Source organism: Brachypodium distachyon, chromosome 1 (assembly GCF_000005505.3).
Source record: "Brachypodium distachyon strain Bd21 chromosome 1, Brachypodium_distachyon_v3.0, whole genome shotgun sequence".
NCBI classification, from domain to species: Eukaryota; Viridiplantae; Streptophyta; class Magnoliopsida; order Poales; family Poaceae; genus Brachypodium; species Brachypodium distachyon.
Window position 1 is genome coordinate 22,029,608 of NC_016131.3, and position 115,225 is coordinate 22,144,832.

At 42.9% G+C, this 115,225-nt stretch overlaps 11 protein-coding genes across 18 annotated transcripts; 6 read left to right on the forward strand and 5 right to left on the reverse strand.

Annotated features, from left to right (window-relative positions):
- Window positions 1–5,194: 5,194 nt before the first annotated feature.
- On the forward strand, window positions 5,195–7,167 carry LOC100822177 (myb-related protein Hv33). Its single transcript, XM_003560134.4, has 3 exons — window positions 5,195–5,633; window positions 5,724–5,853; window positions 6,002–7,167. The coding sequence occupies exons 1-3, from the start codon at window positions 5,504–5,506 to the stop codon at window positions 6,942–6,944; spliced, it is 1,203 nt and encodes a 400-aa protein (XP_003560182.1). The 5' UTR covers window positions 5,195–5,503; the 3' UTR covers window positions 6,945–7,167.
- Window positions 7,168–11,053: 3,886 nt separating this feature from the next.
- Window positions 11,054–22,197, reverse strand: LOC100836739 (peptide-N(4)-(N-acetyl-beta-glucosaminyl)asparagine amidase). The gene is made up of 16 exons (XM_003563021.4): window positions 21,941–22,197; window positions 21,701–21,859; window positions 20,030–20,131; window positions 19,859–19,945; window positions 19,359–19,441; window positions 18,464–18,577; window positions 17,773–17,827; window positions 17,598–17,684; window positions 14,541–14,596; window positions 14,399–14,458; window positions 14,197–14,284; window positions 13,343–14,080; window positions 13,201–13,261; window positions 12,446–12,548; window positions 11,403–11,534; window positions 11,054–11,310 (listed from the first exon to the last, which is right to left on the reverse strand). Exons 1-16 carry the CDS (start codon window positions 22,088–22,090, stop codon window positions 11,226–11,228), a joined length of 2,160 nt encoding a protein of 719 aa, XP_003563069.1. The 5' UTR covers window positions 22,091–22,197; the 3' UTR covers window positions 11,054–11,225.
- Window positions 22,198–24,648: 2,451 nt separating this feature from the next.
- Window positions 24,649–39,247, forward strand: LOC100822490 (protein CHROMATIN REMODELING 4). Of its 2 annotated transcripts, none has more exons than XM_010239768.3 (11): window positions 24,649–25,096; window positions 26,315–26,560; window positions 28,054–28,155; window positions 28,251–28,892; window positions 29,797–29,847; window positions 29,982–32,672; window positions 33,042–33,196; window positions 33,732–33,846; window positions 35,811–35,878; window positions 35,977–36,580; window positions 36,889–39,247. In XM_010239768.3, the coding sequence occupies exons 2-11, from the start codon at window positions 26,342–26,344 to the stop codon at window positions 38,983–38,985; spliced, it is 6,744 nt and encodes a 2,247-aa protein (XP_010238070.1). In that variant the 5' UTR covers window positions 24,649–25,096; window positions 26,315–26,341; the 3' UTR covers window positions 38,986–39,247. The 2 variants fall into 2 exon arrangements, with proteins under 2 accessions (XP_010238070.1, XP_014752365.1); XM_014896879.2 differs by having other exon boundaries at window positions 26,318–26,560.
- A 2,536-nt stretch (window positions 39,248–41,783) lies between these two features.
- LOC100837052 (protein EXORDIUM-like 7) lies at window positions 41,784–43,254 on the reverse strand. Its single transcript, XM_003563022.4, has one exon. It carries the CDS (start codon window positions 43,197–43,199, stop codon window positions 42,180–42,182), a length of 1,020 nt encoding a protein of 339 aa, XP_003563070.1. The 5' UTR covers window positions 43,200–43,254; the 3' UTR covers window positions 41,784–42,179.
- Window positions 43,255–49,320: 6,066 nt separating this feature from the next.
- LOC100837658 (protein FAR1-RELATED SEQUENCE 6) lies at window positions 49,321–54,850 on the reverse strand. The gene is made up of 4 exons (XM_003563024.2): window positions 54,665–54,850; window positions 50,185–52,478; window positions 50,028–50,099; window positions 49,321–49,917 (listed from the first exon to the last, which is right to left on the reverse strand). Exons 2-4 carry the CDS (start codon window positions 52,453–52,455, stop codon window positions 49,828–49,830), a joined length of 2,433 nt encoding a protein of 810 aa, XP_003563072.1. The 5' UTR covers window positions 52,456–52,478; window positions 54,665–54,850; the 3' UTR covers window positions 49,321–49,827.
- A 131-nt stretch (window positions 54,851–54,981) lies between these two features.
- LOC100822802 (pentatricopeptide repeat-containing protein At4g17616) lies at window positions 54,982–57,784 on the forward strand. 2 transcript variants are annotated; one of them, XM_010239782.2, is made up of 3 exons: window positions 54,982–55,207; window positions 55,330–55,501; window positions 55,623–57,784. In XM_010239782.2, the coding sequence occupies exons 2-3, from the start codon at window positions 55,445–55,447 to the stop codon at window positions 57,612–57,614; spliced, it is 2,049 nt and encodes a 682-aa protein (XP_010238084.1). In that variant the 5' UTR covers window positions 54,982–55,207; window positions 55,330–55,444; the 3' UTR covers window positions 57,615–57,784. The 2 variants fall into 2 exon arrangements, with proteins under 2 accessions (XP_010238084.1, XP_003560184.1); XM_003560136.4 differs by having other exon boundaries at window positions 54,982–55,501.
- A 2,485-nt stretch (window positions 57,785–60,269) lies between these two features.
- Window positions 60,270–66,136, forward strand: LOC100837966 (protein FAR1-RELATED SEQUENCE 5). Of its 3 annotated transcripts, none has more exons than XM_024461285.1 (3): window positions 60,270–62,994; window positions 64,352–64,712; window positions 65,791–66,136. In XM_024461285.1, exons 1-2 carry the CDS (start codon window positions 60,285–60,287, stop codon window positions 64,387–64,389), a joined length of 2,748 nt encoding a protein of 915 aa, XP_024317053.1. In that variant the 5' UTR covers window positions 60,270–60,284; the 3' UTR covers window positions 64,390–64,712; window positions 65,791–66,136. The 3 variants fall into 3 exon arrangements, with proteins under 3 accessions (XP_024317053.1, XP_003563073.3, XP_014752362.2); XM_003563025.4 differs by having other exon boundaries at window positions 63,949–64,712; window positions 65,791–66,130; XM_014896876.2 differs by lacking the exons at window positions 64,352–64,712; window positions 65,791–66,136 and having other exon boundaries at window positions 60,270–62,339; window positions 62,465–62,625.
- Window positions 64,281–66,521, reverse strand: LOC100838269 (expansin-like B1). Its single transcript, XM_003563026.4, has 5 exons — window positions 65,770–66,521; window positions 65,415–65,521; window positions 65,130–65,311; window positions 64,806–64,938; window positions 64,281–64,692 (listed from the first exon to the last, which is right to left on the reverse strand). The coding sequence occupies exons 1-5, from the start codon at window positions 66,167–66,169 to the stop codon at window positions 64,477–64,479; spliced, it is 1,038 nt and encodes a 345-aa protein (XP_003563074.2). The 5' UTR covers window positions 66,170–66,521; the 3' UTR covers window positions 64,281–64,476.
- A 329-nt stretch (window positions 66,522–66,850) lies between these two features.
- LOC100838567 (NAD-dependent malic enzyme 62 kDa isoform, mitochondrial) lies at window positions 66,851–76,386 on the reverse strand. Of its 4 annotated transcripts, XR_002964935.1 has the most exons (20): window positions 75,996–76,386; window positions 75,801–75,897; window positions 75,067–75,185; window positions 74,697–74,864; window positions 74,356–74,484; window positions 73,795–73,855; window positions 73,324–73,427; window positions 73,147–73,230; window positions 71,417–71,523; window positions 71,113–71,224; window positions 70,676–70,789; window positions 69,763–69,828; window positions 69,027–69,099; window positions 68,869–68,955; window positions 68,576–68,630; window positions 68,310–68,381; window positions 68,163–68,225; window positions 67,948–68,089; window positions 67,134–67,273; window positions 66,851–67,054 (listed from the first exon to the last, which is right to left on the reverse strand). XR_002964935.1 is itself a non-coding variant. In XM_024461287.1 (19 exons), exons 1-19 carry the CDS (start codon window positions 76,155–76,157, stop codon window positions 67,199–67,201), a joined length of 1,890 nt encoding a protein of 629 aa, XP_024317055.1. In that variant the 5' UTR covers window positions 76,158–76,386; the 3' UTR covers window positions 66,851–67,198. The 4 variants fall into 4 exon arrangements, 3 of the variants coding, with proteins under 3 accessions (XP_024317055.1, XP_024317060.1, XP_003563075.1); XM_024461287.1 differs by having other exon boundaries at window positions 66,851–67,273; XM_024461292.1 differs by having other exon boundaries at window positions 66,851–67,280.
- Window positions 76,387–77,206: 820 nt separating this feature from the next.
- LOC100823113 (ras-related protein RABH1b) lies at window positions 77,207–81,076 on the forward strand. Its single transcript, XM_010239811.3, has 6 exons — window positions 77,207–77,570; window positions 78,565–78,635; window positions 78,745–78,833; window positions 79,021–79,132; window positions 80,218–80,308; window positions 80,483–81,076. Exons 1-6 carry the CDS (start codon window positions 77,454–77,456, stop codon window positions 80,627–80,629), a joined length of 627 nt encoding a protein of 208 aa, XP_010238113.1. The 5' UTR covers window positions 77,207–77,453; the 3' UTR covers window positions 80,630–81,076.
- A 17,900-nt stretch (window positions 81,077–98,976) lies between these two features.
- Window positions 98,977–110,091, forward strand: LOC100838876 (regulator of nonsense transcripts 1 homolog). Its single transcript, XM_003563028.4, has 29 exons — window positions 98,977–99,682; window positions 100,911–101,162; window positions 101,258–101,428; window positions 101,564–101,614; window positions 101,719–101,811; window positions 101,976–102,071; window positions 102,165–102,215; window positions 102,300–102,418; window positions 102,943–103,051; window positions 104,238–104,360; window positions 104,446–104,517; window positions 104,862–104,933; window positions 105,017–105,083; window positions 105,196–105,338; window positions 105,432–105,503; window positions 105,574–105,702; window positions 106,002–106,157; window positions 106,239–106,352; window positions 106,454–106,552; window positions 106,632–106,709; window positions 107,340–107,474; window positions 107,678–107,752; window positions 107,828–107,933; window positions 108,021–108,394; window positions 108,471–108,533; window positions 108,608–108,679; window positions 108,831–108,959; window positions 109,066–109,185; window positions 109,270–110,091. Exons 1-29 carry the CDS (start codon window positions 99,101–99,103, stop codon window positions 109,348–109,350), a joined length of 3,804 nt encoding a protein of 1,267 aa, XP_003563076.1. The 5' UTR covers window positions 98,977–99,100; the 3' UTR covers window positions 109,351–110,091.
- The last annotated feature ends 5,134 nt before the right edge of the window (window positions 110,092–115,225 follow it).

Genomic DNA, 115,225 nt, shown 5'->3' on the forward strand with positions numbered 1-115,225 from the left:
TGACGTGCTGTCTCCAGATGAATGTTCCTCATGCACATGTGCCCCCTTGCACCTGAATATCATTCTCCCCCTGTTCAGCTTGCTCCCCTTGCTCCTCATTTACATCTACTTTCCTCCTCCGTGAGTAAAACCGTAATGGCCTCTCACCCTCTTGATCCCTTTGTTGCTCAGCAATCATGCGATGTTCAGGTTCTAAAGCTGGTGGACAAGGAACAAAAATAGGGATGGAACCAATATTAACAAAGGTTGAGCTTGAGCACCTGATTGACTCACCTTCTCCCCCTCTTGAGCATCAGACAAACACAATTGATGATCAAGACCTTCAAATAGCACACTCAAATCTGTTGGTTCCCCGTAAAAAGGGTCAGCTTCATGATAGGTAACATCCATGCTGGCAAAAGTCCTTCTCTCGGTTGGATTCCAACACTTGTACCCTTGCTGCCCAGACGGATAGCCTATAAATATGCACTTTACTGCTCTTGGGTCAAGCTTATTCATTGAAGGGCGGTGATCCCGGACAAAGCAAGTGCAACCAAACACCTTGGGAGCAATAGGAAACTTGTTTTTACCAAACAAGAGCTCACATGGGGATTTCATATTCAGAATCGAGATGGCATGCGATTAATAAGAAAAGTAGTAGTTAGAACAACTTCTCCCCACAATTTTTTTGGAACATTCATCGTATACATGAGAGAGCGAGTTACCTCTAAAATGTGACGATTTTTTCTTTCAGCCACACCATTTTGAGGAGGAGTACTAGGACAGGAGGTCTGATGCATAATTCCCTTTTCTGACAGGAATGTTCCAAACCTCTTGTTCACATATTCAGTCCCATTATTAGTTCTAAGCATCTGTACCTGCACCTTGAATTGAGTACCCACATATGCATAAAAGTTTTGGAAGCACTCAAACACTTCATCCTTGTGACGCAAGAGATATAACCAAGTCATACGAGTATAGCAATCGATGAAAGTCATAAAATACTTCATTCCATTAATGGACAGAACATGACATGTCCAAACATCAGAATGCACCAACATAAAGGGAGTATACTACTGAGTCCTCTGCTCACATAAGAGGTTCTAGTGTGTTTCGCATGCTTGCATGCATCACACTTCAGTTTACTCAAATCTACCTTACTCATTACAACAAGATAAACTCTATTCATTTTATCAAAAGAAACATGTCTCATTCGACAATAGTGAATCATCGCCATTGTCTCCCAATCACCATGTACCGCTGCAAGTATCAATGATGATTTTTGCCCTTCATTTCTCTCGGTCCAGGTACCATATATAGCCCCTACTTCTGATTCCTCCCCCAATCTTCCTGGCAGTTTCCCTCTCCTGAATCAAACATCCTTGCTTGTTAAGAGTAACAGAGCAATCAATCTGATCAATAAGACTGCTTAGGGCTATTAAGTTAACTGGGAAGGTAGGTACATGTAAAACAGTAGCTAGTTGTATGCTTGGAGTACAATTCACAGTTCCAACACCTTTTACTGGTTGAGCAGTTCCATCCGCAGTATATATGCATGGTTTGTTGACAATTAAGAGAATATTGGTTATATGTTTCATGCTTAGAGGCACCTGAATCCAAAACCCACTCAGATTCAAGCTGGTGAACGGTGAGGGAGACATTTTCAGAATTACCCTTCATTCGTTTAGACAAAATGGGCAAACTGACCAAAGGAACTCTCCCCTTGCTTCTCATTTTTCTTTGCTTCGCCTTGAGATGCATTTGATTGTCCTCACTGGTCTTCAACAGTCATGTTTGCTCTATTCCCCCCTTGTGAAGAATTCTGATTCTCGTCATAATTCTGATTGTATCTTCCCCCTATTTGGCCTCTAACACCTCTGTAACCACCTCTACCAGGTCTGCCTCCTCTATAACCTCCCCTGACTTGACGAGGTGGAGCATGACATTGCCAACTAAGATTCCCTTGCATCCCACGATTGTAACAATCTCTGGTTTCAAGTTTCTCAGACACAAAGTATGTGGGTCTAGGGGCAGATTCTCATTTTCCAGTGCTCTTCAACCTTGTTTCCTCTTGAGCAATGGCTGCAATAGCTTCCTCAAGTGATGGTAATTGTGCATGATTCTACATCAAGGATTCTCTTCTATTTTCAAATTCTGAATTTAATCTTTTCAAAAATTTCAGAACTCGCTTGCCTTCAATCCATTTCTTTGCTGCTGCCAAACATTCAGGATGAGCTAATACCAGAGGATTTAAAAAATCAAGATCAGCCCACAGTTGCTTCAACTCTCCCACATAAGTCATCACCATCCTCTCGCCTTGAGTTAGGTCATGAACCTAATCTTCAAGCTGAGAGACAAGCATCACATTTCCCTTGCCTGAGTACATCCGGGACAGAGCATCCCACACCTCACGAGCAGTTGCAAGAGCTTCGGCTAACGTAGCCACATATGGGGTGAAAGAATTCAGGAGCCACGCAAGAATACCTGAATCAGTAGTGCTCCACTTCTTCCATTCACCCCCTTTCTTGTCTTCAGGTTCACTAACCTCGCCCAGAACATATCCCTCCAAGGCCTTTATCTTCAACAGAAGCAATCTCTCCTTGACCAGCTCAGATAGTTGTTTACCCCTTCCAACTTCACTTCATTTGGTGGCAACTCAAGTTTCTGCACCCTTTCTGTCCGTGCAGAGCTAGCTCCCAAAGAAGATGGAGGTGTTCCATCTGCTGTCTTGGCCAGAGCCGCGGTAGTAGCTCCAGCAACAGCAACAGTTTCCGCACTCTTGCTGGTCAGCAGTTCTGCCAGCTTGTCCAGCGCCCTTGCCATGTCTTCCGCCATGCCTCACGCTCACCACAGCTCTCCTCTTGGATTCCTAGAAGCAGGAAGCCCGAATCTGCCACCCCTTGCAGCAGATCTAGTCACTCCATGGCGGTAATATTCACCACCAGCACCTCCACCTCTGTCTCCAACTACTCTGATACCATGAAGGACAAGAGATGTTGGCTAACCTTCTATTCTCACAGTTCTCTAGGGTTCCCTCGGTGGGATAGGCCACATGGGCCAACTACGTACACAACCCACTAACTGTCCAGCAATAACTGTTCAACGAGTTGTGATTATTTTAGGAATGCAATAAGATAAGAATATTAAAATCTCCCAAGTGTTCTTAGTTCTAGATCGCTACACAGAAAACTGGAGTTATGAATGACTAGCTTCACCAAATCCATGGAGTGTACTCTCCAAATCACACGTTAAATTCTTGAAAAATCTCAAAGCTCCATTGGATGAAGTGGCATGCCGGTGAAGTTCAGTCACAACTTGGCGGAAGGAGGGTTGTACCACCTTATTAGGTCGTTTGTGCACTTCCTTAGAGCTATAGAACGAGAGACACAAGCGTGCTCCTTCACTCGATTCGATACGTACACCACACAGTCGTGCACACTTCGAGTGAATCGTGTTCTATTAGGATTTTTTTTGAAAATTACACGGTTTTTTTTTTTTGCAAGTGGGCATAACTGGATTATGTAAAATTAAAAAAGACAGTAACTACGTATATCCACATATGTCGGCAAGTCACAATGAAGAAGGTCGGTAAGTATCTGTCTCCGTAGTTAATCTGGTGACTGGTGCACTTAAGTACTTAACAAATAACAAATGTATGTAGCCATCAACATAGACCAAAGTCAAGGTGATAGAATATTTAAGCCAGGAGCCCAGGAGAGACGTCTACTCTGAACGAGTAAAGCACCTAAGTATCACTGTCTTACAAAATACAGCATTGGAGCGTATGTATGTTTCACAGCCGTGCTGCCATTCTCTCTTGACCATTGACCGAAGGAGTAGTTAACGACGGGCAATTAGTTAATCGTTGTGCATGTCTGGGCTTGATCGGATAAGGGCATTTGGCCCTAAAACCATTCGTGCACACAGAAAATTTGAATTAAATCACTCCAATTCGAAGGGACTGACTCGGATTATGTTTTGACATGTTATTTAGTAACCAAAAACAGTAAAATACGTTTGAATCTAACCTTTTCTACAAGACATAAACATTTGTTGCAACCGTAGACTTCGTGTGTGTTACCTCTCTCGCGGGGATCGCACGGGCCCCACCGTGCGCTTCCTCTTCGGTCTCCATGAAATTTCTCTTCCCATCTCCTCCCTGACCGTTCTTCCTCCCTTCCCCGCCTTTGCGCTACCGCCATCTCTTTTGCAGGATCAAAAACCCGCCTCCCGGCCCCTACCCATGCCTGACCCCAAGGGCTTCCTAAAAAAAATTGCGATTGGCTGCCGTCGCCATTGCCCTTGCCAGTTCTCCGCCCTTTCCGACCGCTTCCGTCGACGCCACCGTTGCCCTCCCTGGCCGCGTGTGCCCCTTCTTGACCATTGTCGTCTTTATCTAAAAGCCCTCAATGTTTAATAATCGAAAAATTGCAACTTTGTCGACTTATGGAATTAGCAATTTCTCGATCACACCTGTAGATGACAATCATGTTAAGTTAAACATTACAAAAAAAATGTTTGATCAAACTTAAAAATTAAATGTTATTATGTAGTATATATCTGCACCGAAAGCGTACCGTTGACATCAATATCATGATTGATCATATAATTTCTTATCAGCTGCTGGAAAAACATATTTTGATGTGCGCTTGACACACATGGGAAAGGCTTTGTCCTGTGTCATCTACGGCAATGGATGCACGACACTATTTCTCGAGAAAGCCTAGTTTTGTTGGGGGCTTTCCCTTGTGACGCCCACGGCTAATGAGGCACGACACACTATGTCACGGTAAAGCCTAATTTTGTTGGGTGGTTTTCTCGGACACATAGCAAAGGGTTTTGCCGCGGCCCAAATGGGCTGCTCTCGGCGAAATAAAATAAAAACTAACGGCCGCAGGGACCAACGGAGACTGCGGGGCCACGTGGCAGACAACTTTGCCGTAGGCCGGGCAGCTTAGGCGCACCGACAGCTGTGTGGGCGTTTCCCTTATCGATCGCTCTCGATCTCTTGTGCTTCAAGACTCCGGCCGTGTACAGCATCCATATCCTCCCTGGCAGCCAGCGCTAGCTTCACAAGTTTTAGCAACGTACAGTTGCGTCCTAGCTCTCCTCAAAAGAAAAAGAAAAAAAGGTTTTAGCAACAGTCGCTGGCTGCCTTGCTTAGTTGGTTGTTGGTACGTACGGGCAAAAACATATATCCCCGGCCAGGTGCTTCGCCCGCCGTTTCAATTCACTGCTGCTACTTGATCACACCCTAGCTGTGCAGTACGTGTGAACTTTCTTCCACTTTAATTCTGAACAGATGAGACAACGGGCAAGCTTTTATTTGGTTTTGTTCCCTTCCTCCACACAGAGGCATAAAGCTCAATTGACCGGCACAAACCCGGGTACCCTTGTGCCGTGGTTTCTGCGTGCGTGCGTGTGCGCGTGAGGGGGATAGAGAGAAGAGAGAGGCGCCGGCCGGGAAGAGGAGAGGAGAGGAGAGGAGAGTTCGGGCGGCGGCTAGCTAGCTAGGTCAGCAGCCATGGGGCACCACTGCTGCAGCAAGCAGAAGGTGAAGCGGGGGCTGTGGTCGCCGGAGGAGGACGAGAAGCTGCTCAGGTACATCACGGCGCACGGCCAGCCCTGCTGGAGCTCCGTCCCCAAGCACGCCGGTACGTACTTCTACTTCTACATCTCCGATCAAATCTTGTTGATCTCCTAGTGTTTGCCTGATTAATCGGTGGGTGGTCGTCTGGTCTCAGGGCTGGAGCGGTGCGGCAAGAGCTGCCGTCTCCGGTGGATCAACTACCTCCGCCCGGACCTGAAGCGCGGCGCCTTCTCGGAGCAGGAGGAGCGCACCATCCTCGACGTCCACCGCATCCTCGGCAACCGGTACATCTCTACTTCTCTGTGCATACGCCGGCGCCCGGCGCCTTGGCCCTTTAATTCGATCCATATATCCTGTGCTGTGCGCTTTAATTACTCAGAGATTAATCCGAGATTAATTGATCCAAACTGTATACCCATGGATTGGCCGCAGGTGGGCGCAGATCGCCAAGCACCTGCCGGGGCGCACGGACAACGAGGTCAAGAACTTCTGGAACTCGTGCATCAAGAAGAAGCTCATCGCCCAGGGCATCGACCCCAAGACCCACAACCTGCTCCCGGCCGCCTCCAAGAACCTCCTCCATGGCGCCGGCGCCAACAACAACAACAACCCTGCATCCGCCGCCGGCCAATTCCAGTCCAGCTCCAACTCCAACGGCAGCACCACGCCGTTCACCATCAGCTCCCCGACCAAGGCGGCCGTGGCCACGGTTGCGCCGCCAGCAGTCTCCATGGCGCCGGCATTGTACGACTACAACAACGTCGTCCCTAACCCGGGCGCCAGCAGCGGCATGCTCATGGGCCACGAGCATGCCGCGGCGGCGATGCAGCTGCAGCAGCAGGGCGTCTACCCGTCCTATGCTGACAACGGCGGAGGCGTGCTCATGAACTTCAGGGACCAGAACAATCACGCGGCGTCCATGTCCATGTCCATGTCCATGGACTTCATGAATGCCTCCTCTAACTCGTCCTCTTCCATGGAGCTCGCGGCCGGCGGCATGACTAACAATCCTGGCATGGAGGGCATGGCAGCGTTCCTAGACGACGAGGCTGCGGCAATGTGGGCAACCACCGTTGAGGAGGGCATGAGTGGTCCTGGGATGCTGCTGCAGCAGCAGCAAGGGTTGGTGCAGGATGAGGTTGTCGTCGGGCCGCCGCTAATTGGGACGTCGAACGGCGGGGGACCGGTTGGCAATGGCAACGGCAACGGCAAGGGCGCAATGGATATGATGGACGTCTCGTCGGCAGTGTACGGAGGCGCTGCCGGTGCAACGACGACGGCGTTCGACCTAGAGCTGATGGAGTCGTGCGGGATGTTCTACGGCGGCAGTGCCGGGACCGGCATGGGCATGGAGCAGCTGCAATGGGATTACTAAATTCATTTGAGCTCATCATCCTCACCCCTCCTAATTAGTTCGGACATTGCATGAATTTTCAATTCGTTGCGTTTCTTAATTTCCTTTTTGATGTGCGTTTCCTGTCCTTCTTCATTCAGAATTTCAGATCGTCGTCATTTTCAGCAAGAAATGCATAGCTGAGTGACAATCGAGTTGAACTAATCGGGATTTCAATAAATTTGGTTATTCTCCTCCCTCCCTAGTAATAACCGATTTTCTTTTGCAAGGGTTACATAGTAATAACCATTATTAATTTGTTGATATATATGTTGTTTATAATTTTTATTTTAAAAAAACTCGAGCTTTAGGGGGAAGAAACCCAAAGGCATTTTTCTTGGTTCGAGGAAAGGCGCCGATAACCGGCTCCATCCACTGGGGCGGCGCAATTGGCGACCTAACATGTGCGATGAACAAACCAGGCGATGGGCCTTTATTTGTGAGAACCAGGATTTGAGCACTGGTTGGCAGCTAGCCCTTGGGTGCGCCGAATGCTGGCTCCACCCACCGCGGCAGCGCAATTGGCAACTTAACAGGCGTGGGGGATAAACTCGGCCATGGGCCTTTTATTTGTGAGAATCAGGATTCAAGCACTAGTTGGCAGCCCCCTAGGCCGCCCCGAACGCTGGCTGCACCCCACCGCGTCTGCAAATTGGCAACTTAATAGTCGCGGGGGGCGAATTCACCGACGGGCCTTTATTTGTGAGAACCGGGACTCGAGCACTGGTTGGCAACCCCAACACAGGAGCGTCTTGCGACCGTGGTGACCACGTTCTCTTGATATGTTGGTTACGATCTACTATTCAATTGTTTCATTTGAAACATACATTGATCGATCAACATGATGATTCACATGCTAAAACAAATGCCACATTTCCTAATTAGCGAAGGTAATTAATTAGATATTTTTGCACCCTTTTTACCATGCAATATGGTCAATCTCATGTGAAGAAACACGTCAGTTGCTATAGGCTGCAGGCATGCAGAAGCCCATACGTTTCACCTTTTCTAGTGCAAGCTAGAGAAGTTGTTCAAACATGCATAAACGTCAATTTATGCATAATTGAAGCATACAACAAGTTTCTCCAACCAATACTGGACCTCTGCATGCCTGCAAGCGCCTTTAATTTTGCCCATCTTGCAAAGGATAACCATGCATTGCACAAGAAATAAAGCTCACAAGAAATCTCCAACATACATTGAGAAAACTTGTTACTTAATTAAGGATGTGCCGATGTGCCATGCACAGTATAAATGAAGCTGAAAAGCTCTCACGTGCGTGTACATGGTCACTCTGAGTCATCTATTATGATATGAGGATTTCCGTTTTCCCAGTTGATGTGTATAAAGTGAAGCGTTCCTGAAACCTCAACTATTAACGGCTTAATTTTGTACACATGTATTTGTTACAAGAAAATATACGTAAAAGACATAAAATAATGTGCATAACCATCTGTATCATATATAGGGTTTGCTGCTAGATATTCCAGTTCAGTTATGTAATTACTATCTTTGGCCATATACGGAAGTCCAACGTGACGTGACTGTACGTAAAAGCTAACTTAATCACTAACTAAACTATATGTGTGAATGTGTGTGTACACATATGCATACCCGGTTACTCGAATTTCTTCTATATATGTAAAGGCATATGCACGTGTATCCTCAACTTATATACTTCTTAATTAGCAGATATATTTGGTAATTCAAGGTATGCTAGTAACTTTCCACGTGCTCGAAACTTAAACAATTTATTTTTTAGGTTTTCTACAAAATTCATGTGAATAATAAAGGAGGTCAGCGCATGCAAGCATGAAACACTAGGTCGTTTGTAACATACTATATGACATGAAAATATATATACACAGAATACTTTTTACAAAGTACTCAATATTTTTCTTGTGGGATCAAAGTATTACTTACTGATATAGGTTCTGTAGCCATTATTTGTCCTACAAAACCTTACTTTGACACCTTGTTCCAACAATCAAATCGCCACCACTTAAAGTATTGTTCTCAAGTTCATTTGATCATTTTTTTCCTTCAATATTTTGTATCATGGATTCGTTTTTTAGCATCTAATTTTGGTTGTGTTAAGCTAATTGTTAAGTTTCTGTACTCACACCAGCCACATTAATTAGTGTGCTAATTTATTTGTAAATCAAAACATAGGTACGCAATGGTCAGAATGTGAAGATTAATTAATAATCTAAATTCTAATTGCAGTACTGGGTAGTTTTAGAGTAACATGCTGAATTGGTTGGTTGTCAAGTTCAGTTTTTACTTTTGGTTTGGGAAACTAGGAATGACGGATGACACTGAGTTATATATAATGGGCTGAAATTTGAAAGGGATGTTGGAGACTCCGAGATTTGTGTGGCTAGGTGGCATTCATGATTTAGAGTTGATTTAGAGGAGGCTTTTACTCAATGGGAAAAGTTAAAAGGAAATAATCAAGTTGTTGTTGCAAGAAAAAGGAAATAGTCAACTGATTGTAAGGACTGGTTACAAAATTAAATTGACCTCTTTAAAAGCAACCCGAGGGTGTCATTTTTATTAAAAAGAAGGTGCAAGAAGCGCAAGCACAAGAGAACAACAAGCAAACAAAAGACCAAAATAAGGGGGACCCCAAAATGAAGAGAAAGAGAAAGCCCGGAGGAAACTATACAAAATTAAATTGAGGTATTAAAAACTTGTAATGCGGAGAAGGTGTAGATCATCTTGTTTCCGCGAGTGCGTTGTGGATTCAAGCGACATTTGACTACAGTTACCGAACACAAAAAGGCATAAGAAATAACATGACATTTTCCATAGTTGATCAAATTCTCCTCCTAGAGCTAGTCTAGAGGCACAAGAAAACAAAAGGAAAACGACTTGAGGAAACTATAGTCAAACATTTACTCCACCCCCACCTTTTGAATCAACCATAGAACAAGCAAGCACAAAGAAAACCATTGGAATCGAAGAGAAGAAACAAACCACAAAAACCAAAGGTTCCAACCATGCATGAATTAAAAGCTGCAAGAAACCTCCTGCAATAGGCACATAGTGGAGGGGGAAAGGTGCGCAACCTAAACCGTACACTTAAATAGCCAGCCAAATTAGGAATCCTTTAATTAATCTCCTCCCTCTAATTAGGTGATCACTTTTGCATAGTCTCGTACTCCCCTCCTCCATAATAAGCAGTATAATAAAGTAGATGAATACTCCCTGAGAAATTAATTGGAAGCCGATCAACATGATTGGAGCTGTTGAGACCGACAATTGATTACTGATTCGGAAGAATATTGTACAACACTGCTCAATATATAGGTAGGTTGGGATATCTCGATCAGAATGTTACTCCCTGAGATTCCAAGCAAGCTAGCTCGAGGTTGCCATCCATGCATGCAAGTGAAGATCTGAATCTTGTTACAAACGTGCATGAGAAACTTGCAGAGCGCAGCCAATTATGACATCCTAACAACCTTGAAGTGAAACATCGCATCGTCGTTAATTACCGGGCGACCTTTTTTTAAGAGTAAAAAGTTAAACTTAGCAGACTCCCCACTAAAATTACCACAATCTAAGCAAGGTTTGATACCTGACAATGTTCTGAAAAACAAATGAATTAACTATGGGCTAAGACAATCCACCGAATTCGTTTCCAGGAGAAAAAAATATCGGTACAGATTGTTGGGTAAACTGCACCGCCGGTAGTACCTACTCCCTCCAATTCTAAATTCTTGTTGAACTAAAATCACAACAAGAATTTAGGATCCGAGGTAATACATGCCAGTACTGTTGTATTTTGCGGAAGCTCCAAATCCTCAACCAAGTGGTCCAAGACAACGCCAGGGCTATGTGTCCACAACAATACAACACATGACAGTTTGCCAATTTGGGAGCAGGTCCCTCTGCCACGAGTCATATAACCAAGGATGGGATTAGGATCGTGAAGGAGATGTTTAAATGGTCACATATTCAATCCCAAGAAGCAGATCTTTTGCAAAGAGGGGGGAAGTGTGAAGTCACCTCGACGAGGCCCCAAACCATTGTGGAACTAGAAGGAGCAAGAGGCCACACGGTAGTGGACCGTTGGCGACAGAAAATAAAGAAATCAAGGGGAAGTTTAAATGCATTGAAATCTCCCAGATACTCCAGTATAAGTACATAATGGCCATGAGGCCCATGAATACCAGCTTGTCTAGTGCATGCTTCGAAAAGGTTTAATGTCACTTGTTGGGCTTTCCACACAAGTTAAAACACACTTCCGTTAAGAGGTCACATGCTTTTCCCGTAGAGGTCGATTGATCCTATTTGAAACCTTGGATTGGCAGTAGATTCCCTGGCACGTAGAAACCGAAACCTGGTAAAGACAGGTGTAAATTTTTTGGTTAGTCGGAAGGAAAATATATATGACACCACATCTATATCTGTTACTAGTAATATAAAGCCTACCGAAATGCATTTGCTTTGCATCTCTTGTCCACAGTAAATGTTTTCCTACAGAAACGGCTGTCAAACAATACAGAACTGCGTTCATCAATAGTATTCCAGGTAGAGCCTCCATCCGTGCTCCCTTCGAGAATCCTGGGATGCAAATTTGTTAGTGACTTAATAGAATATCATCATTTCCAAGAAGATTAACAAGGAAAAGGTAGTAAATATATAATGAAACTTTGATAACAACGTGAAAAAAAGAACTTATAGCAGCAAATAACACATATTGCCTAATAACTGTACTACAGAGTAATATTTACAATCCTGTTTGTAATCCCTTTTGAAGTGTTGGCTGGCTTAGTCCCTAACTAGGGCTTTGTCTAACTTATAATCCCCACAATCTTCAAAACATGACATTTTGGACTTGGTGTTGGTCAAACTTTTAAAACTTTGACCAGCCACTTTTCTAACATATTTTGATTCGAAGTGTGAAACCCATATTTACATATTTGTCTCAAAATATGTTTTCATAATAATAATAATATAATAATTTTATTGTGTTTTATAATTATTTGTATGAAATTAATTGTCGAAGTTACATTTTGGAACTGTTTCAATGTCCAAAATTTAAAGTCTGTGAAGACTAGAGGGGGTAGTAGCTAATGGTATTTAAATGGAATCTAGCCCTCACAAATCTTGAGTAATATCTTTAATTGTGAAGCCATGTCTTGATCTGGTACATCCACAATGACAGGCCCTCGTAAGTTTTTTTTCTCAAACAACAGGCCCTCGTAAGTTATTTTAGGCGCATAACATATAACTAGGGGTGCAACTTGGTGACCCTCAGGGTACCTTTGACCCTCCTTAGTTCAAACAAATGAACTAGTTTTTCAAAAAGTTGTGTCATTTTAAAACTTTAGTTCATTCGATTAAACCAAGGAGGGTCAATGGGTACCCTGAGGGTCACAAACTTGCAGCTCTACATATAACATAAGCTAGATTACCATCAAAGAGAAAAGCAAGTTTTTTATGTGTACGAAACAGATGTTTAGTTATTGTACCAGTCCATTGGATCTCTCTCTGGAACATCATTAGCTGACATCAAATCATAACTTTGCACCTCGTAAGTTTGGTCATCAAACACTTTATAAATAAGCCAACATCCTGCAAACATTTGCAGAAACTTTCTTTAGCACAGCATGAAAATTCTGCAGAATAAAAGCACATCAATTTACCAGAAAATACTGCCAAAAGTTTATCAACAATACCTGATGCAAAAATAGTATATTGGCACTAATATGACAGTGGATATTGGTTACGAGGATATGCTGGGGAGAGTAGAAAGGTTTTACCATCTAGTATCTAAGAACTAGTCCATGGTGATAAAGAAATCTGCAACGACTGAAAGAAAATGAACTGGGTAGATCCATCTAGGAAACAAATGATTTGGAAGTAATAGAAATTATGGTCCAAATGCCAAATGTCTCCACAGTTATGGTTGAAGAAAATGGTTGTATGTAAGAGTACCGAAGCATAGGGCCATAAGCATCGTCATTTTTCATCAGACAAGTTGGGATAATACCAAGTATGAACAAATTATTCAAATCTCAAAATTCACAGATGGTTTGGTTTATCTTCTAACTCTAAAGCCTACGCATATAGATTCCACATACGAAATACATGTTCCATTAAATCAACGATCATGGGAATGGTAGTGCACACGAGCATATTTTTTTAAAAGATATTAGATCTCTTGACTTGGGCATCCATAAGTATACCTACAAAATTAAATTTGCACTCACTGGAACCAGATTACCTGTGGCTCCATCAGGTTCTTCCCATTTCGATGACCGAATGCCGTCAAATGCAGCAGTTGCCTGAAACAATTCAAACGCGCTATTTTAGGGCAAATCCTGGTGAATGGATATAACAAAAAGTGCATAATTTATGACACATACAATTCCGGTTGGGAGCTGCTCGCTACTTGCAAGGATTGAACCTGAACATAGTCTATCGCCTCTTGGGAAATGGTGACCCTTTGCGTAAAAGATATTGTTCTTATAGTTACTCAGTATCTCATCAACTGCATCAAGTGCTACTGGTAATGTTAAGGATGTATGTATTGGATTTCCAACTGTAGCCACAGATCTTTCTCCATTGGTACCCAACTCTGGTTTCAAGGACAGAGCGGAGAGCAACATTTCCATAGATGGGGATATCTCCTCAAAAGTTTGTTGCAATTTTTGGTCTAATATTACTCTCCTGCTTTTAAAGTGGGCATCTTTAAGATTTTGCATTAAACTCTTCATTGTGTTGAAAACTTCAATAATTCTTTCTTTAGGGATCTGTCTATCATTAAAATGGGAAAGAATAGCTGAAAGAGCATCATATATTTTTGAAACATGAGCATCCACACATCTCCGAACAGGGCACGATGAGCAAGTGAGTGTGTCTATTTGGCCCAATTCTGACCTCACTGTTCTCCATTCCACAGAACCACTTTGCCTTCCAGGTAATGATATGGTGGTGTCAACTTCAAGATAGGTAGCTTTACTAAGTTCCTCAGACTCTTTCTTGTCACGAGTTTCTAGGAACGTAAGTGCATCAGCTGACAGTCCACTGCGATACTTGCTCGTTATATTCATCAGAACAGCTGAAACTGTATCTTCTGAGGTAATTGTTCGCCTAGAGAGAACCTTCAAATTTAATGTGAATGCATGACACATGAGATAAAAAATGAAAGCACTTTCTTGTGAAATAACAAAAATAGCCAACCCCCAAAACAGGCCCTAACCAAGCCAAAAATTTCTACCTCGTGCCACTTTCTGGTGTAGCGTTTTGTTACATCACGCATTCCATCTTTTGAAATAGCAATAGCATAATCTAACTTCTTGCTCCACCTAGAAAATCCACATGACACAAAATCAGTAATTGTAGTGAAACTTAGATAAACTTTCAGATGCATTTCATGGGAATGAAATATGCAGAAGCCTGTTCAGTAGGAATATATTTACCCTTTCTCATACAACAGGGGATTATCGTAGACCCCTTCACATGGATCTAGGTGCATCCATCTAAACATTCCAGAACTGTTGGAGTAAGAATAAAGGTAACCGGATACAAAATTAGAAGCACTCGGTATACTAAGTTACTAACCTCCCATACAAGTTTGAAAAACATTCTGTCCATACATGATCAGTGAAATCCAGAATCTGTAAATTAAACGATAAAATGTTCAATTTATTGATTATAGTAGAAATAAACAATTGCGGATTACTGGATTCCTTGTTGCTTCAAAGATAAGTGTAGTGAAACTTTGAAATTTTCTTACAAACAAGCATATTTTATTGAATTAGACTTAAGAGGGCGCCAGTGGTTTTTATTTTTGTTTTTATTTCAAAAAATAAAAACCACATAAAATTTAGGCCAACTAACAAGCATAGAGCACGAGAATTCCAAAAATGGTTTTAGAGGAAACTACGGCATGTTTGATTCTTCTGCCTAGCTTGCTTAGGTAAGCAAAAAAAAATCTAGCCATTTAGCCAACAATGGCAGTATCCTGCTGGAGCAAGGTCTTCTGTCTGGTGGCGAGACTCGTTTAGATAATATCTTGAGGTTTGATCAAAGCTTGCCACCAAAAGAGAGCCAACTCCACTCTCCTGCATTTGCAAGGTTTTTCTCACCCCAACCACTCTCTCACCTAGCAAAGCTAAGTATTTTTGCTACTACAAGACCATATTACCAGGCAAGGCTAGAAATACTCTGGTTTTGTACAAAACACATCCTAAAGCAACCGAATGATGAAACAAAAAACTCACAACTCGCAAGAACCAGAACTTGGAACCATTTCAGGATACATATATCAGTCAATGTACTTTAGTGTCTTACAAATTTGAATATAAACATCAGATCATTTCAATGGTTAAAACAGCTTATGTTCTAAATAAGCCTCGCATCTTAGGATGTTGTGGGTGTTCAGGTGAAGGATGCAAGTTGACCTAGTGTGAGGGAGGTCATCGAAGTTACATCCACACCCTCAATGGTATGGCACATGGGTACTAAGGGCCGACTAACCTACTTGACCAACCCAGTGAGGTCCAAGAATGAAGGGATATAATTACTTAATGAATACGAGCTGCAGCTAATACCCGAGGCATAAAGATGCATTTTCTATGAGATCCCAGAACCACCAGCCACCACAACCTAATTCATGATGAGCACACCAACTTCCTAGAGAGATGCCTACGGTTAAAACCAACTGCATGTGAAGATCCAAATTGGAACTGGTTCCTGGTCCTGGTCAGAGACCACCTCATATATTATGTGGCCGAATTGTTTTCAAAGTTACCAGAATTCAAAAAATCCAGCCTTCTTTGATACTCCCTCCGTCCCATATTAAGTGACTCTAATTTGTCCAAATATGGATGTATCTGTGCCTAAAAAGCGTCTAGATACATGTAATAGAAAGTCACTTAATATGGAACGGAGGGAGTACTAATGAACAATTGATCCTTCAAACATGATCTAGTTGTCACTTGCACCGAACACAGAGTGGTCTGGAAGGCGGAAGCTGACTTCCAGGTTACCACAAAAGTAGTATCAGGGTTGTGGCCACTTCAGAATGCAGCTTTAGTTAAAAATGGAACCCTAAAGAGTAAAGACTACTATGATACAAAACCTCTCTTTGCAAAATTCACATAATCTCTCACTATTGTTTTTCCGGTCTTTACTTATTCATAGTTGTGTTCTACCACTATCTTTGAACTCTTAGACACCGTGCTCATCGACAGGTTGAAAAGAGGACCTTTGACGCTTATGACCCTCATGGGTGGCTATTCTTGAGGGACATGATCAGTCATGTGGGTCTCAACCAGGTTCCATTGGTGAAGGGTTTCCAACGACATGCCCAGCGCTAGCACATCCAAGTCCATCTCTTCGCCCACGAGACGATTGTCAAGCTTCATGCGCTAGCCAATGCAACCAAAGGACCGATCTGATGGAAAGGGCTAGGCAATCCACTTATACACTACAACACCCCCCATCACGTGTGACAGAGAAGACGAGTCAACACGTGTAAACTCAGAGGTATGGCTCAAGAGGCCAATACGTGGACGTAGGGGGCACGAGCAATTTTCAGGATAAATTGCAAAAGTCAGGACTCAAACTCAAGACCTAAAGCTCTGATACCATGTCAAGCTTCATGCGCTAGCCAACGCAACCAAAAGACCGATCTGATGGAAAGGGCTAGGCAATCCACTTATACACTACAACAACGATGATGTCATGGGCATTGACATGTTCATCGCACCTACACCAAGGGATACTTTCTTCAATGCCGCTAAAGATGCTGCTTGGGAAGCAATGCGAAGGCTTAATGCACGACGCTCACTTCGGACTTTCCGAGTCACCAAGTACCACAACTTCCCATTCTGGCATCCCATATCCTTTTTCAGCTGTCGGCGCCCAGCACAGGACAATACGTGAGATGATCAAGTATACCAAGACTATGGATCTCCTGCACCAGCACACCCACGATGAGATAAACTACACACAAGACCTTCTTCGTGCACCAGAAGACCAGATATGAGACCTAGAAATGGCAATTTCCAGAGTCCTTCCACACAAGAATTCAGAGCCATCCCTTGGATACCAGACTGCACTCATGCTTCATCGGATAACACTCTACAGACAACACCAAGGAAGAGTCTAACTGTACCTGATGGATGATCCAGCACCACTCTTAGGCTCTAATAGGCCTTAAAATTCCCGGTCTATCAGTTATGAGACACTCTGCCCTTAAAGTGTTGTCTATTAACGAACCCATAATGCATGATAGCCTACGTTTATTGGTTTTTCTAGGCAAGAGGGAAATGTAACTAAACACTTGACCATAACTCAAGCACACGAAAAAAGCAAATGAAAAACCAAATAACTTCATCGAGTAAAACCGTAAAGGTAATGTAACAACTATACCCAACTGATCAGTATAGTCTGTTACCAACTAAGGCAAGCAAAAAATCCACAATCATTCATTATGGGTTATTAGATAACGCCTTAAGGGGAACTCATAAGTATAGGTGGAAGTGGGAAGACTAAGGTCTAACATCCTAAGGGTACCGAGATAGCTAGTAATGATTGTGTTAGATCTTGCATCAGGTTGCCTCCGTGTTACTGTTGTGGCTAAGATAATTTTATGAGCATTATGAAACTAACCAGACGAGCTTCATATCCAAAAGCTCGACAATAGAATGTGAAGCAATTGGCCCATTCTCCACAGCGTCCTTTCCTAGTTTGAAGAAGCTGGGAAAGCAATAAATACCAGTTGCCAGTTTGCTCCAAAATATATATACCCTACTCAGATAACAAAAAACTGACAGATTGGACCTACCTTAGAAGGATCATTGTACCTTGGGAAACGGGTGATACTAGAACAATGATTGCACCTAAAGATAGCACCTGTCAGTATATGCAAATGAAATTTCAAATCAAGAACAATATGACCGTACAGCATCAGGTGGGAGATAGATTTAAGTCCTAAAGGATGGAAATACATTTTTTTGTCAGGTATTGTAGGACCTTATGATATAGATCATGTATGCCCATTCCCCACCCTAAGTAGGATCTAAATCAGAAACATATAGAAGTGATTTAGTAGAACTCATGGTCCTTATATTCACAATTATGTAGTCCTGTCATGCTCCTAAACCCTAAATCCTGATCCTTTCAACCCCTACATGATTCCTGCCTAGGATCCTGATCCTTGCTTATTTAGACATAGATGACACTTGAAAATGCTTCTAGGATTTGCCTTACGCTGTAGTATGGTTGCAGGTAAAGAACATCGCCCCATGATACTTAACAAAGATTGAACTTGAAGCAGAAGACAGCACACCTTACAACCAACATAGACATGTAGTAGGGTAACAAAATAGTATATGTTAACAGGCTATATGTAGCAATATGGTTTGCTTGGATACAAAATTTGCAAGTTGATGAGGGAGAAATGGCCCTTCTGGATTTAACTTGGAATTAAGATGCAAGATGTAAGACTGGCTGAATAACATTCGACTGACTATTACCTATAGATCTCAACCCGTGATGCACCGAATTCAATTTCTGAGGGAAGCGGGTTGCCCATTCCAACCATGGATGTTTCACGGCCACAGCTGTCGCAAGGTGCTGCATTAACCCATCTGCAAAGACAAACATATGAGCTCCACTAAAGGGCCAAAGGCTATTCTATCACAGTTACAAGCGTAATGTATTGAGTGCCGTGAAAGTATAAAAATTCCAAAGAGTATAAACACCACAAGTAATACCATAATATGAATCAAACTATTATTGGATGCTCGTATCAACACCCATGATCCAAATCAGCAAACTTAATTAAAAATAGCATCAATTTGCTTTGTTCCATAGGCTAAGTGAAGCCATGTATCACCACCACCGGACTTTCTGAACATACTGATCATTCAGCCATACTCTGTTTGCTCGACTCCTTTTGTGCCACTCTTTAAAGTTGCAAATAGCAATATTGAGGAACTAAATTCAGATTCCTCTCTCTGTATATATTCCGAAGTTGATTTTGCAGTTAAAATAAAACATATGTGATGCTTGGTAGATAATATCACAGTTTGACCATTTGTATGCTTCATTGCTGCTGCTCACAACAATCTCCGAACAACTGAACAAAAAAACTCCAAACAAAAATCACGATACACCAAAATGAGACATACTGTTAGGAAAATAGTGTTTACCACGCAAAAAAAGACGAAATAGTGTATTATGTCAATTTAGAGCTATGCATAGAAATATTGGCAGGACAGAAGAGTACTTCAATTAGGACTATGGAATATTAAACAGATTATATAGGAATACTGATGCACAAAAGTATACTAGATGATAGCAGACACACATAATCAATACTGCAGAAAGTAATCACTGAAAAGGAATGTATGAGCGTGTTTCAGTGACCTGAATGATTGCTTAAACCAGAACAGCAATTGCAGCAGAAAGGCATGATCCTCTTCATTTTTCGAAGGACTGAAGTTCTCTTCCTACAAACAAATCTTCTATAAGAATTTCTGGCATCCCATATCTTGAAATTGTACAACTCAACATAGCAAATTTTTCCCATAATCCAAATCATTACAACAATAGAAGGTTCCAGACACAGCCATGGTGGTAAAGTTTGCAAGAGAATAGTAAAATACAACATCTTTCCTTGTAACCAAACTTGTACCAAAAATGTACTCCCTCCGACCCATAATTCTTGTCGAAATATTACATGTATCTAGACGCTTTTTTAGGAATAGACACATCCACTTTTTTGGCAAATTTGAGACAAGAATTATGGGACAGAGGGAGTACCTTTTATTAATAAATCGAAGGATACATAGCCACATTGAAGCATCGACAGCATGAAGTTGGAAAGAGAAGAAGAAACAAGCACTAGTCAAAATATAAATACAAACCTTGGCTAGTGAAACCAGCGCCTTCTCCTCAAGTTCATCTATTGGAACCGTCTTCCGTGCTGCCTCTTGACGTGCTGGATCCTCGTACTACATCAAAAAAAGTGTCAAGAGGCAAGGACCAAAAACAACCGTAATATAAGGGAATGAATGAAACAAATTGCAACAGCATACCATCAGAACTCGATGCATGTACGGCTCTACTTTTTCTCTGAACACCTCTCCTCCATTGATCTGTATGCTGTACTGTTGTAGGAGAAGTGCCTCTTCTTCTGCCTAGGAATGTTTAAAGAATTAAGCGTAGTTCTGGACTTCTGATGGAATCGTGACAAAAGGTTAGTTTAGATTTCTTTCTTTTTCCCCTAAGCGTAAAAGAAAGAATCACTTCATTTCTCTATAATGGTGTGTCACAGTTTCTTAGAACCCTCGACCACTATGATGCTGCCAGGATCAAGACTTCTAAAGTGTTTGTTCTGTCACGGGCAGCCATACCAAAATAATAGGCAGTGTACAATAGCCTCTTAAAGTCTCCTTAGCCTACTCTGAACCCGGCCTGGCTGAAGATCTGCTTGTGTTGATGGCACACTTTTTCTTGGTGGTCTTAATCCCCATGTTGCTCCTACAGCCATTGCCCATGTGAGCTCTCTTGAGCTTTGGTGTGGCTGCAGGTCAGCAATCATGGCATGTCAGACCCAGATCATTTCCATACTTCCCGTGTTGTTCTTGGTCCAGGCTAGCTAGGGCTCCGTCATAGGTCGTCCGGTGAGGGCGGTTGTGTTTTTTCATTCTTGGCCTCGCTGTTGGCGGGTGCGGTGCTCATCTTTGTGCTTTCTTAATGAAAATGAAACGCTTCCAGGCGTGTTTGAGGAAAAAATCAATAGCTTCTTAAAGTCCAATACATATGTAGCCTGCAATTAGTATGTGGATCATATATTGGATTAATCTTCTTGAGTCTTGACTGAACTCATACCATACACACAAGAACGAACTTTTGTTCGGCTCCAATAAATAGCATATTCAAATAGCCTTGTGCAAACCATTGTTTTTTTTTTCTCAAACACGTGTAAAACAACACATTGAAATTGTCTGACTCATGCAGTAATATGACTGGATGGCCAATTCAGTCTAATTTACGTTCTTCCAGTATTGTTACTCCAGCTAACATGGCTATCAAGACGATTGAACAGAATAAAAATGCCGAGGCCTGTGCAAAACATCTACAACAACCTAGAATGTATAAATTGAATTCAGTATGGTATTCTGCACCAACTGAAAAATCTGACGAGAAATTGAGCCGAATGCATATTGCTTCCTGCTACATCAAGTCTTTGTTGCAACTTACCAGATAAACCAAATCAAACCAAAAAACAATTAGGCCACTTGGTCTCCTTGAAATTGTGCGAGTCAAAATCGAACACAATGCGGCTAGGCTCCACCTAAAACGAACATATCGCTGCTACTTTTAAGTGCACAATCAAACAAAACTGATCTCCATTCTAACCAGCGTAAGCAGTATAAAAAAGTTCCTAAACCATCCGAACTGCAATGTAGAAAAATGCAGTGCTCATGTTTCGCCAAATTGCATGCGTGTTGTTGCTACCTCAGTACCTCACTCCCCATTCCCCAATTGAATGACCGCACTTAAGTGTTTAATTTCCACCTAAGAACCTATGTTGACGCAATTTACTCAGCACCTGGATAGAATACAGTTAACTCCCACCTGCTTCAAAGTTCAAACCGTCGCACAAACCAGAGCACCATAAAAAATACACTACCACAGTCCAACTCCAATTCCAAATCGCACAAAACCCATCGTCTCAGGGATGTCAATCAACGAAGCCACACCTGAATCATCCTCGCGAGCTCCTCGTCGGACTTCTCCTGTGCCCTCGTCGCCGCCGCCGCGTCTTCCCCCTCGTCGATAGACACGAGGCGGAGGCCCTCAGCAATGGCCTCCAGGTCGGTGCCGTCGTCCACCACGGACCCATCCGCCTCCACCACGATCTGCACGGGCAGTCATCACTCTGCATCAGCGGCACGCTCGGATGATCGCGGGAAGGAGGAGCGGTCGAGGAGGGAGCGAACCTTCTGGTGGTCGGGCGGGACGGAGGTGAGGGAGAAGATCTGGAAGCGGAGGACGTCGAGGCCGTCCTCCGTATCGTACTCTACCGCGTGCTCCTCGACCTCCCCCTCGCCGGCGGGGGCCTGCCGGACCACGAACCTGCGCGCCACCATCGCGCTGTCTCTCCGTGGACCTACCTACCTACGGTCGCGGCGGAGTCCACTCTCAAAGGGTTTGCGTGACAGGTGGAAGTCACGAAAGACGAGTTGGGGCATCATGTTGCGATCTGTTCTATTGCGATCGGCTTGCTTTTTTTTTAACACTCCGACGTGCCTCCTTGATAGCCACACATGGATACACTTGCTGACAAGTCGCATTGCAATCGATCAGGGTGACCTATCTTCAACACTGCCGGCAAAGGTCGCCGCAATTCTGGATCGAGTGGTTCATCGCCAACGACCAAATTCCCAAATTTTGGAAGGAAAGAGGGAAAAAAAATCAAAAGGGGATGTCTTATTTTTTTAGAGGAAAAAGGGTCTTCATGTTACTCAAATTTGAGAAACTATACACAGCTATTTTGCAATGCACAAGGAAAGATGGAATATTTCTATGCAAAAAGAAGTTATTTTAAAAGCGCCTATGTTCATTCATTTCCAAATTATCACGCCAGCAATCGACGGCTACCTTTAGATCGTCTTTTTAGCATCATCTACGATGGTCTTGAAAAATAAAAAATCCTGTAAAATGGGAGTTAAAAAACAACAACTCGGTATTGCAGGCCAAACTGACGAGGATAGTGATGGCAGCGACTGAATCGTCCAGGACGAAGCAATCGTGAAGGTTGGCGAAATCGAGGGCTTCGTCCAAATAGCAAGACTTGCATGTCGCGTCACTGGACAAACAAGTGATGATCGGTTTCCCGCGCCTCGCACATCTTGGGCAGATGCTATCAGAAAAATAGTCCTCTGAAGACGATTGTTTGCTCCTAATCACTAAGCATACATATTGACAATACCAAAAAAATTGACCAAAAATTTACGGCCGTGAACTTTTTAAAGCAAATTGGGTGAGCAGCAATTTTGTGTGTGTAACAATAAATTGGCAATGAATCAAGCTGACCTCCTTAGACGCAAGCATGTTGCTCACAACTCAAACGAGGAGTTCTTGACACGTAATTAAAGTGCCATCCCTGGAGTAGTTCTTTAGCATTTGCAAACTAAGATAGACAGTAAAAAATTATCCTAATATCACAACTCTCTAACGTTTCACCAGCATATTCATATTAGCAATAAAATGGTCAAATTCTTGCTCCTACAGTTAATGCTTAACAAATTTCACGGAAGCAAAAGATTCCAAAGTGACTAACTACATGTATAATTTCAGTTGCAAGAACTTAACAACCACAAATATCCATGCCACCTCTCTTTTTTTCCCTTGTGGCATGGTTTTTGTTTTTGGCATGTGAGTATTATTGTAGCATGCCTCAGAACTTATCTATATGCTTATCAGTTCCTCTCATTCTAACTACACATTCTTATCATACCTGATGTAACATCTTTTAGTATTGTCGGTGTGTCTAACTCCACTAAACATGCATGATTACGATGATAACATTCTCTATAACTATTGGCCACTTTCTCATGCAACAAGGTGTTCTCGATGGATAATACACTCATATTGTTTTTTTTGTATTCTCAACTGTGCATGTCAGCTCGCTAGCAAAATTGCAAACCACAATTTTGTCTCATATGGAAAAGTTACAATTATATTTTAGAACTCGGCCGAATTGAGGATAGTGGGTTCATATTTCGAAAGCTAGCAATCTATTTTTCCACACTTCATAAATTCTCGTTCCAGTGCAATTTAGTCTGACAAAACATAATTTTATATCAAAAGAAAACGCGAAGGCTCTGGAACCTCATTTGCTTGCACTAAGTACATTAATTGCAATGTGGTTTTACAAAACATTCCTATACGGAGGAAAACAACAATACGGAGCATTACCCTAGTAAACCAACCGTTACCATATAATAAAGCAGAGTTACTGTGTGTATATATCTATCCCTGATAATAAAAGCACGAATGTTTCCTTCGTCGTCGTCCGCCGTGCATGTTCTGATTTTCCGTGTCTTCTTACACTCCATCGAACCTTCCTTTTCCTATTTCCACAGCTCTGCCTTCTCGGGCCGCCGCCGCTGACTCAACTGCCCGCGCAGCACCTCCCTGCGGTGACCGCTCTCGATACGCGTCGGCGCCGGATTAGATTATCGTGCAAAAAACGAGCAAAGGGGTCCAGGACTGATCGGCGCTATCCACCATTCCTCGTGCACTGCACCGCTGCGTGCTCTGATCCCAGCCACGGCCGGCGAGCGGTGTGGACTGGGTGCCATGTCCGTGGCCGCGGCTGCTAGCATCGGCGCCAAGACCATTTTGATTGAATGTTCAGTTATATTGTTATGTTTTGTATAAACATGAATTTTCGTGTGCATATGTTTAAGCGGCCGTGGCAACGCCCGGTCACTGTACTGGACTAAAAGAAGACGACAGCGTAAAGGCTGGAGACCAAAAAGGGCATGACACGGAAGAACAAAAAGGCCCGCGCATCTTCTTCGCCAAAGCTCACACTGTCAACGTATAAAAACCTCAAAAAAACCTTCCCACTCAACCAAACGGCCAACGGATCAAGCTCCAGCGATTTTCCATCCATCAGCGCGCACACCCGCCGCCTCCGCCTGGAGCGGCGGACCGCGGCCACCCACCCCGCCGTCTCACGCCACCGCGGAATCCGGCACTCACCTCGCGCCCGCCCCCACGTGTCCTTCCCCTGCCGCCCGCGGGCCCCGCCTGTCACCCACCTCCCCCCAATGTGGTGGGCAGGCGAAAGCGACGCGTGAAGGGGAGCGCTGCGCACGGCCCCCCTACCACCACCCCCCCGATGGGTTCCCCCTCGATAGCCGCGCCGCTCTCTGCTGACCCTGCGTCCCCGTTCCCCATTTGCTCCCAAGGCTCGTCCCCCATCTGTTCCGCCGCCGCCGCCCCCTAAGCCCGCGCCCCGCTCGGCTCCGGCTCCGGCCCCGCCTCAGCGCTGGTGGTGTGCTCCGTGGGGCGCCACTCCGCGCGATCCGCCGCGGCTCCGTCCGTCCGGCTCGATTTGGGGAGCCCTGCGGCAACCTCCGGAGGTGAAGCCGCTCTCCGCCCTGCGATTCAGCCTGTATTTGTGTGGGTTTACGGGGTTTTTTCGCTTGAATTTTGCTGTGGAGAGGTTTGACTGGCGGATGGGAGTGAGGGAGTTAGGGCGGAGATTTGGATTTGGGTTTGGGTGTCGGCGTGGACGTCTCGGTTGCCAGGTCTGCTAGCTGGTTGCAAGCTTCTGGGGGAAACGATAATACATCTGAGATGCTTGTGTTTCTGTTGCCTGTGCGGGACTTGGTTGATTAGTTTGGTTTCTGTACTACACTGCGGCGGACTGTGGCAGGGATGAAACTTTGGGGAGGTGCATGTCCGCAGTAGGCGCATTGTGCTAGACTATGCTAGTGGAATTATCTTGCTTTGTGTTTGTCGTTTGAGCATTAGCCGTGCCATGTGCTTGCTAGACTATGCTTATTGTAGACTCACCATACAGATTTAAAAGCCCAGAGCATGGGGAATTTGTGGTAGGTTTGGAAGTAACATACCACATAGCTCAGTATGCGACTACCTGTATATTAGTGCCTCGGTTATTAGTAACAAGTCCAGACAACTACTCCCTCCGTCCCATATTAAGTGACTTTCTATTACATGTATCTAGACGCTTTTTAGGCATAGATACATTCATATTTGGACAAATTTGAGTCACTTAATATGAGACAGAGGGAGTATGTCCATTAATGTGCTGTTTATCCTAGTTTTCTCCTGACGACTATGTCCATGATGTTATAGTTATCCTAGTTTTCTGTTATTTAGCTTTCTTACATGGGTTTTCATGGTAAGAAAATGGTTTTTCTTGATCACTGGTTATATGCGATTTATTTTTCCTCGTCGAGTTGTATACATGCATTTGTTGTTCCATGATATATTGGTACGAAGCAAAAAAACACATTGATAGTAAAACTAATAACACAAACAGCGCCATTTATGTTTTGTAGCATGTGGCTGATCCTCGGCTAATGCTTTGTTTTATACGAGATTATCATACAAGTAAATTTTCTGAGGTACTCCATATCCCGCAAGTGCTCTGTTGCCCTAGTATCTTATGTGTGTTCACCACTTGATTCAGCTCTTTTTTATGTCTCTTGAGATTAATATTGTAAAGCATATAATATTAGGTAACCATGCAGGGAGCTTAGTATATTCACTTAGGGGTTGTCTGTTTCTACATTTTTGAGCTATTAACAAAGAAATATATCTTCTGTTGCTAGCAGCATGTGACACCGGTACTCTTCACAATGAAGGAGAGGAGTTCTTTATGTGATAGTGCAGCAGATGGTAATTGGGTTTCCAAATACAAAAGAAAGCGAAGCAAGTTAACAGCTAGCTCATCAAATGAGCATGAGGGTGCATCACCAACATCAGACTCTTTAAGGAACAATGATTCCATAAAAAGGAGGTTCAAGCATGACAATAACATTTCTTCATCAACCAAGAAGATAAGAGGGCATGATGGGGTAAGTTCCTTATCAATATTCTTTCAATAATTTACGTGTTAGTCTATCTTGTGTTGTTTGTGATTTACTCTCCACTCATCTTTACAAGGCGGATTTTAACCGGGCTTGTAGACAACTAAAGCTCTAAATTGACAAAATTACAGAGGTGAATGATTAAAGTGCTCGTTCATATGAAAAATAATCTATGTCGGCTAGTCTTGCATTTTAACTTGTGTGCCTCATAATTTTCAACAATATTTTGAAACAAAAGAAAATGCTACGGAGTAGTGTACTCCTGGGAATATGTACTCCCACTCCTCATATACCACTTATACACATGTGGTATCCTTCGTTGTCATTTTGAATATAACTCCACTACTAATTACTAGCTACTCAAAAGCGACTCACTTGGACATTTCCATTTCAGTGCACATGTTGCATATATACTGCTTTGATGTAAATACTAAGGGTATGTTGCAAAAACCAAGGACGCTGATGTAGTTTATTTCACACAACTTGTGTTGGGTATCTTAGAATAATTTGATGAAGTATACTGAAAAGATAAAGATGTATAGCGAATTAGTTTAACTGGTATACCGGAGATGGGGTTGAGAGTAGATACTCCCAGGATTATATAAAGGAGTACCAGAACAAATATGCATAAAAGGAGTACATTGAAGTAGTAGGAGCTTACAAGTGTTATTAAGATGTGAACTCTCTCCTGCACTAAGGACAGGGTGCAAGCTGCTAGAGCCTCTTTGAATGGTCCCAATTTTATGATGGTCTTTATTTGCGCGGCTTGGCATATTTGAAGCAAAGGAATGATTTGATTTTCGACAGAGCCCCTCCTTCCTTTAATACCTGGATCATTGGTTTCAAGCAGGAGTTTTCTCTTTTGAGTCATAGACTTAAGGAGGGTAAAAGAAAGGTTAGCTCTGCTGGACTGGCTGGCTGCTCTGCTCAGCTAGTCTCAGTTTCTGTTGGCTTTGGGCCTTTGTGTCTGGGAGTTTGTCTCCCTCTTTGTCTTTTCTTGTGTCTTTGTGTCCCGGGGTGTCTTCCACCTCCTTGTATATTTGTGCATATTTCTTTTAATAAATTTACTGTCGGAGCCTCTCCTACAGTTTTCCTCATAAAAAAAACTCGCTCCTGCATGTAACAGTTTGTCAGATCTGTTAATACTTGCCGATGTGATACACAGTGGGTATTGTTTGTATGAACTCTTTTGCTGTGGTTGCGCAGGATGTAAACTATACTGGAATGACAGATCTTATTAGGTCATTATTCATGTGATTGGGGACTGGGGGCATTCTAGTCAACTATAACTTCAAAAAATAAAATCCATGCTAGATTTCAGCTGAGCAATTACATCTTTATCAGATTATTCACCTATCAGTTACGCAATTGTTACGAGTTCAAGGCTTTCTGCACTGTTATATCCTTCCATTACTTTTGTATGTCATCTCTCTAATGGTGTTCAAGTCATCTTATACATGCATTTTGTTTTGTTTTGTTAGTATTTCTATGAGTGTGTAGAATGTGACCTTGGCGGCAATTTGCTGTGTTGCGATAGCTGTCCACGAACGTACCACTTGGAATGTCTTAATCCTCCTCTTAAGGTTTGAACCATTTCCACCTTTTGATTACATATCTCATCATCTTTTGATGTACTGATCTGTTTTTACCTCTTTGCATCATTCCATTTCAAATCTAGCGTGCACCACCTGGGAATTGGCAATGTCCAAGATGTCGTACTAAACAAGTTAGCTTGAAGTTGTTAGGCAATGCGGATGCTGAAACTTCCAAACGTGAAACGAGGAGAATGCGTGCAAGCACCACATCAGAAAGCCCGTCTCTTCATAACAAAGTCTCTCCCAACACCCGGAGCCCAATCCAAGAGAAACGTGAATTGAAGGAGGGTGATCTCACTGTGAAGGATAATGAAGTTCTGAAAAAGAAGCCATTGATAGTACATTTGAAGAAGCGCCCAATCAAGGAATTATCTGCAATTACCAAGCCCTTGAATTCAGGACTCCTTGCTAAGTCCTCAGAAGAGAAACAGGAAAAACATGGAGCTGCTTTGAAGATAAAGAAACATTTGCGCTCCATGGATTTGTCTCCGAAGAAATATAAAAGCAAGAGGCAACATAGTCATAGAGACTCTAAGCGATCTGAAACAAGAAAGCTTAGATATTTGGCAACAGAGGTTGACAGTGATTCATCAATGGAACCATCTACGTCTCCTGACCACAGCGAGTCACCGCCAAAGAGAAAATCATTGGATGGAAGAACCCCTACATCTAGTACCAAGAAAGGCAAAAAGAAAGTGAAATTTGTTGATAAACAGCATGCTGAGGTATTCAAACAATACTCTGTGTTGTTCTAATATTCACCGTACGAATACATTTTTTGTATAGTTTGCCTTCCCAGAAATGCTGCCAGGTCGTTTTATCATTGGCATGCCTAGGTGAACTCATTAGTATGTTGGATGTTCACTTAAGTATCTTTCTTAGTTTATTTTCTAACTCCCCACCAGTATTATATACATTTTGCTACATTTCCATTCTCTGCACTTCTGCAGCTTCCTTTTCTTTTCATTAGAATTTACGCCCATCTTAAAAATCCAAAATTTTCAGTTTGTAAGCTCATTTGCTTTGGGAATAGGCAACATTAATTACATTTACACCAATGTCTGTCTAATTTCGGTTCTCAATGCGGAACGAAGCAATGCATGAAGGAGAGAATTGGCCATGCATGCTGCATTAATACATGGTGTAGCACTTGATTAGGCCCTCCTTGGTTGTTTGATTTTTTATGTGTCTAATAAACTGAAAAAGAGGAAGTAACTTCATAAACATGTCTTTTAGTTTTGATATAACTCTTGCTTTACGAATAAACTGAATAATTCCAGCAAACTTGCCGTGATGTACCTTTATTTATTTATTTATCAATACATCATGCTTTCTATCTCATTTGAGAAGAACATTGTAACCTTAAATTTGATAGAATACAAAAGAAACAACGGTATCTTTTATACTCCCCGACCATTAAACTGGCTTTATATTTTCCCCTTCATCTCTGTGACTATTTTTTGTCCACAGCAGCAATTTCTGATCATTCGTCTTTGGCTGCTACCACGAGCAGCCTTCAGTGCTTTTCTAATGTCTGTCTTGCTTGATGCTCATATTTTTATCTGAGTCCAAATTCTTGAACATAACTATGCTTGTAATGCCGTTCATATATCTGTTGTAATGGTGCAGGTGCTAGGTGTGGCAGAGAACAAAATAATGACTCCTCAACAGGATCGGCAGGTTCGGTCTGGCAATCATCTACATCATTACCTACGTTAACCATATATATTGCATCTTCACCCAGTCATTTCTTTTACCTAAACTCTTTCCAAGTTTCTATTTTCTCTGATTATCACAAACATTGCTTTGCTTAGGTTGACCGCATCCTTGGTTGTCGCCTTCAGACAAGCCAAATCATTTCACAGCCTCATGCTTCATCAGATCAGATTGAATTATCTAATTCCCAGACGGAAGATATTGCTCCTCCTAGTGTTTCCAGTGCACTAATACGGTCTTCAAACAATGATACTGATACCACTCTGGAGGATGTATACGCCGATGAATCTGCAAATCTTGCTGGCGGACATTGTTTGGATGGTGTTGAAGCACAAAAGGAGAGTTGTGGTAAATCCTGTGATAGTAAGGAGTCAGTGAACCGAGCGGAAATCATGAAGACGGTGTCAGAACATTGCATTGATCAAATCATCACAGTAAAGGATTCTGGAGTAGTAGGAAAAGACATGGCTTCAACAAATTGTGAATTTGAGGCAGTATCTGATGGAACATCAGAAGGAAAATCAGAAAAGGGTGACATCGAGCTTTCAGTTTCCAAAGCAGATGTAAGAGTACATACCAAGCAAGAGCATACACCTGAAATTAAAGTACATGGAAACATAAATGCAATTGCTGGAAAGGACCATGATGTTACTGCATTTGAATTTTTGGTCAAATGGGTTGGAAAATCAAACATCCATAACAACTGGATTTCTGAATCTGAACTGAAAACATTAGCGAAACGGAAACTAGAAAATTACAAAGCAAAGTATGGAATGGGCTTGATAAACATTTGCAAGGACCAGTGGTGCCAACCACAACGTGTTATTGCTCTGCGCGCTTCCTTAGATGAAGTAGAAGAGGCTTTAATCAAATGGTGTGGCCTTCCTTATGACGAATGCACTTGGGAAAGGTTAGATGAACCTATCATGCTGAAGTATGTCCATTTGGTTACTCAGTTCAAGAACTTTGAATGCCAGGCTTTGGATAAGGACACGAAAGGTAGCTGTGCAAATGCAAGAAACTGCCAAGAGTTGGTTGAGCAGCCAAAAGAACTTCAGGGAGGCATGCTCTTCCCTCATCAACTGGAAGCATTGAACTGGCTGCGCAAATGTTGGTACAAGTCAAAAAATGTTATCCTTGCTGACGAGATGGGTCTTGGAAAGACAGTGTCAGCTTGTGCTTTTCTATCATCCCTGTGCTGTGAATTTAAGATTAACTTGCCTTGTCTTGTCTTGGTTCCTCTATCTACTATGCCAAATTGGATGGCTGAATTTGCATCTTGGGCACCTCACTTAAATGTTGTGGAGTATCATGGTTCTGCACGGGCGAGATCTATAATTCGTCAATATGAGTGGTATGAGGGTGATGCAAACCAGATAGGGAAAACCAAGAAGTCTCACAAGTTCAATGTCTTGCTCACCACTTATGAAATGGTGCTTGTTGATGCTACATACCTTCGCTCTGTATCATGGGAAGTTCTTATAGTTGATGAGGGGCATCGTCTGAAGAATTCTAGCAGTAAACTCTTCAGTTTGCTCAATACATTTTCATTTCAGCACAGGGTTTTGTTGACTGGAACCCCCTTACAGAACAACATCGGTGAAATGTATAATTTATTGAACTTCCTACAGCCTGCTTCTTTCCCTTCTCTAGCATCATTTGAGGAGAAGTTTAATGACCTTGCGACAGCAGAGAAAGTGGAGGAGCTTAAGAAACTGGTAGCTCCACATATGCTTCGTAGGCTGAAAAAGGATGCAATGAAAAATATCCCCCCGAAGACAGAGCGAATGGTGCCAGTTGAACTGACATCAATCCAGGCAGAATACTACCGTGCTATGCTTACAAAGAACTACCAAGTACTGCGTAACACTGGAAAAGGTGGCGCTCATCAGTCATTGCTCAACATAGTAATGCAGCTTCGGAAAGTCTGCAACCATCCATATCTTATTCCTGGAACTGAGCCAGATTCAGGTTCACCAGAGTTTTTGCACGAAATGAGAATAAAGGCCTCCGCAAAGTTAGCTTTGTTACATTCTATGCTCAAAATTTTGAACAAGGATGGTCATCGTGTTCTCATTTTTTCTCAGATGACAAAACTTCTTGACATCCTTGAAGATTATCTGACTCTGGAATTTGGTCCTAAAACATTTGAAAGAGTAGATGGTTCAGTATCTGTGGCAGAACGCCAGGCAGCGATCACTCGCTTCAATCAGGACAAGACTCGTTTTGTATTTTTGCTATCTACACGGTCATGTGGTCTTGGGATCAATTTGGCAACTGCAGATACAGTTATTATATACGATTCTGATTTCAATCCACATGCTGATATACAGGCAATGAATAGGGCACACAGGATTGGGCAGTCAAACAGACTTTTAGTTTACAGGCTTGTAGTGCGTGCTAGTGTTGAGGAGCGTATTTTGCAACTTGCCAAGAAGAAATTGATGCTTGATCAACTTTTTGTTAACAAATCCGAATCGCAGAAGGAAGTGGAAGATATCATCCGCTGGGGAACTGAGGAGCTCTTCAGAAATAGCGATGCTGTGAATGGTAAAGACAATGATGAAGCTTCTGGTGCTAAACACGATGTATGCGATGTAGAGGTTAAGCACAGGAGGAGAACTGGTGGCCTGGGTGATGTTTATGAGGATAAATGTATTGGTAGTTCTACTAATCTTATTTGGGATGAAAATGCCATCATGAAGCTTCTTGATAGATCTAACCTCCCAACAACAGTAGCTGAAAGCACTGATGGGGACCTGGACAATGATATGCTTGGCACCGTGAAGGTAATTTAATTCTGTGCTTTCTTCTCCAGATAATGAATATGTGATGTTTATGCAATGATTCATTGGTAGGTTATGGAATCGAGAATCTTATCCATGTCTCACCATATTGTAGTTGTCCACTTCGGGAAAGTTTCACTTAGTTTGGAAGTTCCTGACCAGCATCACTTGGCTAGATTATATTGTGTGTATCTTTACATACAAATTAATGTACAAGTTTCAGTCTTGTTCTTGGACTACCTTCTCATATAGTTGTTTCTCTTGGATGGTGCCTACTAATATTACTGCAAAATAGATTTTGCTTCAGGCAATTGATAGCATATGTCTGGAGATCTGAATTAATAGTTTCTTTTACTTCCATCCATTAAGCAGTCAATCGATTGGAACGACGAGGTGAATGATGATCCTGGTGCCACTGAGGACATTCTTAATATTGATAATGGTGGTTGTGAGCAGGCATCCGAAACAAAACAGGATGCTGCTAATCCTGTGGAAGAAAATGAATGGGATAAACTTTTACGTCTCAGGTGCTCTACGATACCATGTACATGTTTTTTTCTTGGCTGTTGATTGCCTTATCATGGTCTCTTTCTTTATATTTTCCTTGTTTACTTTGTAACTTTAACAAATCAGAAACATAAAGGAAACAAAATGGAGGAATAAATACTCCAATTCTAGAATGTATGCAGTTGGAGAAGTTCCGGAGCTGAACGTGACAGCTTATATAATCTTCTGCTCTACATCATCAAAATGGAGTCAAGCTTTGCATTAGCACAAACCCCCAATTGTGACAAGTCCAAAGTGCATGATGCACTGCTTGAATTTTTGCAGTTGTGCAGAATAATAGATACTGATGTACATATGTTCACCAAAACCTCATTTGAATTTGGAAAAATTTCACAAGCAGACCTTTTCTCTACTTAAATATTAGGTCAGGTAGAGATAGGACATGGCTATTGGTGGTTAGCTAATTGCAACAATTGCGCTGTTTGCCTAGCTCTCTCTCTCTCTCTCTCTCTGATGGCATGATTGTTGGTTACTAAATGCAAGCTGGTGTTTCAGATGGGAGCAGTATCAAATCGAGGAGGAAGCGTCTCTTGGTCGAGGCAAGCGTTTAAGGAAAGCTGTTTCTTACAGGGAAACCTTTGCAGCGATTGCTAACGAAGCTTTAAGTGAGGTACTTTTCTGCCATGCTGGTTCATTTGTTGATTTGATAGTAATAGACTAATAGTATGGCTACTATCACCCACGATATCTGTCCTAGTAAGCAGTGAGTATATTTTCATTATTGGCTACCTTGATTATTCATGACATATTAAGGCCGTGATTACACCTGAGCGTTGAGTTTTGCAAAAGCCATCTGTTTGACTGTATGTTTTTGTGAAAGTCAAAACTGCACCACAGGCTCCATAAAATTCAAGTTTACCTATGATTTTCTTGATTTGAACCCACTATTACTTGCAACGTGCTTTCAAAATCTGCTATAGCTCACTTTATATTTTGTTTAAATTGGGCACTTCTGAATGCTTGACAGTTTTCTTTAGTCCTATAAAAAACTCAATTGGTGACAGCGGTCCTTTGCACCTTCGGACTAATCATTGTTGATTTGGCACAAATCATTGAATGAGAACAAATATGAATTATTTTATCCAAGGTGTAGATGATAGTACAACATTCTCTTTAGTTATGTCATGTACATATTCTTTTAATCCGTAGCAATGCACGGGTATTGTGTTAGTAGCCCAAAACATTTCCAACGAAAGCCTAGAAATGTGTTTGCACACAAAGCATTGGTGCAGTACCACTCCACCTCACACCCCAAACTACTGGCTCCAGTCACTGGCCACCGCCTCCACCACAGGCAAGGCCCTACCCTTCTCTCCAGGAATAGTAACTCACATTTTGTGCCTTCCTAGTGATTCTGATCTGTGACTGATTTACTATGTTCCTAGGTTAGATGTAGCTACTATCTACTTTTGCACTTATTCATCGATGCAATCTATTTCCTCATCCTCTAATGCTGTCACGATGTATTCTCTATCAAAGTATGTATATGCTTCTGATATCCCTGTATCATTGTTTTCCGAAAATTCCCTTAACCTGTATCCATATACCGTGCAACATATCGCTCATGCCAGCCTAATGATAATGAAGATTCCCATCCGCCCCATTGATGGAAATCTGAGGCGGCACTTTATGGGGTCCACAATAGACCACTTAGTCACACAGCAATTGGTTAGTTTATCACTAATTTGCTACAACCAAAAATGGTTTCTTTACTCGTGAACTCAGAGTCTCGTACACTACCCAATTCCTCATCTGCGCCATCCCATTCCTTTTTAGCACACAGCTATGTCCCTCTCACAGGTTCTCTCGGCTATACACAAGCAGGTTGTGAGGCAGATCATGGGTGGCGCGAAGGCGCCAGGTGGGATGTGGTGGTCTCGAGGCAGTGAATCTGTGATGCGATACATGTGGCGAGTGGCAACAGTGTTTCACATTCATAGTCACATGATTTGTTGCGAGGCTTTCTGAAGCAAGTTAGTTTACAGTGCATTTGCCTGTGCGTTCTTTTTTGTTCTGTGGTTTACAGGATCTTTTTTTGGCGAGATAGAAAATATTGTGATGTGGGCTCAACATAGCTTATTTTGTTGGTTTCCCTTTTAACAAAAGCAAACCGCACAATCAATTTTAGTTTCATTCTTTCTCTGGCTTGCCTTGCTATCATTGTTTGCTTTCATCCCCTGTTACTTTTTCTGCCTCCTTTGGTGTATAAAAGTGATGCACAATTTAAGAAGCGGTAACTCATTGGAGTTGTCAATTTGAGTGAATGTGCTGTACCTAGATGAGTTTAATTATCTGGTGCAACATTTTTGTAGTTGAATACTACTGTCATGAATGCTCAAATGGCCTAGTTTTCATATCACAGTTCCTTAAAAGTTTAATGTTTAATCTAATCTCTCAAAAGAAAAATGTTTGATCTACCATGTATAATATTGCATGTTTTCCGTGGAACACAATATACTGAGACTTCTAGAGATAGTTGACTGCACCGCCATTTTCCATTTGCTATTTTCGCTGTACTCTTTGATTTGAATACTTTATGCAGCTGCACAGTGATTTACTGATATTGTTATACAGGACTCTGATGATGGGGATGAACCAAGGCGAGAGTACACTGCAGCTGGAGTGGCTTTGAAAGAAAAATAGTATGGCCCCCAACCTCCCTTTCACCGGGGACCCATATACTTGCATTTGCACGCACAATTTTTTTCTTCAGGCATTGATTTAATTCTGATTGTTACAGTGGAAAGCTCCGAGCTAGACAAAAGGAAAGGATTGCTCAGCGGCACACAATCAAGAACTATGCTGATAATAAACTTGAAGATTTCATAAAACTATATGACTCTAGTGTTAATGAATATGGTGCGAACCCTTTGACAATTGTAGAAGATCCTGACGCCGCACAGCCATCTGGGGCAAAACGTTTGAGTGATTCTACTACAGAATTGAGGCATTCCTCAAAGAAAGCAAAGAGATATACTGAAATTTCTCGAGAGCATCATGCCAAGCTTTCCACGAATGCTACTCCGTCGAAGCACCAATCAAAGGGGAGCGATGTCTTAAATCCAGGGACTCCACATAACCTTTTACCTGTTCTTGGCCTTTGTGCTCCAAATGCTGATCAGGTAAATTCGTACAAGAATTCAATTTGTGCGCCAAGCATGAAGGAGCAAAAAAGAGCTAGTGGGGAAGTAGGCAACAAATCACTGTCACCTGCTCCTGACCATTCTAGTGAGCATAAAAATGATGGCCAATCAGCTCCTAGCAAGCCTATGTTTTATGGTTCATCCGAGACTTTGCAAAGGCTGAATAACATCATTCCAGATAGTTACTTCCCCTTCAATCCTGTATGTCCCGTCTCTACTTGTCAATTCTCCTTACATTCTAGGTTGCTGCATAATTTTATTTAGTCGCTGTTATTATCATTATCCATTATTCTTTCCTTCTGCAGTAAAAAATCAGGTGAATTTTTTCTTTATTTATGTTAGGAGGAAATGTTGCAAGCAGCCTGAAAGGTTTTTGTTTTGTTTTTGTACATATATCGTATATCAGTAATAGTTACTCTTGATCAGAGCATGCCATTTTCTTTTAGTCAAGCTAAGACCTTCATTGATCAGCTGGAAACAAAAGAACTAACAATGTTCTTACTGTGCAGATTCCTCCGATGTCTGGGAAGGGGCTTTATGATCCTGTCGAAAATCCGGTATCTTCCATTGCTTCATTTCAAGGGAAGCTGGGTCTCCCAAACTTTAGTCTGGATGACAATATCCCACATAAGAATATGAAGTCGGTACCAGATCTATTTCCCAACTTCTCACTGGGCACTAGCAAGGAGTATGTTCATAATCCTGTCCCCGAATTGCCAAATAGTTCATTTCTACCAAACTTCATGGCTGATATTGCTGGAACTTCAAAGAAGTCTAGGTCAAAATTCATGGCAGATATGTCTGCCTTTCTTCCAGGGTTGGGTATTAGCCCAGTTCAACCGATTCATTCGGCAATGCCTGAAAATCACAAGAAGGTATTGGACAATATAATGATGCGTGCTCAGTATGCCTCAAATAAATTCTTGAAAAAGAAGTCAAAACCAGATTATTGGTCAGAAGATGAACTTGATGCTTTGTGGATTGGAGTTCGTAGGCATGGAAGGGGTAATTGGGATGCCATGCTTAGAGATCCAAAGTTGAAGTTTTTGAACCACCGCACTAATGAAGAACTGGCCTTGAGATGGATTTTGGAGGAGCAGAAAATCATGGAGGAACCAGTGCCTACAGCCACCAGAAGTTCCAACACTATATTTCCTGGAATATCTGATGCAATGATGTCTCGGGCACTAAGTGGAAGTAACTTTTCCAAACTAAGGACGGAGGCACCTAAGTTGCAATCACACCTAACTGATATTCAATTAGGTTGCACTGATATACCTTCCAGATTTCCTCATGTTGAGCCTACGAATTACATGGGTCAAAGTGAGGGTGGTCCATCTCTGACCCCATGGAAGGATTTCAAGCATAAAATGGGTTACGGTAGCGATTTTCCTGGAAGTACATCTGACAAATGGGAGAAAATTGATGGTGGAGTGGTCCCACCGTATGTGCCAAATCCTTTTATGATGGAAAGCATTGGTTCTCTGCCCATAAACGTACGGAACAGTAGTTCCATTCAGCAGAATGAATTTGCATCAAGTTCTCAAGAGAACATTCTTCTTCACGGTGTTTCAGATGGCCAGATCGATCTGTTCCATGAGATGCAACGGCGTGTGAAGTTAGGCAAACAACCCATAGAGATGAATCTGTATCACACAAAGCACTCCAACCCTCTACTTGAAAGGTCTGGTATCTTTGGAAGTTCAAAATCAAACAAACTACCGCATTGGCTTCAGGAGGCTGTGCGTGCCCCTCCATCGAAGCCACCTGCATGTGAGCTACCGGCAACTGTTTCAGCAATTGCTCAGTCTGTGTGCCTACTTCTTGGAGAACAAAAACCTGCAATACCTCCTTTCCCTATCCCAGGACCTCGTCTTTCTCGCCCGAAGGACCCAAGGAATGCTCCAAAGAAGAGGAGAGTCCATAGGGTTCATCAAACTTCCACCCAGATCGAACATTCCAAAATTGGATCTGGGCAAGGTGATGTCTTATGTACTCCAGCATCACAATTAGTGGATGTTCCACGTGCCTCTCCCGCAGTTGATAATAATGGTGCCCCTTCACTCAACTTGAACTCTCCATCATCATCTTCCGCTGGCAGTCAGGGGCAAGATGGGACACCTCCTTCCGCTTTTGAAGAAACACACAAAACAGTGGGTGCTTCAGAAGCTAATATTGCTACTTGCCCGTCAAGGTCAGAGGCTCCTGAAACTGGTTGTCAGATAACTGAGTTTTCTGGGGTAGATGATATTGCTAGTGAGTCTTATAGATCGCCATCGAGGGATATTCCTGCCCCCTGTGCCCCGAGGAACGATTTGTCAGGATCAGATAATTCAGTTTCACCTACAGAACTATCTATGTTGCCAGTAGTTGATGCAACTGGTATAAGCACCACACAAGCTGTAGGGGATCTATCGAGTGATGGTCAGGAGTTGGAACAAGACAACATATTAGAAAGCGATGTAGTCATGAACGATGTGGAGAAGCTGTCAGATAAACCTATGCCTCTTGACGAGAATGTGGATTCAAGTGCGTCACATTCAATTTCAGTTCAGATTGTTGATGAAGATAAAGATGACGTCGTCATCGTCGCAGATGAGCATTAGACTTGAGCAATGAGTTCAGATTTCTTTTTCGTCCATTTAGCTCTGGGATTTTCCCTTCCCCAATGTCCCCCACTGTGGGTGGTTGTGTTGTGTTTGTACCCTTAGTTAAACTCCAGCGACCAGTAGTTTAGCACTAGTCCGGCCGGACCAACTCTCGAAAGCCTCTATATACACGAAATGTATATTTGCTAACCTGGTGTGGACTGTGGACTAGTATATTCATTTATTTATGTGTGCATGGTTAAGAAAGTTGGTCCTTCTACCACCCAAGGTTACAGTTACATGTTTTCATCAGAAAAGGAAAAACTGAATCCCAGTTGGGACCCGGCAGCTCACTGGGTCGAGGGGTTGACCCATAATATTTTTTTCCCTATGTTCTTCATTTCGGCATTTCCCTACACATCCATCCGTATAATGCTTAGCATCAGTATTCTGTCGAGTTTTCTAATGATGGTGACTCCACCTTGAAGAACATCATCTTCTAGGAAGCATATATTTTCTATTTTCTTCACATCGCGAATAATGCTTAGCATCTGCATTCTGTTAAGTTTTGACTTCCTTCCGAGGTTGGTGACTCCACGAGGAGATAGTTTTGCAGGGAGCATAAGATATCAGTAATTCTTCCGTTCCATAATTCTTGTTGAAATATTACATGTATCTAGACATTTTTTAATAATAGATATATTCATTTTTGGGTAAATTTGAGACAAGAATTATGGAACGGAAGAATACATACATTGGTTTAGCCACTTTCTATTTCTTCTACCGGTAACTTGTCCATATTATCCTAGGGCTCACTCGGTTTGAAGGATTTTTAAAGTAGTTTAATCCTTAAGATTTTTTCCTATGTGGAGCATTTGTTCCATATGAATACAGATGCTAAACTTCTAGGATTTTAGTCTAAATTGACATAATTCCTTAGGGGATCTGTAGGGTGCTCAAGGGTCGGACTGTTTTGTCTATTTGTCTTAGAATTTATGACCTGCCTTTTGGCCTAAATAAACTTAATTAAAACAATTTATACCTATGATCCCTCCTAAACTTTATTTCTCTTGTGACCCTTAGTCTTGGCGTCATCACCGTTGTACATTACGCCAGCTGAAATGTAACAACTTAGTGCATGAACTTAATCATTGCATTGACCGAAACAAATATTTACTCCGTCCCATATTAAGTGACTCAAATTTATCCAAATATGAATGTATGTATGCTTAAAAAGCGTCTAGATACATGTAATAGAAAATCAATTAATATGGGACGGAGGGAGTACATTGCTCCCAACAATAATCATAGTAACCTCAATGGCCATTTTTTCTTCTTCTTTTGTTAGTCATTTTTTTGCATATCATTTACCATACTCCTGCTTGTTGATTTTCCCGCGTTCCCTTTTCCTTTTTCCACATATATTTCGCCGTACCACTACAGTTCGTACTTCATTGGTTTTCTAGCCAGCATTGGTCACTTGGCTCCTTCCTACAAATTTGGGAGCGGTAGGATTATAACAAAGACTCTTCAATATGATAAATAGACTTAGCCAATCTGTCAGGCAGTCCATGTTCCTAGAAATGCCAACCAAATGAAGAGCTTCAATCACAAGAGGTACTACTCGTCACAAGTATGCGAGATCGACAAATTACCGGCCAACCTTCACAACTCAAAACATATCCAAGGTTGGTAACACATCCAGATTTACATCGACTCACTCCTGCAGAAGAGTTCAGATATCGGTTAGTAATGTAATGAAATATGCACATATCAGGAGATCAAATGTTATTTTGTCCTTCAGCTTATTTTATCTTTAAAAGATTGTATGTACCACTATTTTGAAACAGAGGAAATGCCTTTTTCCATAATCCTCAGAGAAGATTTTGTAAATAGCAACACCCACAGGTTTATGCAATAACCTACATTAGGGCATCTCTAGCAGAGATATCATATATCGTCCCCATTTTTAAAATAACCACTATTCTACAATTCAACCGAAGAAAACGACCCGAAAAAATCCATCATATTTTCGAAATCCGTAAAAAAATCCAGATCCCGTATAAAACTCTCCCAATGCGCTATATGTCTAGTTTCCTCGCGAGATTTTTAGGTAACCCGCATCTCGGAAAAAAACGGCGGCGCGCTGAAATTTCAGCCCGTGATTCATGTTTCCATCCCCAATGCCTCCTCCTCTAGGGGCCTCTTCGTTTTGTAGGAAAGATGGAGGAAAATGCAGGGATAGGATTTTTTTTTCCTTTGATGGTACTGTTCATGGTTCACAGAAATGAACCATAGGAAAGGTGGAGGGAAAATTCCTTTGTGGCATCTTTCAAGACCAAAACACAAACACAAGAATTTTAACATCCACTCATACCTCATTTTTTAATTCCTCTGTTTTGCAATCCTCTGTATTTGAATCCTATGTTTTTTTGCATATGCTTTCCTATCCTATTCCTATGATTTTTCTTATTCCTATGTTTTGAATTCCTGTGAACCCAATAAGCCCCTAGCCGCCGCCCCCTTGCATGATCTGGCAGGAGATGGGCCAGATGTGAAATGTAGTGTTTACGATACTAGTTTACGGTTACACCCATTCAGAGTTCCGTAGGAGCACAGGAGTGAATCAGTTTCAGGTCATAGTTATGCCACGCCGCTGTGCTTGAAAAGCAGAAATTCTTCAACAAGAAAAAGAAAAAAGACCCCGTCTTCAAGGCTCGCCAAAACCTAGACAAGCAGACCAGAATGCAGAGATTTCGATGACGAAAGCAGAGTCAAAACTCAAAAGCAAGAAACACTTTTGTGAGTCTGTATGATGAATGAAGCATGCAGTATAAGATTGAACACAAAAAGTGTGTCCCCTGCAAATCGATCTTATTTTATGCTGCAATTACTGGATTACATTAGAAACAGACTAAATTTGTTCTCCTCCTGCAGAAAAAATTGCATCGTTTCCTTCCTACAGATCAACAAAAATCCACAGAGGCACAGACCCATCCGAGCCTCCGAACAATAAAGAAACAGATCGAGTCTGAATCATGTTTCAGACATTCGAGTTCTGTATCATGCCATACCCAATTACCCATCCATCCATCCATGGAATCGCCATTGTTGCTGCCGCAATGCCATCGAGCGCAATGGCATAAACTGATCCGTTGCTGCGAGAGAGAACTCCGCGGATGCGAGGGGGGGAAAAACGAGCGGCGGCCGCGTCAGTTGCTGGCATTGGCCCCGTAGCACTTGCCGAGGACGGGGTTCCAGAGCCACTGCACCAGGAACCGCCGGCCGTTGACGCCGTTGACGTTGTAGGCGCTCCCGTCGGCCGCCCGGGACACGTTCCCGACGAACCCGCCGGCGCCGCCCCCGTCGCCGTAGACGCCGAGGCAGAGGTCGGCGATCTCCGTGGGCGCCGTGGGCGTGTCCCCCGCGTACCACGCGTTCACCAGCGGGTTGGTGGCCAGCTCCGCCAGCTCGTGCCCCAGCACGATCACCATCCCGTCCACCCCGGGGTCCCCGTTGGGCGGCCGCAGCACCTGCCCGCCACCGCCGGAGCCGCCGCCGTAGTCAGTCGCGGGGGCGAACGGGTACGCGCACCTCCCGGGGCACTGCGTGCCGCTGTTCCCGACCCAGGCGTAGGGCACCGTGACCCCGACGACGGAGGCGAAGGTGAAGTAGTGGAAGCCGCACATGGCGCGGCAGAACTCCTCCATCTGCACGTCCGGGGAGGAGAGCACCAGGTAGGCGCCGCTGTAGGGGTCGAGCGGGAGCGGGTCCGGGTAGGCCACCACGGCGGCGCGGATGATGGACTGCACGTCGATCCGCCGCAGGGAGGTGCCGTGCGAGTAGCCGGAGTCGGAGTGCTCCCCGGCGACGGCGAAGGCCGCGGTGACGTTGGCGCCCGTCTGGTCCGCGTAGAGGCGCGGCGCGCGGGCCCACCAGTCGGAGACGGAGGGGGAGGGGGCCGCGGGGGACGAGAGGGAGGCCAGGAAGTCGCGGAGCACCGCCTGCGCCGCGGGATCCCACCGCCCGTACCAGATGAGGTACAGGTTCGTGGGGGAACCCGACACCACGGGGCCCATGTGGTACTGCATGTTTACCAGCTGGTTGCCGTCCACCAGGTAGTCCGCCCTGTACACCGGCGCGCTCCGCACGGCGGCCATGGCGGCGGCGAGCAGGAGGACGAGGAGGAGAAGGGGAAGAAGGGTAGGGGGGCATGGGAGCAGCCTCTCCATTTTTGGGGATGTGTGGAGTGAAGTGGCAGAGCTAGAATGAGAAGGGAACACGGGGTTTTGGTGGTTTTCCGGTTTGAAATTAAAGTCGGGAGTGAAAATTTAAGGGAGGTGCCTTTGTGTTCTCCATGGGAAGTTGACATGTGGGCCTAATTGCGTCAGCTCAGATTTTAAGAGGAAAAGGCATTTTGAAAAATTAGTTGTGCCTTCCAAATACCTTTTGAAACAATTCAAAATCCAAACACTTGTCATAGGAGATTACTTGTCCTGATTTTTTCTTCAAAATCCTTTTGTTCCATGGGAATTTTTATGCTCCCTCCGCCCCATCGTGCAAATATGGATGTATCTATACCCAAAAAGCGTCTAGATACATGTAACATTTCGTCACTTAATATGAGACTAAGCGAGTATAGAAAAAATATAACATTCGGCCAATACCATCACTCCCCGCCAATGTTGCCACAGGTTCCCACCTTCTCCTCATGTCGCTTCGGTGAGGTAGGAGGTGGGGTCATCAGATCTTCCTTGCAACATTGTAGCTAGTTCTCTTGGAGTTACGGTTTGTTTCCTCAGCAACGACGCTATCATGGATATGGCAACGTCATCTGGTATAAAAAAAAGTTTCCCCGACTCCGGATGCACCTCAACGGCGACAATTACATCGGTGGCATAGAGTAGGGCAGGGTATCATCTGGTCGTTGCCCTTAGACCAACTCTAGCAGTTACCAAATTTTCTGACCTGAAAAAACGCGTATTCAGTCTGACGATCTCGTGCTTTTCGGTTCAATTTGACACGCGCGGACCAGATCCCGAATTCCTAATCCATAAAAACAAATCTCTACACCTAGCCCATCTCTGGCCCATCTAGCCCAACCCAACCCAGCTCAGGTTCATCTTCCTCCCCTCGAACGACAAGAACATGCAAGAACAGTACGCATGTGCCTGGTTAAATCTCTATCCAATCTCCATATTCCAAACCGTTTTCCCTCAAATTAAAGCCTGAGATTCATTCCTCATCAATCAACGAGACGATTTAGGGAAACAATTTGCTGGATGGAGCTCTGGACGGGCGCGGTCGGGGGTGAGCAGGGGTGAAGTCGGGGGCGGTCAAGGACGAGGTCAGGGGGCGACCAGGAATGAGGGAGCCGCCAGTGGCGAGGTCCAGACTCCAGAGCGGCGGCGGCGACCTCAGCGGCGTCCACCGGAGCTCGGGAAGACGGCTCGCGGGCCCCGATTCCGGTCAGGATTGGGCCGCGGCCTTGGGCCGAGGTCGGGCGCGGGGGGCGGCAGGTGGCCTGGGGAGGTCGCGGTGGCTTGGGTCGGGTGCCGGGGTTGGGCGCGGTGGCTCGCTGGCTGGATCAGGGACACAGAGAGGGAGAAGACGGAGAAAGACGGTCAGTGGTTCGGTTGCCTGTTTCAGTTCGCTTGTGGCACTGGAGATGTAAGGATTTGGGAGGGTGTATTCGGTTGATCCGAAACTTTTTTTGTCGATTCGGTACCATATTCGGTTTCTGTTCTGATCTTTTTTGGCACTCAAAACCAAAAGGTGCGGTTATTTGTTAGTTCAGCACCATATTCGATATCTGTTAGAGTTGCTCTTATGTAGTAGCATATTTTGTTATGCCTTCTTATTTTGCAAATGGGTTCCGAGTCTTGGTACTTCTTCTCCGACCGGCAAAGTTCGGTTGGCTTCAGTTTCGTTGCGGACGTTAGGTCTCCTCAGATCTAACTCGACGGATCTAGGATGGTCATACGAACTCTTCATTGACTTCTTCTAAGATGACCTTATGTTTCTCATATCATTGTTGTTTGCTCTTGTGGCTAAGACTTGCGAGTTTCCTTTTGCTAATTTAATATCGTTTTCTTTGCTTTGATATGGTTTGGAGTTTAAGAGACACTATCGACTTTTGCTTACAATTGGCACCGGTGAATGTAGAGCAAGACGACGTTTTTTTTACTTCGTTTATACTAAATATGTCCGATTTTTAATCATACTCCCTTGGTTACTTAATAAAGCTCATATAAATGTGTGCAATTGATTTAAGACAGATTTCGTTTATAGTGTCTAGCATTCATGTTGATTGGAGAGCAAATTTGTGTGAGCAATTATTGACGGACCGCAGGAGCTAAAAGAAACGTTATTCTCCCTCCGATCCATAATAAGTGTCGCTGGTTTAATAAACTTTGTGCTAACCCATAGTAAGTATTCTTGATTTAATAAACTTTGTACTAATACACTTAGTATGGATCAAGGGAGTATATTGCAAATAGGTAAAACAAAATTATACGAACTCTTTCTACGAAACGGGGGAAGGAAAGTTCCAACCAAGGAAAGAGCGCCTGGAATTCCCGAGGAATACATTCGGAGCAGCTCAATCTACAGAATTACTCGTGTGAATGATTCTAGATAATGAAGTGTATAATCCAAATTCAGACAAGCACGGCCTACTCGATGTCTGGTATGGACCAAACGTCAACGGCTGCACGCGCTTCAAAGCTGCGCGTGTGGAACAGTGAGGAATACATGCACCGAGGGGATGGGGAGTCATCATGGCGGTCACTTGCTTTGGACACAACTAAATGTGGTGCTGTACGTTGGAGTGATAACCACACGCGATTATGCGGTCGCAGTAATAACCAGAGAGGGGGGCAGATCTTGGACTCTAGTACTACTGCATCGTTTTTATGCACCGTCGATCTTAATTCCAATTTGAGTACTTCCTCGTCGTATTAAAATGTGAATTAAATTTGCTATGTATCTGTATTCAAAAAGCGTTTAGACAATGTACTTCTTCCATTTCCATAATACAACGTGTATAGATTTTTCTCATTTTTTTTATACCGCATCCGGTCACTAACTAGTCACATCCATTTATTATTAACCCAATATGAGTGGTCAGCCACTAGAAACGAGAGCTGCCTTGGTCCAAATGCACAAATCTATATGAGGTGTAATTTGGTATGGGGGGAGTAATACTTTGTCACTTAGGGCCCACTTGGTTTGTCGTTTTTGGGTCAAATACAGGTGTAATATACGGAGCCCGAAAAATTTCCGGCGAAGGCCCAGAACAGCGATTGGTTCGTCGTTTTCCGTTTTTCTTTCCACTCGTTTGATGCCATCCACCCGTAAACTGTTACGGAGCTCAGGAGATCCGAAAAGAAAAACGAAGAAGAGCAAAGAACGGGACTACAGGAGAGAGGCGACCGCGCCCACGGAGAACCCTAGAAAGCAGCGGCTGGCCGGAGAGGGATTCGTGGCGCTTTCCGGAGTGGATCTGGCGGCGCGAGGCTTCGGTGACTAGAGCGGAGTCCGGCGAGGTGGCGGCGTGAGGCTTCAGTGAGGCGGCGGCGGCGGCGGACAATGGGAACTCAATCGACAGCAGCGGGCGACGGGAGAATTGGAACCGCGGTGCTTCTTAAAAGCGAGTCCAGATCGCCGGCGAGGAGCACGAATCCATGGGAGGGTGAGCTTCGGGAGAGGAGCCACTTGCAGCTCTTGAGTAGGTCGGCAGTGAGGCGTTAACTCTCCGCAACTTCTCTGGTTGCCTCATCTTCCTCACCGCATTGCGCAACCTCCTTGGCTCCCTCTACCTCGCCGTGAATTGATTTTCTGCGTTCAGCTAAGTATTAGGCACTTTGAGTATTTGATTACAACTGATTAAGTTTTCAGTCCTCCCAAGCGGGCCTTAGTATGGGACGAGAGAGTAGTATTTGTCATGTGTCAACAATTAGCTCCATAGATAGGGAACTTTTTATCCGTTATGGGACATGATGGATTTTGAGTTTTCCACAATTATAAGGCCATTTTGACTCATCTTTGTCAGTTAGACCGTGTCTCGCTTAATTGCAAATTTCTTAGTTTCTGAACTTACATTAAGCTTGAGCAATGCATGTCTACTACTGCAAATCTGTATTAACTGCAAGTGTTTTGGGTTCCTTTTTGTAAACACGTGTTTTTCTTCTCGGTTTTAGAGATTTATACATGTGACTTGCATATATGAAAGGCGGAATTATGGTGCAAAGTTGTCAGATTTTAAAATACGGTCAAAATTATCAACTAAATAGTTGTAAACAGGTGGTCCGAAATTGGAATCAAACCGTTTCGTTTTCTGAATTTTTCTCTTCCAGTTTACAAATGTCTCCGTCACGCGCGGGCGCACGCATAACGCACGCACAGTCCTGATCACTGCATCTGCATCGGGGAGGCACGACGTCTACACAGCACCGCATGCATTGCTCTCTGAAGTGATCAACCGTGAAGCGAATTAGTGATCACTGCTGCTTAACTGTGCAAAGACCATGCATGTGAGGTGACTGCGCTAGCTCCAGTTGATGATGCCTAGATCTCGCGGAGGGAGCAGCATCCACGTCCACACGGCGAAGAAGCACTCCCACTGCAAGCACAGGATTGCAGGATGGGTGCAACCGTGCAAGCAAGGCTGGAGCTAGTTTTAGGGTCAACGGCGGGAGTCGAGCCGGGAGGAGGCAGCGATGCCAGCTGCTCCTCGTAGTATAAACGCCAGTTCCCTAGAGATGCTCTTCTCTGGACCAGGTTTTATGCGCCTGCGGTAGCACCAAGGCTCAGAGATGGTTCCTCGCATCAACTTGCTGCGTACGTGTGGCTAGTAGTACGGAGTAGTACTTAATATTGCAGCTGCTAACTGTAATTACCTGGGCAGACTGTAAAACATGCTGCCTGCTGCTGCTGGTAAGAGCAAGATTAATAGTACAGCTTGCTGCTGGCTATAACCACATGCCATGTCATGTCATCTAAAGGCTTCACAAATAAGTATTCGTACAATAGATTGGCTGTTACACTGGCTATTAGTTAACTCTTAAGTATTTAATGCATTTATGTGGTGGAGGAAGAAGCGCTATAGGAAGAGCCGGCCTAGCGATTGGTGTGCTGCAGCCGGGCGATTGAGGACTCGCCGGCTCCATTCTCTTTCCTTCCTTTTCTCCCCTTCCGATGGTCTTTTGCTGTGAGGTGGAGTGTGTTACCCTGCTGACTAGGCTTATTGCACCTGTTCTAATGCTGACAAATACGGAGTATATGTTTACTCCTCTTTTATCGGCATAGAACGTCGTATGGTTCCCAAAGATTTCATTTTGAGGTGAGCAACCAGTTCAACAATACATGTGTATACAATCGATATTCCCATTTTCTTCTACTTATAGTTGCGATCTTTGTAGCTATGAACATCACGTAAGTGTAACGACCGGATTTAAAAACTGTCCAGTTGGCTCGGTGCATAACAGGAAGCTTAGCACCGTTCAGTTGCTTAAAGGGACCAAAACAGTATTACTCCGTACTTGCCAACAAATCTCCGGCACAGGAGCAAGCCGTCTCAAAATATAATGAAAGATCACCAAGTGTCATGCGCTAGGATCGCTCGTGAGACTGTGAGAGGATAGTTCAACAAGCTGTGTGTGAAATAGAGCAGGAGTATATATATGAGTTCTTTTACGGTATCTCAGAATTAATTTAGGCCGTTCATTTTAAGATCTAAGGGCTCATATATTTTGATACTTCCTACTGCTCCAATTGAGATGTGTGGAGTAATAGAATGGAGCAGCAGAAGCAGGGCAAAAACATAATCTCACAGCGGTAAAAATAAATAAATCCCCTTCTCTCCCCCGTTCGTCGTCCCGTCGATGTGCTCATGAGCTCCCGCCGCCGCCGAGAACAACATAGTACGGCAACGGCAGCGAGGACAGCCGTGCGTGCAGATGAGGGCAGCGGCGGCATGCTCTGAGGATGGCGCTGGCGGGCCGCGAGGAGGGCGGGGCGGCTCACGGAGAGTGTAGCGGCGGCGGACCGCAAGGGCAGCGGGGGCTCAAGGCGAGGGCAGCGGCGGCTCACGGCGGGGTCAGCGAGGAGGCAGCGGCGGCTCGCGGCGAGGGCAGCGGCCTGAATCGCAAAGGATGGCGGCACCCCACGGTTGAGAAATCTATTTATTTTTATTTTTTTTGTAATTGTGAAAAGTCTATAATGCCCTTTCCTAATACTCCCTTTAATTTAAAGGAGTATTAGGTACGGCAGAATCTGCCATATATATTTTTCTCCCTCAAAAAAGAAGAGCAGGAGTATATTCTACCACGATAACAAAAGACAACTGCCTTATTCAACAATTCTAGTATTAGGTAAACGAGCTGTGTAGCACAGCAGTACTGCGACTCCATATGTGAAACTGTAACACACATGAATCTTGTTCCATACATTGCAATTAATCTAGTACAAAAATTTACATTCATGAATGGCACACAGGGTGACATCAGGCCGAATTATTTGAGATGTCAGTGCATCTTCCCTAACATGGTTCAGATAAACCTACTGGGAGCAGCAAATACCTAAGGACAAAACAATACTCGGAACAATAAGCATGCACAGATGGGCCGTTACATGGAGGTAAAAACCAGGGGCAGCCAGGTGTTCACATATCCCTAAAACCAAATTAGATCGAATTGGTTAGAATCAGTACTTCTTACCGGTCTCCGCCAGATTTCGACTTTTTTTTTTCACCTTCGTTCAGGCGTTCACCGTCCTGATCAATCACAGCTAACTGCGCCAATCATGTGATCCTGTTAGAAAATAGGCTACTCGAATGCATGCACAACTTGTTGCCTCCTCTCACTGAAGCTGAGACCTGCTACTGCTTTCAGGCCAATGGAAGCTCGGAGCATTGTTGTATTGCGACAAATCAAATGAAATGTTTTCCACCTAGAATGCAAATGTATTTTTTAAATGAGTATTAGTATAATATCGAAATTCCGCTAAGCCCAGTAAGAACGAAGTGGGGGAAGAATTGGAAAGAGTATATTTGAGCTTACTCCAAAAGGGAAGGTTTCAGGTGCACCAGTAGATGTTAAGGACCATCCCTCATTTACTTGATTCTGCTGCACCTAATGATAAAAACTTTGATGTCAAGGACAGCTATAAGAAAAGAAAATGTCTAGTCAAACATGTGGGTCTAATAACAATACATACATTTGTGTTGTCAGTTACACTGTCAGTTGTGGTGATCGTCGTATTTAGGTTGTTCGCAGTGGCATTCCTCCTCTTGTTATAGGCCCTTTTAGTTTTCTTTTTCAAGGTATCAAGAACAGTTGGGGTCGCCAGTTTCTTCTTGCGAGAACGTTTTGACTGACCTTGCATAAGATCCCAGCTCTTTGTACTAAGAGAAATGGGCAATGCATCATCAGTAAAATCCTCATTCACTGGATTGTATGCAAAATTGGCGGTTGAAACATGACTGTCAACCCTTTGGTCTCTTAGTGACTTCTCATAAGAAATCACTTTATCCCTGACCTCCCTCATGATTGAAAAAGCATATTCTTTTGATTCCAAGTTCACAGAACCCAATTCCACAACTTCTGTGAAGTATTGGTGGCTGGATTTGTAGAGATCATCATAACTTCCCAATTCCTGAGTACTTACTGAGACAGTCTGGGACTTCAAAACACAAGTTTGTTTATAATCCTTGCACCAGCGATGAATGATGTATTTAGGTGGAATCATTAGTACAAGCTCCTGCCTCAGTACAGTGAGAGCATGTCTGCACAATATACCCTTAGACTGAAACAACCGGCAGAGGCACCATATGTCATCTTCGCCATTGTTGTAAGCAACTTTGTAGTCCACCTTTTTTGCTCGATTTACATGCTCTGATACTATGTATGTAACTCCTGAATCAGACCGGTCAAGTATATTATAGTTGCAATGAAATGAATGCCCTATTTCATTCAAGAACATCTGAAATATTTCTATTGTGTACATCTTTGCTGCTTGCTCCTCCACAGGTAATCCAGTCATCATCTGTGGCCTCAACTGAGAGGATTGTAAATCATCATGTGATTCCTTTTCTAACTTACTTCTAACAGTTGACTCATACTGCTCAACAAACATTTTGACAGACGTACCTGACATCAGCCAACCATCAAAATAGTCAGTAGCACTATCACTTCTATCTGTGACAGACAATCCTGCCCAAAAGGAATCTTTCACATAAACAGGAGCCCACTGCATCCTGACCTCATATAAATTGGATAACCATTCGTTTCCTTCCAAGTGAAACTGCTGTGTCATTTCTTGCCACCCTTTATCAAAATCAGGCATAGTAACAGAATCATAGGCCAATGCACTGAAAGTAGAAATCATTTCATCCTTCTTTCCCATTCCGTCCAACTTCTCAGGAAGCTCATTTAAGATGTGCCAAAGGCAAAAGCGGTGCCGTGCATTGCGGAAAACCTTTTTAACAGCTATTGCAACATCATGACAATGGTTGGTAATTACTGAAGACGGTGGTATTCCATTCATACATCTTAACCATGTATCAAAAAGCCACACATAAGCTCCAAGCGATCTACCAGCAAGCAAAGCACACCCTAGTAACACTGGGTTAGCATGATGGTTAGTGCCCACAAATGATACAAACTGTATATCATACTGATCACTGAAGTTTGTGGCATTGATAGCAACCACATCACCAAAGTAATTGTAAGAACTACGTGATTTTGCATCGGCCCAAAACACATTCCTTAGCTGTCCTTGATCATTCATATCTAAACAGTAAAAGAAACATGGGTTCCGGTCTTGCATACCATTGAAAAAACTCAACAAGGCCTCTAAATCTCCTTCAGCAAGCTTTAGTTTCCTATTTCTGTCAACCTTGCTCTTGAATTCAATCTGGGCACATGAAGGTATGCCACCATCTCCATCTCTACTAGAATGCGCGGCACCTGAACTGCTCTGTGGTGTCTCAGACATATGAGGTGGATTTAGAGAGAAAGGAGAGTCCTTCAAATGCTTCTTATACTTAAGCAAGCTAGGATCGAGTGGATGATTATGCTCCAACTCGAGAACAATAACTTCCCAGCGATTCTGAAAATGAGCATCCTTGACAATCATCTTAGCCTTGCAGCCAGTCTTTGTGCCTCGCTTCCTTGCAGGCCTTGTCACGCCAGATCTCAGCCTAGACTGCCCACCTTTAGAGCATATGAATGTAGAGCGATAGCGGAAACCATCAAAGGTGTTATTAGATCTTCTTGTGATACCAAAACCAGAGTGGCAGCCATATGCCACATAGAACTGAAAGGCATCTTCCTCCGAGTCAAATACCATCCCTACTTTGGGCACCAATTCTTGTTCTATATCTACCGGCTTGAACACATCACCCTCGGTAATGCTTATGTCCTTTTCGCCATCTTCTTGCACATCTTCTTCATTAGATGATTCAGTGATATAGTCTTCCTCTTCCATTAGTCCCAAATATTCCACTCAGCCTGAAAAAAGAGCAACACTATCATAAACCTTATATTTTTTATGTGTTTTATATTTTATTATTTTTCAGCTGTTTGTGTGGTGTTAGATATATTTCAAATTGTAGGAAACCTTTGTAGCCAGATTACATTAAATGAACACTTATTTATCATTGTTTTCTTTGTCAGTTAATTTCCTTCATGTGGGGTTTAATTCGGCCGTACATGATTTCACTTTGGTTAAAAATGCATTAAGTGTATTAAGTGTTGGTAAGGACTTCAGTGTGTGACAACGGAAGATCGAAGAAGTTATAGACTTTTGTACTAATCTTCTTTCTTTTACTCTTCTTTGTTTGCGTCAATAAATTTTTGAGAAATTTTCCACCAAGAATTAAATAAGAATATTCATGGCTTGTAATTACCGTTGGTGACTTCCTCAATCACGCTCATCATTGGTGTTGATGTTTTTCTGTGTGCAATGTAATGCATATATTCCTCCGTCCAACAAAGGATGTCTCAACTTTGACTAAATTTGAATGCATCTATATACTAAGTCATGTCTAGATATACCCAAATTTTGACAAATTTGAGACATCTTTTGTTGGACGGAGGGAGTAGATGATTTCATGTATGATTATTTTACTTTAATTTCCTATATAATTTGTTCATCTAAGGCAATGCAACTGTCATGTATATATTTATTCATCAAACATTGCTAAAACATTCTTGCAACACATATCACACTGGATTTGGTTCGCTTACTCATTTTACTTGATGTCATGCATGCCTTGCACCAGGTTCTACTACATGCATATCCTTTGATTCCTCCAGTGGCCATCAGCTTTGTTGGCACCACCAATTCAAACATATATATATATATATATATATATATATGTTTTGTCTTTGTTCTACTCATGTTAACATCTTTTCCAATGCTGGCCGACAAACCCATCTAAGTATTCCTTGCATGTTGATATCTGAGCCATGCTACGTTAACATTGGTGAACTCTCACTATATACTGCATGATATGGAAAGTAAATCAGAGTATCATTACATTTAAATTTTGATTTCAAAGTTTGGCTTTAGTTTAAGTTCTGTATATAAATCAAACTGGTAATTTTTTATTTAAAGAAAGGGTTAAGTATGTGGACTTAATAGAAAACATATGAAAAGTAAGTCCTATTTTTCTATTTCAAAATTTATATTTTAAATAAAGTTGAACTTTACAATCACTCAAAAAAATTGATTGTCTCTAGTCGTGTAGATTCTTTACAATAGGATCCATCAAGTGTTGACCTAATTTGCAATCTAGGCAAAGCAACAAACAAGCGAACTCCAGCCGTAATCAATTTTGGTTATTGACATCAACAATGATCTCATGGCTTGCAAACATGTGAACATAACTCTGTCTCCATGCAAACCGTATTGGATTGCACATGCCTAGATAGTCGGAGTGCGAACTCTGGATTGACAATTACCCTGATTTTCAATCTGAGCGTTCAAATTAGAATTCCTTTTACAATCAATGGGCCAAATTATTAGCCTATGTGGAGACTTTTATCCTCTTGTTTTAATTCTTGCCTAATTATAAAGTTTGGAGTTGGTGGATTTTCCAAAAAAAAGTTTGGAGTTTGTGGTCGTCCGTTCACTCTTTCTCAGTCATTCTCTTCTTACCCTAACAAGGCGGACCTAACAAGTCAGACCGTCCATTCCCACGAATTGGAGCAGCAAGAGATAACCCTCCCTTCTGCCAATCTTTCCTGTTGCCCCTGCTCCAAAATCTCCATGAGCTTGGTTCATAGTTCAAAATTCAAAATGACGTTGGCCCATAATCTAGCTACGGAGTACGGAGTAATACATTGTTGTTATATGTAATTTTTCTTTTCCTTCTCTTTGTGATTTCATAGCCAGGCACGGGCACTATGCTAGTTATATATAATAGATTTGCAGGTGGAAAGGAAAACATATTTTATCTCCTCTCTTGAACATCTGCGCTGCCTAATGTATTTGGAAGTATATTTCGTTGTCACAGGCTCACAGCTATCTAGAGCCAGAGCTGCTATTTAGCACACAGTTGAATCAAAATCCACAACTAACTGGATCACTGAAGTGATCATAAAGAAAGATATATATAGATTTCATTGCTCGCATCGAAGGAGAAACCACAACCTTAGAGAAATCCAAGCAGAACAAGTTAGGGCTTCCATACCGAGAAAAGGGAAATCAGCCTGGAAGGATCTCCTGCCTTCCACACTACTCCACGCTATCCCAGAGGAGGCCACTTAGGAAGGGAGGACCGGGCGCTTCTTCTACAACGCCAGCGAACGGAAGGGTCGGCAGTCGCCGGAGCTGGGAGTCGGAACTGAGGGGATTCTCTGCATTGTCATCTGTGTGGAAGACGAGTACACGACGAGTGACTCACTCGGAGTGAGGCATCAGCTGTGGGCCTGCGGCCTTTGAGTAGTGGGCCGTCGTCTTAGCTAGTAGTACAGTATTCCATGGCCCGTAATAATGGCCCAACTTGTTTCCTGAACCCACCACAACTGCGTCCGTTCCCAGCCCCAAGGCGGCGCCGCGGCGGCCACGCACCCACGACGAGCCGGCGGCCACGCAGGAGCGAGCCGGGCGAGCAGCTAAGCTCTGAGGTCACCTCCTGCTGCGGCTGCGCAGCGCGTCGCATCGAGAGAGAACGGAGAGCGCGCAGACGGCGCTGTCGTGCGGCCTCGGGGCGGCGGATTGTGCTGCCGGCCAGGTTTGCTTGCCCCTCAATCTCATCTCTGAGGGCTGAGGCTTCCAGTGACGTATACTGTTTAATCTTAATTTCGATGTTTTACTCCTACTAGTTAATCTTATTGTATTCCATGTTTTGTGTAGTTGCATCATTTAGAATTGGAAGTTTAAGCATATTTTAGGCCGGGTCTGCACTGCAGTGTCATGATTCTCTCTTGGATTCACCCTTGAAGCGTGATTAGTATGCCGGGTTGATACAATGAGGAGCTTGCGTGGACTCCTGTTGGTTTCTTCTGCTGCCGAAGCTGCCTTGAGTGTAAGAGCCACTACCTGGATAAGCAATTTACGTTATTCATTTAAGTGTCCTTGTGTGGCATGGTTTGTCTTGCTTTAAACTAGGTAGAATTTAAAGCTACGCACTTGTGTACTCGTTTTAGGCCAATTGCTACGGGTCATGGAGGAGGCATTGCATTCTAGCTGCACATTATCTTTCCACGAGCACAAGTACTGGTACTATTCTGCCATGGGAGTCACCCTCTCGTGAAACTCTGTTGAGGACGATAGATGTTGCTCTCAAGGATGGCAATGTCGACCAGGCGCTGCAAGCATTTGGCAATTACAAAAGCCTGCACGGTCTTCCCGAGCCGCGGATATTGAATAGCGTGATTGTGTCACTGTCCTACACATCTAGTCGGAGGTGGCTTCAGAGAGCGTATGACATGGTTCTGTCAGTCTATCAGAGTAATGGCAATCTTCTCAACTGTAGCTCACTGATGAGGCTAGCGTTGGCACTTGCAAGAGATCAGACGCCTGTCCCTGCCTCCGCAGTCCTGAGGATAATGTTGGAGAGTGGCAAGCTTCCTGATGCTGATATGCTGAGTATGGTGTTTTTGCATATGTTGAAGTCACAAGTAGGATCCTATCTTGCTGTTGATGTTCTGGCTGAGACCTGCGAGTGTTTCTTGCATCAAATTTCAGATAGGCGGCAGCTGAAAAAGTTGGACCCAATAAAGAACAATGTCGCCTTGTTCAATATGGTCTTGGAGTCATGTGTGAACTTCAAATGCATGATCAAGGCCCAGAAAATAATGGAGCTGATGTCATTGGTTGGAGTTGTGGCCGATGTGAATACAATGGTGATCGCTAGCCGTGTCTGTGAAATGGTTGGGCAGCGAGATGAGTTGATGAGCATGAAAAGAAGCATTGAGTCGTTCTCCTCTTCGCCTTTCTTTCAGCATTATCTGCAACTGTATGATAGTCTATTGAACCTGCATTTCAAATGCAATGACATGGAAGCTGCTGCAAATTTTGTAACTGCTCTGCATCGAATACAAAAGTCATGTGTTTCCTTCTGTGATGGTTTGCAGAAACAAGGTATGATACAAATTGGCTCCGCTAACCTAAAAACCGGATATAGAATCATGTTTGACCCCACAAAATTGGATAAAGGTTTTAGTTTGGATTCAAAAATCCAATTTGGCCTTCTTGTTTCTATCGATGGGAAGTTTCTTCCTAGTGAAAAGGCTCTTGCTAAACTTATTATAGGCTGTGTGAAAGCGGCGAAACTGAATACATTGTCTATGTTCTGTATTACATTACACAAGGAAGATATAAAGGGAATTTCTGCTTCAGATGTGATTAATGCATGCATTCAGATGGGATGGTTGCAAGCAGCTCATGATATCCTGGATGCTTTAGAGTCAGCTGAGATTCCTGTCGGGATTGGCACTTACATGTCTCTTCTGAGAGCATATGAGAAAGAGCAGAAACCCAATGAATTTGATGGGCTTCTCCAACAGATACAGAAAATGGCATCTTCCATGCCTGAGTTTCATACTAGTCCCTCATTTACTATAAAGGACATTGCCAAAATAGCTAAGGATGAGATGCCCCAAACTAAATCATCTTTGCTTTCCAGTTTGGTTGAAGAAACTGAACACTATAACCCTGGAGACCACTTAACCTTTGAGTTCAATAATTCAGTTCGTTTCTTCTGCATGGCAAAAATGATGGAAGATGCACTGAGCACATATAAGCGCATGAGGGAGCAGAATATTAGACCCAATCTGCATACTTTTTGCCACATACTGTGTGGATATTCGTCCCTAGGCATGCATAGGGAAATTACCATACTGTGGGGAGAAATAAAACGCAGACTTGAACACGGAGAACTATGTGTAGATAGGGACTTGCTTGACTGCTTGGTTTTGGATTTCCTCAAAGGTGGCTATTTTTCAAGAGTGATGGAGGTTATAAATTACATGTCAACCCATAACGTTTACTGTGACAAGTGGAAATACAGGCAAGTTTTTCTGAAGCTACACAAGAATCTCTACAGGAACTTGAATTCGTTGCATGACAAAACAGAAGCTCAGAGCAAAAGGATAGAAGATGTCCAAGCTTTCAGGTCATGGGCAGGCATCAAATAGATAAAACTGGTCACAGCATTGTAATTCTTTTGCTTTTTCAGTAACGATAGTTCTGTTGCATTGCCCAACAATGCAGCGTTTTCTTCTTCTCCTATGTAACATATCACCAAAATATTTGGTATAATGTTGTACTATTCGTCTCTTGCTATATTATTTCCAATTTTGTTGAAGCTGATGTTGTAAATTTGCAGCTCTGGTGTTAATTGTACTCTTGTATCGTTCTGTTCTTCCTAACCATAATATTTCATTTCTTCAACAATTTTGATAATTTTAGGATCAACATAAAACTCATTAGCTTAATCTTTCACATAAACAGGAGGAGCAAAAAAGCTATCATTAGGAGAAAACATCTCCCCAAGAGACTTTTTCTTGAGCGTTACAAAGAAACCTTTGGCATCTTTATCAGTATCAAAGTTCATAAAAGCCCTGCTAACATCATGATCAACATTTGAGGAAGAAGATGCAATTTCCTCGGGGTACCTATCTCCAAGTCTGCAACTTTATCAACCAAAAAATTGATAACGGAGGCATATCATCCGTTAAGGCATGTTCATCAGTTAAAGCATCATCCAAGTAAGCATTAGAAGTACCTTGTGGAAAAGTTTATCTAGAAAGTAGTTCCTACCAGCTCTGGTAGAAGATGGAACCAAAGTAATTTTGTCTTCCTTGCTTTCCCTCATATTGAGTAATAAAATTTAAAAAACATGTGTGGTTTTACCATAAAGCTATGTTCCGCATCAACGGCGCAAGGAAATCGTTTTGATACCCACCCAGGTGTAGGGGATCATGGCAGTCTTCGTCAGAAAGTATTTTAGCTAAATTTCTATTAGACATGATGAGAGACAAAGAATACTAATAATACTTTAGTAGTTGAGGTGTCACTTTGAATCACACATGATGGCTCTAAAGGGTTTGGTGACTTATGCAGTTCAAATAAGGGAAGCAGTTCAACTCAACAAGTAATGTAGCAATTTCCAATCTTGACCGATAAATAACAAGTGGATTGAGTTGGCAGGATTAAAAGTGTAGGCACCAGGCCAAATAATGAGATATTGCATGGATAAAATCTTTCATATAGTGATGATGAAATAAGCACACAGTCTAATAGTCTAGCTCTATTTCCAAAGGTAATGTAGGCATGTGTTTCATAAAATTATCGAGTCATCAAAAGAGAACCCCATAATTGTATTATCCTTTTCAAGACAACGACAACAACACATTACGAACAATGGACACAAAGAGATCCTCAAATCACAACCGTCAACATTGATATCCTGGTCTGTCGCACTATAGTCTTCGGATCAATGCTATGACTAGTAGTACAACAAGCAGGTACAATCCAAACACAAATATAACCAAAATAATAATCACATAAGGTTCAGACATAAAATCATATTACTCGGACTCTAGCAACAAGCATTAACCACATCAAAACTATTTCAACAATGTAATAAGAATTGATTGCGAACTAGAGATCACAAACACAAAACATGATTCATCATAACATGATTGATCCCATCCAATTCAGACCCACTCCGTGTGTCCACAGCAGACAACTCACACATGGAGGAAGGAGATGATGGCATGGTGATGGAGCAAGGCATGTGTCGAAGGGGTGAAAAAATTCCCCACTTTTCGACAAAGAGAAGATCGAACTGCAACCTTGGATAGCGTGGTTGCGGCGGTGTGTACTGAAAAAAATTCCCCTGATATCCCCTAGAGTTTTTCGGGGAGAGGATTATTGGGCCTGAAGGGGCAGAGGCAACGGTGTATGGGTATCACCCTCCCACTTGGGGCATCCTCACTGCTGGCCACATGGGCCCCCTTTTGGGGCCAGGTAGCCCATCTTCTAGTAGTCGATGACATTTTCTGCAAGAAAAATCCCACTTTTATTTTATTCACTTTGCTAAAAAAAACGTTGGTGGCGATAGTTTTATTCAATTTTGCATGATTTCGAAATCAGACTCTAAACAAAGTGATCAGAAAAATAGATAAATTTCGAATGCATCATTTCTTTGTTTGTATGCAGCAAAACAAATATGAGTTTGTAGTGTATCGGAACAACTCTCGTAGCAACGAAGAAAAAAAAAACCCGAATCGGCTAACATTTCACAATCAACATTGGAAGCACACAGACTTCGCCAGTTCGAGCTCACTAGCCACGGTTGGAGTCAAATCAGGCAACCCATACCCATTTCTTTCAACCCACCGTCTGCCCCAAGTTCAGTGGAGAACCTTTTATTGGACCATCCATGGCACAATGTCGAACTTTTGCAGCACGAGAGGCTTGGGGAAGAGATGCGTACATGACTTGTTGCAAACACTGGCGCATGCGAAACAGAAAATCGATATTCATCCATCTCTATCTGAAAGCAGCAACTAGCATAGGGAGAAAAACAACCATAACTTGATGGACGGGCAAATGAACCATGGGAAAATGAGGATGAGGAAACATACGTCACCATTTGCGTGAGGTGAATTTGGTGGGACGCATCATACGCTGCTTGCGGTATGATCCGACACACGATAATGAGAGTCAGATCGAACGGTTCTGCGTGTGCCCGACGTTCCTTTGAATCATTTACTTCTTATTCTGCCATTGCTCCTTTGATATATATGCTTGATCAGCACAATCGACTCCATTTTCTCATTCAGGAATCAGGATTCAGGATGGAGGACATAGTGGACATGCCCCTGATCTGCTCGCCGTACGGTGATCCCTCCACCACACACATCGACCCACACCCGCCGCCTCCACAGCCGATCCCTTCAACCCCTTCTTCCTCCTCCTGCGTCTCTCCTCCTTCATTCCTCCAAACCCTAGCGCAAGCCCTAATGTCCACAGCCGCCCAGCCCCCGATCTCCGTCTCCGGAGACTCCTCGCCGTCCTCACCTACCACCTCCGGCTCATCCTCCCGCTCCTCCTCCGCCGCCGCCGCAGGCTCCGAGGACCCTGCTCTCCTCGGCCAAGCCACCTCGACTTCCGCCGGTGATGACGCCGCCGTCCCCACCTCGCCGCGAATGGGCATGTACTTCGAGACGGAGGAGGACGCGTACGAGTTCTACAAGGCCTACGCCGCCCGCCTTGGCTTCGTCGTCCGCAAGTCCAACAAGTCCAAGAACTCCCGGCACACAGTCACCCGCCGTCTCTTCGTTTGCTCCAAGCAGGGCTTCCGTCAAGAACCCAAGAAGCCCCAAGACGAGACAAACTCCGCCCTCGTCGCTGCGGCTGCCTCGCCACCGCCTCCTAGGTGCCCGGACTCACGCACCGGCTGCATGGCATCCCTCACCATCAAACTCATCCCTTCCGCCAATGCCTTCCGTGTCACCGACTTTGTCATCGAGCACAACCACCCGCTTGCCTCCGCAGCGCCGGCGCTTTCGCTGGCCATGATTCCATCGAGCTCGTCCCACCACACCATAGCTGCCGCCGCAAGCTTGCCGGACCCAAGGGATGGGCCACGAACGGACATGCACTTTGAGACGGAAGACGATGCCTATGTCTTCTACAACCGCTATGCTGAGCACGTTGGCTTCAGCGTCCGCCGCTCATACAAGAAGCGCAAGCGTGGGGTAATCGTGTCTCGGATCTTTGTTTGTTCCCGTGAGGGCGTGAGTGACCGTGCCAAGCACGAGGGTCTAGCCATTGCCAGCACCAATACTGGCACAGGGGCAGCAGGCACACCTAGGCCAGGCCCACCACCAACGCGGACAGGTTGCCAAGCAAGAATGGTGATCAAGATTACCCCATGCCGGACATACCGTGTTGCAAAGTTCTTTGCAGACCATAACCACCCACTCGCTAACTCAGAGACCGTGCACAAGCTGCGGTCACATAAGATGAAGGCTCGAGCGCACGAACTTGGAACAGGGGAACATCACCGAAAGAAGCAGGGGAAGGGTGTGCAGCTTGGGGATGCTGGTGCTGCATTGGAATACTTGGAGAGGTTGCAGGTGGGGAACCCTTCAGTGTATTATGCAGTAGGAATGGGGCCTGATGGGCATTCAGCTACAAATTTCTTCTGGGCTGATGCAAAGTCCATCATCGACTTCAGAAGCTTTGGTGACGTTGTTTGCTTTGATACAACATATGAGCTGAATGTGTATGGGCGTCCATTTGCATTGTTTGTCGGTGTGGACAACCACAAGCAGTTGCTTGTGTTTGGTGCAGCTTTGCTCTATGATGATAGCATTCAGTCACTGAAATGGGTATTTCAGGCATTTGCTGATGCCATGCGTGCTAGACAGCCAAAGACTATTTTGATTGATGAGCGGTCTGCATGTGCCATTGCAGCAGCAGAGGTTTGGCCTGGGAGTAACTATTGCACAAGTGTGTGGCATATTTACCATAATTCAAAGAGGCACCTGAAGCAGGTGTTTGAAAACTCGAAGAGTTTTGGCAATGCTTTGAGCCAGTGTCTCTTTGACTGTGAGGATGAGATGGAGTTCTTGTCAGCATGGGAAAAGCTGGTCGAGAAACATGAAATCAGCGAGGGTGAGTGGCTCAGTAGACTTTTCCTAGAGAAAGAAAAGTGGGCTTTGCCTTATAGGAGAACTATGTTCTCTGCTGATATTATCACTACTCTTAGGAAGGATAATATGATTAATGAGCTGAAACGGGAACTCAGTGAGCAAGAGGATATTCTGCAGTTCTTCAAGCGTTATGAGACCATGCTGGAAGAGCATCGATCAAAGAAATTGCAGGCTGATGTTGATGGAAACCAGGTGACTTTGCCGATCCCATCCTTACGAATGTTAAAACAAGCCTCAAATGCATATACACCTGAAGCTTTCAAGATGTTCCAGGGTGAGTTTGAGGCTTACATGAATTGCATGTCCTTCCCCTGCAGTGGAATTGGTACAATCTCAGAGCACAAAGTAACACTTGATGAGAAGCCATCAGAGGGCATCGTGAAATTTGATGCACTAGATGGCTCGGCCACTTGCAGCTGCAGGAAGTTTGAATCTGTTGGAATCCAGTGTTGTCATGTACTAAAGGTACTTGATCTCAAGAATATCAAGGAGCTCCCAGAACAATACATTTTGAAGAGATGGAGGAAAGATGCGCGTTCTGTTAGAATGGGGGAAGAACCTAACTATGGATCTGTCAGTAGCATGCGTTCATCCTCAGAAGTTCGCTTCGGTAACATGTGCCGGTTCGTTAGCCTAATAGCTTCAAGGGCTGCCAAATCTGAGGAGGCAGTGGCATACATTGGAAGTCAATCTAGTGTTCTTCTGAAGCAGCTAGATGATATTCTTCAAACAGGCTATCCTGAGATTGGAAATCGTGATGTTGCTTCAAGTAGTCAAGCAATTTCTTTTGTAGGAAACCAACATCCTGACCACACAACACAAGCAAGAGCAGTTGCACAAGCAAATGGTATAATGTTTTAACATTCCAAATATCATTGTTTAGCGTTATTTTTAAATGGAATGGGTCAGATTGCAAGTTGTGAAACCCCAACTCCCCAAGTTGGGTGCATGCATCAAAACTATATAGATTTTTCATCTAGTCTCGAGGTTTTGAAATTACCTTACCCTTACTCCTATAAAGATTTCATTTGGTGGTGGCGGTCTGTCTACCTTGTTTTTCCTTTCTTTACATGCAGGTCTTTCTAATTCTTTTTGTGCAAAACATATGTGCTTGTGTGGAGATTCTAATTGATGTTCTCCTCGTCCCGACTCCAATTCAAAATAAAATCTACCCAAATTGTTGCTCTTCACAAACAACTCTTAATTTTGCATGAGATGAAGATCAGCTGGGAGTTGAGATAAGACCAATGGCATGGTATGGAACTCACAGCAGTAGTTTGGCGTGTTAGGGTAATATAATTTTTTTTATTTGAAGCATCGTGCTGGTATTTAGCTAGTTTTCTAAAGAAATGTGTCAGCTGAGGACTTCCCTGCCAGTACGGCAGCACCAACATGTGACCAAGGTCACCACAGCCGGTGCACAGGCCAGGGCCAGTGCAGGCTACATGCAAGTGTCTTGGCTATGCCTCGAAGTTAAGAGATTGTGTTAGTTTCAAGAAGTTTGGATTTTTGTGTCTAGATTAATCTGTTAAAAACCCTTCTGAATCAGGGGATGCTTTTATCAATGAAGGATGGGCGATGGATATTTCCAACCTCATCTCTTAGTCACTTGCCCCTTTACTTTCAATTATAACTGTTTTGAACTTAATTTAATTTTTTCTTTTTTGTGAACTTTTAACTTGATATTGTTCCTTCTAAGTAATTGTGTTTAATTTGTACCTTCATGTTGAGTTCATTATTATGATTAGCAATTCTTTTAGTGGTTGTTGATAATTGGTTTGTTTCTTTGATGAAACATCAGGACTGACATCCTTGTTGGGAATTTCTGCTTGTCCTGAACCCAATGGTCAATTGAATGGATCAGTCGGTTCTTTGTAAATTATATTCAAATATAGGTTGACGTATGATTATGTACAGCACTTATACCAGTTGAATAGTTGATGCAAGTGGACCTTGAAGGCCTTGCCGTTTCCAACTTTCGCAAGAGTGGTGCTAAATATAATCAATTATCACGAGCCTTGTCTGAATTGATTGCATTATTCCATTTGTTGTGGTGATTGCTCAATTACTCAATAGTCTGTTTCGAGCAAATAAGCAGTTGAGCACCGGTGTCAGGCAGTGGGAGAAGAGCTATTAAATTGCTCATGCAAACTTATTTATTATTCCATGCAAAGAGTTTATTGATAGATAGATATCCTATGCAGGCAGGCACAACCATGACAAATTACAAAAACTACTTTGAAGAACTGCAGGAGTATATACATAAACAGAGAACATGGGAAAATTAAATATGACCTCTATATTTCTGGTGTATCTATGTTCTTTATAGCTAGTGCAGCTGCATTTGGACCCCAGAATCATATATGGCCCCTGCCGTCCAGTTCTGTGGTATTGTGTTTGTCGGAGCTAGCCATTTCTGGTCACCAACACGGGGAGCTCCACTGCTAAACAGCATCCGTATGTACAGAGGGCCAGTTGGTGGGGAGACCGTAGCCCATACTGCACCATGAGTTCGGCTCAGAAGCTGGCATTTCAGGGTCACAGTCTGCATCCAGCCATTAACAGGTATTTAGTTCTATAAGTACATGCACAGAAAGCTTTCTTTATAATTGAGTAACTCCTTCCATACATAATTTACACCGTGTAGTTAGTGTTTACCTCACAAAGCTGGACTGCGATGATGTCCTGGCTACCTTGCTGGTACCAGATCTCAAATTCTATGTAGTAGGGAAAATGGCTGCTCTCAGTAATCTTGAAGACAATGTTCTTATTTGGATAGCTACAAGAAACCCTGTAGCAGAGATGTCAAGTAAATTGCAACATGTCAATTTAGTCGTTAACTCATTATGCAAGATCATTTCTACTGTAGTAGGGACTAGGGAAAGCCACTGAAAGTTTTTCATCTTTTTATGCCATCTGACAAAAACAACTAGGTGCGTGATCCAAACTGTAGTTTTAGATAGGTCTATTGTATTCACACACCTCCTGTACTCAATTCCAACATAGCCAAGGGTGAGCAGCGCTGCACCAGCATCTGCACTCTGTCCCATGCCTGTGAAGGCGTGCTGGCTGAGGATGAAATCAGTGCCGTCGCTCGATCCCGAGTCAGTGATCACGATTGTCACACCCTCTGGAGAGCAGTAGTAAGGATCTGTGCACCTCACCTATTGGCAACTGGCATTCTTACTGGGAACAAAAATGAATCGATGTTTCTTGATTTACAAGATGTTCGTACTGGGCACTGGCACAGTCGCGGATGAATTTTACCTGATAACATGCACCACAGCCAACCCCGTTCCTGTAGAGGCTTGCCGATGCAGAAACATCACCATTGTTGAGTGTTGCTCCAAATGTGCCATACTCACATGCTCCATCTGAAAGTCTTCGTCAGAAACAATAAATTCTCTTTCACAGTATCTAGTTTACTTGGAGATCTACATTTTATACAGTAGCCTAATAACTCAATGACCTTCAGTAGCTAGCACATTTTTTTATGTGTTGACCTCCACAACTTGAGTAATGTATCTAATATAAAGTACTCCCTCGGATCCTTTTTAAGAATAGATACATTCATATTTGGGCAAATTTGAGACAAGAATTTAGGATCGGAGGGAGTACTTACTTTCAGTCCCTTTTGTATCAGAATTGGGGTAATATGATGCTTTGGACAAGGTGAACTCTGCATCTGCCATAACCCCAGAGACAAAAACTAAGAGAGAAAACAAGGCCGGGAGATGATAATGAAGCGGAAAAGCCATTTGTGGTAGTGGTATGAAGATGTAGCAAGAAGCTTTAGGAATGCTCCATGTAACAGGAGAAGATGGGATCGTGTATTTATAGTGTTGAGAAGGTTGGTGATGAGTTAAGAGCTGGAAACCTTTGGTTTTGGATGGATATGGCAATCGCAATGCCGTAGTTGACATTTCCTCTCTGGTGTATGTGTACCTACAAGTTACTGTTCGTTCAATAGTATTTTGACCTTTCGTCTCTCTTTTCTGCAACTCATTATGTCGTCTAGGCATACACTTGCCCCTATCTGTTTGATAAAGACATTGTTTTTGGAATTGGCATCTTGCTGCTACCAAAAGTTTTGACCACTTTGTGTCCCATTTTCCAATTTACACCTCCAAGTTGTAGATTTTTTGCCGAAACTAACAGATGGGCCCTGCTCATTAGGATAAGCTAGCCATTATAGCAATGCCACGTCGGTTATGTACCAAGCACGAGGCATTATCAATGTTGGAGTAGTAAGTTTTTGCGGTTTGAATAGGCCCAGACAGTGGCGACCGAACCATCATGTTACCATGTTCACTGTCTAGAGGGCAACCTAGATTGGGTGGATGGTGGTAACCACCTAACATAGATTGGAATGGGTGTTGGTAACCTAGGTGACACTAGCGAAGAAAGCATGAAGCATAGGCGAGAAGGCGGATATCCTTGAGGAATGGAGCGTACCGCTTACGCGACTGGATATGTGCAACTATTCTGCCATGGTTAGAGCATGTACGTTTTCCATTGGGAGTCTGATAACCGGCCAGCTCAGCCACGAGTGAGCCTCATCTATTAGATTTAGCATATCTTGACAAAATGGGTACAAAGTGAGAAAATGCACTAAATGGGGTACAAAGTGGGGGAAGGGGGTACAAAGTGCACAAAAATAATAATTAAATTGGGTACTTTGCGTCCATTTTGAACACTTACGGTTACAAAGTGAAATTTACTCTCTTCAAGCTGCACAAGTATGGCCATGACATAATGTGCACTAATCCATACAAAGCACATAATGGCTTCCAAAGTTCAAAACTATTCTGTGGCAGTGATGAATTGAGCTTTTACATCGAACTCGTTTAGAGGCAGTGGGTAAAGGTCCTACGAAACTACCTCAGGCGTGCATACCTCGTGTTTTTCTGTTGGCCAGGTACAAAGTTGAGAGAGAAAAGATGGAAGCCTCCAAAGGAGGAACATTGACAAAGCCTTGAGAAGTACCTGCTGATCACGCCATCTGTTGCACAGATACGGTCCCATGAACAGGACATTAACAATGGCCATCACTAAGACACTAACAAGATGTCTTCATTCACCGTTGACGAGGATGTCCACTGTGTACAACAGCAGCCAAGATATACCTGCAAACTGTAAAAACTTAAGATGGAAGGATGGTTGTAATGCTGGAGTCGTGTGCACATGTCCATGCCTAAAATGTCAACAACATTAGTAATATTCTCATATCAAAAAAATAATCAAGAACAGTGCAGGATTGTCAAGGGGAAAATTATCAAGAATGGATTAACCATCATATGATGTTGCACAAGTGAGCAGCCAGAATGCATTGCATGTGTTCAAAACTCACACGTATGAAGACATAAACATTGGGAGAACTGGAACGGAAGTCACAATTATTGCAAGCCCAAATAGCTGAGATACAAAATGCACATCAACTTTAAATGTTACAGACAGACAGGCTATCTTGCACTAATAGTATTAGATTCAGTTAACACTTAGGCCAATGTTGTGTTCTATCACGTGGCTGCTGCATGAAAACAATCGAGACTCCATGCTCGGAGCAGAGGTGACTATATTTCCAAAGATCAAAAACTGCATCACTGCAGCTTAGGTAAATTGTGCATGATCAATAAACAGACATTATACAGCAAAAATATTGCTCTAATCTTTCTTGTATACTACTGTTGGATAGACTGGATTCCACATGTTGTTCTTGACATAATCAACGGTTTCTTCCTGTAATACAAATTGTTAAAAGTTAAAGCAGTAAAGAAGAAGAAACCCATAATAATAAAACCTGGATTGGATAGTAAAGATAAACCACCTCACTGAGTCTTGCAAGTTCACGTGCATCCATGTCACGATATCCATCAGCTAGGTCCTCTGCAACAGCTTCCCTCACAACTGCTGCTGCCACCTCCTTAGTGATGTCACGTATTCTGCATGTAGAATAATACATCAATAGTCATAACAACAGCAAAAACTGGAACATCAGTTTTAGAACTATGGAACCTGGAGGTTGGAGGGTAAATTATCCCTTGGAGAACCTCTTCTTCTTTCATGTATGAAGCCAAGCTAAACAAATTTCAAGGTTGAGAAACAGATAAGATTAAATAAGTAGTTCAGTTGCGTTCAGAGATGATAAGTCAAGAGAGTCACCGCTCTGCCGCGGCTTGAAGCATTCCATCAGAGATAACCCGTGCACCAGACAAAAGGGTTCCAAGCCCTATCCTGTAATGGCAAATAAAGTCATAAGTTGCACAGGAACCAAGTCTAATTGCATATACTCGCTCCGTTCCATAATTCTTGACGAAATATTACATGTATCTAGACGCTTTTTAGGAACAGATACATCCATTTTTAGGCAAATTTGAGACAAGAATTATGGAACGGAGGAAGTAGTTTACAGTAGTAGCAGGACTAACCCAGGAAAGAGATACATGTTATTCCCTTGATTAGAGTGGCCGATCTTCCCATCACCTACAAGAGAACCATTAATAGCTGCACCCGAAGTAACATCTCATGTATTTAATATTTCAAAGTTCAGCAAACTATCAAAGTTTTGATTACAGCATCTGCTTAATCATTTGCAAAGCTGATGCCAAGCATAGATACTACGGTACATGTATAACTGATGTATTAGGAGATGGTGGAGTGCAGCGACTTAGAAAGAACCGCACAAAAGGAAGGAAGCACAATGTATGGATGAGCGACGTACCAAGATCCACATCGTCAAAAGGGCTTCCACTGGAAAAGATGACCTTTTCACCAAGAATCGAGAAGGCTTCGTCGGGTGTACATTCAGCTATAATATGGAGCCAATACATTAGATAGCAGCTACAAGATATATACTCAGTAAAATTCCATATTACAAACCATTCTTAGTCGGATTTGACATTGCAAAAATTGCTGGTCTGGAAGAGGACGAATCCTTTAGTGCTTCTAAAACCTGAAGATACAAACACCCACCACGACCGGCATCACTTCAATTGTTGATAGTTATCAGGAACTCCAATGGTGGACGCAACAATTAATGCTTTAATCTAATCAACTGGTACCAAACTGGTCCATAACTTGAGATATAAGCACAGGATTTGCAGGGAACCTTTAAGAAGAACTTGAGATAATACACAGTTGTGTCCCTCAACTATCACCCGTGGCTCCTTTTTGTCCCTAAATTATCTAACTGAGCCATGGGTGATATTTGAGGTATAAAGTTGCGTGCTAACTAGAAGAATTACCAGTATGGCAATAGTAAGCTAACATAGGAGTGTTTATTTTTGGCAAGTAGAAGACTAGGGTGGAAACGGCAAATATTTAACCCGTAACAATCCTAACATATCTGGGAAATTATTGGTTCTGTCCTCTGCAACATACTCCCTCCGTCCCGAAGTAAGTGACATCAATTTGTATAGATTCTTATACAAATCCACGTCATCTATTTCCGGACGGAGGGAGTATTTAATATCCTGTCGTGTAACTAGTCATGAAAACTAGTGGTGAAACTGGAAAGAACACAAAACGTGAATCAGCATTATGGCTTCGGACATCAGACTATCAGAGTAGTGAACATAAATTGGCATGCATCTATTCACATTTTAAGATATCTTACCTCCTTCGAGAACAAACCCCCAACAGCAGATAGTCCAAGAATGACATCAGGCTTCACCTTTTTAACCTGCTCAATGCATATGGTACAATATAAATAGTTCGGCATCAACAGTGTCCACTTGAACTCAAAACTGGATCAACTAAATAATGATGAGTTACACAACCTATAATTCCAGATGGGGCCATTTTGAAGGATAACCAGTAAAATGCGATATTACTACTTAATCCTATCTATGACTCATAAACCCCTAAGCTTATTCTTTCATGAATGGATTTTACATTGAAGGCAAATGTGACTTATAAATTTACAGATATACAAATGGACTACTTAGTAAGTAGCACACGCCACACGCCACACTCACACACACAGAGTACACCACTGACAGCAGTGCCAGACGAGAAAAGGGTAAAAGTAACAGAAAAATCCCAATTTGGCTTTTGTGATCTGAATTATTTATCTCACATGGAATATGGAAGGAGTGATTAGTGAATGACATTAGCTCCATGCAACAGAAAATTCAACGTCAAAAGTTTCAAGTGAATATCATTCTGTGCAGTATCACAACACGACAGCCAATACCAGATACCATTAGCATAATAGCATTAGCTGCAGAGTGACATCGCTAGAAATAGTGGTTTTAGGGGTTGAGTTTATCTCTGAACATTTTGCATCTATGTCCATTTTTTAAACTCCTTGGAAAGAGCATTTCTTGAATATTGAAATATACATAGCCTGCAAGCTAGAAAAAAATGCCATGATAACAAATTGTCCCACTCGCAACAAATTTTGGGAATGCAACCCTTCACGTAGTAGTGTGTCATGATGCGCTGTCCGGTAAGATGTCATGCCTATATCGGTACATATGCTGTGGAAAGAACCATCTATTCATCTCAGAAAAAAATTAGACAAATACCACTTCAACCAAGCTTGCCCCCTCACTTAGGCCTTGGTGAGCAAGTTCACTCTTTCTCCTAGCAAAGGGACGCGCATCTGGATCGATGTCTGCTCGGTCCTCTGTTATTAGACCCTGATCAAAACAGAACAGAGACGATGTTGTGAGTGAGATTTCATATACATGAAAAAAGATCAATAGTGAAGATACAAAAAAATTCTAGACTGAGTCAACACATTGACAAATTATTCAGTTTATGATTGGCTGAAAATCAAGGTCACTGGTCAGCACACTCCCACTCGCCAGTAATGGGATAGTGCAGCTGATTTTGATAGACATGCAGTTGATTTTGATAGACCAACAGAACAGTGCAATCTTTTTTGTAGTAAAGTTAATATCACAAAAGTACAATAAAAGTCCAGCAGACTTAAACAAAAATTCTTAGTTATCTGACTCACGTGGGCATCAACTATCCAGAATTGACTCCTGGCACTCTCAAAAGCAACATCATTGTTTCCCAACATCCTTGCCATGGTCCTGCTTGCAGCATTCACTACACCAATCCCAGCACTGCAAAAGTGAAATTTAATTAGCACGATACTTCTGAAATGCATTTGGTCGATGGTAATGATAATTTAGACCTGTATTAAAAGAATCAAGTTTCAGAAACACCAGTCAGTATATATGATCAATAGTCATTAATCATGAATCAGTTATGTTACAATTTCACTAGATTAAAAAACAAATGGACATATTCCGAACCTGCCGGCACCTGCAACAACAATCTTTTGCTTTGGGAAGTCTATCATTGGCCTTCCTTGTGCTCTTACAGCTCCTAGAAGGCCAGCTATCGCAACGCCAGCAGTTCCCTTTGTACATAAGGAAGTGTGATAATTTTACTCCCTCCGTTTCCAAATATGAGGCATATTTCAAGTGAGCACAAGGGTTAAGAAGTGCATAAAACTAAAGGATCAGAAGAAATGACCATGTTACCCTTATTTAAATATACCTTGGATATGGAAGAGGAATAATTGGTGATTACATTCTTATAAATGAAGGAGAAGAGATGTGACAAATGATGGCAAGAAAGGGAAAACATCAAAAACCCTCTCTAAATAACATCAATGAATTCACATGCATGCATTATGTTCTGACACAAGATGGAAAAAACTGACCTTGCAGAAAGAAATATAGTTAGTACTATTCTAGATCATTAACTAGAACAAAAGGTTCCTACATCCAGTAATTACGGAAACTCAGATAAAACTTCAGACCAGGCATGATTTTGACTGTGGCCTGTAAGTAACTGAACATAAAGTTATGGTGATGAATATTACAAGTACCACAGAACTAATATTACTGCAAGGCTCAGCAGGCACCTTCCCGTGAGCGTAGACAGTGCTTCCTCCATTTCATTTTATATGGACTATTTTGGTGTGGCGTGAGAACTAAGGAAGCCTTTTAACAGCAGAGGGAAATTACCATGGTAGTTATCTTGTTGTTGTATTGGAAACAGGAGAGAGAATAGTTAGTATATGTGTTTAACCAATAACCACAACTGAAAATGATGGTCAATCCATCGCAGCTATCGTGCCGGCAGTGGGGAAGAGAATGGCGCAGAGCAGGAAAGTGGCAAATGATCTGTTTCAGGGTCGCTGGGTGCAAGACATTGCAAATGGTCTCCATATCAGTTGCAGCATATCACGCTGGTGGCAGATGAAGATTTCAGGACTTGGCTAGCATCTTTTTGCTGGTTGTACGATGAGCAGTGCCAAGGGGGTATGGTCGCTTATCACTCTAAGCTGTCCTGGTTTGTTCCATTTTCAATGAAAATGGAACGGGGCGGGGGGCCTTTGGCTCTACAAAAACTCTAACAAAGCGGCCCATCTGGAAAGTGGAAACACCACAATACCTGCGTTATCAATGGGGTGAGGCCAGACTGTGAATCTTCGACCGAGGCTATTCTCAGTGAATCTTCGACTGAGGCTATTCAGGCGCGAAGGATCTCAGGAAGCTGTTGTTGCATGCCAGACCACCAGAAATCCCTACTCCCTAGCCTTTTTTTGCTTCTTTGATTAGCTAGGTAGTTTTTTAGTTTTGCAGATTTGTTTTCCCCTTATTTTCTGGTGTTCTGTACTTTGTGCCTTGCGTGTTTGAAGAAGAAAAATAAAATGAAAATGGTGAAAAGAGATGGTAGATGAGAGATAAATGAGGGCAAAAGAGAAAGGGTCATTAATTCTGCATACACACCTGACATTTTCAAAGAAAAATGTAAAACTTAGGTCTATGTATTGGAGTGGTGCTCAATATGAATAAGTAGCCCATCTATTAAAGGTTGCCTACAAATCAAAAAGGATAAATATTCTTTTCCCTTCCGGGAGGGGGCTAGTCATGGGAAGTGTCAGTGTATCAGAAGGAAATATGTAAATCATAGAACAATACGCCGTATAATGTTAATAATACAGATTGGTATAAGCCAAACTAGTTCTTACCTGCACATCATCGTTAAACATGCGATAGGTATTCCTGTAACGCTGCAGCAGCCTGAATGCCCACTTGCTTTGGAAATCTTCAAACTATGAGGACATAAGGAAAGTATATTTGAAGATATTCCAGCTAAAGCCACATGCAGGAAAAATGCGGAGCAAGCACTGGACATGAAAAAGCACCTGTACAATCACATTGGGCCAACGAGAAAACACAGCTTCCATGAATTCGTCAATAATTTCAACATATTCTTCTCCCTCAAGACGGTGTTCTTGTAGCCCGAGATCTGGGTAACACGAAATTTAGAAAAATAATACAGAAAAACCATCTTGATCTCTTTCTGGCTATCAAGCTCGAGACTGAAAGGTATCATTATCGGCATCAAATAAAAACGAAAACACTGGACTGATTAAGAGTGACTAAGAACATAAATGTAATATATTCACATTAGCTAGTTAAGATTACGATATAACACATAATGCATCTTTTCATGGAATGTCTACATCTATTTACTTTTACCTTCAAAGAATAGAGGGTGATCATATGTTTTAGATGACAAATATGCGAAACTATAATTTAACCACATACTTAACAGACAATATATACTTTATATGCTAGAAACCCCAAAAAGAATTGTTAAAACAAGATCTTACAAAGAGGATCCTTCAGGAGTTTCTCATTGTTTGTTCCCACATCAATCATAACTGGGAGAACCTAGAAGAATATTATAGAGTAATTAGAAATGGGGGATAAATATAAATTTTGATAACCCTAAGCAATAGGAATAAATACTTAAATAGTACTAGATCACTTTGAAACTCCATAATGTATAAGCAGCCAGCACTGTAAGCTGATGCCACACATTTACGATCGTCAATCTTACATTTTGAAGCTTTGCTTCTTTCACAATATAAAATCCTAATTTCACAGTTGGATAAACATCATTCACCTTGGTTTGGTACAGAAATGAGCCAAACTGGTAAAATTCCACAAGCGAATTTTCCCCAAATTATAATGCGAAGAGGCTAATTGGCAGTTTGGCACATTATCAAATTTACAAATTTAAGTAGCGCAGCATTATTATTATTTTGTCTATGATAAATCCCTGTAGGTGCAAATAGGAAATTATAATTTTATGAAATTATAGGTGTCAAAATTGGAAAATAGAGAATAAGGTAACTCTATTAATTTCCTAAGGTGCAACAAAAGCATACCCTTTGGGGATTGATTCCAGCAGCAGCAACATACAAATCCAGCTTTCCTATAGCAATGCCAATACCTTGCACTCCTAGATCACCCAGGCCCAATATCCTGCTTCCATCAGTCACCACTATCATGTCAACCTACAGTTTTCAGTAAAAAAAAACCATTGGATATTTATTTAACAATGTAAGAAACTTTCGTCAGCAAGATTCTCTCCTGGCCCTAGGAGATCTTCAATAGGCAAAGATACAGTGTCTTAGTCTCTTAGCCCAACTGTGTCATGTCATTAAGATAATGAAAGAGTTCAACTACAGAAAACCAATTCCGTAAATGGACAAGAACCAATCCATACCTGATCAGCTGGCCAGTTGTACACCATGGACATCATTTCCCCACGATCTTCTGCACTAAAATACATTCCCCGAGGTCGTCTAAATAAGCCACTGTAATTTTGGCAAACAGCTCCAACAGTCGGTGTGTAAACTATAGGTGCATACTCCTCAATGTTATCTATTAAGACCTATAAAATAATCAAAATGAGCTTAAGATAAGTTAACCACTTTGAAAAAGTGTCTTTGCCAGAGACTGCAATAACAGAGTTAACAGAGCAGGTGCATAACCATACATTGTGAGAATAAGGCAGTAGGATGCTATTGAGAGAAACATCATCAACAGAAACAAGATTGCATCTAAAAGAATATGTGAGCTGTGGAGTTGCACACCTTGTAGTACATTGTTTCATTTCTGTCATGCAGCCTGTTAAGAATACGCCATTTTGCCAATGGATAAGTATCAGATGGCCCATCTCTCGCATTTTGCTCCAGCCTTTTCAGGTCAAGCACTGTTACAAAAGCACAATAAAAGAAGACTTGAAGAACGTGTTGTCATGTATATTTCCATTTTGGTGCTTTTCACAAATGGCCAATGTGAAACTCAGTTTTTCTGGCGGGGAAAAGGTGAAACTCAGTTAATCTAGTACTAAACCTCAATACATCTAGATTCTAGACCTGAATGAAACTTGCAGCTTCAACATTGGGGCCACGTTGATATTTAGATGGTTTTCTATCGAGGTTTGTGATTGGAATTTGAGTTTGAAGTGATAAATAGGGCAATTGGCTGTACTTCATTCTAATCTTTCGCTTGAAGTGCACTAGAAGCCAGTTTTAAAGTTTGAAATTCGCCCAAGCCAGGGCTTGACAGAAAGCACACGCTTACAACAGAGTTCCAAATGAAAATTTATCCCGTAGATCCTCAGCATTCAGCAACGCATGACATGCATATACAACACCTATGTCGTGGGTGGTGCCTATCAGTTCAGTTGGAGTATACCAGCTAAAGTCAATTAATCAATCCCACCCACCCCGCCCCAATTTGGCACAACATCAAGCGAGACAGCAAGGACTAGGTAGGGCCGAAGGGAGAAATGAATTTATCAGGCAGGGTTGTCATGTCGTACTGAATCGGTCGATCTGCTGCTGCGAGGAGACGACGTTGGGCGGGAGCAGGCCGCGGAGTCCGAGCCGGTCTCTCTCCGTCATCGAGAACGCCGTGCCCTGAAGAAGCAGCACAACCCCGCACGCGTCAGGCCACCGCCGCAAAAAAAACAAGCCCCAGAACGGAAAACTAGACAGCCGCGCGAGCACAGGCGTACCCGGTTGAACCATGGGTCGTGGAGGATGTCGGGGCCGCGCTTGTGGAGCACGACGGGGCGGTGGCACTCCGCCGTCGTGAACCCCCGCGCCTGCAGGAGGAGGAGGCGGTGGAGGGTGTCGGATCGCCGGAGGCTCCGCGAGATGAGCGCCGCGTTCGCCATCCCCGCCCGCGCGCGCCGGCTGGTCCTGGTGGAGTGGAGGGCGTGCTCCGACCAGTGGGAAGGGGGGGGAATAAGCGTAGTCGTAGCTTTTTTGCTGTGTGATGCGCGATGGGGTTGGAATTATTCTCCGGTTTGGTTGAAGACGACGCGGAGATCTGCACCCGATTGGCGCCGACACAGAGGAGACGACCCCGATCTGCCTGCGTACGAACGCGGGTTCCTAACGCGGAACGACTTTTCGTTGCGTTTGGCCGCGACCAGTTGATCTCAGGCTGTCCAAAATCACCGACCAGCGGTTCTCGTGGTCTCCTCGTCTATTTTTTCTGCCGACAACAATGCTATAGGTACGACATAGCTCGGTAAGATTAGATTCAAATTAGTTCACGGTCAGCATGTGGGGCCGTCTGGGCACATTGCTTCTCAGTCTGCTCGTACGCGGATCGTGCACGATTTGATCATACGCAAGGCAGTTTCGTTCTGCAAAAACTACGGTATTCCTGCTAAAGATTAAAATTTAGATATTTACTTGAATTGGACTAAGTACTCAAGTAGTTTGTGTCTCTTTATACTCTGGATAATTGACATGGCTAGATAATTCTTTTCTGTGGAGTAGTCAACAAAAGTGACATGTTTGTTTTCTTGGGAGAGAAAGCCATTTCATTTCGGATAGAGCCAAATCACACACATTTATTTCTACGTACTATGTGTGCCTGAAATTTTGGAAGAAAATTGATTCGTAACGTTTGGAACGAACTCGTAATTGGAGTATTCTCTCCGATTCTAAATTGTTGTTGAAATATTACATGTATCTAGATATTTTTTGAAAATAGATACATTCATATTAAGACAAGAATTTAGGATCGGAGGGAGTAATATTTTCGCTGAAATCTTTTTCATACATTCGTTCGCTGAATTTTGCTTGCGAGACCCCCACACGGCCGCACAAGCCACGTCGGCCTGTCCCGACGAAACGCCGGATCTGGTACAAAGACGCTTCCACGTTTTAACGCAGAAACAAAACGAAAAACGGCGTGGTTTGCCATTTTCTTTTGCGCTCCTCCAGCCTCGCAAGCGCTCGCTAATAAACGGCAGGCACCAATCTCGGGGACGCGCAACGTGGGGGGAGCGGAGAGCGCGAGAGAGAGGAAGGAGGGGCAGGGCGAGAGCTTCGGGGAGAACCCCACCCATACCGCGCCACCGAGCGAGCGAGATCCCCCTCCCTTCCCCCCTATCTCCATCCACCCGCCCCCGCCGGACCCGATCCGATCTGACCTCCGCCGCCGCGCGTCGGAGAAGATGGCCCCCGTTTCGGCTCTGGCCAAGTACAAGCTGGTCTTCCTCGGCGACCAGTCCGTCGGCAAGACCAGCATCATCACCCGCTTCATGTACGACAAGTTCGACAACACCTACCAGGTATTGCCCCCCTCCGCGATCTCTTCAATCCCCAGAGTATGCTGCTTGTTTGATCTTTTGCCCGTTTGGTCGTCTCGAGCCGGGGCGATTAGATCTGTCATCTGATCGGGGCGAGATCCGGCCCAAGGCAGGCGTTTTGATTTTATTTGACTATTTCGACGGGCGACTAGATCTGTCGATCGGGCCCGCAGCGTGTGATCTAGCCGTTATTGGTTAGGGCGACCTGATGGTTAGACTTATGCATTTGGCTGTTGCCTTCTTTTATTTCTTTGGTGATGTATCACGGAACGATGAAATGCTCATGATCCATAGTGAGAAAAAGGAATTGGCGTGTGATCACTGCAATGCTACTTGAGGCGTAATTTGGAAGGTAAAGCACCGGAAATTATGCCATGGTTGATTGTATCGCTGGAGAATCAGATTTGTCTTCGGTCAGAATTATACCTGGGTTGTTTGAGGCCAAATTTTTTACATTCGACTGCATTTGCCACAATGATTAGGGTAGGAATGTTCTGCTGGAGAATTATGGCATGTGTAATGTATGTAATTCTAGCTAAGAAGTGTGTGAATGGCCTTTTGCAAGTTGAGCTAGAGGTACTGTGGCTCCCAGTTTGATATGGAACCTTTGCCATTTCTAGTGCTTGGCGCCTTATGCCATTCAGCATGGACTAGCCTTACAGTAACCCTGCTTCCACATTATTGCTGTGACTTGAAGATCTTCCAAGGCATTGTAGAATAGATGCACAATCTGAACTCAAAACTAGCACTGAAGTTCTTCATATGTATATCAAGTATACCTCCAATGAACCTGTTTTTCCTGGTGAATGACATGGTGGCTTTTAATGCTGTGCTCTATTATTGTGGGATGAATGATCTGATGATTATGTTCTATTTATTATTTCCCTTTAACACACTTTATATGGAAGTGGAAATAAAATGTTTCCTCATAATGTTCAGTTAATTTTGTGCTTATGTTTAATTCTTCCTCAAACAGGCCACAATTGGTATTGACTTCCTGTCAAAGACAATGTACCTTGAAGACAGAACTGTGAGACTCCAGCTCTGGTATGGATTTGTCACATCATTTACTGCATTGCTGACAGGTTGTTCTATCCATGGGAGTACCGCTAAGTGTTGGATCTTTATCATATGCATTCTGGTCCTTTATTTTCAGGGATACAGCTGGTCAGGAAAGATTCAGGAGTTTAATCCCCAGCTACATCAGAGATTCTTCAGTTGCTGTAATTGTATTTGATGTCGCAAGTATGTTCTCTCTCTCTCTCTCTCTCTCATCAGTTACCGTAAATTCACAAGCATGCAACACAAAGATAATTTATTTAGCAGCTAATGTTGTCAGATATGCAAAAGTTACACATTTTGCTACTAACTTTTTTTTATTAATTTAAGATTAAGCGCTTCTGTTATCTTTATTTTTTCTTTCATGCTTTAGGCAGGCAGTCTTTCTTAAATACTTCGAAATGGATAGAGGAAGTCCGCACTGAGAGGGGAAGTGATGTCATCATTGTGCTTGTTGGGAACAAAACTGACCTTGTTGACAAGAGGTGAGTGCGGTTCACGCTGGTGTATCTTTTTCTGTAGCTTTTGTCGGTTCTTCTGTTCATCTGTTGGATGTTAATGAATGCACTTTATTTTGAGTACTTTCATTTGATATTACCTAGTCGGATGTGATATCAGACGTACTTCTCCAGATGTCTTGTGTTTTTAGCACTGTGTGTACCAAAACTCACAGTTTCATTGTCTTGTAGAACTGTTGATCAAACTATCATTAAGTATATCAACAAATCAACACAATAGATATTCAAAACAAAAATAATTAGCACCACTCTGATGGTTTTCTGTGCAAATATTTTATTGGATCTCGCCCCAGGGCTCAATCAGAAAAAATGGTGAGCATGTCAGTTTCTTTAAGCGAGCTGCCTTTCTGTTTATTTGGTTGTATTATTGTGTGCGATTGTATAGAGCATAGTGCATGTGGTCACAGCTCAGAACTTCAATTTGTGGCTACAGTTTATGCACTCTTTAATCCCCTTTCCTGATTGGTTAAATTAGCTGTGAGGATACTTGAATGTGACTGTCTTTCCTGAATATAATATGACTCTTACATACCGCCGAGGTGTGTGTGTGTGGTTGGTTTGGATCACATGTCAATTAGTCAGTTGCATGAAGGGGATAAGGCATCCAAGGAATTTCCCTTGTTATTGCTCAACACACACACACCCTTACTTGTAGTACCAGCTAAAATATGAAAGATACTCAAAGCGTCCTATTTACTGCTCTCTGCTTCCAGAAAAGTTCCAGTCAAACCCTCTACCATAAAATGTGTGATTTAACAACCCCTTGAACTTTGGAAACCAGTGCAATCTCCGACTTGTCATCTGATTAAGCTTTGATCTGTTGAGCCAGTAAGGCAATGAGCCATCTTAGCAAATCGCTGTATACGGTGAGAAAGTTGAAAATACTGTCCGACTGAGCACTCAGCACATCTGAAACCGCCACCAAGGATTGATACATGATTCATTTGAGTGTGGCTACTTGTTTCTTAGCTACATTCTTATTGGCCTGATGTTAGTTATAAGTTTTCTGTTCGCATGTCTTCCTTAATTTCCGTTGTTTTCTCATGCAACAGGCAGGTCTCCATAGAGGAGGGGGAAGGCAAAGCAAAAGACCTTGGTGTGATGTTTATTGAAACCAGTGCTAAAGCTGGTTTTAATATTAAGGTATGCTTTAGAAATAAATATTTTTGTGTGTTTAATTAGCAAAATCGTGTTGGACCTAGTTCGTGTGCGTTTCCTATAAACGGGCGAGCTAAATCCAGTGCACGGGTAACATGCCATTCCATTCTTGTAGCAAGTTGATGAGTGTACTTATTGTTTTGGTGTTGCCACCATCAGGCTCTGTTCCGCAAGATCGCTGCTGCACTCCCTGGAATGGAGACTCTTTCATCAGCGAAGCAGGAAGACATGGTTGATGTTAACTTGAAGTCCGGCAACGCGAACTCATCCCAGTCACAGGCGCAGGCTGGGGGATGCAGTTGTTAGCTCCAGTCCCTAACACTCAGCAGCTCATGACGTCAAGGACCCCATGCGCATCAAACATCCCTACCCTACTGTTTCTCTTTCTCGGTTTCAGGAGGGTTGATTGTCTCACGGCAGTGAATCTCCATGATCCAAGTCAATGAACGAGAACCATTTCCGTTGGAAAGATACATTTTTATGATTTTCTAGTATTTTGTCAGTGGCCTATGCTAGCAACAGTGTATAGTTGGGTTGGCACTGGTGAGCTCCTATTGCTCGAGCTGAGTATTAGAGTTAGTGATTGGTTTATGTTTTGATCTATATTTGCGTCGCCCATCTTGTTGCAGTCAGCCCGAGTCTGTGTTTTTCTATGGTGTACTGAATATATATTGGAATTTTTGTAAGCTGTAATAAGCATATGTTGCCCCAGATACTCTTATCCTAGAAGTTTGAGAGATTGTGTTTGGTTTATAGTTGGACAGCGAAACCGCCTGGTATAATGCATTTTGTCTGTGGGTGAAATTTAGGCACCCCTAGTTGGATGGACATTGGAAGGGAATCAAGCCACGCAAATACGCGATCAGGGATGCGGACTGGGCGCGGGGACGGTGGAAATAGAAGGCGGAAGTCATGTACTCTGTACCAATATATTACTCCGTCCGATCCTAAATCGTTATCGAAATATTACATGTATCTAGACATTTTTTAAGAATAGATACATTCATATTTAGGTAAATTTGAGTCAAGAATTTAGAATCAGAGGGAGTAAATTGGAGTTGGCGGTGATGGTACGGGCGTCGCGATACGTCACTTCACTGAAATTACGAATATGTCACCTTTGTCCCCACGTGTCTTTTAATACCGGCTCCCACAGTCTTCGAGCGCTGAAAAAAACACGTACCGTCCAAAAAAAGAAACCAACAGAGCTCTCCTCTCCTATGAATCTCACCCCCACACCCTTCCCGATCCGGATCTCGTTGCCGTCCTTCGGATCTCGCCGCGCCCGCCGCCGCTCTTGGTCGCCTCCACCAGCTCGTGCACGTCGGCGGCGTCCGTGTGCAGAAGGCGGCTACGAAACCGCGGCTCCGTCGCGCGCTCCGACCACCGCCTCCACCGGCTCGGGCCGCCGGTGGCTCACCGCGTGACTTGGACGGCAATGGGATGAGCCTGAGACCGGGATGGCGGTGGCCTCGCGCAAGGCAGCAGGGACCGCGTCGGCGCGAGCCATCGGTGGCCCTCCGGATAGGCAGTGGCGCGTGGCGACCAGTGGCCGGACGCGATGTGTGGGCGGCGCGCGGGCACGGCGAACGGGCGGACAAGGCTGCTAGAGGGCGCAGGCAGGCGGCGCACAGGCGTACCTGGCGGCAAGTGGGAGCAGACGGCGCGCAGGAGTGGACGGGCGGCGGGAATCTACAAGCAAAGATGGTGCGCACTAGCGGGTGGCCGCGCATTGCGACGTGATGTTTGGTGGTGGGATGAATCGGGACGAGGAGAGCAGGAGTTTGCACTCTAGGTGGATAGAGAGATAGTCAGAGGGAGAGCGAGAAATTGGGAGAAGATATTTGAGAAATAAAGTACGTAGTAGGAGTAATAGGAGAGCAGGGTAAGGAGAAATATATAAATAAGACATGTGACAAAGAGAAAGAGACAAGAGTATAGCCTACGAAAATAAACATATCATAATCGCTATGTACATATGTGCTCATGAAACACATCAACATTTATTTGACGTTTTGATACAATTTTCCGTTGTTCCGTAGCAACGCACGGGTTCTTTTGCTAGTCGTAATAATGTATTAGATTTGTACTAACTTAGTATAAGTTGCACTAACTTTAAGACATTTACTCCCTCCGTCCCATATTAAGTGACTTTTTATTACATGTATCTATCTAGACGTCTTTTTGGCATATATCATTCATATTTGGACAAATTTGAATCACTTAATATGGGATGGAGGGAGTATTATGGGATAGGAGGGAGTACAATGGTAGACCGTCTTCTCTTATGTGCTTCACATTATTTACATTATTTAGAGAGTACTTTTATTTAGATAAGACAACAAAACATGTTGTACAATAGGTTATATATTAGTGTCATATCTTACAATTAATGCCGAGATGAATAAAATTAATCAAATAAATGTTAAGGAAAGGTGAAATTTAGTACAATTGTGAATTTGTCTTTTCTTTGTCTTATCCTTCTTGTGAAGAGATCATCTTTTAGTTAAATGAAGGCTCATGCCTTCTCACTCCTCTCTTTTCCACATCAGCAATTATCTTACGTGGCAGTCTCAAGAAAATGCTGATGTCACCCTATTATACATGCGCTAAGCGGGGGCAGGGGCACGTGTAACCGTGCGAGATGTAATTTCAGCGAGTCAAGGACTTCGGGGCAAATAAAGGATATCGGAAAATCGGGCGCGGCAACTAGGGATATAACGTGGCTATAATTTTTTTAAGGTTTTCACTAATATGATGGCCGTTTTTCGTGGCCAAAACCATGGAATAGGAGTTATTTAAAAGGTAGGGCCTATACAAGGGATCTGCTAGAGATACCACCTTAAAATAATCGCTATTCTTGTTAAAGTTGGGTTTCTCGGAGAGGAATGTCAAGTTGATTATGCAATGTATCTCCACTATCCGTTTCTCAGTGAAAGTCAATGGCGAATTACTTCCTCACTTTTTCCCTTCACGTGGAATCCGACATGGTGATCCGATCTCACCTTATTTGTTTCTTATGTGTGCAGAGGGCCTGACTGCACTTTTGAATAACTATACGAGTGGTTTTGTTGAGACAGCGGTTTTCCCACCCCTAGAGGCGTGTCCCCCCATCCCCAAATTGGTAAAAAAATGTAGGCCTAGAACCATAAAAACAATTCAGATAAGGGCAAGCTCGGTCCACACGGGCTGGCAAATGTTGACTATCACCAATCTCTAATGAATCGTGCGACCAGGGTGATGGGGGGACACGCCCAAGAGGTGGAGTTTACTTTTCGGTTTTGTTGATCGTGGGATCCGGGTGTGCAATAGAGCTCCTTGGATCACTCACCTTTTATTTGCGGATGATAGCCTGTTCTTCATTAATGCATCGACTGAAGGAGCTGCGCGGTTAAACAACATCTTACAGATGTATAATGAGGCTTCGGGGCAACTAGTAAATAGAGATAAAAGCAGTGTTTTCTTTTGTCCCGGCATCCCGGAGGTGACAAGGGAACTGGTCAAGGCTGAGCTTAACATCCCAGTGGAGGCCTTCACTGAGAAGTATCTCGGCTTGCCCACTGTTGTTGGGAAGTTAACAAGTGGAGCTTTTGACTACATTGCTGATCGGGTTCGAAGCAAGATGAGTGGCTGGGCAGAGAAGAAGTTCTCCTATGCAGGGAAAGAAGTGCTCGTCAAAGCTGTAATTCAGGCGATGCCAACCTATAGCATGAGCTGCTTTCTACTGTCCAAGGGGGCATGCCAGAAGCTGACGTCGATCGCTGCAAACTTCTGGTGGAGTGGATCGCTTGATAGACGTTCAATGCACTGGTTAGCTTGGGATAAACTTGCGAAGCCGAAGTGTGCCGGTGGCATGGGTTTTAGAGATTTGCAACTTTTTAATCTTGCTTTACTTGGGAAACAAGGCTGGCGGTTATTGACAACACCAAATTCTTTGTGTGCGCGGGTTCTTCGAGGCAGATATTTTCACAATTCAGATTTTATGAATGCAGTGGCTCCGAGAACTGCTTCGCAAACCTGGCGGACGATTTTAGCAGGACGCAGAGCTCTGGAGACATGACTTATCAAGAGAATTGGAGCTGGTACTCCTGTCTCGGTCTGGAACGACAGGTGGATTGCAGGCTCTCTGTCTATGCAACCGATAGGGCAGACTCCAGGACAATGGTATTGATCTTGTGAGTGATCTGATCGAACCACTGACTTTCAGGTGGGATATACAAAAGATCAGGGATACTTTCTTGGCGCCAGACGCTGACCGGATTTTACAAATCCCTTTGAGGCTGAGTGTAGGGGTGGACTTGTTGGCTTGGCAAGGAGAGAAGTCAGGTATTCTGATCGATCGGCATACCGTAATCTGGTTGCTGAAAAGGAGAGGACGGATGTTGCACTGAGTGGTGCGGCGTCGACTTCGCCGCTAGGTAATCAAAAACACCGAAAGCAGTTGTGGAAGATGGATGTTTTGCCGAGGGTGCGAGTTTTTTGGTGGCAAGTCTTGCGAGGTATTTTACCCGATTATGCAACTCTCACCAGGCGGCATGTCAGAGTAGTAAGTACCTGTCCAATCTGCAGATCATCATCAGTAACTTTGCTGCACGCGTTGCTGGAGTGTGCTCATGCCAGACCGTTCTGGGCGGCAGCAAAGAACTTGCTACATCTGCAGGTTCCGCGCCTCCATCCAAATACGTGGGCGACTGATTTACTGTATGAGCACGAGTTTGATTGGGGCACGCCGGAGTTAATCATATCCATTATGTCAGCAATATGGGACTCGAGAAATAGATGGGCTCATGAAGATACTGATTTTGATGCAATCAAATCAGTTGAAACTGTCCATGAGACGATAGCGCTGCTGGAGAAGAAAAGGTTTGAAAAATCTGCCAATGTGCCAAGGCCAGCCTGTACCTGGCATGGTCCTCCGGTTGGAACTGTCAAGATCAATTCGGACGGGGCTTTTCAGGAGACTGAAGGGAGGGCAGCTCGTGGTAGTGTGACTCAAGGAAATGATGGTTTTATTTCAGCTCGGAGCCGGATTTACGAGGGGATTTATGAACCTCTGATCACTGAAGCCCTTGCGATGAGGGATGCCTGCAACTTGGCCAGGGAGAAAGGCTTCGCTAGGGTCATTCTTCAGACCGACTGCGAGGACCTTGTTCGTCTTTGGAGCAACCGAGGTACTGATCGAGCAGTAATTGCTCCAATTTTGTGTGAGATTGCTGAGTCGAGTTTGTTTTTCAGTAGTTTTGAAGTGTGCTTTGTTAGACGTGTGGCCAATACGTCAGACCATGAATGTGCTCGTTATGCAGCCAAACACGGTACTCCGTATTTCTTTGGATTGGGTGGAGTTAGCCCCTAGTTTTCTTATTCACTGTCCTAAGACTGATTGTAAGTAAGTATTACCAAGTTAATAAAGTGTGTTTGACCTAGAAAAAAAAATCGTGCCGCACGGCGTTTCACTGAGATTTCTATAAAATCCCGCCTCCTCCTTTTCTCTTCCGTTCTCGAGTAGTTCTAATTTGAAATTCGGGCTCTCCCCACGGCTTCAGCAAGTTTCGACCGGAGAGAGGGAGAGGACAGCCAGTCAGCGATCATGCTGCTACTACCGCCAACGCCACCGTGTGCGCCCGCAGCGATGCTACCACCACCTCCGCCGCAATCACCGCGTGCGCCCGTCGGCCTGTTTCCGCTGCCTCCTCCTCCGCCACCGCGCGGCCCAGGGTTCGGGTTCGCTCCGCCCCTCCATCATCGACCTCTTCGATGGTCCCAGCTACCGTTTCGGGGACGCCGCGAGTACCCCTCGGTTAGGGCGGAGTACCGAGCCCCTCTGACTCTCCTTCAACACCCGCTCACCCGCAACTCCATCATCACCGACGAGCTACCGCGCGACGAGGCTGGCGATTCGGTTCTCTGCTGCCTGAGCCTCGCGCTGGTCCCCACACTCGATGACGTTGTCCCGGCCGTCCGAGAGTCGCTGCCTACCCCGACGCTCATTGGCAGAGGACAGAAAAAAATTTAGATAGAACGAATTCTTATCCTGACACTATGAGCTAATATAGATATCACATTTAATATTTTTTAGGTTTGCAAAATATATTTCAGTAAATTTGGTTCTTTTGGACTTTTTTTAGGATGCATTTTTTGGTTGGTACATTTATGATATATCATCTAGTGATATTTATGTTAAATATTAATTTTCATCATATTATATGTTAACCATAATCTGAAGATATAATATAAATATCTATAACATAGAATATATGACAATTATAATAATTTGCAAACAGTTCTTCGGTGGGGTGAGCAGACAATCAACAGCTCAAATCTTTATAAGGGCGAAACTATAGTTATATTTTGCTTCCAAAAATATCTCCATACTTAGCGACCTAAAAAAATCAAGTAGATATTTAGTTAATAAGCAACGCCCTTCTCCATACTTCTAGAGATATGATATCTTATGGGAAATAACTACACAATCTGAAACATAGCATGCAAGTCTTTCAAAATCAGAACTCATAAAACAATAATACACACCACGTGGGCATGGTTATCATATCTACTGTCATTAAGTAATATAATTTTTCTATCGACTTTCATTAAGCAAGAAATACGAGTAAAGGTATGACAATTAAGACATCAATGAGCAATCATACATGGACATCAAAAGTAGATATCCAAAATAACTAAGAGTGCAGAAGTTGCGTTTCTCGGAGAACCAGTCTTTGCAGGCTATATTCTCGTCGACTGCGCAAAGTTACGTTGGAACGCTACACACACCATCTCACACGGGCGTCGCCGTCGAAGATTGGCCACCGATGTAGGCGACAATTGACCCGTCATCACTGCCTCCTACAACGTCTTTCTCAGACCACGTAAAAAATGCAAATCATCGCCATCGCCGCCTCTAATGATTCAGAGTTAAATTAGTTAAATTTTTGCATATTTATTTTATACAGAAACGCAAATACAAATTCTAAAGGACCAAATAAATGTACATTTAACAACAATTTAATAATTTGTCTTAACTTGATGCAAGGGTTACGACATTTAACACGAATTTGTCATTTTTTATCGATGTATTCTTAAAATTATTAGTAATCGTGTTATTCTCATTTACTACTTCGATAGTTGGCCCAACTATACGGTGCCATGCCTTTGTTTGGAGGAGTCGGGCTTCATTGGGCCGCGACCGGGTCAGATCCATTTAACCTTGCACCGGCCCGGGCCAGGCCGACCTCTAATGGCCACCCACAGCTATACCCCCTCTTCTTCTCTTAAAAAATATACACCCTCTCCCCATCTCCTTTCCGAGCCCCACAGCCCCCTCGCTCCGTGCATCTTCTTCCTCCTCGCGCGAGCGCCGCCACTCATCCCGCTGCCGAGCGCCCGAGCCCACTTCGTCTTCCTCCTCGCTCGAGCGCCTCCACCGCAGGTTGATCTCCCCTTCGATTCTCTCGCTCCCGACCGTTTCTCCTCCCATCACACCATGAACGGATTCCGCCTTTAGATCCCCGTTTCATAATCTTCCCCAATTCGTAACTGAGGCAAAATCAAGGTAGCGCGGGCGCCCTACCTTGCCCTACTGGGTCCTCCGCCCGTGCCGACGCTCCTCCACGACAAGCTCGCCCTCGCACTCGTCGCGGCCGAGCTCCTCACCGAGCGGGAGACGCAGATCCTCCAACCCGACACGCGTACGACGCTCGCCCTCGCACTCCTCGCGGCCTGGCTCCTCCGCGAGCGGGAGACGCAGATCCTCAATCCCGACACCGGTAGGAAGCTCACCCTCGCCCTCGTCGTTGGCTGGTTGCTCCGCTCGGTCCTGATGATCGACACTCCCCCGGCACCAGGATTGGTACATAGTTTGATAGGTTGATGCGCCGGCACTAGTACTCCTAGATCGTTTGATGGGTTAGTTTGATGGGGACGACTGGTTTTTTTTAACAGCAGATGGGGACGACTGGTTTGGGGACCTGCAGATGCATCATCGCGGGGATTGAATCTGCGATCATGTTGGAGATTACTTTTTTTTTTTGGAGCTGTTGAGATTACTGGATGGTACAATTTAACGTTTCTGTTCATTGTGTTGGAGTTTATTCGATGGTACACATACGGCTTTCTAGATGTATATGACGATCAGAATCAGTTAGTATTATCATACTGCTTTTTTGTCTACTGGTGAATATAATGAACACTAGTATGATAATTGTTTCACGTTATCATATTGTTTCGGTTTGTACTGGTGAGCTAGATGCATATCAATAAAGAATGTCTCAACTTGTGACTAAATTTGAATGCACGCTTGTGTTCACAATGTTTGCATAACCACGCACCGCCTTTGCTTAATAACAGGCTTCTAGTTCCATAGCACAAGGACATCTCACATAGCAGTACAAGAAAGAAGACACCCACCTTGCTTCGTTAACAGAAAGTGCACACAAAACAACTGCTCCTTACAAACAGCATCGCAGCCTATCCACAATGCTTACATATTTGTCACGCACCGATACCGTTTTCTACTACCTGACATACAACCATACAAAGTAGCGGAAAAAAGGAGCCTCACACAGGCCTCCATTGTCCAAACAGCTCCAAAATATTTCTCGTGTACATGGTTATAGTTTTAATCCCAATCATTGGACAAACACGACAACTACTGATCATGTTTCGCATGGGGAACCTGCTGCTTTTGTAAAAGCTCTTTTCTAGGAATAAGGTTTAGAAGCTCCAACAACTGATCTACCCATAAATGAACATAACGTTTTGAGAGCATAGTTCTCTATTTGAAAAACTCAAATTGTGAAAATCTAAATGAACCTTTTGCCTTTTTGTTTGTTACCACCTTTCGCCAGATTTACTTCATCAACACTTCCAGCAGTTGCATCTTTATCTGCTCCCAGGAGAATTGCCTATCACAGAAAATCCTAATTTTCAAGCACTTAAAACTGGAGCTTTTCCCTCAAAAGAAAAAAAACCCGGAGCACAATAGTAAATAAAATGAACCTATCATTTCTACTTGTTAGAAAATTATACTGTTCTAAACTCCTGTTGCAGCAAAATAGCTACTCTGTAAATTTCAAACTTTTCTAAATGTAATAAACTAATTCTTCCCAATTTACATATCTGGTACAATCTTTCAAACTCAGCACAGTATCTAAAACAGACTTTGTCTAGCATAATCATCCCCAGATTTCCAGATTAATAATGCATCGTCACCAGCACATCTGAATAGTGTTTTCTTAAACCTACTCAGCCCTGTGAAATCATCAGAGACTATTTTAGAACGAATGCAAATCCATGATAAGAAAAGTTTGCTCAGGTAAACTTGAACAAACAAAGAGAATAACTTTGCCATCATAAAGGGCTCTTTATTCTTGAATTTTTTTTCGAAAAGGGGAACGTCCCCGGTCTCTGCATCAAGTGATGCACACAGCCAAAAAGGAAATTCTAAACCCCATTGGCCATTGACAGCACAAAGCTTATCTATGCCTGTGAAGCGACACCCATGGAAGTTGTCGTCCCGTCATAACTAGTACACACTCCATCTCCTCGTGTTGTGCACGCCCCTGGAATCCCCAAATCATGACCAATTCAGAAAAAAAAAGACAAATTCAGAAAATGATGCATTTTAGAGAGGAATTGGGATCAATCATAGATGGGATTCCATGCCAACCAAACAAGCTGTTAATCAAAACAAGAAAATTGAATTCAAAATAAGTTTCAGGAATGATTAGAACCAGACAAGCGGTTAATCAAACAGAAATTCCAAATGTGATCAGCCCATTGGTCATTGTTACCACGAGGCTCATCTATGCCTGTGAACGGGACCCACGGAAGATGCCGTTCCAAGGTAACTCGTACCCACTCCATCCTTGTCTCGTGCACCACTTGGAATCCCCAAATCACGACCCATCCCTGCACGGTTAAACTCAAATCAAATCCCCCACTACCCCCTCAACATTTCTCCTCCCCGGGTACTCTCTCCCCGATTCGCCTCGTCCCCTCCCGCAGCAAAACCCTAACCCTAGCTGTTCATGGCGACGCAGCCGCCTTCCTCGGCCGCGGCTGCCGACCTCTACGAGACGGCCTTTTAGAATATTGTAATTGCTAATCTTGAGTTAATATTTGTATTTTACAGAAATCGTGAGATCTCATTCAGAAATTTTTGTTATAGGCGTTTACAGTTTACTCCATGTAACCTCAGATCACTTCCCACTCAGAATTGAAACTTCAACTAATGTTCCAACTTCAAAGATTTTCAGATTTGAAAACAACCGGAAGTTTTCGCTTGGGTCCAGAGATTTAATTCAGACAACATCAATTTGTAAACTCAAAATAGTGTGTCTATTTTTGTTTTTTTTGGCAAAGCTGTAGACAAAACAGTATGCAATTGAACAGAGACTTATTAATGAAATCAATCTCCCGAAACTTTTAGAATTATCAATTTCGCTAACAAATTCTTCAATTATTCATGCTCCGCTATTCATGTCAAATCCGAAAGGCAGATGAGGGAGAATATTTAGAATTTTTTATTATCATGCTCCATCTAAGCGGATTCAGATTAACTTCACAAAAGAGAAAGCAATTTTATTTGCGCAGTATTGATCTTGAGCTGAGCTGCAGAACAGTAAGCTTTTGAAGTAATTTAGTTTAAACAACATGACCATTTGACCAATACAGACAGAATCAACGCCCAAGTCCAGCAACCTTACTGTTCAGCCTATATTCATATATCTTTCTTTTTCTGCAGGGAACTATATTCATATATCACTAGACTTGTTCATGGATCACAATCCAGCAACCTAATCGCAACAAAATTAAACCAAATTATGACGAATCCAACATCCTAACAATTTTTTTTTTTTGAGAAACTCCTAACAAATAAATCATCCAGCCCAAACTATAATCAACCATCGAAGCACATTGAGGTGACAGCCTAACAGGCCAGCGGCCCAGGTTAGAAAATCTAACAGCAAACCGATTAAACTAGGCCCAGGCATGCCAGTGAGGCAGTGAATCAATCAGATCGGGAAAAACGAATCGTACGCCTTCGTCTCGACGGCACGCGCGATCTCCAGAGCCAGCTATCCACCGCACGGGGCCGCCGGATCTTCGGCTTCGGCAGGAGATCGCGCGTGCCTGGCTGCCCGCACCGTAAATCATATCCGCCGGCCGCGCGCACGCGCAAGCGAACGATCCGTGATGGACTCCGACCACGGTGCCACCAGCATCGACGTGCGTAGAAGGATCAACAGCCTGCTCGACCAAATCCTGAGCTTGAACGGCATCCGCACCTTCACGTTTGACGACGACAAAACAACAACGATCCAGCGCCACCATTACGACGACGGCGGCGTCGAGGATGAGGAGGAGTCGGAGGACAGGATCAGCATCCTCCCCGACGACCTGCTTCACCACATCCTGAGCTTCGTGCCCACGCAGGCAGGATGCGGTCCGCACGAGCGCGCTGTCGCGTCGGTGGCGGCACGTCTGGATCGGCCTCCCTGCCTTGGCGTTTGACGACGAGCGATCCACAACAGGGTTCGCCGAGTCGGTGGACAGGGTGCTCGTGCATGGCCGGCATAGCCACTACATCGGGGACAGGATCGAGATATCGCTGGCGCATCCTCCGCACGTGGCCCGCGCCAACCAGTGGCTTCAGTAGCTGGCGGCGGCCGCCGCCGCGCGAAGCATCAGCATCATCTTCTTCCGTGAGAAGAAGGATTGTGACCGCCGGCACGGGGTCGTGTTGGAATTGCCGGCGTGCGCCAACGGAAGGACCACCTCCATGACGCTCGACTTCGGCGTCGTTGGCGTGGGCACCCTCGCGATCCCGCCGGCGGTCGCCTCGGCGCCCAGCTCGTTGACGCAGCTGGAGCTCAAGAACCTGCGGGTAGACGGAAGCGCCTTCTCCCACTTCGTGTCCTCCTGCTGCCCTCACCTGAGAAAGCTCGCCCTATACGCCTTCGGCTACGAGGACGTCCTCCGCGTCTCCAACGACGCCCTGGAAGCCCTTGAGCTTGGCTACGAGTACGGACGTGGCGGCCTCCGGCGGCTAGAGGTGTCGTGCCGCAACCTCCGCCGCCTCCGCATCGCCAACCTCTTCTCGCCAGGGGTCATGGCCCGCCGGGTGCACGACGGCAGCAAGGCGGCCTGCTTCCGCACTCCCCGGCTGGAGGACCTCACTTGGTGCTCCAGCGCGATGATACTCACATCCCAGCAGGGTGGAGTTCGCCCACAGCTTGGCCACCGTACGACGGCTTCGCGTTGCTCTCTTCACCCACGCTATGGTGCATCATAACCTCTTCTACCGTAACGAACTCTCTGGATGGCTCCTTCAGCGCTGCACTGCTGTCCTCTCCCTTAGAGTACACATCTTGAATATACTCCCAGGGTAAGTATTATATACTATAAGAATTGCTAGTGCTCAGTCTGAGAAATTATTATTTCTTATATATATAGTATTCTTATATTTCTCTGTCCAACAAATGATGTCTCAACTTTGACTAAATCTGAGTACATCTATACACTAAGTAAAGTTTAGATACATCTAAATTTGGACAAACTTGAGACATTTTTTGTTGAACGGATATATAGCACATATAGTTAAGCCTTGCATGCTTAGGATTAGAGTAAATTTTACAGAACCACACATATTGTGGCTAGGGTATCAACGAACCGTACTTGTGACTGCTTTTCTCACAAACCACAACTCTTTAGGCAGTCATCTGAAATAATCTAAATATGCTAGTTTAGTGGGCTTCACAACGTTTTCAACAATGTATGAACCACGTGTCATATGCCACGAATCGGGTACGGAATAAAGTTGGGGAATTTTTTGGAAGGCATTGGGTAGACAGCGGAAAAAAGGATCAGATTAATGAGTCAGGCCCGGAGAAAAGGATCAGATTAACGAGTCAGACCGGTCTGAAGTGGCATATGACATGTGGCCCCCCATATCTCAGAAACACTACCAATCCCAATTAAACGGGCAGATTTGGATGTTTGAGAAAAAAAATCCTCAGGAGTTATGGTTCTGTTTTGAGGATAAAATTTAGGATTATCTTGTGCCTGCAAGTCAACACCTACTCATAACTTAATATTTGCATTTGTTCTTGTGTTTTGCTTGTTTAATTTCATGTATGTCTAGCTAAGTTTACGTGCTTTGCAATAATAATCCCATGCATCTGCCCATGTGTGCACGTGCCCACACAGCCATATTTTCTGGTTGGTGTACTGGACGACGAGGAGGCTTGGCTGGCCCAGTACGAGGATCTGATGGTAGCCGTACCCCAGCTTAGCACTGTCACAGACCTGACCGTGAAATCCCTCTTGGACAGTGCCGTACCCAGAAATTTGAGACCCTGTGCGAAATCTAAAATAAGACCTAAAATTTTGTTTGCCGATAACAAGAATATGATTTTTCATTTGATTATACGACTTCTAGATATGCTACAACTTATTGCGACAGTTAGTACCAAACTATATATTCATGTCGACAGAGTAAATGCAATATTCAAAGAGCAAACTAACCTCAACTTCTAGTGAAAAGCATCATCCGTCTGGTATTTCTTGAAACGAAATCCTCGATTATATCTTCATAATTAATCTTCTCCAGAACATCATTTTCTAGTGATATTGTTGCCAATCCATTGAATCTTTCTTGTGTCATAGTAGAACGCAAATAAGATTTCAACAACTTGAGTTTGGAAAAACTCCTTTTGGCAGAAGCAACGGTCACTGGAATGGTTAGCAAAATTCTGTATGCGATAACCGCATTAGGAAAACAACCTCGCCGTTTCAAATACTTGTGAATGTTCTCCACTCCTAAGTGCAGCCTCCAGTTTAACAGAAGAAGATAACAGACTCTTATCATCCAAAGAGCACAACTTATCTGAAGTAAACAAGAAACCAAAAATATTTTCGAACCCTTGGTACTGTTCAAACCTTCTTGTAAGTGAATCAATAGCTTGATCAACAACAGGTATAAAATAATTGACCCTAAATGACTCATGTGCAGATTGTTGTGAAGCAATAGATGCATCATCTGGGCTCTCATCAAATTGTCGTTTCCTTTTTATTTTACGCTTGGTACGAAATTCTGGGACGATATTATTCTCAAGTGCAATTTCTTTTGCAGCTTCCAATGCATATGAAAAACCAATCTCTCTGTACTTACTGAAAAATGAAATCAGCCTCTGTACTTCCTCAATTGCGATATCAATGAGCATATCCTTGGCTTGCAGCTGCTTGCTAACCAAATTAATAGCAGATAAAATTTTGTACCAGATGACTACCGCCACTAAAAATTCAAAGTCACCAAGTTCATTGTTCGCCAATGACATAGCTTCACTACTTGTCTTTGGATCCTTATCATTTTCAGCCACTTCAAGCAAAGCCTCCCTTATTTCCTGAATCTGAAATCTTATGGCCTTAACACTATCAACACGACTCTCCCACCGAGTAGATGACAGTGACTTGAGAGGCAATCCTATTATGTTATCTTTCAGGATTTGCCATTTCTTAGTAGAACCCGCAAATGTTGTATAGATGCGTTGTATGACTCCAAAAAAATCTTTTGCTTTACCACAAGACTTTGCCATATCGCATAGTGTTAAATTCAGACTATGGCAACCAAAAACTGAATAAAAAGCTCTCGGATTTATATTCAGAAGTCTCCTTTGTACCCCAAGATTACCTCCTTTCATATTTGATCCATTATCATAGCCCTGCCCTCTCACATTGTCTAGATCAAGGTCAAGATTCTTCAATTCATCTTTTAGAGCTTCAAATAGTCCTTCCCCAGTTTTATCTTTTACTTCCGAAAAACCTAAAAAGGATTCCTCGATGCAAATAGGATCTGAAGATGCATCAACATACCTTATGATCAACGACATCTGTTCTTGGTGGCTTGCATCAGGAGTGCAATCAAGTAACACTGAGAAATACTTTGCTTCTTTTACCTTCTTAATGATTTCAGACCTGATTGCAAAAGCAAGCAAACTTATTATCTCATTCTGGATGCCATGACCAAGATAATGGATATGAAATTCATCATTTGTGATGCGCTTAACATGCTCTTGGATAACTGGGTCAAATTCAGCCAACATTTGGATAATGCCTAAGAAATTACCGTTGCTGTCTTGGTACAACTTGCTATTAGTTCCACGAAATGCAAGGGTATGCTCGGCAAGGAACTTCACAATCAAAATTATTCTGAACAAAACTTTTCTCCAATGATCCCTTTCTTTTTGAAGTTCTCGTTGAGCAACTTTATCAATTGTTTGATTGCTTTGCAACCTGTGACGCAAGTCATACCAAGTAGATATATTCAGAACATGTTCTGCACCAGTTTCATGTTCTTTAAGTCTAGTGCCAAGATGATGCCAATCATTGAAACCCTCATTTGCTAACTGACCTTTCCCTTGCCCCTTTCTCTACATTTTGCAACAAAAACAAAATCTCTATTAAGGTTTTTGCAATATACAAGCCATTTCTGTCACACTTTTCTCCATTTGAGAGAACTCTAGTGTATGTTGATGCTGAAAACCTTCTAGACAATCCATCTTTAGGTCCTTTCTGAATAGGTAAGTCTCTTCTAGGACCCTTTTGCACCAAAATATCAACCATTTTAGAATCAAGTGCATCCCAATTTCTTGGATCAAATATATCGAGCTGAAAAGTATTATTGTTGTCATTGTGATTCTCAGTACTTGGTGACCTATCCAAGCTAGCATCAACTCTATCATCATGGCCCTGGTCACCGACTTGATCAACATTATTAGCATCAGGCTGATTAGCATCATCGGCGCCATGATCAATTTCTGTGTTGTGAGCCTCAACTTCTACTGCATCGTCAACATTATCATCTGGATCTGGAGTTTGATTTTCAGAAGTAAACTGAGAGTCTTTCACAACAAATCTATCAAGAGCACCCTTCTGAGTTTGAGCTACTGCTTCTAGTCTTTTCTTCTTCTTCCGCTTCTCATAACCAGAATCGTACTTCCTGATTCTGGAAGACATGTTGGAAGAAATAAACACCTCCTGTTTTACAAACCCAACACCGAAGAAATCAACAAAAACTAAAACTTGATATGTTCAGAGCAACAGCGAGACAAAGAAAGAACGGAAGAATTCGAAGTTGAGGATCAGGCCTTCACCGGTGCAGGGAATCGACGACGCTTGCCGCTTGAGTTGCAGCCTCGCAAGCAGCGGAAGAGGTTAGGAACTGGGAAGGACCAAAGGAGAAGGAGATGAATTGATTGGCGATTTCCTCGGACTGGGACTCTGGGAGCGCAGAACGGCAGAAGATGGAACCGAAGCGTCGGGCGAACAGACTACGAGGCTAGGATCGTGCGATAGATTTGGTGGGCTGATTGATCTGCGGTGTGGCCATGTGGGCTATTTTTCTTTTCCCGGGCCTTCTATTCAGTATTAAGCAGAGAAGTTAATTAAGATAACTATTAGTAGTATTAGTACTTGAGTAATCTTTGGGGGCCCTAAAATTTGGAGGCCCTGTTTCGTCGGCCAGCCTGCCCCTGCTGGTGTACGGTCCTGCTCTTGGATCATCACAACTACGGAGCCAGCATAGCAACGCTGCTCTCCAGGTGCAGGAACTTAGAAACGCTCACCGTCATTGTCGACAACAAGGTAATTAGTTAAGTTGATTTTTCTCGCTAAGTCTCACCAGTACATATTGAGTTAAGCATGTGATTGTTGCTCAATTAGCTGACTCCACGTATATGTATACTTGTCAATTTTAATTATCTAAAATGAATACACTCGTGGTTTGTGAATGCAGAGGCACAATTTTTCCACATTTGTGGGCCGACAACGGCATGCTGGTGTAAGCGTCCTGCGGATTGGAGGGAGCAGAAGCTGTTTCTGGATTTTCTCCGCCAAGTTGACCTCAAGGGCTTCACTTCGGTTGATTGGCTGCCAGAACTCGTGAGCCTATTGCGGTGTTCGAGACCAGAATTACTAATAACGACTTCGGAGGATATGTAATGCATGAATGATATGAGTTGAGTGACGTATCTGTCAGCGACTCTACGCCATCAACATCTGAACATACTCATGTTGATACACCACCAAGGACCAAATTGCAACAGAGCCATAATGCTGGGATCTGAGCTCACTTGCAGGCCAGAAATGGGCCCGTTATCTTGCCCATTTAAGCCTGTGTTGTGTGACCAAGAGGATATACAAAGAGTTAACTCTATTTTTTAATATATTTTTGTGGCATATTTTCTTTGTTCCAAAATATATGTGTATAATTTTTGTTGACTGTCAAAATTTCTAACATTTGATCGGACATGTAGCAAAATATCAACATTTACATGTAGTTCCATCATTAAATATGTTTCATAATATTGATTTGGTATATAGTAAAATATGAAATATTAGGCGGGGCAGTCCTTTCTAGATCCAAAAGGCATCTAGTCAAGTTGATATGTAAGCCATACATGATATGTGAAATCCAACTATCCAGAATACTACAACAACAATCTTCCTCGTCGCCGTCAGCAGTTTCATCAACAAGCAGTGTTGTTCTTACTTCTTGCTAGTAGTCACACCATCTTCTTGTTGGTCGACCATGTGATTGACACGTGCTATACCCCGTCCTATCTTGGCTATATGCCAAATCTAAATTAGTACTCCCTCCGTCCCATATACAAGTAATTCTAATTTGTTTAAATATGAACGTATCTATATATACTAAAATATGTCTATATACATGTAATAGAAACCACTTAATATAGGACGTCGGGAGTAGTTGTTGTCAACCATTTTTCTGAGCTGCCATCTTTTCAATGGCAAGCGGCTGACATTGCCGCCTCTTCTCTTGATCTCTTGGCTTCATGTGACGTTTTCGACTCCAATGCTTTTCTCCCTGCATGGCCTACATCAATGCCAATCTATGATAACTTTTCAGCGACAAACAAGATTCGAAATTTCCACGTTACGATTGCTTGCAACCAAAATACAAAACTTGGAACCGTAAGTAAATTCCAATATCCATTTGAATCGGTATCACTATAATTCCAATTCAGGTTCTTAGTACTGGGAGCCAAAAGGTAGACTATGCGAATTCTTGATATTTGAACAATTTTCTAAATCTGACGAATATACACCCTTAACCAAAACAAGAAAAAAGAAATTCCAAACCAGACGTGCCCATTGGCCATCGACACCACGAAGCTTATCTACGCCTGTGAAACGGGACCCTCGGAAGCTGCCATCCGGTCGTAACTCGTACCAACTCCACCTCCTCATTTATGTACGCCCCTAGAATCTCCAAATCTCAACCAATTTAGAAAAAGAGAGACAAATTCAGAAAAATGATGCACTCTAGAGAGAAATTGGGATTGGTCTGCCAGCCAAACAAGCTGTTAATCAAAACAAGAAAATTGAATCCAAAATAAGTTTCAGGATTCTAGTCTCAGATGATTAGAACCAAACAAGCTGTTAATCCAAACAAGAAAACAGTGACGTGCCCATTGGCCATTGGTACCACGAGACTCATCTATGCCTATGAATCGGGACCCACGGAAGCTGCCGTCCATGGTAACTCATACCCACTCTACCCTCGTCTCGTGCACCATTGAAATCCTCAAATCACGACCCATCCCCGCACGGTTAAACTGAAATCAAATCCCCCACTACCCCCTCAACATTTCTCCTCCCCGGGTCCTCCTCTCCTCTCTTTCTCTCTGCCCTCCCCGATTCGCCTCGTCCCCTCCCTGCCTCCCCCATCCCGCGGCAAAACCCTAACCCTAGCTGTTCATGGCGACGCAGCCGCCTTCCTCGGCCGCGGCTGCCGACCTCTACGAGACGGCCTCGCAGCCCGACCCCTCGGCCTCCGCCGCCGGGGACGCCTACACCTTCCTGGAGTTCAACACGCAGGGCGACGACTTCGAGTACCCCGACTTCCCGGAGCTCTCCCAGCCCGCTCGATCCGCGCCGCCGCCGGCCACCGTCACCTCCTCCACCTCCTCGTCCTGGCCGGCCCCGCCCCCGCCGCCCGACGCCTCGCAAGACCCCGATCTCGTGCCGCAGGACTCGACCCCGCTCGCCTCGTCGTCCTCGCCGTCGCCGCGGTCGTCCGCGTCCAAGGCACGGGCGTCGGCCGCCGTGGCGGACGGGCTCGCCGCAGGGGTCGCGGCGCTCAGCTTCGAGGAGCCTCCCGGCGCAGGAGCGGGCGAGGACGGGTACGACTATGGCAAGGGCGACTTCGTTGAGCACGCTTGCAGGTACTGCGGGATCCACAGCCCCGCGTGTGTTGCTCGCTGCAATGTGCCGTCCTGCCGCAAGTGGTTCTGCAACTCACGGGGGAACACCTCTGGCTCTCACCTCGTCAACCACCTGGTTCGGCTCCTTCCATCTCTTGCTAATTCGGGTGATGATAGGCCTTAATATACTTGATGACTAAGGATGATCATTTCGAATTTTAAGCTTTCTAGACTGTGAAGTAGAAAATTGTTGAGTTATCAATTACCTTTGGTCACAAAGATTCCCTTATACCTTGGTACTTCTAAGTGCTGGATTGCTTGAAAGTGCTAAGAAGGTGATACCGTTGCCAATTTGATGAAGCTGTGCTAAGTTTGCGCAATCTGGGTTAGAGTCTAGTTCAGAATTTTATAAATTTTTCTTCATAGAAAATGTTTGAGTTGATGATTTGGTGATGAGTATGTTAGTTTGATCATTGATGTCTTCTGTTTAGGGTAGCAGTTCAACTCTATTTTGCAAAGGTTCATGTTTACGCGTCCAAATTTATAGGAAATATATTTACTTTGTGACTTTGTGTACAAAATCATCTCAAATTGCCTAGGTAGGATACATGGAAAATGATTCTAAGAATTGCTGTCACACCAGCTATGAGTTACTTTGTGACTTTGTGTACGTCTAGCTACTGTTTTTTTCGTATGACCCCTTTGTAGATAACCTTTACGGCTGTGTAGAGCACATAAGATTATGTACTAACCATATTTGATGCATTATTCCTTGTGTATATTATATCTTTCGGATATCAGATTGATGGATGATTATCATAAGTCACCTCTGATTATTTCGCGTCTTCAGGAAGGAATTGTTTCATTGGTGTTCCAGAAAAATAGCTATACGAATATCTTAACAATTAACCCGGTTTTTGCACCAAATAAGAACTTTGAAAGTAGCCAACATATTTCAGGCTTAAGCAGACATTTTCTTTGTGCAAAGATTTAGGCTCCGTTTGGCATTGCGGTGGATTGTCATAATCTTGTTTTGTCCACCCACTTTTCACTATTTTCCTGTTTGGCAACCAACTATACTTTCATGTTTATTTTTCCACAGCAGATTATAAAATAAGTTCAGCACAGCACAGTTCAGCAATGCCAAACTGAGCCTTAGTATCTACTCCCTCCGATCCATAAAAGTGTCGCCCATTTTGTACTAAATGAGTACAAATTTTGTACCAAGTGGACGACACTTTTTATGGATCGGAGGGAGTACCTGATTTCATCTATTTGTAGAAGAAAACTGTATTCATTTTGGCTATCTTATTATAGTATAAATTGTGTCTAAATGCTTGTGTATCGATGTACATTTTTCACAGGTTAGAGCAAAACATAAGGAAGTTTGCCTTCACAAGGACAGCCCTCTGGGTGAAACAATCCTCGAATGCTACAATTGTGGCTGTCGGAATGTATTCCTTCTTGGTTTTATCTCAGCAAAGGCAGAGAATGTTGTTGTTCTACTGTGTAGAGAGCCATGCTTGAATGTTAATGCACTGAAGGATATGAATTGGGATCTTAGTCAGTGGCTTCCTCTCATTGATGACAGGTGCTTCTTATCATGGCTTGTCAAGGTAAGAGCTTTTCTCCATTTTTTGTTTGGTGGTGAGTGCGTTTGTACATGTCTTTGTTTTCTTCCTGACAATTGAGCAATTTTACTCCCTTCCAGGTTCCCTCAGAACAAGAGCAGCTGCGAGCACGCCAAATTAGTGCCCAGCAAATTAACAAAGTGGAAGAGCTCTGGAAAACAAATCCTGATGCCTCTCTTGAAGATCTTGAAAAACCTGGTGTAGATGACGAACCCCAGCCCGTGGTTTTGAAGTATGAAGATGCTTACCAGGTTTGAACTTTTCTGCGGGCATTTGTTTTGTTTCTTGAGTATTTTGGCTATCTTATTGTATCACTGTGTCGGTAATACTTTCAAGTCTTCTGTTTACTGGTGCTGTAACTAGAATGCCTTTATTGTTTCTGCCAGTATCAAAATGTTTTTGCTCCATTGATAAAGCTCGAGGCCGATTATGACAAGGTACTGTCTGTTGACAATATTTTCTGAAGTGTTTCTTTAGCAGGACCCTTGAAAAGAGAACTGATTTTTCCATTGTTTTATTTGCCCTTGTTATTTTTCTGTAGATGATGAAAGAGTCACAAAGCAAGGACAGTGTAACTGTGCGGTGGGATATTGGACTGAACAAGAAGCGCGTTGCCTATTTTGTCTTTCCAAAGGTTTGTTTGAGTACTGGAAAAAATATGATCTGTGAATGTGGAACCTTATTAATCTTGTCACAGATTATTCTGTCTTTTCATTGTACTTCCGATCAACTAGTTCTTACTGCGCAGTTATTAGCTCATGATCCAACTAATTTCTGGAGATCAATTTTACAATTTAGGAAGATAATGAATTAAGACTTGTCCCTGGAGATGAGCTCAGGCTGAGATATTCTGGTGGTACTTCACACCCTGCATGGCAATCTGTGGGTCACGTGGTATGTGTTTTAAGAACATGCTGTTGGTAGCTATGGTAACCTCAATAGAATTGCTTATACTGGCACTCATGCTAAGCTCCTTCTTTTCTACAGATTAAACTCACTGCACAAGAGGAGGTGGCACTTGAGCTTCGTGCTAGCCAGGTATAAGGATCAGTTCTTTCTTGTTTCCTCTTAGCATGCCCTCAACTTCGTGTGGTTTGCACCTTAAACCTTTCTGTGTTTCAGGGCGTACCTGTTGAACTGAGCCATGGATTCAGTGTGGATTTTGTTTGGAAGAGTACTAGCTTTGATAGGATGCAAGGAGCAATGAAGACTTTTGCTGTAGATGAGACAAGTGTTAGTGGGTAAGTGCTATGCTATTTGTATTTTTGAGTTGTCAGCATGGAGGCATCCTTATTTTGTCTGTCGTGACTTGTGAGTATGAGTAGAAGGGGAAGTAGTTTCAAATCGAGCAAGTACTTCAGCTAATTTTGATTTTGAGTTTGAGTTACTCTTGTTTTTTCTTAGTGCAAACACAGGTAACTGGAAAGCAATAGACATATTTCTAGTCCTGCAAGGCTCGAAGCTACCATATAATAAAATTGATGGCACATTTGATCCCTCGTTTAACCAAAATTGTGAAAAAACAAGATATAGGAGAGCTTTAATCATGAATCCATTGATTGTTCTCTTTAATTAAGACATACTACCCAGCTCTTTCCTGATTTGGATATGGGGTCAAGGGGAGGGCACTTTAGTCTACTGGATGTTTCCAGCAGTAAGTTTGTAGTTGGATTCTTTGCTTGTTCACAATAATTTACAGTATATGGCATAGTCATCTGCCATCAGCTTCAGCTAATTCTTATTTTTCTATATTCCCTCAACACAGGTACATATACCATCACCTTTTGGGGCATGAAGTTGAGCATCAGATAATTCGTAATACACTACCAAAACGCTTTGGTGCACCAGGACTTCCAGAACTAAATGCTTCTCAGGTACCTTGATTTATTAGTTAGTATGCTGACACCAAGTGCTTATTAAGTTACTAGTTGAACAGTATGTGACCTTTTTCATGTTGCTTCTAATTAGTACTCCTTTCAGCAACACAATTTCATGGTTAGATTGATATGCTGTCCTCCCCGTGGTTTCTTACGTGATTATCTAATTTAAACCATGGTTTTAAAGGCGTCCGTAAGGCGACGCCTAAGCGTCAGGGCGCCCCCGCGCACGAAAGCGTCGGCCTCGCCTCAGTCTTCCACATGAGGCGTCTGCCTTAGGCCTTTGAGGCGTCTATGGCGTCGATTAGCCGTCCTAGGGCGTCGCCTCGTCCAAATTGGACGACCTATGCAAGGGCGGGAGCCTCCCGTGCGGCTGGCAGGGAAATTAGAAAGAAACTGGAGCCGGGCGGGATATTAGAGAGGAAAAATGGAGGCCGGCGGGAAATCTGGGAGGGAAATAGGAGGCGGGAGGGTAAATTGAGGGAATCGTAGAAGTATTGGGAGAGAGAGGGGCGCAGGTACCAGACAAAATCTCCTTAGCCACTGCTTCCTCCGTGCTCTGCTCCTCCGGCGGACGTCCTTCAGGCGCTCGGCTCCTTCTCCGGCGAAGGGAAATCAGGTGCCAGGCCTCAAGCCCAGAGCTTCCTCAAGGCGCAGATACTTGAAATCACGGCCGCACAAATTGTTATTCCTATCAATTACCATGTTTGATTTCCTTGATTGCTGTCCCTATGATCATGGCTAGTTACCATGTTTGAGTCCTTGATTGAGTTACCATGTTTGAGTCCTTGATTGCTGCTGATTTCCTTGATTCTTGTCCCTATGATTCCTATACTTCAGTTAAGATGCTACCTATCAATAGTGGACGTTGCCCCTCTATGATTGCTCAACAATTTAAAGATATGCATCTCTAGTCAATAGCCAATATATTTTGCTCCTATAGTAGGTCTAACAGGTCTATGGCGTCGCCTCGCCTTACGCTTTAGACGCTTAAAAGTTGAAAAGGGGTCAGGGCGCCTCGCCTCGCCTTACCGCCTTAAAAACTATGATTTAAACTAATGTGGCCACATAGGCCATAGCTGTTGCAGTGCTATAGATATACCAAAGTTAAATTATTTTAACCTAACATCTGTTTTGTTGATCGCTTGATATGTTCTCTCATGGGCTGGTTGTGTGTATTTAGGTCTTGGCGGTTAAAAGTGTTCTCCAGAAGCCAGTTAGTTTGATTCAAGGTCCACCTGGCACTGGGAAAACTGTCACATCAGCTGCAATTGTCTACCACATGGCAAAACAAGGTCAAGGACAGGTATAAAAATGCATGATATAAATTTGTCATGATGATTTAGCTTGGAAGTATTGTTTTACCTATTGTCTCTGTTTCAAAATCTTAGGTACTTGTTTGTGCACCAAGTAATGTTGCTGTTGATCAGTTGGCAGAGAAGATAAGCTCAACTGGTCTCAAGGTAAATGATGGATTTATGTTTATATTGATTATCCACCATTCCCCAGCTGAGCCTTTTCAACTCGTCTACTATCGATTGTGTGTGGTGTCTGCAGAGTACTGGAACTATTATGTTGTTTAATTATCTCTCTGCTTCACCTCACTGCAAGAATAATTTAAGAGAATATTTCAAATGCTTCCTCCTGAATAACTTAAAGATAGATAACAAAAGCCCTCATTCGCCACCGGCCTGCATTTTGAATTATCTCCAGCTCCTATCACACACTTGTTAGTATTATCCAATGATACATTATTTGCAATTTTATTATTTCAACGAGTAACTGTGATTGAATACCCCAACTCCAGGTTGTTAGGCTGTGTGCAAAATCTAGAGAAGCGGTTTCGTCTCCTGTTGAGCATCTGACACTTCATTATCAGGTCACCCTTGATTCTTATCTAGTTGCATGCATGTAAAGTAACCTTTTATTGGGTGTTAATCATGTGATTTTGCAATTATGCAGGTTCGGCATCTTGATACTTCTGAAAAGAGTGAAATGCATAAGCTACAGCAGCTGAAAGATGAGCAAGGTGTTTTATCCGCTCTTAACATGTGATGCCATATGATTGGACATTTTCTTCTGAGACATATGACTGCATTTTGTTGACTGAGAGTTGTTATGGTTATGTTCTATTTCCACAGGAGAATTGTCGAGCAGTGATGAGAAGAAGTACAAAGCACTAAAACGAGCTACTGAAAGAGAGATATTACAAAGTGCTGACGTCATTTGCTGCACTTGTGTTGGTGCTGGAGATCCTCGCTTGTCAAACTTCCGTTTTCGCCAGGTAATGATTTATCTACTTTCTGCAGACATTAGGTTGCATGTTCATAGTTGGTCTGCATTATATCCTGAAATGGTGGCAAAATTTTATTGCCAGGTTCTTATCGACGAGTCTACACAGGCAACAGAGCCTGAATGTCTTATTCCATTGGTTCTTGGTGTCAAGCAGGCAAGCAGTAATGAATGTGTTCATTTAGGCTATTGTGATTATGTCTATTTATACCTTTCTATTTATTTAGGTTGTTCTTGTTGGGGATCATTGCCAATTGGGCCCGGTCATCATGTGCAAAAAGGCAGCACGTGCAGGATTAGCACAGTCTCTCTTTGAACGTCTTGTTATCCTTGGAGTCAAGCCCTTCAGGCTACAAGTAATGTTTGCCTCTTTTTTTTTCCGTCTGTTATTAGTATTATCATGCCTAGGCAGTCGTCTTACTTTGATTGCCAAAACTCTGAAAGCTTTGAGGTTGAAAACACGATAAGTGAGTAATATCTGAGTTTAAATCATGATATTTGCAATGATTAACCAGTTAATATTCTTTTGAGAAGAAAGCCTTTTCAGACAAATGGAAGTGAGATGAACAGTCAGACATTTATTACAAAGTTGCTGACAGCAGCTGAAATATTTCAGCAGAAATCCTAATGTTAATTTAATTACCCTGATTTACAGGTTCAATATAGAATGCACCCTTGTCTTTCAGAATTTCCTTCCAACTGTTTCTATGAAGGCACGCTGCAAAATGGAGTAACTGTAAATGAGAGACAATCAACTGGAATTGATTTTCCTTGGCCTGTTCCAAATCGACCCATGTTCTTCTATGTGCAGGTACCTTGGATAATTGCTGACATTTTAAGTATGCACAAAGCTTTATGGTTATGTTGAGCGGTTCGTACTAATTTTCTATAGATGGGAGTAGAAGAAATCAGTGCTAGTGGGACATCTTACCTCAATAGAACTGAAGCTGCGAATGTTGAAAAAATTGTAACTACATTTTTAAGAAGTGGTGTCGTGCCAAGCCAGGTATCTACCGAGTAAATATGAGTACTGGTCATCTGAAAGTTCTTCTACCAGCTCCTTTATGAGAAGACATCGTTAATTCCTTGACATATCTTATTGTGCAGATTGGAGTTATTACACCTTATGAAGGGCAAAGGGCGTACATTGTAAATTATATGTCAAGGAATGGTTCTCTCCGCCAACAGCTGTACAAGGAAATTGAGGTTAACCATAAACATGTAAACTACAGTGTTTGACCCCATGTTGGACTTCGTTTTGCTACAATATTTGTGCGTCTTTCAGGTAGCAAGTGTCGACTCCTTCCAGGGAAGAGAGAAAGATTACATTATTCTGTCTTGTGTGAGAAGCAATGAACACCAGGTATGTTTTGTGTTATATTTTATTTGCCTCGTAATTTTCTCGTGACTATTTAACCTGCATCAGGGAAGTTTATGTACATAGGCGCATAGCGTATCATGCTTGCTGTGCAATTTGTAGTTAGCTACTATAAATTATCATACATTTCATGCAACATTAGAGTTTTAATACTACTATAAATTATCATACATTTCATGCAATATTAGAGTTTTAATACTCCAAAATTATTTTTGTATCTATTATACCATATTGCTTTTTATATGCTGATTTGTTTTACTTACAGTCTGGTAAATTGGCGTATACTTTCTTTGTAGCAGCAGTTCTATTTAGTGTTTGGAACTTGCTGAAAATCGACACTCGATGCTGTCAAAACTACTATACTCCCTCTGGCCGGAATTACTTGTCACTGATTTAATACAACTTTATACTAAATCTTGGACAGCAATATGGGTCGGAGGGTGTAGTATATTCTTTTGCACGGTTTATATTTCTTGCAGGCAGTGCATTTGCTATGTAGCGAGCCATGATGTTTGTGAATTCATGTTGCATTACTTAGCTGCTCATGCTTGATGAGCAAACTGTTTTGTACTGGCTTGTTTAAACTGTCACATACTGTTTTCAATGCCTTTTCAGGGTATTGGGTTTCTTAATGATCCACGCAGGTTAAACGTTGCATTAACTCGTGCTCGTTATGGTATAGTCGTTCTTGGGAATCCTAAAGTTCTAAGCAAGCAGCCTCTTTGGAATAGCTTGTTGACACATTACAAGGTGCACATATCCCTCGATACATAATGTTTTTATTTTACAAATTCGGTTGCAAGTACTTTGAGGTTTTGTTCGTTTTTATTGATTCATGTCCAAATGGCTGGGATTGTATTGTCTGGAAATGTATATTTAAGAAACGAGGTACATTACTAACTATGTTGGTTTGAATTGTTTTTAATTATACATTATAATTTCTTTGTGTTCAGGAGCACGAGTGCTTGGTAGAAGGACCTTTGAACAACTTGAAGCAGAGTATGGTTCAGTTTCAAAAGCCCAAAAAGGTAATTGTCTGCATTGGCTCTTCCAGATAACTATGGGCAAGTATTACCAGCTCCTGATGTTATTTTGTTGTGCAGATCTACAATGACAGAAGACTGTTCCTAGGTGGTGGTCAAGGTGTTATGCATGGATCTTCCTTTGGCACTGCAGGTTCAGTAGATAAGAGAAGTGGTAGGGGCAAAGGTATATATAGTTATAATTTAATAACTTGTATTTTCTAGTTTTGCTACTTATTTATTCTATCTAACACACCATTCTTTTGACATACAGCACACCCCTTTGTTCCATTTGGGCCGCCAAATGGGGCTCATAAACCTGGTGTGCACCCATCCTATCCGTTACCCCGTATGCCTTTTCCTCCATTCCCTGGGTCTCCGCATTCTCAACCCTATGCAATTCCAACCCGGGGATCATTGCATGGACCCATTGGAGCTGTTCCAGCGGTGCCTCAGCCGGGTAATAGAAACTTTGGGGCTCCTCGTGCAAATACTGGCCCTATTGGTGGCCACCTTGCTGCTCATCAACAGAACTCTCAGCAAGCTATGGGTAATGTGGGGCCAGCTTATAACTTTACTGGCTTGGAGAATCCAAGCAGTCAGCCTTCTGGTGGAGGTCCAATGTCTCAACCTGGGCTGATGACACAGGTTTGTTCATCTCTCCATTGCACTAACACAAAACATAGCAATAGTTTGACATTAATATTTGCCTTTCCTGAATTAGATGCCTGTCCAAGGTCTTAGTCAAACATTTCGTGATGGGTTTGCCATTGGTGGGATGTCTCAGGTACAGGCAATTCATGATACATGGCATTACTATCTTAATGTTCTTCCCTTAACTGTATTTTTTTTTGTCACTAGGACTTCTTTGGAGATGATTTCAAGAGCCAAGGATCTCATGTGGCATACAACATTGCAGATTTTTCCACTCAGGTTTGTAACTATTTTTGCACTGGCATGATTATTTTCATATGGTTCTGTAATTTGTTTAAGATGGTCCAATATTATTAAATCACGCAAAAATAATAGTGCGCTATTACTCTGTGAATCGGCTTCTAAAAAGAAAGGTAACTGTCATATGCAGGCTTCTCAAGGAGGTTATGGTGTTGAATATACACAAGGCCCCCAATCTGGATATCCTGGGAATTATTTGAACCAAAGTGCACATCCAGGATACCCCCATATGGGCGCAACAAATGAAATCGTATCTCAGGTCTGTCCTCTGCAGTTCAAAACCATTACTCTAGTAAATTATCATTTGATGCCTTTCCCTGCGCATGTTTTTGCTCTCTGGAATTAAGCCTGTTTGCATAATCCAGGATCACATGGCTCACGGTTCACATGGCATGTTTACACAAGCGGGATACAATGACCCATCACAAGACGAGTCTTCTCAGATGCATTATGGAATGGGTGCTCCTGGCCATCTTCAATCGCAGGTGGCTTATTTATTTCCACATGTTTGATGTTTTCTTTCTCTGGCTGAAGAATCGTCCAACTGGGGCTAACATACTGATTTGCAGAGCATGATGAATCCTATGTACTCTCAGTCGTATGCGCACTATAACACTCAACCCCAATCCCTTCAACCTCCGCCGCAGTGATCAGGAAAGCTTGTGATATGGATGAAGCCACATTAAATTTTGGAAGTTTGATGAATTGCATCCCCTTGGCTGATGGCAGCTTGGTTGTGCCTTTTTGCACTAGTATGCAGAAATTTTGGTGCATAGGCATCAGTTGCAAGCAATGAGCACAAGCATCTTTTGGCGCACTACGTATTGGGTCAGGCTTGTACGAGGTGGCTATGGTTTATCGACCATAGACCATTGCTAAGGAGCAGAAGGATTGTGACACATCTCTTCCTTGTCAGTACTTCGCAATGAGGCTTGACAACACCAGGTCGCCACTTGTGCATTGAGAGAAAGAGTGATGCTACCCCTCACATCGCTTCACCTGTACAGAAGGCAAACGGGGCTTGTAGTGGTACGATGTGAATATGTGCTGCCATCCAAGTTGAAGGTGCGGCAGCTATCGCCTGACTACATGGTATCACAGAAGGGGCCTGCAGATTGGCTTTTGTATAGAGGTGCTTTAGGTGGGGTGGCTAACCCTCTCGGATCTCTCACATGGCCTAAGATACTTGCCTCTACGTTATGTATGCTTTCGATATAGTAAATTTATATCACAGAAAATGATGTAGGCAATGTTGCTTGAAACAACGAGTGCAATAGCTTGTGGTGTTTGGTGGACATTGAGGTTTTGTTGGATCTGTTGGTCATTTTTTGTAGCACAGTCTTGTTTCTGCAATTTAAAGGCTGATGACTGTGGCGTTGATTTTTACCTTACTGATTTTTACCTTACTGATTTCTTCAATGGCGTGTTTGTTTCTTCTCGATTTCTGGTCTCTTTCGTTCTGTTCTTAAGTGCCTCAGCTCGGGAACCTTAGAATTGGTGTTTTGGTGATCAAAGTAGGACACTGCAAGTGTGATTATGGGCCAATGTAAATAAAGCCTGACAGCGGGTTTTGCTAGATTTGAACTAAGAATCTAATCTCAGATAGGAGAGCAGAGGCTATAAGAAAAGATTAGGGAAAGACAGGGTTATTGCTTGATGCTCCACCTCATAAAAATGCATATTTCAACATGTCAACTTGTTGTGTGTCAGAAGAAAATCAACTGATGACCATTAACTTCAAACTTTAGAAGTACTCCCTTCGCCTCTAAGTAAGTGTCGTGGATTTGTATAGATTTTTATACAAATTCACGAAGATAAAAGTTCTTTATGTGTGTCAGCATGATTTGTATAAATTCTTATACAAATTCATGAAGATGAGGGAAAGAACATTTATCTTCATAAACAAGCAGGTCGGGACTGCTGTCAACGAACTGTGGCTTATCCATCTAAGATAGTTGCTGGATTGCCTTTCCACGCCAGGGACATTTCTGCAATTGACATGAGTAACTTGGCAAATGCAGACGTGCCTTGACCTGGATATGGGTCAATTTTTTCTACTTACGAAATTTGGAGTTGGCGGTCGTTTATTCACTCCTGACAAATTGGATCGTGCTAAGTTAGAGAAGCACACACAATGTCTCCAATATCCAGGAGCTTTGGTTTATAATTCAAATCCAACAAACACATTGTAAGGCTTTAAATGCATTGTTCCGTAATCTAGTTATTATATGTATTGTTGGATTTATTTTTTTCTCGCAGTTCGGTAGCAAAACACGGGTTCTTTTCTAGTGGATTGAAAAGGTGAAGTTCACAAAGATACACCCTGCCATGCGCATGATACATAATCTATTTTATCCAATAAATTAATACTTAAATGTTAAAAGTGCAACTGAATTGCGCGTTTGGCATGCAGATTTTTGTTCTCGGGTAGTGGACAGTACAAAAACCTTTTTTTTTCCTATTGAATCTTCTCTCTCATGCTTTGCTATGTTTTGAAAAGAGGGAATTTCCTGAGCTTCCGCAATACAGCGATGCACATAACAACTTTATTTCAAACTTATATCGTTCCAAGTCACACAAAATGGATACAAAAATAAGCCAAACAAAGCAAAAATCCTGAAGATAGTGTCTATGCATCCAGCAGTCTAGCACCAGACCAGCAGTCAGCCTAGTAGGAGATACCTCGAGTGACCATCTCCATCTTTTTTTTAACCAAGGTGACCATCTCCATCTCGGTGAAACCAGAAGCCGAAAACTACCGATTGTCCACATGGATGAGGAAGGACCATAAGCGGATCAATGTAGTGGCCTTGGCTATAACCTTCAAAAAGTGAATAACTATGTTACAAATATATCATTCCTCCAATTCTAAATGGCTCAGCAAACAACAGACACTCCGACCCGTATTTGAGCCTTAGCCTTTTTTTTATCTTCCCCATTAAATGCCTTACTCTTTTTTGTCTCCCCCATTAAATGCAAAGTAAATAATTATCCAAACCATTTTGGCATGAGGACAAGAGATGAATAAATGTTGAATGGACTCCTCCGCGTCACAAAAATAACATTTCGTACATCCCGTCCAATTTATTTTGGCAAGATTATCTTTCATTAATACTCCCTCCGTTCATAAATGCTTGCCGTGGTTTTAGTGCAACCGTTCCTAAATGCTTGTCGTGGTTTTAGTGCAAATTTGTCGTGGTTTTAGTGCAAATTTGCACTAAAACCACGACAAGCATTTAGGAACGGAGGGAGTAGAATTTTACAGTCTCCACATAATAATTTTAAGTTTGAGGGAAATTTTTATTTCTAAAGATATTTCTGCGAAAACACCGCAGGGCTATCCATACTATCTCTGTACATAGATTTAACGGAGAATTCCCCTGAGGTAGTTAGACTCCACGAAACTTATCCAGTTGGGTGGAAAGATTTACCGCCATTAAATGGTGGACTAAGGGTAACCAGGTTTTCCACTTATTACATGTTAGTAACCGTGTGAACTGTGAACCCAATGTTCTGAGGTACCGTCAATAAAACATCTGCAACAAGAATATTCTTCCATTGCACAATGTTAAATAATGATGAGTATTGAAGCGCAAGAGGGCTATCTCCCAGCCAAGTATCTTCTCAAAACGGAGTAGAAAACACTCCTCACTAAGTAGTTTAACCAATCATTTGCTGATTAACACTTATTTTTGAGGTCAAGCAGCTCGATGCCCAGTCTGCCCTGGTATTTAGGACGACAGATAATATTACATTTGGTAAGATGATATTTCCATTCTGGTCATTGGATTGCCAAAGAACCGTGATAGGCAGATATCCAATCGTTGTCGAACCCTGACGGGTATCTCAAGAAATGATAGCATAAACATAGGCATACTCGTGAGCACATAATTAATTAGAACAAGTTGATCTCCGTATGAGAGTAACTTGCCCTTCCAACATCCCAATTTTTTCATCAAAGCGGTCCTCAATCACTTCGACATCTTTATTGAGCAATTTCCTATAATGAATCGGAATCCCCAAATAGCGAAACGAGAGAGTTATACATTTACAGCCAAAAATCTGTCTATAGTCTGGCTGTTTCTCTTGAGTCAGATCGAAATGGAAAATTCACTCTTATGAAAATTTACTTTAAGCCCGAAAGTTGTTAAAAGATACACAGGATCAGCTTCATGTTAACTACATTCTCTAAATCATGATCCATAAAAATAATAGTATCATCGGCATATTGGAGGTTTGATACTCATCCCTCAACCAGATGAGGAATGATGCCTTCCACCTGATCATCATCTTTTGCCCCGATCAATAAGAATAGCAAGCATGTCCGTGACAATCTTAATTAGACTTAGACCCACCTTGTCACAACCCTTTCTGAGTCTGGTAGTAATGATCAATGTCGTCATCAACCTTTATCCTCACACTTCCCCCTTGCACAAATTGGGTGATCCATTCACACCACTTGGGATCTGCTTTGTAAGCCTAGTACAAATTCTTTTCCGATTTGTAAGCTTAGTACAAATTTGTAGGAAAAACTTTGACCAACAACTAAAGTAATAATATTTGACTTATGTGTATGAAACTAAATAATAATATTTAACTAAAGTTACACCATTTGATTTTTTTTCCAATTCAAATCTAATGATATCTCATTTGTGTTGCAAACTCACAATAACCTCATTGGTCTAATTCTGATCAAAAATTGTTTGTATCTTAGAAACCGTAATTCTGTGTGTAACTTATAAACCAGAGAGATGGAGTATTCGGTGTGTAGCTTACAAGCCAGAAAGAGGAAGTTCTTAGCAAGGCCAAGTCATGATTAACTTTGCTTAGTCAGGCATGGCTTACACTCTGCTCCCTACTTCTTCCAGCGTTCACAATAAGTTGGGTATAACTTTGAGTTAAAAAAAAAATCTAACGTTGATATCCACTAATATAAGTATTGAATCCATGACTTGTTTGAGATTCTCTTGATGAGGTTTTGAAAACATGACTAACACCGAGAATATTTTAAAAAATATTTTATAATAGCCATTTTTAATTATAATAGGCTAAGTATATCTACAAAATGCCTACATTGTATTCTATGAGTTGAATATGCATTAGGTTTCTTGCCTGGTTCACCAAACCTTCTTCCGCCTACTTGTAGTTGCACTTGAACAACACTTATTATAGGGGGTTTCGATTGACATTATGAAAGCTTAAAGGTGCGTGTACAACAACCTTATGAATGAAGGGTGTCGTACTCTCAACAAAACAAAGTTGACATAACGATATTTTTTTAATAGATTCGGTTGCCTCTTTGGAGTGCGACCTAGTCCTATATTAGGAGCAATGTCAGGCAACGGGGTTACTATACTCTGGTTGATCATTGTCTATTCAACAGTAATCTCACAATCAGTCCTAAGATAACACATCTTCTATATCTAAATAGGAGAACTCCACTACATGATTTCTCTCAACATGCAAGCATGCCACATCATCAGTCCCACCATATGCAAATCTTGCATGCCACCTCATTAAGTCATGCTTTTTTTTTGAACCCATGCACGTATTCATTTGCATTTTTTCTATTATTCTATCAATTCAAACTATGCCACCTCATCAATCATGTTTTTTTAAAGGTTTTCTCTTTTTATACATCATTTTGTCACATACTTATGTTTTATTGTTTTAAAATGCAAGTCATGCATATATATTTTTTGGAACCCATGCATGTATTCATTTACATTTTTCTGTTATTCTATCAATTCAAACTATGCCACCTCATCAATCATGTTTTTTAAAAGGTTTTCTTTTTTTATACGTCATTTTGTCACATACTTCGAATGTTTTATTGTTTTAAAATGTAGAATAAAAATGCTTTTACATATTTTTCTATTAGTTTTAGTTAATTTTAAGCATTTTTCATTTGTTTTAACATGTTTCCACAGCAAGGCGCGGGGCATCATCTAGTAATAACTATTCTTGGAGCCGGATATGTTCATCATAATAAGTATTCATGGAACCGGACACGTGCCATGCTTCCTTGTTCTTGATTCTTGGCTTCTCGGTGGTTGAAGCAGGTGGCTAAAGAAGTAATTGCGGAGTTAGTAGATTCCATCTCAACTTCCTTTGATGGATGCCCACTATGTGGTTGTTGGGATGGGATCTCCATCGTTTCTTTCTCCCGTAGCACCTCCCATAGTCACTAATCCCTATAGATATTAGAGGGGCTCCCTTCAATTTTTAGGGTCACAAAAAACGAGCAATTTTAACAACGATTCCTGTTCAACAAGTCATTTTTTCTCTATGACATGTTGGACCTACTTGCCAATGAATTGATTCTTTCATTTTCCTCTTTTTGCTTCACAAGAATTCCTCGTTGGAGCAATATGGGCAGCCCAAAGCACGGGGTGGAGGTGGCGGCCGGGTGTGGGCAGATCAACGGCGCAGAGGTGGAGGAGACGGGTGGAGGGGCGAATAGGGGCTGCGTGTAAACAGGGGCCGGAGGGGATCTTCTAGGAGCTTATTAAAATAGGAAGGGAT

What these genes read in the sequence shown, in the direction of transcription:
- LOC100837966 (XM_003563025.4), top strand. Translation starts at nt 60,285, where the DNA reads ATGGAGGACATAGTGGACATGCCCCTGATCTGCTCGCCGTACGGTGAT. An exon ending in AGCAGTTGCACAAGCAAATG is followed by an intron (nt 62,995 to 63,948) that starts GTATAATGTTTT and finishes ATGAAACATCAG; the next exon opens with GACTGACATCCTTGTTGGGA.
- LOC100823113 (XM_010239811.3), top strand. Translation starts at nt 77,454, where the DNA reads ATGGCCCCCGTTTCGGCTCTGGCCAAGTACAAGCTGGTCTTCCTCGGC. An exon ending in AATTGTATTTGATGTCGCAA is followed by an intron (nt 78,834 to 79,020) that starts GTATGTTCTCTC and finishes TTCATGCTTTAG; the next exon opens with GCAGGCAGTCTTTCTTAAAT. An exon ending in ACTGACCTTGTTGACAAGAG is followed by an intron (nt 79,133 to 80,217) that starts GTGAGTGCGGTT and finishes CTCATGCAACAG; the next exon opens with GCAGGTCTCCATAGAGGAGG.
- LOC100838876 (XM_003563028.4), top strand. Translation starts at nt 99,101, where the DNA reads ATGGCGACGCAGCCGCCTTCCTCGGCCGCGGCTGCCGACCTCTACGAG. An exon ending in AACCTGGGCTGATGACACAG is followed by an intron (nt 108,395 to 108,470) that starts GTTTGTTCATCT and finishes TTCCTGAATTAG; the next exon opens with ATGCCTGTCCAAGGTCTTAG. An exon ending in CTGGCCATCTTCAATCGCAG is followed by an intron (nt 109,186 to 109,269) that starts GTGGCTTATTTA and finishes ACTGATTTGCAG; the next exon opens with AGCATGATGAATCCTATGTA.
- LOC100822802 (XM_003560136.4), top strand. Translation starts at nt 55,445, where the DNA reads ATGAGGAGCTTGCGTGGACTCCTGTTGGTTTCTTCTGCTGCCGAAGCT. An exon ending in CTGCCGAAGCTGCCTTGAGT is followed by an intron (nt 55,502 to 55,622) that starts GTAAGAGCCACT and finishes TACTCGTTTTAG; the next exon opens with GCCAATTGCTACGGGTCATG.
- LOC100838567 (XM_024461287.1), bottom strand. Translation starts at nt 76,157, where the DNA reads ATGGCGAACGCGGCGCTCATCTCGCGGAGCCTCCGGCGATCCGACACC. An exon ending in ACTCCTGAAGGATCCTCTTT is followed by an intron (nt 73,428 to 73,794) that starts GTAAGATCTTGT and finishes CGTGTTACCCAG; the next exon opens with ATCTCGGGCTACAAGAACAC. An exon ending in GTCAAATCCGACTAAGAATG is followed by an intron (nt 68,956 to 69,026) that starts GTTTGTAATATG and finishes TCCATATTATAG; the next exon opens with CTGAATGTACACCCGACGAA.
- LOC100822490 (XM_010239768.3), top strand. Translation starts at nt 26,342, where the DNA reads ATGAAGGAGAGGAGTTCTTTATGTGATAGTGCAGCAGATGGTAATTGG. An exon ending in AGATAAGAGGGCATGATGGG is followed by an intron (nt 26,561 to 28,053) that starts GTAAGTTCCTTA and finishes TTGTTTTGTTAG; the next exon opens with TATTTCTATGAGTGTGTAGA. An exon ending in CTCCTCAACAGGATCGGCAG is followed by an intron (nt 29,848 to 29,981) that starts GTTCGGTCTGGC and finishes TGCTTTGCTTAG; the next exon opens with GTTGACCGCATCCTTGGTTG.
- LOC100837658 (XM_003563024.2), bottom strand. Translation starts at nt 52,455, where the DNA reads ATGGAAGAGGAAGACTATATCACTGAATCATCTAATGAAGAAGATGTG. An exon ending in GTGTAACTGACAACACAAAT is followed by an intron (nt 50,100 to 50,184) that starts GTATGTATTGTT and finishes TTTTATCATTAG; the next exon opens with GTGCAGCAGAATCAAGTAAA. An exon ending in CTGAAACCTTCCCTTTTGGA is followed by an intron (nt 49,918 to 50,027) that starts GTAAGCTCAAAT and finishes TTTGCATTCTAG; the next exon opens with GTGGAAAACATTTCATTTGA.
- LOC100837052 (XM_003563022.4), bottom strand. Translation starts at nt 43,199, where the DNA reads ATGGAGAGGCTGCTCCCATGCCCCCCTACCCTTCTTCCCCTTCTCCTC.
- LOC100822177 (XM_003560134.4), top strand. Translation starts at nt 5,504, where the DNA reads ATGGGGCACCACTGCTGCAGCAAGCAGAAGGTGAAGCGGGGGCTGTGG. An exon ending in CTCCGTCCCCAAGCACGCCG is followed by an intron (nt 5,634 to 5,723) that starts GTACGTACTTCT and finishes GTCTGGTCTCAG; the next exon opens with GGCTGGAGCGGTGCGGCAAG. An exon ending in CACCGCATCCTCGGCAACCG is followed by an intron (nt 5,854 to 6,001) that starts GTACATCTCTAC and finishes GATTGGCCGCAG; the next exon opens with GTGGGCGCAGATCGCCAAGC.
- LOC100838269 (XM_003563026.4), bottom strand. Translation starts at nt 66,169, where the DNA reads ATGCCTAGACGACATAATGAGTTGCAGAAAAGAGAGACGAAAGGTCAA. An exon ending in TGATACAAAAGGGACTGAAA is followed by an intron (nt 65,522 to 65,769) that starts GTAAGTACTCCC and finishes GAAGACTTTCAG; the next exon opens with ATGGAGCATGTGAGTATGGC. An exon ending in GTTGGAATTGAGTACAGGAG is followed by an intron (nt 64,939 to 65,129) that starts GTGTGTGAATAC and finishes TCTCTGCTACAG; the next exon opens with GGTTTCTTGTAGCTATCCAA.
- LOC100836739 (XM_003563021.4), bottom strand. Translation starts at nt 22,090, where the DNA reads ATGGTGGCGCGCAGGTTCGTGGTCCGGCAGGCCCCCGCCGGCGAGGGG. An exon ending in AGCAGCTCCCAACCGGAATT is followed by an intron (nt 13,262 to 13,342) that starts GTATGTGTCATA and finishes GAATTGTTTCAG; the next exon opens with GCAACTGCTGCATTTGACGG. An exon ending in GAGAGAGATCCAATGGACTG is followed by an intron (nt 11,535 to 12,445) that starts GTACAATAACTA and finishes TTTGCATCCCAG; the next exon opens with GATTCTCGAAGGGAGCACGG.